Raw genomic sequence first — 144,179 nt, 5'->3', positions numbered from 1 at the left:
CTCGCAGCGCCGGGGAAGGGCGGTACTCACGGATCTTGACTTTGCGGTGGTCCAGGCGGGCGAGGAGCTCCTCCAGGGCGCCGAGGCGGCGCTGGAGCCGGGCGTTGCGGTGGCACAGGGAGTCCGCCTCGCTGAGGATCCCGCCGAAGATGTCGCCGGCGCAGCGGGAGAGGTCGGAGAGCTGCATCAGCAGCGACACCAGCGCGTACGAGCTGACCTGCTCCAGCGTCCCGAAGAGCGGCACCGCGCCGCGGCGGCGCCCGCCGCCCCCCTCCGCCGCCCCGGCGTGGTCCCCCGGCGCCGGGCCGCCCCGCTCCGCGCCATCCCCGCCGGCCTCTTCCAACCTGCACAGCTTCAGCGGCTCCAGGGTCCGCAGGGGGAACGGCATCGCGGCCGGGGACGGGGGCAGCGCGGGGCACGGCAGCGGCAGGGGTGGCGGGGAGAGCTAGGCGTCCCCGGCGCGAAAAGTCTTCATCCGCGCAGCGGCCGCGGTGACAAAAGTTCAGAGCGAGGAGAGGGAGGGAGGGAGAGAGAAGAGCACAACAACAAATGAATCGGGGTGAGAGAGAGGGCGGCCGGGCTAGGCGCTGCGGGGCTGGGGGGGAGCCGCCGCCGCCGCCTGGGCGCAGGGGGAGCCCCGCGCGGCGCCCATGTGCGGGAGTGGCCCCCGGAGGCGGGAGCGGCCCCGGGAGGAGGGAGGGGGTGGGATGGGAGGGGAGAGGAGGGGGAGCGGAGCGGGGCGCAGCTCCGCCGCACGGCGGGCGCGGTGAGAGCCCGGGCCGGCCGGGAGACAGGAAAGAGCCCGGCTTTCTGTCCCCGAAGTGAGGATGAGGCGGAGAGGGAGGGAAAAAGGAAGCGTGGGAGGGGGACTGAAGCGCCCTGGATGCGGCCACAAAGGAGGAAAGCCAGCCAGAGGAGGAGGGGAGAGAAATCCCGGACCAGCTCCACCTGGGGAACCCCGCGCCGTTGCAGGCACTTTTCTGAACGCACCAAACTCCCAACCCGGAAAGCGAGAGCTGGAAAAAGAGGAGGAGGGAAGGGTGGGGAAAAAAAAAAAAAAACAACCCCTCCGCGAACCTGGGAAAAGTAGGAGGCCGCCGCCTACCTGTGGCTCCCCGAACTGGAGCCTCACCCTTCCCGGCCAGCCAAGGTAGCTGCTGCCGGGATTCCCCAGGGAGAAGCCGGCCCGTCCGGCCGCCTCTGCTCGGCGAAAGGGGCCAAGCAAGAGAGGGAGCACGTCTCGCTCAGCCCTTTCCCCTGCCGTGCTGTGGGTCGGGCCAGAGGTGCTGCTCCGAGGCAGGGGAAGAAGAGCAGCCCGTCTGGGAACGGCGCGTTCTCTGTGGTTAATTTTTAGTAAGATTGACACTAAGGTAGGAGAAGAAAAGTCTGGCCCATGACATCGAGTGCGGCAGCACCACACGTTGCACGTTTATGCTGGCGTGGACCAAAGGCAGGTTCCAGCCTTAGAAGCCCCCGCGCTTTGCCCGCTTAGGACACAATCAGCTCTTCATGGAGCTGACGGCTCTAATGAGCTATTCCCCACAGAACCAATTTAGCCCACAAGCAACTGTCAACAGCTGCTATTTAATTTTAATTGGACAATGCCCTACTGGCTCTGGCTCCTGCTATATGATAAAGAGAGGAACCCAATCCCTCTCTTCTTGTGGGAAAGGGCCCTGGGGAAAAGTGGTTGTATAGTTCCTTCCTGCCTCATAGCTTGTTCTGGCTCCTGCTGCAGCTGAATATATGCGATGAAAGAAGGAGAATCAGCTGGAGAGGGAAAGGTCCAGGGGGTATTCACGTTCATTAGCATCTTGAGGTCACACAGTTTATGTAACAAAATATTCTGCATCATAGTATGCATCATCTAGCGTCAGCGAACTTTACTTAAAGGAAACCTGAAGAAAACCATTCCACCAATAGTGTTTCAGAAATTCCTTGGTGCATGGAGAAGTATGAGGGCTGCAGACAGAGGAATAACCAAAGGCTTGGGGACACACTCGAGAGTTAAGATTTACAGGAAATGCTTTTAAGGGTGACAGTCATAGCAAAACTTGCAAGTCACTAATTCTTCTCTTACATTAATCAAGGCAAATTTCATCTTCAAGTTTTCCCTGGGGGGCGGGAGGAGGAAGCAATGCCATCTAGTGTTAAAAAAATAAAGAACAAAGCCTCCTTTCTTAACACCTCTGTCCAAACAGGTTACCAATGGATAACTGCAACTTGGAATGCTCCCACTGGTTTTGTGTTACAGACAGTACCACTGAGTGCACGTGTGCAATATTTATGGAAACTGCTGAGAAGAACATGGTGCAAACTGGCAGAATGGTGTTTAAACAGGGGTTTGAACATAAGGAATCCATAGAAATAGTTTTGCCATGGGGAAGCTGTCAGGATTGATTATCAGAGGATGGGAAGCAGTCATTTTGTCATATTGAACTCTCCTCGTTTTATTTTGGGACATAATGTCTTCATTAATTCTTAGACATGATTGTTTGGGGTAGTTGTTTGATAAAAAATGCATCCTGTTCACTGGCATGTTTGAAGGGAGAGGAGTGATTCTTTGTATGTTTCGTTTAAACTACAGGAGTACCATGAATGAGATGGACTTCAATATAAAACACAGCAGGAAGAAAGAGAGCAAAGAGATCAGTTCAGGTGTCAGCTGAAAAGAACCCACAGCAACACATCTGCTGGGGTAGATATCATAAAGCTGTGTGTTTGTTTGATTGGAGGTTACTAATTTCTAAGTTTAGTAATAGGTACTCTTAAAAAGGCACATTTGCCAGTCTAGCTTTTTTTTTCCTGAAAATGCAGATCGCATCCTGATATTGCAAATAGTTCTTACCTGTAGGCAGGAAAAGGTACTTAGAACAGATCTGAGCACAGGGAGAATAATAGCCAGAAATCAAAGCAGTAAAGACCTTTAGCTACTGTGAGTGAATGGGATTTCACTGTTAGTGAAGTCAACTTTACCTATTTCACTGGTTCATATGTTTGCAAGCTGTAAAATAAACTACTGTGTCAGCTTGAATATTTCTGGGGGAATAATGTATCATAAAAAATAAAGCGTTTTTAGGACTGCCAGTTAAACCAAGTTAAGAAATAAATCTGAATTTTAAATGCAGTGATGTTCTTGAAATATTCAGAGTCTCTGTGTTTATTCCAGAACAATACTTTTTTCCTCATTATTTTATATGGTTGGTCTTTCTGGGATGGGTTGTTACCACATGGAATACTCAGAAAAGAAAACAAGTGTAAAAAATGTAAATATTGAATGACTGAAATATGAAGATTGGTTAACTGAAACCAGTAAAGGTTGGTCTCAAAGCTTGTTTCTTTCTGTGCTAAAGGAAAGGACATAGTAAAGAAAATGAAGCCTAAATACTTACAGAGTTGGAGATTTCAAGTATTCATCATGCTGAAAAGGAAGCATTTAAAATTTCTACATTCAGCAGAAGTACAGACTCCATTAGGGACACCCCATCTCCCTCGGGTAGCTGTGTACATCGTCTGTTTCCCCAGGTTATAACTGGACAATGTTTCCTTTTCTGGCAGAGCTGCGAGGATGCTCTTGACTCTTTTAAATACTCCTGCAGGCCCAGGGGGACACTGACTCAAGGCAGGCACCACTGGCTGGGAGGTGCCAGACCCGGTGCTGTTGCTGCTGTCTGGCAGGACACTGCCCTTGGGTGAGCCATCCCTGCCCTTGGGATGACCCTGTGTACTCACACAGTGCAGTGCTTTGGCAGCTGTGATGTGTAACTGGTGGGAGCAAGACACTGCCTTCCATGTAGCTGCATCCACTGGAGAAGGAGGAGGGTGAGCTCGGTGGGCAACAGTCACTTCTACTTGCACAGCTAGGCCTGGCAGAGCTGTGACCTGATGTTCTGGGTCTCACACCTCCAAATACCTTCCATCAGGAGTGGGAGATCCTCTCAGAAGATGAACAGAGCATAGAGAAATGAGAGACAAAGGAGAAGGGTAGACAAAAGGACAGCAGAGACTCCACTAAATATTTCAAGCCAATATTTATTGCATTTTTAATCAAAGTTTGACTTCGCTGGAAAGTTCATTATGTCTGAATTGTAGCTTTCATCCTTTGGCATTTTAAGCCTGAAGTTAAATTACCAAATTAAAGACGTAATGGCTTTCATGTTCTGCTTCAAAAAACAGAAGAAAAGTCTTGTGGGACTTATTCATCACCCCCTGCAGAATGAACACTGCTCTTCCCTCGGCTTGCTTCTGCAATTCTTTTGGGCTCTCAGAGGCAAGTGCTGAGCAGTAGTACAAAAGCCACATGACCAACCATGAAACAGCAGGCAGCTCTTCCTGAAATTGTACTTTCGTGCCAAGAAGGTAGTTTAGATGCAGTCAGCTGGGATCACCAAGCTCATCCATTGTATTTTAGGCCACAGATTAAAGCTATTTGCCTGTGTAGGCTAGGGAAATCAAACCAAACAGGATAGGCAGAAATAACAACCATGTAACTTGTAGGGATGGAGGAGGACATTTCTAGGTCACTCTCAGAGCAGCTCTAATGACTCTTGTTTGTAGTGGAGAAAGCAAGATCAGTGTCCTGGACACATAGCCAGCTTATGCATTTTTTACTTACTTTAGCTGTCGAGCTGTAGAAGTTTGGTGTAAGCTTAAAACAGAGACAATTCTGCAAGAAAAGTTCTGACATTTTATTCTTTCTTGGTTAACTAAAAGTGTGTAGATGCTTTCAGTCTTACTAGGTCACTGGGCTCTTTAATCATCATGTACTTAATTTGTCTTAGTAGAAAATCTTTTTCAAGGAAACCTGCATAAGACAAGCAACAAATGGGAGTAGATATGACTCCCAAGAAAGTCAAATGGCACCAAAATTTTTTCTCTCCCTCATGATTACATACTTTTTCTGCATTATATTAATGTCAAATTATAAAATTGATTACTAAAAAAAATATAGCTGCTTTGCTGGGTTTCTCTAAACATCTATACTATTACATATAGGCCACAGATCATTTTTGCCTGACTATTCAATCCCTACTTTTCTTCCAGTTTACCAATATCAAGAACTGGTATTTTTGTGTGCTTGAGTTCGTACCCTGCATGGCCCAAAAGACATTCTTTGTCCAGGAAAGGAATCTTGTGGGTATTCTTTTAAAACTAATAGCAGAGCTTCTCTGGTGATAACAAGTTTCTTTCTGACACAGGTTACTTACAAGGCCCTGTTTCCCTGAACATTAATAATTTTCAACTTTTGTGAACCCCAAACTATCCTTGTCTGGCGTATCCTTGGATCACGTACCTACATGAAGCCTGGAACTGAGCTGCATTTTCTGTTTCATTTTGCAGTACTTCTTTCTGACTTTCTTCACTATTTTATTGTCAACATTAAACAAAGGCAGTAAAGCAATTCCAGCACCTTCATCCCTGTTATTCAAAGAACTGAGTAGATGTATTCACACTTTCAAGGTAGATGAGTTCAGTATTTTCTTGAGCACTCTCTTATAGGTTCATGGTTTGTTGCACCAGTCCCAGTGATCTTTTCTCTTTTGTCAGTCCCAACACTGAGCTGGAACTTTTTCTTCAAGTCTGCCCAGCTTGTGGTTTAGACGTAGGGTTGTTCTGCTTAGCTGGCCTGAGCTTTTCTGAGCTACAGCTCTCTGCCTATCTACAGAAGAGTGAGATTCAGCACACTGTGTTCAGCCAGCCTATAACCTCTCAAACCCTTTCTCATTTTTCTATCTATACAGAGTTGTCTTTGGATAAAAGCCATGCTACTAGTGGTGCAATGGAACAATCAAAGCTAACTGCAGTGGGAATGACACCATGGAGGAAGTGGTAGTTGTGATGGCCTGAGGATATGATTCAACTGCACACATGTAATAGCTCTTTGCCTCTAAAAGAGGAGCTCTCCCACCCCTGCTTCCTTCCTTCCATTCCTGCTCACAGATGCATGATCTGAAGCTTGCTCTGCAAGCATCTGAAGTCATCAGTGTAGAACAGCTTCAGCTCTGCTGCATAAAAAGAGGCAGCTGACACACTGAAAAAATTGCAGGAAAATGTACCCTTTGCACTTCGAGACACAGCAGTATATTGGATCATTCTCAGGGAAGCTGAACAGTGGAGGCAATCAAGACTGTGAATAGAAACACATGCAAGAGATCATAGAGCCTAGGAAAATACAGCTATAGCATAACAGTCCTTGCAGAATTCCATCCAGACCCTTCAGATCATCAGAGGTTTTTGGTCCTGGTGTTCAATTAGGTAGAGTGAAGAAAAAAAAAAAAAAAAGAAAAAAGAAAAAAGAAGACTGCCAGTCACCATGGTTGTGTGAAATTCAGAGACAACCTTCTTTTAAAATTCCAATTCTTGGAAAGTGGAAACAATGCCAACCTATATCTCCCTAAAGAGAAACCAAGTTGCTGAGAAATTATCCTAATGGGTCAATAATAGTGCTCCCAGAGTTGCCATACTAATATTCTTTATTTTGTTGAGGTATTTCTGTGTCTCCTAACAAAGTGCATACTAACAAAGTGCACTTTCACTTCCTCCATAGCAGAAAAACTTCTGATATATATTTTCATTGATAAAGTGGAAACACTTTCCACTAGACCACGTTTCTCAAAGCCCCATCGACCCTGACCTTCACCACTTCAAGGGATAGGGCGTTGACAGCTTCTCTGGACTACCTGTTCCAGTGCCCCAGCACCCTTACCATGAAAAAATTCTTCCTTATATCTAATCTAAGTCATGTATAACTATTCATTACTTCTGAGTTACATAGCTGCACATATGCAAACAGCAAGTCACTGTACAACAGGAATATAGATGTCATTTCTTGTGCAAGAAAACCTTCATCTGGAAAACACAAAGGCTGGAGAAACTATCAGCTGACAATCAGAATAAACATATGGAGATTTCGTAAATGCTGACCAAAGTCTTTTGCTGCTGCCCTTAGCTTTAATGAAAACAGATCATGTCAAAAGCTTGTATAAGGTCTGTGTATAATTTTTATTTATCTAGGAGACTGACCACATTTATGTCTTCTCTAATTGTATTATATTTGGTCGCCTTTGAAGCAATTACACAGTTTACATTTTGATTCACTAACTAAATATTGTAACAAAAAATCTAAAACAATTTGAAAAAACATTCCATCAAACAAGACAAAATTGTATTCTTTTAACAAAGCTGATTATCTTTTCAAATGAATCCTCAGGACTCAGGGTAAACAATACATCCAATGGACAAAAGCCTCTTAATTGCATCCCAGACATGCAGACTGTGCTGGTCACCAAAGCAGAACTGAATTTCTCCTTAGGTATTAGCTTCCCACCAACAGGGACTACAGCTACAGCAAAGTTCTTTAAACTATACATATGACATTTTTTAAAAAGATGACACCCTGTTTCATTTCAGCTATGAACACAAATGGATGGTATGCCAGTCAGTCATGAATGAGTTTTGATAGTTGCAGCAGCTTCTGCCTCATAAATAAAATGCAGAGTTTGGTCACTGAAAAAACGCAGGGCATGAGAAACCCTTTTTCAACCATTGCAGATTTCCTCATTTTCTTCCTTGTGAGTGAGCATGGCTTATCCCTGGGACCTCCATCATGGATGAAACAGCCACTGGTGAAATTACAGTGGGTGTGTGCAGAAATCTGTGACTCCACCACTCTCTAAACTCCCCCCTTCATTTTCAGACTAAAAAAAAACCAAAATATTTCCTAAATATATTTAGCATACTGCCTATATTCTGGATATTTACAGGATGCCAGAAAAAATATTTTTGTTTTTCTTCCTAAATATTAATTTGGGAAGAGTTTGTCACTGTGGTAGATCATTAAAGGTCTCTGGCTGTCTTGTTTATTTTTCTTTGCATAATTTCATCTACCTGGTGACTGCTTGTGATGAGATACAATGTGTTTGTGCTGAAAAGATTGGTGTTTTTGTTTATATAAAAAGTCAGTCTCGAGGACTGGCATATTGTTAATAAAGTATATGAAGATATATTCATATTCCAAAATAATAATTTGAAAGATGGATGGTATTATGGCTATCTAGAAATTACACTGAGTAGTAAAGTCAGTGCTACATGGAGTAGCTGAGCTGAGGGTCACTCAAAGCAATACTTGTGACAAGTGGCACCTTTGTATTTTCTATGCACTATGCAATGGCAGTACCACTCTACAACGGGTGCAAAGGATCTGAATTACTGTTGTTGCAGAATCATTACTACTAAAATATCCAACTTATCCAAACAAAAACTTTGCACTAAATATAAAATAAAATGAGAGTAACAGAGAGGGTAAAAGAAATTAGAATTTTTAGCGCATGCTGCTCATTGAATATTCCCAGAAGTTTGGGAGTACCAAATATGTGATTATGTAATCACTATAATAAATGCAGCTGTGTTTATTTCACTGCATGGACCCAACAAACTGTACAAGCTAAGCATCAGTGTCTTGTTCATAAATCAGTAAAAAATTGTAGCACAGTATGCCAGATAAGCCTTCTTTCTCTTCCAAGTGTTTCCAGATTTGGCAGAGTACACATTCCTTAGAGGTCTATGAGCATGCCCAGTTTTTATAATTTCTAGCAAAATAAATTTTTAGTTCAAGAAAAAAATAATAATGCTTTGCTTAATAGCAAATAATAAGAATCAACTTTTAAATACAGTAAATTCCAGCTAAAGAAGTTCTGTTTAGTTTTCTTGGAAATGAGGTGAAAGAAAGTGTAAAGAATTTCAATGCATTTCAGGAATAGGTTTTTTAGAAGGTAGAAAAAGTATTTAGCTTCCTTCCAGGATTCACCTTTGTGGTCTCTTTCCAGAAGTTTGAATATTTAATCCCTGGTTGTACGTACACAGAAAAAAAAAATAAATAACCCCCAAACAAAACCAAAGAAACAGTCTTATAATGATTCCAGTTTGTCTCTATGCTGTGTCAGTTTTTCTGTGCCTTGAATTTAATGACAGCTGCAACTGCAGTTTTGAATACTAACACAATCATTGTGATCCACAACCAAAACACTGGAGCCATATAGTCAGTCATTTTCCACTGACGTCTATAACTCTCTACCATGCTTTCCAAATATTTTGGGGGCTTATACCTTTAAAAGGAGGTATCATTTAAACCCATTATTCTATTACTATTAAGGAAACCTTAAAATAGAATTCTTCTGGCAAATATCTACTGTACCATACTATAATTAACTATTAGTCTATATACAATTGCCTTCAGTGAAAGAAACAGTGCTGCTCACATGCCCACTGTATTCCATCATTGATTTATTTTAAAAGCTCATATTCAAGTCTCAAACAATTTTCTCCAAAGGCCCTCTTTATTCTACATCAGTATGGTGCCCACTGTCACCGTTGTCCTGTTTGGAGCTGAGAACTCTAGCTGCTACTCCTCTTTAGTATTTCCAATGCAAAGGAAAATGCTTCAGATGCTTAATTTTTCCTTTGCTAATTAGAGTTACTGGAGTAAAATCATATTAAAAAGAAAACTTTAGAATACTGTTTAATGTCTGCAGTGCTTGGAAACAGTTTTCTGTAAAGATATTTCTGTGTGCACTTATTCTCTTTAGGGAATGGATTTGTGTTTGTTTTTAGTTCTGCATTTGTATATGTCTAACAAAACAGAGTCTGAAATTACAAACATGCTTTCCAATGTCTGTTTTCAGAAGTCAGTGGAACTTCTCAGCAATATATCTTCTAGCCTGGAAAAAAATAGTCACTCAATGCTCTTAAAACATCAAAGCAGTTGTATTTGTACTAAGCCACCAAGCAATAGAGGGGGAAGGGAATTCAATTTTCCAAACAACACAGAAAAATTACTCGAGGCCAGCTACATATCTGACCAGGAAAAATTGCAGACTGCAAATAACTCACAGTTCTCCTTTGATATTAAGATAACAATCTGAGTTATATTTCTAGAATATAAGTGTATTTCTATAACTGTTATTATGAGAGCTGTATTTCACACTCTTAGCACATTCAAATAGCTGCTTGCTCACAGTTCTTGCCGGCACAATCTTCACAGATCTCACTTGGAAATAATACTGGATTTTCCTGAGCTGAAGTTTCCAAATGAGGCTTATCATTTTGGATATGGAGTTTACCATTAGAAAAACAAATAAACAAAATCAAAACCAAACAAGAAAAAAAATTCCCCATATTTGAGATAGTTCTGTATCGTGTGGCTTAAAAAGAAAATTTTAAGTTTGATCAGTTTTCTTTTAAGCCAAATGATCCATTAAAACATCACCTACAAATTCTTTCCTACGAGCTATGAATCCATCATTGCCCTTGATGCCAGCAGAACCTTTGACACAGTGGATCATGAACATACAGGTTATCTAATTGTTTCCTTTTTTCTTCTTTTGTATTGTATCCATGTAGTTTGTGGTTTGTGTGATAGGAGTTGTGTTTATTTGCTCCCTGAGTTTGTACAGTCTCACACCATTGGGATTCTTGCCCATGACATTCAGAGGTGTGTACAGGTGATTGTCCTCAAGCCTGTTTGTGCACACTGGAGGTGAGGCTGAAATTGCTTTGAAAAGTTAAACTTTATTTACTCAGCCTTCCCTGGCATGCCTGGGTTACTCTGTACTAATAATACTGTTCAGTGGCATCTCATAGAGACAATATGAATAGCAGTTTCTCCTTACTGACTTGAAGTATAAACATCGGCAAAGAAAATAAACCCATTTTTGTAGGCACTTAGCCAAACTATTAAAACAACTGAGCAAGTATTTTATTTCAATTGTGACCTTAAGACTAGTGGGTTTTTTTCCTGCAAGGTCTTACTCCATTATGATCCTCTTGTGATAAATTACTGGACAGCTTAAAAAACACGCTACAAGAAAACAAATGATGCGCGTTGGTTCTCTGTGATATGAGCTGCATGTTCTCTCTTGTTGTACTAAATTAATCATAAACATTATCCAATATTTAAAAGGGGAAAAGAGCAGGTGCCAGCTGAGAACAGGTGTTGCCAATTTTAGCTTAAATAAAATCCAACAATCCTTTCCACATATTACTTGTATAAGATACATCAGAAACATCTTTTGCATGAATACATCCCCAGCTGTAAGAATAAGAACCTTTTGTCACATGTTTTCTGATCTGGTCTTGTTTCTAGAACTTACTCCCCGTTTTGGTTTACAAGGGTTCAGTTTTGTTGATTTTCATAGAATTCTGTAAACACCATGATGCTAATCTTAGAGTGATTGTAAACATTGTTACATTTACAGTGAGTACCTCCAAAAATAATTCAGCAGGCTGCCCAAGGGGGAACAAATTGCTGAAGGTTTATTTTAATTTATTTTATTTTATTTTAAAAGCTCATATGAAGTTCATCATTGTCAACTACTGAACATGCATTCAAGAGTGGGTGCCATATTATCCCAGCCTTTTCTCATGTCTATCAATGGGTTGAGTCCTGTGAAAAAGGTTTTTTACAATAAAATTAGTGAAATGGAATTCTTTTATTATAATGTAGATGGAATTATTTTATTATAATGTATTTAAACATGTAGACTAGCATTGCCCAAGCAAGCATTGCCAAGCAAGACAGTGGTATGAGATGAAAATCAGCTATCATCCTTATCCTTCAGAAAACCTTACCGTCATTACAACATGCCAGCATCTAAAACCATGGAAATAATTTTGAAATAATTCTAAGGAGAACACATTATGCACTAGGGAACCACCGTTGCATTTATGGATAATCTTAGTTTTACATCCCTGACAGAGTCTGAAAATTTGTATTAGGTTGGAGACCATACATGAAATACTGGTTGTGCTGGCAGAGCCAATGACAGACTTCTTCCTTTTCCAGCTGGAGTATTGGGATTGTTAAAACTACTAAAGTACAGTTCTAAAGTGCTTTTTCATTGGGGATCTTAATGCATATTACAAATATTTAAATATTTAGAGGAAGGTAAATGCAACTGTACAACAACTTCTATATCTACTGAACACATACAAAATACTGGCATGTTTTTAAAAAACTAAAAATTGTATAAGGAAAAACTTCTTCACTAGGATAGTAATGCACTACTGGACAAATTGTCTGCAGGGGTTGTAGAGTCTCCATTCTTGAAGGTTTCAAGGTCTGGCCAGACAAAGACACAGCTGACCTGATGTGGCAGTAGCCCTGCTCTGAGGAGGAGGCTGTGCTAGAGAACACTGGTGCAGATTTCATCCTGGAAGTTTTTCAAGAGAGGCCAGATAAACCCCAGGAACCTGTTCTATGCACACAGTTGACCTACTTTGACTTGGACCTCATGATATCTCTTACAAACTGAGTTAACCCATAATGCTATGACCTCGAGAAGTGCTTTCCAACCACTCTTGGAAATGATACTGTGAATGTGAAATCCAGACTGCCTATAGTATATATAGGATGTATTAATAATGTTCTTTAAAAATAATTTTCCAGGTGTTCATACAGGAACTGAATGAACAGTTCAGGGGCTAAAGAGAGAGGTGGAGATGGGTAGGTTAGGCAGGAATTGGAGTCCCTGGGCTGAGCTGAAGTGGTGCTCCTGGACTCCCAGGCAGTGGGGTGGGGGACAGGTGGGGCTGTCCAGGGACATTTCCAGGGACATTGGGGCCCTAGAGGCCTAGTTCTTGGCGTGACTGCTGCTTTCCAAGGGATTCAGGAAGTCCCTTCCATTCTCCCTCCTTCCTCCATCATCACTATGTCCCGATTGCCTGAATCACCACACTGCTGGCCCAAGGAGGTGGTGTATTCTTCATACGCATTCAGGTAAAGGATTTGTTCAGTTCTTAAGCAGGTCATGTATTTAATGTCTTGGTAGCTAATCAAGTATTGATTTTTTGCAATCAGAACATTTTATAAGCACACAATACTGGTAGAGGTTTTAAACTTCTAGTTCTTCCGACTTCAATAGACTATTCATGCTAGAGATGTGGAAACTGATCGGAAATAATACATAAGTCTAAATACTTACATATGATCATACTCCTTCACTTAGCATAATGATAGTGCGGGGGGAGAGAGAGATACAATGTAAGTATACATGTTGACACATTTTCAGTCACATTTCTTGAGGACATATCCATCACCAATCTGTAAAGAATACACGTGTCTAACCCACGCAATTCTATATCCATATTAATCTAGTGGTAATTAGTTATATGTATAATTTCAACTTTGCTGCTTTGTTCTGCACATCTATCTGGCTGATAGATACATACACACTTTGTTATGCTGCTCCTCAGAAACCAGCGATAAGTACTTTCCTTCCTATGAACAGATATGGCCCAGACCATGCTCTTTTTTGGAAGGTGATGCTACAGCAATGTCATTATTCCATGAGTACAAGGTGCCAACCTGTGAAATACATCTGAAATTAATTACAGAAGCTAAAGAATCCAGTGCTTTCATCACTGTCTTGGAAGCCTTTAGAACCGACTTGCCATCTCATGTTAACTGAATAGGGTTTTCAGAAAGAAGAATCTGATTTTATTTGCATGCATATCTCAATACAAAGTAGACTTAACTTCTTTGAAGTTCTTCTTCAAAGCATCTTCAAAGGTGGGCCTCTAGTTTGTAAGGAGATATATATGTAAATAAAATCAGATTCAATTAACTTTTTAATCTGCTGCTTAAACAATAACATTGTTGCCATTAAACATTTGGAGCATTTCAGTCAACAAGCATATACAAATGCTACCACTGTAATGCATGGTGGAGTTGTCAGAAAAAAAGCCTTTTAAAGGAGGAAAAAAGCCTTTTCTGGACCATGAATCATTATCACAACACAAAATTATGCAAAAGCTCAGACAGAGATAGTCCAAAACATGCCTTTTTTCTCCCTCAAACTTTATTTGATTCTAGGCAACAGTGTTATCTGCAATAGGATTTCTAGTATCGAATCAAGACCATACTACCTTTGATTCTCTGCTCCTAACCTGCTATTATCTTTTAAAAGAAATTAATTATTCACTATCAAATTACTTTCTCTATGAAAACATAAAGTCTGATGCTTTCCAATATCTGCCCTTGTAGGCTCTGCTAAATCAGATATAAAAATAGCAGAGGCGCCTTGATAATAATTCTAATGCGGTGTAGTGTACAGGGACAAGAAATGCACTTGGAGCAAAATATTACCTGCATGCTAAAACTGATTGTCTTTTCTGCAGTATTTGATCCCTCCTACTGAGATACTAAAGTGAAGCAGGGTTAACTGTGGAATCCAGCTGCTTCCTGAATATGAAAGTAATTTTATTTTAAAATTGCTTAGTGATGGAAGCATTTGCCTTTATTTAAAAACAGACCATCAGTCATTCTATTTCAACTGCTTTGGTAGAAACAAAGGACACCCAGTCACCTTCCACCCAAACTGTCAAACAGAACACCTTTAATCACACAGGGAAAAACAAACCACACCTCTATATACAAACTGCAAGGCGGGTACATTTACTTGCTCATATAGCATGTGAGCAATGAGCTGAATGAACACAAACATTTCCAAAGTCACCATGGAGAAGCAGTATTTATCTCATACAGAATTCCCAAATGGCTGTAGAAATCTGCCTGTAAGTCTCAATTTGTCCACTTTTTGTGCCCCCCTATATATTTATGCATACACATATATGTATGTATGTGTGTGAATGACGATTCTACTTGGGCAGCCCTGTGACTGAGAATTTGTATCTGGCTCACAGCCTGTGTGACTTTTGCTAGCTCTTGTTTCCCTGTAACGCATGCCAAACCAGGTATCAGAAGCCCTTTGTATTACAGAATCAACTGTTTCAGCTTCCCTACCTGTCCCTTAAGTCTTGTACAACTGCCTTTTTGTGTAATGCATCTCCAGTTTACAGAGATTAATTTCTTTCTTAGTTGCTTATATGCAAACACTCTTAGTTGTTTATTCCCACAAGTCAGTGTATCACTGGTCTATCACACACCTTTTGCAACTACACTGGTCATAATGAATGAGAACTGATCCAGCTCCTCAGACTCAAACTGTGGCCTGCAGCCAGGAATTACTTTGACTATAGGATGATCTTCAGTGGACATTTGGTCCCTGTGATTCGCCTGAGAATCACTTCAAAAGCAATCTCCTTTTCATAGACAATCTCCTTTTTTGGGTCTTAGAGCGGCCACTGAGTCTCACAACTGCCACATCCCATCCAAGTCTCCATGAAACACTGCTATTTAATAGCCCCTCAGGTCTAATTCAAGGTCCACAAGAAGGTTCAGTATCAGAGTACAACTGGAGAATCATTCTCTTGGTATCATGGACAGTTTAGACAGAGGTAGGGATGCATTCTAAGTGCTGCACACCTCTAAAATCATGAGGTAGCTTCATACTGAGACACACAGTTGCAAACACCAGTAAAGCTTCTGGTCAATGTTTTCACTGTGGATGATGCATATTATACAACCCCTCACAGCTGGTGAGTGAATAATGTCTGAGAGTCTTCATCACAAAACATATGTAAGGAACAACATGCTTCTCAAGTAAAAAGTAATATCTCGTTGCAGGCTTAAGAAATTCAATCTGACAAGTTACAGAGATAGTTGATAAGTTCATTTCTCTAGGTCACAAACTAGTGTCACATGGGGGGAAAACAGCTCAGGCACCCAGCCATGGTTGGAAAGGTGTGCTGGCCATTCAAGTCCATGAAGCCATGACTGGCGGGGAGCACTGAGGTGAGAAGTGATGACAAGAAACGCAATAGCGACACACCAGGAAATAGACTTGGTGGGGCTGAACTCGTTAATTACTCAGGCTAGGTAGGCACACCCTGATAATTATACTGCCTGCCTTGAAAAATAAGTTCTTGCAAGCCAAGGGCGCAGGACTGAAATCCAGGTCGGAAATGACACTGAGCTACATCCAACTCAGCGTGGCAGCAGGGTTCCTCTTTTAGCTGGGACGATAGCCGTTCCGGGCAGATCTGTCGCGGGGATGAGGATGGGCCCTTCTCGTCCACGGACCCGTTCCTGACCCGCGGTGCCTCGGCAGGGAGGCTGCGGAGCCGGGAAAGGAGCGGCCGGCGGGAGCCCCGGAGCGCGGGGAGGCGCTGCCCCCTGCGGGCGGGGAGCGGCACTGCCACTGCCGTGACACCGACACGGCCCCGGGCACGGCCCGCGCTGCGCCGGGGGCTGACGGCCGCTCCGCTCTCCTCACAGCCTTCTCCCTCCAGCGCTACGGGATCACAGAAACAGGGAGGCTGGGAAACACGTCTGAGATCATGGAGCTCAACCTGTGACCGAACACTGCCTTGACAACCAGACCATAGCACTCAGTGCCCTGTCCAGTCTCGCCTTAACAACCTCCAGGGACGGGGACCGCCTTCCAGGGCAGCCCATTCCAATGCCTAGTCACCCCTTCTGTGAAGAAATTCCTCCTAAGGTCGAACCTAAACTTGCCCTGGCTCAGCTTAATACTATTATGTCCTCTTGTCGTCTGGAACTTGCTGTTCTACCGGCAGCATTCCTGGCCCATATGTGAATATACCGAGTTCTTCCAGCATGTCCTCTTCGGGAGAATTCGTGTTGCTGACCCTGTGCGGAGGTAGCGATGCCTTGCAACACCTGAGGATAATTTCCCGGCGGGCTCAGTTGCCCCCTGTATAAGCACAGTTCAACTGGCTGTAAACTTTTGCTACTAAACACAGATAACAAACGCTACAGATTAGTCAGGTCCCTGATTAAGGCTCCACAAAGTCAAACAAGAAGTTTCACCTCGACACAAGACAGAGAGTCCTTACACAGAGGACGGCAGAGCACTGGAAGAGGCTGCCCGGGGAGGTGGTGGAGTCTCTCTCTGGAGACACTCAAACCCCACCTGGACGCGTTCCTGTGTCCCCTGCTCTACGTGACCCTGCCTCGGCACGGGGGTGGGACTGGATGATCACCAGAAGTCCCTTCCAACCCTAACGACTCGGTGATTTTCCATACAGTGTAAAACATGAATTTCAGGTGCCCGTTACTCCGTGAAGTCCTAAAAAGAAAAAAAAAAAAAAAAACAAAATAAAAACCCACCAAAAAAAAAAAAAAAAACAAAGCAGCTGAGGCCTGTTCAGTATCGAGTGGGTTGTGGCTGGAGCATAATTGTAAGGCAGGAGATTGGAGAGAGCGGGGGGGAAGGCAGAGGGCTACCGCACGGCGTCATCTGGGAAAAGGACCAGCTCGGCAGCGCGGTGGTTTTCCCCCGTGTGTTTCAACACGTGTGGACTTAGATCAGATATTTCGGGAGAAACCCTCGGCCATGAGGGCCATCGAACGCCAGCACACGGCTCCACCCTGCGCCGCGAGGAATTCTGGGAGCTGTAGTCCACCCGCGGCGGAGGTGGTGGCTTAGGGCGGGACTCCCACAATGCATCTCGCGGCGCAGCCGGGCCGCCCCGCCGTCACGTGACCCGCGCGCCGGGACGGGCCGGCCGCTTCCGCGGGGGTCCGCGCGCGCTCCGGGGGCGGGGCTTCCGTCAGGTAGGGGGCGGGGTCTGCGTGCCGGGGCCGCGCGGGGCTGGGGTCGCGGTCGGGCGGGGAGACTCCATTGTGTTCTTGCCGCTCCCGGCCACTGCCCGCGTCCCGAGCATACACGGCTGCGAGCGGGGGTCTCCTCATCCCGGGAGGCGGCGGCGCGTCCGCGATGGCGCCCGGGGGTCACGTCGCCGTACCCGCGGCGCCCTCGGCCGCCTGCGGGGTGTGACGGAGGCGTTTCCCCAGCGAGGAGGTGGCCAGGGAGCGCCCGGTAACCGCACACAGCGTGGGCTGTGGCAGCAGAGCTGGGCAGGGCCCCCCGTAACTAGGAGGCATAACAAGCGTGTCACGGCAGTAACAAGTGTGTGACACCAACAGCTGTAACAGTAACAAGGACTGTGGAGCCGCAGGAACAACAACAGCTGTGTCACAGCAACAACAACTCGGCACCCGCTGAGTGTCCCCACAGCAGAGGAGGAGGTTCTTTGGCACGGATGGGTCGCAGCATCCCTGTGCCGCAGCACTTGTCACTGTTTTGCCTGCCATGGGCCCGAGAAGTCGTGGTGTTTCCTAGCTGTAATCCACGGGACACAATGCTTGAGATCATTTGGAGGTACCTGTTGGCTGATTGAGGTTTTAATTCCTGCCCTTTCCGCTGATCAAGCATGCCAGGCAGCTGCTCCTAAAAACTGGATTCTCTCGTTCTCAGAAATGAGTGACTGCTCATCTCTGAAGGAACTACAAGTTTCATTTCCACGAGCTGTCTTTCCACTTGCTTTTATTGTGAATGGCAGTTTTAATAGATGTTTCTTGCTTTCTTTTCTTCCCGATGAAGGACAAGTCATTAGTCTAGATGCAGTAAACTGGAAGAAATGGAAGAAAGGAAGATCAAGAGGAGGAGCCCCAAATCATCTTCCAGTCACTCTGCTCAGGTTGCTAACTCCAAAAAAAGCTCAGTGCCAGTCAGTAAAAGTACAGCCTTTTCCAACCCTGCCCCACAGCCTGCCGTACAAAAACCAAAGTTAAAACGGTAAGCTTGGGGCCTTTGCAGACTTGGAGGGAGTGAGAGGCAGAAACCTGGCAATGCTAAGATAGTCTGAAGGCTGTTTAGATTGGCTATGACAGAAGAGTTTCAGACTTGTAAAAAGTTTTGATGATGTGTCTTTTAGCAGTGGTGCTAAAAGCTGGTGGTCTAGTGTTCATCTTCAAAGCAGTGACTGAAATACGCACTATGTATTTCCCATTTAATTTTCAAAGCTCATATGTACACTTCCTTACATTTCAAATTTACAATGAAATTGAAAGCAGGAAGTGATATTTGTTTTGTTCAATTATTTTTTTTTAGCATAATCAAAGAGAAAGCCAAACCTCCAGGAAGTGAAGCAAAAGGGGCACAGGCAGCACCAATCCAGCATTCTTTTCTCACAGATGTATCAGATGTCCAGGAAATGGAAAGGGGACTTCTGAGTCTCTTGAATGACTTCCACTCTGGCAAACTTCAAGCATTTGGTAAGTGCATGAACTGTCTGTGTACAACAGTTGTTTTTTATAGCTGTACAGTGGTAACATTTGCTAGCAAGTGTGCTGCATGGACAGACTGGCAGCTGTCAGTGTGCCACATGAACTCAACATAATTAATACATCTTACTGCATTTTTAAATTACAGTCCCAATGTAGCATTGTCTGTATTGTGAGATTATTCATAAGCCATTTCATTACTCCTTCCAGCATGGGAGCACCTTTCCTTAAGATACCAAGTTTAAAGCCACTTATTTATGATTGTGTAGGAAGAAGTAACTGTATTTAGCACCCATTTTTGTTGCATAGGAACATTTAAGACTGTTGGTAACAACTTTTATGAAAATCAAGGCAAGCTGCATTTTACCCAGGTTACTCTTGTGTCTTAGCTTCTTAGTATTTTTACAGCCTCAGAGCTGACAGAGGTTTTAGAAGAAACGTTACACGTTTTTGCTTCCTTTTCTCCCCTGTACTAAGTAGAAAAATGCATGTGTACTTTTGCAAGTTTAGTGTTAGGTCAGTGTGTCAATTCCACACTGATTTTACAAAAGAACCTGAGAAGTTTGTATTAAACAGGAATGCAACCGTCAGATAAATCAGGATTGGAAAGAAGGTTTATTCTGATCATATTTTAAGTTAAAAACCAGAGCCTTTCTGAATCAGAGAGAAATTCAGGAGTATAGAAAAACCACATGCATTCTAAAAAGCTCTTAGGACATGAGGATAGCCATTGTAAATTCAGCACAGCACAACATCAAATGGGATGACAGAAACTTCAATAATGAAACAGTGAGAAATCATTGAGAAAGCAAATTTACTTGTAAATTTGATGTTTAAATTCTCTGATGTAAAAAGCTGCATCTTCACACCTTCATTTTCTCTCCTGGGTTTCTTTATATAAAATTTTTGCTTGTCCTTTTAGGCAATGAATGTTCCATAGAGCAGATGGAGCATGTGCGGAGTATGCAGGAGAAACTGGCTCGCCTCAATCTGGAGCTCTATGGGGAGATGGAAGAACTCCCTGAAGATAAAAGGAAACTAGCCAGTGACTCCAACCTGGATAGACTGCTGTCAGATGTAAGTACTGGGAAGGCAGAAATCATGGAACTTGGCCCACAGCACAGCCTGGTTCAGGAAGATACTGCTCCTGTGTGTGCAGTGATGTACAGCTGGGGAGAACATAGCTCTTGAGTGAACCAAGATGGGCCCTGCCCTCTTCTTGGTTTTGAGAAAACAGGAGAGTTGTTTTCATTTGTTACAGTTGCTGGTTGCTTTGGAGAAGGGAGCAGGCTGGCTGAGCCTGTCGGCCTGCTTAGGGACAGCCCAGGTACTGGGAAACTACCACTAGTTTCCCTGCAGTCCATCCTCCTACATCTGGGGAAGATGACACATAACGAGGAATACAGATCTGTACACTCTACACTTTGTCTAGTGTATTTCCATAAAACCCAGAACTGTTAAATTTTCTTTAAATTTCTTGAGAGCAGCAGATTTAAACTTAATTTAGAATTCAGCTCATTGTATAGAATTCAGTGTAGGTTTGATTTGATTTTTGTAATAAACCATACATTTCAGTGCAAATTATTAGTTATTTCCTTCATTGTTTTAATGTATTTACTTCAGCATACCAGCATAATTGTTGCATTGCTTTGTCTAACAGAAGTGCTCTTTCTCATAATTTTTACATTTATATTGCAGCTAGAAGAACTAAATTCATCTATGTATCCTTTTCCTAAAATGTTTATTTTGCATTGTAATTACTAACTCTAGTCAAATTGTAGTGTGTTTCCCTAGTAACTGATGTTTTTACACGACTCAAATGGCTTCAGTAGTACCTTTGTGTTGTTTGTTTTTTAATTTTGCACAACAAAGAATCAAAGTGCAAATCCAAGTCTTTATTTTGCTCATTCCTCTGAGCACTGCACTATGTCAGGGCCAATACCTAGAGTACTTTTAAATTAGTGCTATAATACAGCATCGATTTTCAGGTTCTTCCAAAACATAAGTGACTGTATCTTAACACATCTAAATACAGGGGTTTTTTTTAATCTGGTGATTTATTTAGCTTCCCTGTACCACAGTGTGTGTTGTCAGTGGCAAAGCCCATCAGCAGCAGCATCTTTCTATATGTACATTATTGAGACATTCTGGACCAAACATCCATAGTAATATTCCTTCAACAATGTTCAGAGGCATCTGTCCCACTGATAAGTGAATTCTATTACCTTTTAGTTTTTCTCTAGAAACATGTGTGGTTGTTTATCACTGATTGACTGTGAAGAGTGAATTGACCTAATTTTTTATTACTAGGGTCAAATACTTCAGCAGAGCTTAGGTAACTGAACAAATGTGTGCTCTTAGCCCACAGAGAAGATAAAGCTGAACATCTCAGCTTGTCTTTTACACCATGCTTTCGATAAAGCCAGGATGACAGTGGAGGAGTGAAGCACTCAGTTTACTCTGAGTTATTTCTGTTACACACTGTGTGCATTGAGGAGGTGAGGCTGTAGTTCCAGGGGCTTATATCCTGCACTGGTATCTATGTTCCCTGCATATCTGTGGAAAGCTGTTAAAGGCAGACTTCATAAAGAGCACAGGTGGAATATGGGAATAATATGTAATAGTAAAAAATAATCTGCCATCAGCCTTGATCTACAGGCTAACACTGGAAGTGTGTAATGCTCAAGTCTTATTGAGAAATACTCATCTAGTGGTGGTGGCCTACTGTAGGACTCACCAGAACAGAGTAAGCAGAGTTTCATATGACTCTACTGTCTTGGTTATGTCTTATCTGTAGTCAGAGTGTTACTCCTTAATGATTTGCTTCAGCCAAAAACTACATTTAGCAGATGCTCAAGATATTCCAAATGGTACTACAGGCTGAGAGAGAACATCTTTGGCAATCTGGATTCTCCCAGCTTCGCTTTTGTTTTTCCAGACAATGGAATCAAGAAGAGTTGTGACTTTGTGTTGCTTGTTTTTTTAATTTTACACAACAAAGAATCAAAATACAAATCCAGGTGTTTATTTTGCACATTCCTCTAAGCACTGCATTATGTCAGGGCTCAGTACCTAGTTGTAGTTAATTGTGATGCTGTGCTTTTTATTATTGCCTTAACAAAAAAATTGGAGAAACTTGGAAATATATTTCTTCTGCTTTATGTTCATATGATTACAAATGGTACATGTATATAAGTTCATTGGCATTTGTTTGGTTTTTATGAAGGTAGTGATAATGTTGCCTTTCAGATCATTACACAGACAATCTGCTCATGGTATCTTTAGTGTTTTGTTGGTTGGTAATGCCACAGATTAATTTATTGTTAATAAAGTGAAAAGTTTTGAACATATAATGTCTCACTTGAAGAAGCTGCTATTGGTTTGGCTGTGTTAGGAAGATGAGTTTTAGCATTGTCTGAATATTTGCAGAAATACACGTTTTTCCATTACTAGGAACGATTATAAAATGTCACCAAATTAAAATTAGCATGCATGCAAGCAGTCTGCATAAATTAAGTATTGTGAAATTCCAAAATTGGGTAAATAGTTGCTGTTCAATAAATCCAGCATATTCAATTTTGTAGTTACTCTGATGTTGTAAATAGGCTCCTATTAATCGGTATCATCTTTCTATGCACAGCCAGAGGAAAAAAATCTGAATTAGTGCAAAATCAGGCTGCTTTTAGATTCAAAATTTCTATCTTGGTCCATCAAACCAGGCGTTTGGTTCTAGATTTATTTTATATTCAGTTTTTAGGTAACATTTAGATTCCACACTGATCCTACACTGACTGAACAAGGAATGGAATCTTTATTTATCCTTCTACCTGAGCACAAAGCTTTCATCAGCCCAGAGTGGGTGTGTGGCCAGGGAATAGAAGATTCCTTTTTGTTCAGTATCTTTGAAGAAGAGGCTCCTTCAGCCACAAGATGTAGTTTTGAATTGTGCAGCACTGAACCTGCAGCACACTGGGGATCATTTAACCACCGAGTGCTCTGGCTACAGATTCAGCCTCAAATTCCCTGCCTCAGCTATCACACAAATCTCCATGATTTAGAAAGCAGCAGGGACCCCAGTGGTTGTCCCTAGGCTGTTCTTGTTCTTCATGCAATTTATCCCCTTCATTGCCAAGATTCTCTAGTTTTCATGCTGGTAAATGTACCTAGGAGTCTCTGCCTGCAGCTGGGTACATACCTGTGATGTTGTGAAATCCAAAATCAGCTTAAGAGAACCAGAATGTGACAAGCTTATCACAAAGTAAAGCCAAGGTTGATGTTTGTTCTCTGCACACACAGCTCTGACCAATAATTGGGCAATTATCATTTCTGCACAGCGCCTTCTCACATCAGCACTATGCCCTGGTTTCTGGGCAGACTTCTGAGTAACAAGCTAAAAAGTAGCCCCTTTTAGCCTTGTGCTTCATACCAGGTGTGGCAAAAGTCACTAGTAGAGCTGCAGGTATACTAAAGTGCATACAACAAAAGTGTATTCTTGCAGCTCATTTGGATGCAGGAGCAGAGCTCTGTGCTCACTAGCAGCTTATTGCCAGCAAGTGCAGTGTATTGCAACTTGTAATGCACACTCATCCCAACCCCACTGTTCATCTCGGAGTTTCAGTATTCTGTATTAGAGGCAGCTCTTTTCCATTTTTGGGCTCTGATATCAAACTCCTTAGGCGTACTATTTCAAACAAATTTCAAATCACAAATGTGTTGGATGCCTTGATCTTGTTTCTGTAGCAGTTTATGGAAGGACAGAGTGTATAATTTGAGACACAGGCATAAACAAATACCTTTCTCAAGCAAGCTGTAGAATTATACAAGAATTAGCCCCTTTTTCTTCAATGCTATAAGCCCATGGGCAATTACAGGTCACAAAGGATGCATTAATTGCAAATAATTGAGAAATTAAGAAATTCTCTTTCCCTTACCTCCTCTGGATATAATTTTGTGCCTTTTGACACAGTCCATTAATGGGTGCTTATTAACTTCTGGATTGATACAAGAAAATTTTGTAGCAAGACTTTTGAGATACTGAACTCTTTTATGTGGTAATGGACTAGTCACATTTCTAGGCTCCTGCAGGAAAAGAAAAAAAATCTACTGTAACATATTTTGGAAAGCCTTTTGTAATTAGAAAAGTATGTAAGTGGCTGCAGAAAATGAGCTCCTTTTCTGTTTTGTTGTTTCCTGAAGATTTGTTTATGGAGATTAAAGTGTATTAACATTAAATGTTTAATATATTTATCAGTATGAGTTTAGGCCAGTGATGTGGTTTAAAAACTACACTGATAAATGGGTTTGGTGTTTAGAAGGTGTTCTTTGTTGTATCACTGTGGGAAATCTGGGGCACAAGTTACATTTTACTCTATACTTCCAGTTGAAGGCAACAACTGGAAGAAACAGATGGGCTGAATCAATTAATGGCTTCATGGCTGGCATCCCAGTAAAAATTTTGGGGTTTTTGACAATGCAATGGCCTATGCAGCACCAGGCCTGCTGGCTGCAGATGGGATTCATACTTCTCAGCATGCTCAGGAGGTAGCAGGGCTCACTGGCAGAGCTTTACAGTAGATGTGATGGGGAGTGGGACAGTACCAGGCTTGTCCCTGGCAAGATGTGGGATGAAATGCAAAGGTCAGAGGGACACGGTGGTGGCACAGGTCTCTGCTGCTCTCAGCTGTGCTGGCCACACTGGAGCACACCTGCAGTCCAGGGACTCATGTGGTAGCAGAAGCCAACAGGAAAACATCAAGGAGGAAACATGTCAAAGAAATTAAGGAATACTCCATTGGGAAGGATTGATTCTGCAATGAGACGCTGAACGGAACTTTGCTGAAAAGCTTTACAAACAGACTTGTGGCACATCCACAAAAGCTGCACATCTCTCTCCCAAGTTTGTGGTGGTTTTTTTTTGTTTGGTGTGTTTTTTGTTGTTGTTGTTTTTTGTTTGTTTGTTTTTAAGAAATCCACATTTCTAGTAGTTGTTAGATATAAATGTTGAATCTTAAAAATTCGTCAGTAATAGACCATAATTTTCCCACTGTTTAGAAATACTAAGATTAATATGAGACCTCCAACTTACAGCTCTTTATATTAAACCAACAAAAACCAGAACATGAAATAACTAAGAACAATTCCCCACAAACTGACAGGCTGGGACCAGACTGAATGAATGAGCAGTTTTCAAATTATCTGATCACCCTGTTCAATACAGTATTGCAGCATCAAGCCTAAATACTGAACAGATACAGTCTAACAGTTAAGCAAGTGCTAATACAAGAAATACTTGTACAGACCTCTAAAAATTGCAATGCATATGTGAAAGAAAATAGGTGTATATTAGAATAAAACCATCTGAAATAAACCCTAAATCCTACTTACAATCCAAATGACATCTACTTTCAATTTTAGTACTGACTTGGATCAATTCAGGTCAGGACGATTTTGAGCTGTGACAGCTGAAATGAAACTCTCTTAAATAAATATATAAAATTCTTGTCCACAAGAGGAAAAAAACCAAAATCTACACAAAGAGATATTTGCAAAAAGGAAGTTTTAAACAAATGTTCTAAAAGCTACAGGAAAAAAGGATAAAAAACCCTGACAAAATCGGTACTTTAGACATGAAAAGTTCTGGACATTATCAATTTTAGCACGTTATTTGGTTAGCAAGTTCACTTCAGAAGCAATGTGGTAAAAAGCACAGAAGCCAAAGTTACCAGCCTCTTCATTTGGGGGAAAAAAAAAACCAAACCAAACCAAACCCCCAAAAAAACGTGAATAATGATTGCTTTTCCACCGGAATATTCTTGTTTAATGCTACTTTATCCCGAAAGGCAAAGTGCAGAGTAAACCAGGGAATATATTCCTTTTTGGTACCCTTCTACAGCAAAAAGACTTCTTGATTCTTCTGTGATCCCTTGGTTCCTTCTGATGAGAAGGCAGGTGACAATTCAACTCAAGTTCCTTCATAAGGGCAGTGAAAGATAATGGATTAAAGCTCTAGAATAAAGGTTGTAACAAACTGAATCATTCTTCTTCCAAAGACAGGATATGGAAAAGAAAAAAAAAGTGACATGCTCAAAGCATGACACTTCTGCATTTTCTTGATTACAATGAATTAAAATTTCCTATGAAATTCCTTTCATCTTTTTCTTCAGATACACTTTGTATTTCCATACCTTGGCTAACTCATGCTTTCTATCTAGACATTATAAACATCTTTCCTACAGAATCCCTAGCTCATTGTTAAGACTATTAGGAGAACACAGCATTTAATTTTTTTTGTTATTAAAGTCCTTGGTTTTCATGTGTTTTCCTCTAGATAGCTGTATGATAAATGACTAGTACATCAATATACAGGGCTAGACAAGCATGCTGCATAAGCATCCAAATATATTCAAAATACACAAGTTATTTTTCTATCTTCCCCACAGAATAAGAACTGCATTGTTATTACTCAGCTGGAAGTAAAGTGCTTTTGCAACACATTACAATTTCATGAAATTACATTCCACTAGAAACTAAGACTAGAATGAGCTGGGAGTCAGGAGACAATGATTTGCTATTTTTTATCATTTTAGGAAAAAGTGATTAAGGCTAGGCCACCCATAAGGGGACATTTAGAGACAAACTGCACAGCTGAAATCAGAAGAGTAATTCTCAACTCTGCCCTAAATGCAGAGAAACACAGCACACCCCATCCATAAGGGACAGAGACATGTCACACAGGAAACAATGCTTCAAATTTATTTTCTTTAGTTTTAAGTTTTTATAACCTCAACTTTGTTTATCCCACATAAGACATTTTCAGTAATACGAGATCATCTAGTTCATCACAATTGCAAGGAAAATGAGGTGCATGTGAAGTACAAAAAAAAATTGAAAATACTCGCTTACATTGGATAGACTTAGAATACTGCTCAAAACAAAGCGGCTTTTCAGCTTTTTACCTTTGCATTTTGGAAATCTTCTCTGCAGTCCAAAGATAGGCAATGAATGGAGAAAAAAGCAACTCCAAAGCAGGTGGAATGAAGAAAGAGGCACATTATTAGGAGACACAAAAGAACCGCAAATCAAACGAGAAGAGACACTTTTCCAGTGACAAAGTCCAGAGAAAAACATTTCCCACGTGTTTCAGAAAGGCCTGCTGCTGTCCATCCTCCATCCATCCATCCCAGCTGGGTACATGAATCACACTCCATACTATTTAGTAGTCTACATTTATACTTGCAAAGAGAGAGCATCTCTTTATACTGTACAGAATTCCTTGCCCCAAAGAGCTTACAATCTAAGTCATAAAATAGAATGCATCAAGTAGCTGGATCAAGATCAAAGAAATGGAGAAGACAGGGAGATAATTTTATAAGGGATTAAAGTTGGGTTACATTACTAAGTGAGGTAACTTCTGAACATCGTTGGCACTGATGTTCTTAAGACATTAAGTAGTTTTCAGTTAGAAGGTCTTCTGATCATGAAAAACTGGTTTAAAATGTACAGAATGATGCACTTAAAGTAATCCACAAAAATTCTTAAAAATAGACTTGTTGGCAAGACACAAAAAGGTTCAGATTGCCGAAGTTCTTTCACTTGAGATGCTAACTTGTCATTTTATTAGGAAGATATGGATGTTAGAGAAATTCGTATGTACATGTAACATTTGCATGTAAAAGACTTTTTACATTTAAGCTTAAAATGTTAAATTCTGAGTTAAGAATCCTGTTGCTATAAACATAGGCTTAATACTTAAATAGTAATATGAAAATAGTGCTATTTTAAAAATGCATTTTAAACTTTAAAATAAACTATGGACAAGATACAGTTGGTTCAAAAAATCAACATTCTTCAATTGCAGTGACACACTTTCCCCACTTTTTAAAAAAGGGAAAAACTTTTTCCCACTCTCTTCCTGCTACTTGTCAGTTATGATAGAAGTGATCAGTCCATCAACTTTAAAGTTTTTTACTTTACTTTAGGGGTGGTCATTTGTTTTGCTGGGTTTTTCTTCACATTTCCCTATTCATATATAGTTTTCTGAAGTTGAAGCCTTGCACTTTATTTATAATTTATATGTCACCTTTGTGCCCATTACCTATAATTTCTTAATCCCTTTACATGCAAATAAAAACTACCATCTTTCATGCAACTATGACATCCTTTCACACCAGAGGATTTTGCTTTGGACTATAAACATAAACCGTGTGCAACACTTCCATGACATCTGAAAAAATGCTGGAATAGTTATAGTAGTAAAAATTCACTATAATTATCCAGTCTGTTTATGATAACAAAAAAAAAAAAAGAATACTTGTTTTTCACTGTAACATCATAACCAGTGGTAAATCTGACTTGACCTATCCTTTTGGAAGGGAAGCAAATGTCAAGAGAATTTCATTTATGCACAGAAGTGAGACAGTGATGTTAAGGACTGCTAACAGAGGATGATTTATCTTTAATTTTTAAAGGAATTTTCAAGGAAATCAAACCAGATATTAAGCCTAAAGAACTGTAAATATATTTGACCCAAGTCAATACTAACATCTACTTTTTAGAAATTACATTTGTATTAAATTTTCTTATAGGAGGATACAAAAGGAGTATAGCCACAGATTACCAAGAGAATCACTTCTGATCAACAGCTAAAACTGAGGAAAGAAAATGGCCAAAAGATTACGATCAATCACTTCTTGTACATGCCACAAAATTACAAAAAATTACCTGCAAACCTGTAATAAAACCCTCCCCCTTATGTGAATGAGTTTCAATTCCCAGGTAAAGATGAATCAACAAAATTAAAATATTGTGCTGTTTTATTGGTGTAAAAATCACACAATTGCTAGTTCTGATTCTGCAGAGATACATCCATGCAGTTAAACATCTATGATCCCACAGCCAGAAGAAGCCATTAAATAGAATATCTGCTGTTAGTCAGCAATTAATGCAAATTTACATATGAGATCAAAATGTGTGTATCGTACAATATACAACAAATCCTAATACAGTACATCAACCTGAAGAGCAAGATACACTCAAGGAACTCTGTTAATAGTGAAGCCTGTCTATATGCCAGAGAAGTAAGGCCTGGAAACAAGATGACAGAAGGTACCCCAGAATTCCTAAGAAGCAAAACTGTTCAATTTTTCTTTTTTATATATATATATATAATTTTTTTTTTTTTTTGCTGGGAAGTAGAAGTTTATAGAGGTATTGACACATTACTTGACAATACAATTTGTTATAGTGAAGACTGGTGGATGTGATCTGCTATTAAAAGGTAACATGTGAGACATGCAATTACAGGTGGTGCTTAGATAATGTGCAATTAATGTTTGGGACCTACCCTCAACTCTTTTCATGAAAGGGAGAACTAAAGAAGACCTGTTTGTTAAACTACCAATTGTGCCATAAATGTTTCTACACATGCGCTGAATCAAGTCATGAATGGATAAATGTGAACACCTGGCAATCTGTGGTTACATACTCTATAATGTATGCAACAAAAATCACAAAACCCAATCTAGTTGATATGGCAAACAGCCTGCAAGAACTTTCCCAACCTGAGTAAGCTGGGGAATTGCAAAGAGGCAGGCTTTCTAAAATTGTGAACTATTTTTCAATTGTGAAAGGCAGCTTGGGAAGTAACATTGGCTGATGACAGATTAGTAGTTTGTCTCTTTTCTGGCACAATAAAATAAATGCCATAGTGAATGAAGAGTTTCCATGCTTACAGGTTAAATCAACTGATTAGCACCCTCTTCTGCAAAGATGTTTCAACATGAAAAAAACTCACGAAAAAAATTCCAGTTGGAAATTTTGGCGACAAACTCTGCAAACTCAAGTCCAACAAAGATCACGGATACCGACAGAAAAAGATGTGATAGGCAGTGTCACATTCAAGGAAAATGTAGTTGGTTTTGTTGGGTTTTTTTTTCTCTCTGTACTGAAATTAAAATACTTAAAATACAAAAGTGGACAAACTGACAAAACAGAACCACAACATTTAATGTAGAATAGAGTGCACTGAGCTAGATGCATGGATATTTAAATAGGCCTTGAAACCAATACCCCTTTCAAATTAGTAAATTCACAGTTAACGGCAGTAGGCTTAGAGGTGAGAGAAGGGTCGAAGTTGTTCCAGTTGAACTTCCAGGGAGATTCTCTCTTCAAGAACATCCTGCAAAAGAAAGATTTTTCTACTGACAGTGCACAGAGAATGAGTACTGAAAATTTCCTCATGCATCAAAATCTGCTTCAGTTTGAGAACTAACTTACAGTCTAGAATCTTAGTAACTTCTTCCAGAAACTGAATAGAAGATTGGCTGGCTGGTAATTACTTATAATTGAAAATCAGTACTTTCCTCCAAGGCGATGCCATTTAGTATTTTTACCTTTCTTTCAAATCACCCAATTCCAAATTTGTAACCAGATGCAAATCCAACTATGATATTTTCAAATGAAGTCGAAAATGTTAAGGGAGTAAGCTCTCACCTGGATTAAGAGTATTGGAAACTCACAGTTTTCTTTCCCAGTTCTCCTCTTACGTGAATTTGACTCTCATAAACAGTAAAAAGTGAAATTCAGGCTTGGGTTTTTAAAATAACCTAAATTCCATTGTCGCCATTATCTTATTAATTCATGTTTTCATTTAAGATATTTTTTTAAAAATTATCTTGATAGTTAAAATTAGATATCTTAGGTAATATTAGATATTTTAGGTAAGAAACATGGCAAGCGAAAGACATTAAGCTGATGCCCACAGATAGCTCCAAAACATGATGGCTGAACTAGATAAATGACTATTGTTGCACTAATTATTTAACTGCAAGTTTTGTATTTCGGGTTGAAGAGATGCCTGTTACTGTGCATCACTAACACCTTGCTCTCTGAAGCTCTTCTCTTACATGGACAAAGACTAAGGAATTACCTTTAGTTGCTGCTGTAGTTCACTGTTCAATCTGGCCAAAACAGTGTTGGTTTCCTTGTTACGTCTGATTGATGCCTGAATTGCCTTCTTATCCTTCCCCACTGATCTGAGAATATATTAGAAGTACTGTAATAAGTAATTTTGCTGCTTAGCTAAACATCTCACTTACAGTCCTTCAAGTGAGTGGAATCCTCTTTTCAAAATTTTTTTCACTTGTTACACTGTTAAATTTTCCCGCTTCTGTCTGGCTTGATTAACCACGTTTGTTTGCATGGAAACACAGATATATACTTTTCATATATGCACACAGTTCATTCAAAGAGCACGCAGCAAATTTTAAAAACTTGTCATTATCAACTTTCTGAAGGCCCAACACAGCAAACCACATTCGTTTACCTCAAAGTGACTACTGCAATAGGCTATTTTCATGCTACGACACATGCTATGACACACAGACTGCACATTTTGGACTGTTCATAGTGACAATTTAAAGTTAAATTCTGCATCTTAATATCTCCAACATACTTGCAGAAGCTATAAAAAGAGTTCACATTCCAAAATTCACAATCTCTTGAAAGTCTCCTAGTAGCAGAGGCTTTGGGATGACCTTCTTTAAAAACCAAAAACGTCATAAATTGTTGAATTAATCTAAATTAAACACTATGAAATTGTTTGCAACTCCTGGAACAGAAATGTAAACTTTCCAGTAACAGATGTATTTATATACTTCTTGGGTTACCTAGGAATAGATGGCTGTGAAGCAAGAACAGCAGCTATGACACCTGTTTTCTGTGTATGTTCCTCAGCTTCAGGTCTTAGCTCATCTTCTGATTTTAATCTTCTACGAATAGGCTTCGGTGGTGGAGCAAGTGGGGTAGTGCCTTTACCCTGAAGAAGAAAACAGCCCATTAATTCTCTGAAACTGCATTTTATTTGGCTTATAACCTGGTAGCTTGTGTTTCATATTCAGTTACTGAAGCAACTGAATTTACAACCCATCAGGTATTTTCTGATGGACATCTAGCTACATTCTCATTTGGTCTGGAAAAAACCTGAAGTACTAAATCCTGCCATGTGGCGAAAGGCTATTAAGTTGCTACACACAGAGAAAGAACTGTGCAAGCAGAAATACCACAGTACAACTGAGTACTGTAAACACACAGCAACGCAGAGCACTTTCCCCCCAGTAATTACATCTCTGTAACCAAATCAAAAGTTGCTGTTGATCAAGTCCTGCACTACACATTTTGATCTGTTTCAGAAATTTGAAAACTTACAAGTATCTTTTATGCTGTCTCAAGAATAAATCTAATCATCATCTGCTGCAAAAATTCACCATACACATGGCTATTTGAAGCACCGACTGGGCCTAAGAAAACCGGGTTCAAGTGGACAGCTATAAAGCTGCTGTTGCAAATCAAAACTAAGATTTAATTTCATATACATCAGACCACTGCACTTAGTTCCAAAGGTACTTGGCCTACCGCACTACTGGGCACATTTGCAGGTGCTTTGTCTTCAACTCTTCCATCTGCTTTGGCAACTCTAAGAGAACTTGCAGAATCAGAGGGCTTTTCAACCTAAGGGAATATAAACTGTACTTAGAAATCTACTTCTTAACATATACTTCATTTGGCAACAAATTAATATGAATAAAAACAAGTATGCTGTGTTCTGATAAACAAATACGGTTAACGCCTAGAATTCTAGTTCAATTCTCATTTAGAAACACAAGTCCAATGTCATGAGGCACTGTAGAGCACAAAAGAGGCCATGGCCTGATCACAAACTGCTGGAGTTGTTTCTGCTATTACAGTACCATCATTATCTCTCACTGCCAATGATTAATCCCTTCAATGGAACACAATGTGACCGTTCCCCATCCACCTCAATGCAAAATGATCAGCAAGCTTAATTTAAGCAGTTTTCAGTGGCAGCTTAAGCTTCCATAGCTGGTTTTGCAATGAGGTACATGGAGAATGCTCAAATGGGTCTATGTCACTGACCTTCCTGAACAAGTGAAGTAAGACCATGCTACTGACAGCTGGGAGAACTTTAAAGCACCACAGGGACTTTCGCAAGTGAGGATGCAGAAGAGTCCCAGAGAACTTACAATCGAGATAAAAGCTACAAATTATCAAAGGAGAATATGAAGTAGTTTCTGCAATAGCAACTAGCTATGACATTAATACTAAGGCTTCCAAACTTTCAAGTCCTATGTCTGTAGTAGAAATCAAGTTTTTATAAACATCTTTGATGATAGAAGGATGCCAGAGTTCCATTCTGTTTGTCCACTGACTTTGAAGAAAAGTGAATTAATGAAATTTTAGCAGATGTTTACAATACAGTCATCTCCTTTATTAAGGCATGTCTTTTTAAGACATGATTTTACAATTACCAGCAAGTCATTTGGAAGGCTGGCAAGAATGAGCAGAAGAAAGGTTTTACCTGTGCTAAGGCTCAAATGCACCAACATAATTATGTGTGTGCCCACATATGCTAATAAGCACAAAAATATTTTAAATTACAATCAAGAACTGAGACGAAAAGAATTCCTTCTGCCTAGGTGTTTGGCAATTACTAAATAACTGCAGCAGTACGTAATGTAATTGCTTTCTAGCAATGGATGGAGACATCATAAAAAAACCAAACAAAAAAACCCACAACAAACTCAACAAACAATATACCACTGACAGAGAACAGCAGAAATAGTTTATAACAAAGTTTCATAACTGTTGGTAGTATTAAAGCAATTGACAGGGTCTTCCTTTTTACTCACCTGCAAGACTTCTGAGTGTGTTTCAATTTCATCTTCTTCCTCTTTGTTTACACCTGAAACAGCAAATGCCTCAAACTGGCTGAAGTCTGCAAAATTTGGCTGTTCTGGTATTTGTTGAGGTGAGGTACTGGTGTGAGCTATTAGGCCATCAGCATCCACTGAGCGATGCACATGAGGACCTGTGCCCTGCAATAAAATAACAAAAATATTTAGGGACAGAATGTTAAGGATTACTTGCCTTTTTAGTGGACAAAAATTTATGTCCTATCTGTAGGACAACATGCTTCTCATGCAAAAGTATTTAAGGGAAAGGAAAGGGTATTGTCCAGGGAACAAGACCAAAGAGGGATGTAATACAGCACTAGCTAGACTCATTGAACAATAGATATTCCTGCTGTCACAGAGCCACTTGGCCTCTGGGGCCTTGGTACAGACTTTTAGTCTCGTTTCATATGGAAACATGCTTATGTAATCACTGTGTGGAATGTCTGTTCTTGTACACTCTCTTCATCCCTTCAGATAATTTCTGAATCCTTGTAGATGATTTCTGAATCACTGACTGACTTCAATTTCTGGCAACTCAGATTCTAACAAGTAGCTGCTGGTGAGAAACAACTGAAAAGCCATTTTATTTGTCCCATGTCTGATCTGCACATGTTAAAGGAGAAGCTGAAGGATTCAGCTGGCTGAGACAAAGAAAAAATGTCTTCAAGATGTATTTTCTACCAAATCAGCTAACTGATATCACTCAGACTGCAACTGCAAAGATCACCAAGTCTGTGACAAGGGAAGAAATGGAGTATTAAAGGCATATTAAGCTCCTGTGCCAGACAAAAGGAAGACACCCCTTATTTTGCGAAACTTTAGAAAATGGCTTTTGCAGTCTTTGTAATGATCTATGCACTATACAGGAATACATAATGATAAGGCTAACTTTTCTCTCTTTCCCACAATTCAGAGCTCCAGAATCACTCATTCCTCTTCAATATCTTCTTTAATCCCTACCTATGGTTCCACTAGAAGCATTTTTTTATTCAGGAAATACTAACATCTGGCTATCGTCTAAGTTTTGCCATCATTCAAATCCTGGTGCTTTCAAAAATGTATCAAGCAATGATATTAATTTTAGAGATATATTAAAATTCAGTTATATAAAAATAATGCATCGAGCTGGAATATGATTTTTTGGAAGCAACATTACCTGTGAAGGCTGTGGTCTTGGAGGCACTGCAGGGGGATAGGCAACAACTCCAGCCTGTTGCTGTCCTGTAAAAGATGCACCAGATTTGGCCAAGGTTGTTACTTTGTACATTACAGTGCTATCAAATTTTTTTAACTAACATGAAGAAACTGCATTTTGTCACATATTAACTTGTCATATTTGAGCTTATAATTCTAATGTCACCTCCTGTCAAACTGGCAAACAGACAAAACCAGGACTAATCAAAACATGGATTTTGTACAGACACAGTCCTACTCTTTTCATTTTAGTATCTTAGTCTTTGGGGGTTTTTTCCCCTCAATATAAGCTCTTAGTCTTTTCTCATAGTTTGTGATCCTGAATTTAAAAGTACTGACAAATCAGAAGTCCAATAAAACTCATTAAGCAGAGCAGCAGAAGCAACCTTTAATCATTTTCTCTGAAGTAAAATACTAAATATCCATCTTTAACACGTGATTCCAAAAAGACTCCCCTTGAAAATTCACTAGCAGATGCAATTCATCGGATATAGGTATACAACCAGAATATTCTTTCCTGACTTTGCTTCCCATATTCATCCAAAAAGCTACAATGCCAGAATTCACTTTTAAATTAGCTACTTAAGTAAAGTTCAAGATAAATTTTAATACAAACAATACAGTAAGAATGACAACATTTGCAACTTTTTTTATTCGGAAGTGGTGCTTTAAAAACCAACACATTAAATTTTTCCTCAGAGACAAAAGCATTGTCTGCTTCAGAAATACACATGCCAAAAAATAATACACACTCAGCACACAGCATTATCTACCTGGGGTAACTGAGAAGGATCTGTTCATATCTAAAGATGACGACCGAGAATGAGAAGCATGAGGCCTTGGAGGAGGTGGTGGTGGTGCAGTGTTATCTGGAGATGTTCCTGAATGTGACCTGCAAAATACATACGCTTCTGTAGTCATTTTAGGTGGCTACAGCGGAACTAAAAATCAAAAGTTCTTCAGAGCATGCAGTTGCAAAACCAAGTCTGACAGAGCTGAAAACCCCTGACTGCCATTGATTTTCAAGACTGACAAATAAGTTTTAAACTTCCAGTATTCTTTGATTTTACAATTGTTTATATATTTCCATTTACTTAAATATCCTTTATTCAAATTATTCTTATATTATCACATGTAATTTATCTTTGGGAAACCAAAAGCTTGATGCATAGCTCAAACAATGATAGTTCAGAACAGAGAATGCTAAATATGGTGATTCCATCCAGACGGTAGTCACTATAATTTTTAAGCTATAGGCAACATTCTGTTTAGGTTAAATGGGGTAAGTCTAATTTTGTTAAAGAAGAATATTTGGTTTCTGTTGGAGCTGCCTCCATGTATATCAAGCTCAAGAAGCATCTCAGTGTATGAGATAGCAATTTAATTCTCTGCCTGAAATTTTCCAAATCTATACACTTGGCAGAATCTTCAGAAATTTTGACTCATTCTTAGGTAGGATCACCACCTAGTGGATACCTGTTGCAAATTCATGGAGAATACATGCAGAAAGGACAGAAGGATACATTACTGCATTTAGTGCCATTTAAGTGGGATTTATTGTATATAGAATTTTTGTACAACTTCCTTTTAAAACCAGTTTGCAGAAGCTTCCTAACTAGTCTCATTTAAACAAGAGAGATTTACTGAATCACTGACATGAATACAGCTGCTTTTTTATTCAACTCATGATAAAATCTTTTCTATGACTGACCTCTGCAACATTCTTCTATAACTATTCTAAGATGTAAACTAGGAGAGGTAAAGACTACCTAGTTTCACAAAAAAATTGGAATTCCTGAATGCTGAAGTCCAGACAGAAAACTGAGTTATCACAATAGAAAAGTTTCTTTTCTTAATATATTCTCTATGGCGATGCTTCTGTAACACTGTGTAACTCTTCAGCTGACGAAATTAAAATCTAATTGTACTGGCTCCTTGGGCCATCCTTCTAGCTAGTATAGTAAAAAAACACAAGCAGAACTAAAAATGGGAGAAAGTGGTTTAAGGAGAATTCCCAAGTATCATTACCTAACACAGCCTTGTCAATTTTTGCTTTTTGAAAATACAAAAAAGTAGTCATGACTAACGGTAGCATAAAGGACAATGTCATCTCTATACAAAATTGCAATTGGTAGAATAGATGCCAGTGGAAGGAAGTAAAAGAGTAAGTGGGACAACAAATTTCCTGTGTGCATACTGCCACAACTACCAGGTCAGGACAGACATTTCCTACACCATAATGTGGGAACTCATCAGAAAGATTCACTCATCTACACAAGTTCAGCAAGAGAAACTAAGCCAAAGTCAAAGAGTAAAAGAACATGTTGAAACCATTATGCTGATAGTGCAAAAACATACATAAAAGCATATCAGAATCACAGTTTCCATTAAGGAACAATGGAGGAAAGGATCTTTCAAGTTGCTGTTCTGACAGGCAAATGAAAATCTTTCTATTGAAGTCGCCCTAATTATTTTTGTTTTGAAACTTACCTCTGAAACTGATTGTAAGATGGTTAATGGGGTAGCTGGTTTTAATCCTATTCAGGCAGATTTAATGGGAAGCATTAGCACCAGCAAGTACAGCACATTCTCTTATGTGAAATTATGCAATTGTTGGTTTTGTGCTTGCATAGCTTTCTCCAATCCCTTAATTTATGCTGGGCCTGTGACTGCCCTTTATTTTATATAAGTCCAGCATTAAAAGAGATTGAGTTACTGCCATGGAATTCCTGATCTGTGCTTAGTTCTTCTTTTAGGCTACAGTATCATGAGATTCTTCTCCAAAAATGCCTAATGGGAATTTTTAAAAATACAAAAAAATTTGTTTCAAGTAACAGCATGGTGTCATGTGCTTACATTGCCTTGTGTTTAAGGGGAAAGTATTAAGATTTCCACTGAACATGGAGCTTCACATGGAGCACTTGACTGGCCAATCTCAAACAAATTTTTAGACAGCTTTCCTTTTTAAAATTTCACACTAATGAAAGTAACATACATTGCTAATGCACTATAAAACAGACCGTTTCCAGATTCCCGAGTATTAAATTAGGAATCTTTTTTGCCACCATTTTATAAATTAGTTGTCAAATAAGCAGGAGCTGAGAACAGGCTTCTTTAACCACCTTTTACTTGTTTTTTTCAGTTGCTACTCTACTGACCGTTGCCGTGTTACAGCATTTCCAATTTGCTCTGCATCTGAAGTGTAAGAGTCCGAACTGCTGTAACCATCTGCTGGGAAAAGAAAGTACAGTTTCATATTTGCTTTGCATCATTAGCATACCCTAACAGACAGAAGTAACAAATAGCTTCAAATATCCAATTTCTTTTGTTAAAAATGGGTATATGTCCTTGTATTGCTCCTCTGTAAAGTATCTTCTGGTCAGGATTCAAAATCCTCGAGTCTGAATAATCAAAGGATGCAATACAAACCAACTCCACTCACCCAACCCTATCGGTTATTGGTTACTAGTGGCATGTACTGAAGAATAAATAATGGCAGTAATGTTATATTTAAAATACAAAACCTACGTTTTATATATAGTAATTTTTAAACACTTGCCATTCCATCACTGCAACAATCTAGTGCACTAGAGTAAGGGACATCCAAGGAAAAAAAGCAAGGGGTAGGACATGCCTAATTTTAGAAGTGCTGGAGGATTGTCATCAACCTTAGAATTCAGAAAAACAACTCCAGTGGCATCAGTAGAACTTTCCTAATTACTTCTTCTAATACATACTTCACATCAGAAATGTTTCTGTTCTCAGGATAAGTTTATCTCATTTTAGAGCTGCTACTATCCAGCCAGTTTTCATTCAGTGAGAGATGTATCAGATCTACATTTTGTGTAATGTAAGGAATGAGACCAGAAAGCACTTTGATACTTACTAACTGTATTTCCAGCTGTAAATTTTACAGATGAACTTATTTTATTTTCTTCTGGGAGATCTGATGGTTTCACAAGCAGTGGACTAGTAGGGTTAGCATGATCTAAATGGAAAAACAAATCTAGATAAATGAACTTATTCAAACTAGCCTTTATTTCTGGTGCCAAAGCTTTACACATTGGTTTTCTGCCCTTATTTAAGCGCTGCACTCAATACTAAAATGGATGTATTTTAACTCCGAAATAACTCTATTACAACATAAATCACCAGTTTCTCAGCATTAAGAGCTGTGAATTTTCAGCTATTTACAAGGCCAAAGAAATTTTAAAATAAATGTGTTGTGGATACTATTTACTCTCCTATGCTGAAGATCTGCATGAGTTCCATGACTTCAGGAAATACTGGCACACAACTGAAAATGAAGACCTCTATTCCTTTAAGAAAATTTATCAAACCACCTTCCTTATTATTGACCAGAGTATTAAAAAAAGGCCTGCCAATATTCCCAAATGCTTTCAAGTTTCAAAATAATAAATGCAGTATTTCTGACCACAGAAGAACAAACTTTATGAATGCAGGTTATGATCTCCATGTTCAGTTTCCTTCAGTATTTAACAAGGAAACCCAGACATTCACCTGCGGGTCCAAATCCAATCTTTATCATGGTGCTCCTGAGCTACTCTCCAAGAAACACTCTGCTAGAGATGGTAAAATCCTCATGGTAGCAAATGGCCAATTCAAGCTCTGCATTTATCTGAATTGCAATTCTTAACTAAGTAATGATGCTTGTTACATTCATCCTTGGTGAAGAAAATAAGTATGTTCAAGGAAATAAGGCCAACTCTAACGGTACAAAACCTCACAAATTAGCAAGAGAAAATATCCTACCACTTCCAGTTCTTTTTAGCTCCATTTCCTGCATGTGGATTTTGCTTGGAGTCATTCTTATAGGAACTGGGTGCACAATTGCAGTGTCCTGTGGAAGAGATCACAGTTACGTTAACCTAGCTCAAATCACTCTTTAGAGTCTCTGATGCCATGTGCAACGTCAATGCCAAACAAAATTTCATAGATTTAGTTTATTTGCACAGTTCCAGGGAATTGAATATACCCAGGAAACCAAAGTTCTCTTAGCTGTAGTCTCTGTAACGTCAACTTAGCTACTTAAAAAGGCACTAGAATATGTTTCTATAGATAACTGCAAGTAGGACCTGAATTTTACCAGCTTTCAACCATTTCTGGCATATCAGATATCTGGTACTTCCAGCACATCTTAAAAAAAAAAAACAAAAACACAAACCACTTTACAATTTAAACCCTGACGCCTCAACTTTACTAATAATGCCTCAGAAAAGAATGGCCTCTCTAAATAGTAGGAGTAATGCTTAATGAAGCATTAAGGAATGCTTAATGAAATAGGTACTTTGTAGTAATTTCAAATATTCTCTGGAGTCTTTAAAATAGCAGAAATCTTCTAAACTTCAGCATAATAAGCCCTGTGGAATATACCTCTAGACAGGCATTGGCCTTACACTTGGGCATTAGTCATTCAGACAAGGGGATCCATTTAAAGTACTTTACAGACAATCCTTTCCATTTGGTTTGGAGACTGACTGCAGAAAAAAAAAATCTTAAAACTCCAAAGCAGCCTAAAAATATGGACATGGCTGTCTGAGGTTTTTTACTGTCATCCATATTCAGAATATACGAATGGGTGACAATGACAGCACAATAACACTCCCAGATTTTATTACATTCTATCCTAGAAATAACAAGAGGTTTCAAAACCACCTTTGTATCAGAAATTTAATCTGTCCTGACTGCTCAAGTAGATCAATTCCACTAGGTGTAACAGATCTACACTGGTATTTTCTGAAACTGTTTCAATGACTTTCACTACTCTTGTTGCTAGCAAAACCACTTTCTACTCACAGCTCAAACATAATTTTTGCACCAAAGCTTTTAGGAATAGTTACCACTTTAAAATACACTGCTTTTTCTTCCCTCTGTAATAAGATTATCATGCAAAAATCACTTTTACTGTGGCTGCTTCAGACCTCTGCTGTACTCTAATGGGTAGCTGTACAGAAGTCATGCCTTAAATAGTTAAATGGATTTTATACAATGCATTAATTTACATCATTACCTAATTTTACATAAAACAATGTGTTACCAACTTTGACTTACAAAAGGCATATTATGCTCCTATACTAAGGAATAGATGTACTGCTTTACTCTTTCCACTTATGTTTTACCTCCAAAGCAGCTGCTTTTCCAACTAGAAAAGACCTGGTTTGTGAATTTACTCTTTAGATAGTTATTAAGAACTGCTCAAGAAAGCTGATTTTCTTTCCTCTGGGGAACCAGTTGTTCCATAAATCATTCCTATGCATCACTACTGAAACTGAAAGAGTCTGCCTTCAGCTAACTGAAAATTTCTCATCATTTGTTCTTACTTTAACATGGAAAACAAAGACTCTAACCCCCATACTTTGATACTCAGCAAGTATCAAAGATGCTCACCATTCTTTTCTAAACTATAAGTATTTCAAGAAAGGACTCAAGAATGTGGTCAGCCATAAAAAAAATTTTGCATTCCCAGTGAATTTCTCTTTATACAAACATATACTCTATATAAGGATTTTTCATATACCATCATTGCTCTACTTTTTAGATTATCAACATATGAAAAAAATTCATATCTCAGATTTCTGTCATCTGCTAATTATGTGTGAAAAGAAATTAGTGTCTTATTGCGGAAACAAGACAGTGATAGCTCTTTACTGTCAAGCAATTATACACAGCAAGTAACAACTACAAACTAATTTACATCATGTTTACCTCATTAAAACATAAAAATACAGTATATTCAAAACAAAAACAATCTCAGATGAAAGCGGGCTGGTTTTTGCTTTAAGTAGGACATTTTCACTTGTTTTGAATGTTTATTAAAGGTTAATTCTGAGCACGGAGAACACTGCAGTTTGAATTCTAGCTTTCAATATCTAGAAATGCTATTTCTACGTGAGCATCAGTGTTATATTTGAGATTGGAGTGCTAATGTATTGAAAATATATATTTATTATAATATCTTTTCAGAAGACAGGCTTAATACTAAAAGCAGTTAAATGTGTATTATGTGCACCTATCATATCTTGTTACACAATCAAATGGACACCAACACTGTAATTAATTAAATTAAAATGGACACGTGGTGCTAGTTAAGTCTGTAAAAAAAGCAGGATGAAAGCAGCAGCTAAATACTGCATTTCTAATTCATTTCAGAACTGCTTTGATGTCACATGCTGTAAAGCTTAAAACCAGCAGAACTTGTAACACTGTAGTGTATTTCTAGCTCCCAAACTTGGCAAGATATTTAACTACATAATCTTTCAGAGCACTCCTCACTGAGTAAAGCCTTAGAAAACCACAGGTTTAGCTGGAGAGATACTAAAAGCCTTATTAATAAGTAACTTGGAAAAAACATTTGGAATATGAAATACCACACCCATTAAAGCCCAGTAGCTTTTTTTCAGAGAAGTTGGCACTGGTTTTGTGCAAATCAGGTTCTGCAACTCAAAAAAAACAAAGCAACACTGAAGACAAAAATCTACAACGGAACTTGTTTATCATAAGGAGTGGCCCTTGCATCAACCTACACATTTTTTCAGAAAAACATTATGTTTAAATTCTTTGTGTATGACATATTTTGACAGAAGTGTTGTATTAGGTCAAAATCAACAGGAAAAAGCATTCTTTGCAATCAGAGATTAAACGTGAGCAGTACTAGAAAATTTATATTCTGAAAATAAGCAAACAAGCCATTTGCCACCATTCCCCAAAAAGCAGTCCATGGAATCATGCACAACAGCTAAATACAATGAATGGAAATTCAGTGTTAATAAAATTAATTTCAAACAAGCAAGCTAAGTGATTGACTTACAGGATCAGCTGGTGCAATGTTAGAATCAAATTGGGTCAGAGTTTGTGAGCTTGAAGAGCGTTCGCTAAATGTCTCCCACTGCTGAACAGACAGAGGAGAGAAGTCAGCATGATGAGGAAGATGGGAGTAAAAGATCACTGAGGAGATTTAGCATAGTAGTTCAGAGGTTGCACTGGAAAGAACTTTATTTGCACAGGAGAGTACTTCACTTGCGAAGCACACTATTATATATTAAGTATTTCTATTTCAGTTTGAGATTGTTGTGGAACCAAGTTATCTGTCAATATCTGTCAATATTAATCTTTATATTCACATTTTATAATGAAGATATAAGTGCACAGGCAACCCAGAAGTACCTTCAGACTTCATGCTTGCCAATGAACATCATATAAGTAAAAGAACTGGTTAAGCCATTCATGCAATTTGAAGATAAAAATCAGATACACATTGTGTGCGTTTGTAGTCATAAAATCCACAGAAAGGTTCTTCAGCTTTGTAGCTGCCAAGCTGCAAATCTGTTTAGTAAATCCTAATTTTCTTACAAAATTCCAGACAAATGAACTGAGTAGAGTACTCCAATTACACCACTTTAGCTTGCCAGTGCAACCCCTGAGAAGTGATTCTACGCTGTAATAGAGCATTTTCACAAGACTAAATCACCGATAAGGCAAAGAATTAAATTCAAACATACTGTTGATTGCTAAGAGGAAATAAGTCAATCTCTCAACAATTTTATAAGATATGGGCATGCTGTATTAATACATGGCTGTCAAGAATCCTCATGAAAACTGAATCAAGTTACAGCCACAGCTGGATCAACAAAACATCGAAGTACCTAAAATTGGTTTGTGATCTGAAAACCAGATAAAAAAATCACAACAAGAATGCTAAACTTGTTATATTTTGGTAAAATAACAAGTAAATATTAAGCAAGTTTCAAATACTAAAAATAAAAGTTTAAAAAATAAGAAATACAAGATTTTTACTGCTCAGAAAATTTGATAAAAATTATGTTTGTTATAGTTGTGGAAACAACTTGGCTGTTGGACTCTATGACCATTGTGGGTCCCTCCAACTCAGAATACTGTGTGTGTGATACTGTTGTCTTATATCTATAGGTAAATCAATCTAAACGATCCCAGAAGAGGTGTTAGTCAACCTAATCTTGTGTTCTCCTCTACACCAAATTATATTCAGTGAAACTACCAAACTATATTCAGCCTGTATGTGAACCAAGTCTAAACCAGTTATTTCAGAAATAACTTCTTAAGGACATTCCTAAATAACTGTTTACCATCAGATGAAATGAAATTTAGAAAAATCTTAACTAAATTTGTAATTGTCATGTGCAGTAAAACTTCTTGTAGAGAAAGAGCCTTATCTCCTCATTTCAAACTTTAAATAAAGGCAAACATTATAGAATTCTATTCCTATGGGGGTGGATATTTTTTCTGGCTGTTTTTTTTGTTGTTGTTGTGGTAATCTAACAAAACCTTTTCAGTAAGGATTCCAAACTGCTCTGTCCCTGTTTAACACTCTCATTAAACAGTTCATCTCTGTGTCACTGCACCCCTTCATGAAGAAGCAGCATTGTTTGGAGCTATACTAACTTGTTAGTGAGCTAGTTTTCACTAAGTCAGAAATTTAACTACCAAGTTCTGCCAGCCTTTCTCCTGATTTGGCCTCTTGCATTTGCACAGCTTCTCATTTTCATGAAACCTATCACTATTTATTTTAGGTCTACCACTACCCTTTTAAACTTGATTTGGCCAGTGGCTTCCCAGTTACTAATGAGACTGGCAAACAGACCATTTGTTTACAGAAATATTGTTAATTTTTCAAAAAATACTATAGGGCACACAGCACTTATGTTAAGATAAATGGTAAAATATTATTTGTTACAGATGGATGCTTAATCTATCCTACTGCCCTGCTCTGAAGCCAAACTGCAGGTACCTTTATTACTTGTCCTTGGGCTCCCTAGCTAGACACAGATAAACCACAACACCTCCTGACTGCTCTAAGAAACATGCTGTTGTGCCCCATCCTGAAATTCCCCAGTTAACAGAAAGCTGAACATATTAACCGTCTACTGGATTGCATCTCAAACTCTAAAAATTCCAAAGCACTAACAGGGTAAAATTCATGCTAGCTAAAGCTGAACAACTTGTCTTGTAGAATTGCAAAAATGTTTTTAAATTACTTTCAAAAGGTTAATTACTAGAAACTAAAACTCACAGCAATCTGAACCGTTATGAATAGAACACCAAGACATTTGAAACAAGGTGTAACAGTTGTGAACTTAAAAACAAATCTCCGTATCAGTGTTAAAGCAAGTATGACAACTGCATTACACTAGAGAGTTTTCAACATAAAATTTGTAGTAGGCCTTTCTACTATTTTAAGCTTTGAAAACTAAGTGCTCAGCCTTGAGACTTGGATTGAAAAGACATCTGAAGTGAAAAAGAAGTGATGAGTGAAGAGATGAGAATGTGAAGCATGTAGTATATCCAAAGGCAGATTTTCATGGTACCCTTTATTCTGAAGTTTTAAACTGATGCCTCGGTCTGTACTTGGGAGCCTGCAGTAATTGGGCCTGGCATTCTATAAATCAACTCTGAGCTAGAATGAACCGAGTAACTAACAGCTTTGAGACTAACAGGATGAGATTGCCTGGAATGACAGATAATACAAAGATGCAGAGCTTTTACAAGCAATTCATTTGTTGATGACACTTATAAGAGGTTGAAAGAGGAAACAATTAGAATGGTGCCTCCAGCAATACCAGATTTTTTTTCATGGAATTAAAACCTTGAGGACTTTGACCTGACTCATGCTGAAAAGAAACTGCTGAGAAGAAAGAAACATGCACAGCAACACATCTGAAAAATGAGGAATTCCTTTGTGTTAGAACAAAAAACTAAACATTTAGTTCAACTCCTTTTTAGTATAGTTAGTATCCAGTAGTACAGCTAATGTGAGAACTTTTTCAAACCTTTCAAGCTTTAGTAGACTTTCAAAAAGAAAATGCCACCTTATCTTAAGTGAATAGATAGTCAGTTTCTTAAGTCAAGATTCTGGCTGATACAATTGTAATTAATTTTGTTCCACTAGTGGAATTAACCCCATTCAATTGGTTTGAGTTGTATTAGACACTGAAGAAATCTATTCAATTATGATGCAGGTTACCAAATTATTAGCTTATTAAATCTTTGTTGAAAACACAAGGGAATGTGTCAGCAAATTTTAATACAGATGCAGACATTTACAGCTTTTTAGCAACAACTGAATGAACATCTGCTCCACCTCCCTCTTAAAACATAGCTTTCTACCAGCAATCTGAGTCACTCTGTCAAACAGAACAACTAAGAATCACTAAATAATTTCCAATATTTTTTAATTTGGTACGGATGTGACTATGAGGCTAGCATTTGCCCTTACAAGAAACAGCAGACATTTTATAACGTCCTTTTCTCCTGAGAAATGAAAGGCTGCTCCTAACTTTAATCATAAAAATGTGCTTATTTTCTGCTTCATGCTGACTTTCCTTTGGTTTGTCCAAATCTTTTACTATCGATTTTCTATTCACTTGAATCTTATGAAGAAAGAAAAAGAACCACAAAAAACTTTTTTGATATAAGGCAATACTCAGCTACTGACAGAACTATTTCATATGTTAAAACAAGTTTTCAATTGTTACTGAGTTCGAGATAATCAAAAATAGTTTTCCAAAAATAATTTCATTATTTTTCACCCTCTCATAATGAAAAGTAAGCCTACATCATCTTTGTATATAGGTCTAATCAGAAATTCATTTGGGAATCTGAAGTAGCTCTTAAAACATTGGTTTATTCTAAATCAGAGGAAAAAATGTTAAAGCAGAGCAACAAGTAAAAGCTAGAAATCAATCCCTTACAGGTCTTTTAAGCAAAGGACATTTGTGGGGAAAATATAAAAAATACTGCTTGCTAACTTCACTTTCAAATTATGAAAAAATACAGCTCTACTGCAGAAGACTACTTATACAGCAAATATATATCCTTAAGGATTATGAAGCAGAAGTACAAAACAGTAAAAATTTAATATTTAAATAAGTTTAGCCAATGGCTGGCTTCAGATTCGATTCTGAGTCTCAGCTTCTGAAATAGGGTCATGACTTCTCTATGTTATTGGTGATATTTCAGGCGAAAATAACCTCCATAAATAAGTCCCAATGTTCAGATCTGTCAAAATATTATTCTGTAGTTTAGCAAAGTGTCTGCTAAAAAAGTTCTTCAGAGATAACAAAACACTCCAACAAAAAACATTCCCTAAAGGAAAAAAATTCAGGAACTAATTCAACTTTTCCAAAACACACTATGAGATAAATTTAATGATTAATATAAAGCTTAACTACCATTAATGGCAATATTTTAAATAGTATCTCACAATGAGATAGAAAAACCAGAATGAAAACTTTTGTTTTCAGCATTTTAACACAGAACCTTCTTGTGCCTATTGTCCTGCTAACTGCTTCATTATTTGTAATCAGTAACTCATTTATGACAAATTATGGATGCATGCACAATGTACTTATTGACTGGCAGTGAAATAGCTCTTAGATAAAAGTGCTAACCTCACTGCTCTGATTCAATTCTGGCCAGGTCTGGTTTAGGGATGGCATTGATGGAGACTTGCTTGGAGGTGCTTCTGCTGGAGAGCCGGAGTAACCTACCTCACCAGTCTGTTCCCCAACTTCTGAAATGACAGGAATCACTATGAACAAAAACCATACATTGCATTCAGTTTATTTTTAGAAGAGTGGCTTATATCTCAAGGAAAGTACAAAGTACCCTTTCTTTTCACATTTTTCAAGTAAATACTTAGCAGCAGACAAAAGCCCAGAAAACCCAAGAACTCTCATTAAATTAAATACACTGCTTATCACACACTACTCTTTTTTAATGATGTTTCTGAAAATCAGACTTTGAAGATTACTCTGTACCATCCTATCCTCCCAGTGCTTAGCCTTTAGTAGCTTTTTCAGATTTTGATTACATACAGAATTAAACAGTTTTTCTTACAGTATAAGAAAACTTCCACAGAAGCATTTATTACATCGTATCCTGCACTGAGCATTTCATCTTACAGAATAAAATACTTCCTTGTATGAAAGGTCAGAGCAAAACCAGTATCTCAATGCAAACACAAAAAAATATGACAACAGATTAAGAAGACCATTCCTGTAGATTAGTTCCCAAAGAATATTAGTTTCAAGCCTCCTTACTAAAACAGTGGTGTTTGCATTCACATTTTGCAAATTGAGTAAATCTAGTAGCTGTCGCATTGCAACTGTCCTTTGGCACTGTTCAGTGTTCTTCTGAAGTAAATCTGGACAGCAGATCAAACATTCTGTCTCACACAGTAAAATCCTGCTTACAATGTCTCCTATTCTAGATATCACAACACAAGCTAAAGCCAGGCATTAAGAGCCTCAAAAAACCTGAAAGTTCAGATTACAACTGTACAGTGTGTAACAGTAACAATTGAAAAAAATCCTGAAAAGTAGCTAGAGATAGCAACTTGATGTCAGCAGTCCACAGAATTAAAACTCTAAACAAGACAAAATACTAAACAAAAAGCCCCCCAAAAACCAACAACAAAAAAGACTTAATTCGATTACCATTAAAAAGGACTGCTTCATGGGTATGTGATTGAAGATGACTGCCACAAGAGTATGTAGTACCAAAATTTGTTTAAAATTTATAAAATGAACTGCTTTGAGGTTCCTGAAGAGCTGAACTCTGCAGCTTGTCTTCTGCTAAGACAAGTCCTATTCTGCCTGCTAATTTTCATTCTGAAGAAGCTAATAACAAATCCAATGTCAAACTGCGAAAACACTTGGAATAGTCAGTGGTGATCACCTGTACCTCTAAAAAGGAATAACCCATTATTGTCTCCGAAGAGCTGCCAGGGACAGCAAAAGGCACAGCCAAAACACTGAAGTCCAAAGAGAAATTAATTGTGACACCTTGAGGTCAGGGGCAACTTAGGTGTTACTAACATGTAAAAAAAACCACACACACAGAAACCAGTAACTTGTCAGAGTTTCAAAGGTCATGTAAACTTCCTTTAAAGAGCCAGACATGAGGCTGTTTCCATGTTTCCAAAATTATGCCCAGCACCCAGTATCTTGAATTGTTTTCCTTTAGGGAAAGCAATAAAAATAGGTTACACTGAGGTGTCAATGTCACCAAGTAGTCAAGCTGACATGCGTGTGTTCACACATTGTAAACAAAATAATATACGAAGTCCAAAATATGCCAGTGGAAATATTTTGGAAATACATATTGGATGTCACTTGCTCTGAAGTGTACTAAGATTAAAAAATTCCTACTACGTTAAAAAAAGTCAAAATTCTCATTTCACTGATGGTATTCTAGATAACTGGATAACTGGACTAACTTCCTCCTTTCTCTTGGTTACAGGCTTCAAGGGTCCGAGGGAAAAACCATTCCCCAGAGAAATACAACAACTTCCAGTGTTAAAAACAAAGTCAAAAGATAAGGCTGAAAATTATTATGGATAGCTACCTGTAATTCAAAGAATTCTTGAAATACTTACACAAAACATGCATATAACATTCTGTGGAAAATTTTAATGGTTAAAGTAATTGTGTAAGACATAAAGCAGGCCAGATTTTTTTTCTTACAAAGAAATGGCATTGTGGCACCAACCCAAACAAAAATTCACAGAAAAGCAAAACTTGCTTTTCAACTTTTGTAAAGGTTGGTAGCTTTTACTAACTGAGATAAAATTGAGTTTGAAGGAATTACAATTCTGTAGAGATGTACTGCTGTACTAGAAAAATGACCAACTATACAAATGTTCAATTATATAGTAAGCCTGTGCCGTGTGAGAGAAATTCATATCTCTATTTATGAAACCAGATGTAAAGCAAGACCATATCTCAAACAGGTTTGGAGCACCTGCAGCTGTTCACATACTGGATTCTCAGGGTCTGATGAGGGAGAGGCTGACAGAGAAGCTCATGAGACTTCTTCCTTTCCTGTCTGAACACAGCCAGAGGGTGCAAGAAGCCCTCTGTTACTCCTCCTTCAGCTGGCCACTAGTTCAGAAATCAAAATGGAAAAAAGCAGCACTTTTCAAGTGCAGAGGATTAATGAGAAACTTTCTAACTAAAGAACAGGAATAATAATAGCACTGTTAATGCTTTTGAAATAAAGTTTGCCATCTTGCACGTTGGTTTAAAAGACATTCAGGCTATTCATCTTCTTCAACAGTTTGTATATTATTCATACTGAGGCACGTCAGCAGAAGATCATCAAATATTTCTTTCTTTGAGAAAGTTCTCATGCAAAAAGTGCACTCAAAAAAACGACTCTAGTGACATCATACACAGTTTCTATTTCTAAGACAATTTTGGAAGAAGGCTTTATTGAAATACAACTTTTACAGGAACTGAAAACTTATTGCCAAAATTTAACTGGTTCATCTTTCTTGGCTGATTTACAGTTCTTGAGATGAACTCCTGTAACTCATCATGTCCAGCAGACAAACCTGTGACTAACTTTTAAATTAGTAAATGTATGCTGGAGATTTGGACTGTTGTAACTGAAGAAAAAACTATAGCCACACCAGTAACTTCGTCCTAAGTATTTTGTTCAACATAGAAGTTCTGGCAATAAATCATGTTATGTGCTAGATAAGAATAGCTATTTCCAATACTGCTGACCCAAACAAATAAATAAATACAATAAAGCTAATTGGATAAAACCCCACAAGTTTGCAAGAACTTTAATATTTCATTGTAGCACTAAAAAACTGCAGAATAAAGTATCAAACAGATTTTCCTATTTTTTAAGCACGGCTTACATAGCAAGGTGATCTTTTAACATTCACTAAAACAGGGTAACTTCCCTTTAATATCAGAGAGAAAAACCTTTAAAAGCAGTTTCCCCATCGTATCTCACAATAATAAGTCAGAAGTTTTGTATTAACAAAGCTGCCTATAAAATGAAAACAATAAACATACACACAACACTTTTTGATTTAGTGTCTGATGCATAAAGTTTCCAAAAGTTTAGATGAAATCTACTACCAATGACAGCAATAGAAGATCAAGACAAATATAGCTGTTGGGTGTTGAGCTTTGGGGGCTTTTTGGTGGATTTTTTTAGTAACAACTGTTTATACAAATAAATGTTATTTCACTTCCTACCAAAATTTTTGCATGATCACCACTTTAACACAAAAATGGAGAGAATGGGAAGGTTTTAGACGTTTGCTAGGTAATAGCCCAATTAACTGCGGCTATTTCTTGTGAATGTCTTCATCACAGAAAAATGCTTACTCATACTGAAAACACTTCAGCAGCAGCTCTTTGAAGAGCCAACCTACTCCCACAGAAAATTGATTCATTATTAAAGCAGAGATAATAAGAAACACAGCATCTAGTTTAAGAACTCATCAATAATTGAGATCAAAGTCTCTGACAACCTACAAACACAGTATGAAGAGAGTCCCCTTGAAGCACCCAGTGATAATAAATAAAATTCTAGCAATTCATAGTACGTGTGCACTCAGAATATAACCTGACTTTCCAAGCAAAGACTGCTTGTAAAAAAGTAATTTAAAGCATCTTTAAAATACTCAGTTTCCTTTATCTATTTTAAAATAGAAAAAATAAGATGGTCACAGACATACTGTTTTTAAACACCACTTTAACATGGAACAGTAGTTTGTTTTTCACTTATGGGACTGAGTTTTTGGCACATATTAACAAGCAGCATATTTACAAGCAACATATTTACATTCCGTAGTTTTTCTGAGAGTACTAAAAGGTGAAGGACAATGCACAGAACAACTAGGTGCCAACACAATGAAGGATATATCTGCTTTCAAGTCAGGAGGTGAATTTCAAAAATAGGTCTGTGGTACTGATTCTGCATTTTTCAGCACCTATCCTGCCCTTAGCATTGAATCTGGGAATATTTTCCAAGTACCTTGATACTTAGAAACTCATGCCATATTTTCACAAATGAAGGTGAACAGAAAGCATACTCATTTGAAAACAAGTCTAAAGTACGGGTGGATTGGGAAATTGAAATACAGTAACTGGTCACAAATAAAATCCACACTGTGACAATTTTGTTTTTCTTAAGCTTTAAAGGACACAGGCAGTATTTCCAAATGTAACAGTGCTTGTGTACTGCTCCTAAATAACTGCCCTGTACAGAAATATGTACATACTAAAATTAGCTTTAAGCAATAAGACTTCTAAAAATTGCACAATGCTTTAGTTCATTATTGATAAATGCTTTCTGGTCCATACAAACTAGTATCTGCTGTAACAATTAGACCATAACTTAAAAATACTGACATTTATGCTGAACCCATATCTTACCCGTTGAGTCTTCCAAATCAATCAGTTTGGGCATTAAACTTTCAGGTAACTTTTCTGGCAAATCATACCCATTCTTCCTAGCAACTACCAGATGAAATGCAGCACAGAACTCGTCCAATGTCAGTGCACCATCTTTATCAAAATCTGACAGTTCCCTAAGAAGGAAAACTTAGTATAAATAAAATTTCTAAAGGTTATTTTATTTCCAAAAGACAGGCTTCCATTTTGCTACTTGGATGGGTAAAGTTTATTGTTCACTTCATGCTACTAAATGCTTCATACGAGCACTATGTGCTTTACTCTTCAAGATGATGAACCGTCATTAAGAACATCTTACAGATCATTTAAAGTCACTGTTATCTCTCTCAGGTTTAAACCAGTTTAGGACAGTACTGCACGATATTACTGGCCTCAGATTTTTGACAAAGTATACTACTGAAATTATAGTGCTGAGGCAACATAATTTATTTTAAATGGGGAAATACCTGAAATAAAAATCATTACACTGAAAGAAAGATAGCACCTGCCAAGGTAAGTCATGCATGATAGCATGCAATGATGCAGTACAAATTCCAGAATACAATGAAAGAGAAGATTAGATTTGCACAAACTCAAAGCTGAATTTGTCACTGTGTACCACAAATTGTATTTAAAAATGTGAATGTGTACATTTCATTTAAATTTACTTAGATATAAGTTAATAAATAAATATAGATAAGGAAATAATTTTGTAAATTTAAATGCATTTTTAACAATAAAACCCTCAAATAAATTGCTTCTAACTCTGAAGAGTTTAAAATTTTCTCAGAGTATGTTGTAAATAGTACCAGCCCCAGACCCATTAAGACCCACTAAGGTAATACTGGCATAAATATGAGCAGGATTGAACATACAACTGTAGTAGTGAAATTTTACTTAACACTTTCTAGTAATCTAAGTAACTATCAGATGTCTATCAGATTGCTGTCATCCTTCTAAACATTTATTATTAATAATTATTTTAAATAAACATCACACTTACCAAATATGAGAAAGTTCAAGAATAGGTAGTTTTGACTTAGTGAAAAATTCTTTAGCTGCAGATCCTAAAAAAATTGCAACAATCATTCTTAATATTTAACGCAAGTGAAATCATTACAAGACTCAGATCGACTGTAAAGGTGATGAGTTATTTAGCAAAGGTTCAGGGAAAAATGGCACTAATTACTATGGTTAAATGAAGGAAAAGGGTAAATTAGTTTCTAGTCTTTCTTGAATTACACTGAACTATATTATTCAATAGTATAGAACATTGTAGAATATTATCAGCAAAATGAGGAATTTCCTTCAAAAGAGTATGCAAGCCTAAGTACAAAACAACGTCTTTGTAACAGAACTGATGCACCCACAATTATATTTTGTAAAGAATAACTTACCTGGTATAAATCCATTTAGATCAGGTTGAATGGTTTTAAACTGATTAACATAATACTGCCTTTGTTCATCAGTTATTTTCCAGGGATCATCATAACTACTTGATTGCCTACGAATTTCATTTGCTGTTGTAGCTGATGCTACAGTTCGTACTGTTGTCTGGTCCTGAAATGAAATATTTTTCCTCAGTATTATCTACCTAAAATGCTTCTATGAACTCTCAACTTTTTGCCTTCAAAATACAAAGCATACTTAAAACTCACAGTAGTTTAAAAACTGCAGGAAACCATCAGCAGATGGCATCTCCAGGATAATGACAGGGTATTTTTGCACACTGATACAATATGGAATGACTGCAGGTATGTAAGCAGAAAAAAAAAAAAAAAAGTATGGCACATATGCATAAAAAGCTAAATACAAATGTTTTAAAGTCATAAAACATTGTTGACATTTTTAAAATTAGTAGCTTTCATTTAATCATTCCAAATTAAGGCAACTCAACAGAACAAGTATCTGTTGGGAAAATAGCACTGAACAGACTACAGCACGGATACACAGTAAACATCTGCAATGAAAATTATGAAAGAAAAGAAACCCCAAGGACTGCAACATCAATCTGAATGAGGCAAATCAAATTCCAATAAAGTGTCACACCTGGACAGAAGCAGGATGCATGGCTAAAAGAGCACTGGTTGGTGGAGTATCTGCAAAACTGACCCAATTTTCTTGATGGGGTGGTGGTGAATGGCCAGACCATATGGGATCACTAGAAGTAGATGAGCCTGAAATTAGAAGAAACATTTCCTTTTCAAAAGACAACCTTGAAAACTGAGAAAGAACTGTGGATATGGAAATATCTCCCGTCAGGAGATATTTTTATACTATAAAATGATGAGAAAAATGAAAACCAAAGTGCACCAAGGCGACTAAGCTCACTTCCTGACGTCTCCTGTAGATTTTTACATTATGTTAGCTTCAATCTGCACTAAAAAGACAACTGAGGAATAAGCTTATTGCATGCAACACATGTAAAATGTAAATTGGATTTTACCCATTTCATGGGGTTTGAATGAGTTAATAAACACTCCACATTTTCATTTAACTGAAATAAGCAACACTTCTATGGACAAATACTATTTAAAAGTGGTATATGATATTAGCATTCAACCTCATTACCAACATTAAACTTTCTTCTTTTTTTACGTTTTAGTTTGCCATTCAAAAAACAAAGTCTTAGAAATTCCTTTTAAGAATCGGGGGTTTGGCATAGACAATCCTTTTCCTCTACATCATTTCTACACTAACTTTAATCAATTGCTTAAAAACAGGCCAAGCATAATAAAAAGCATCCATATAGAATGCTGATATCTGCTATCTATTAACTATCTGGAACAAAACAGTTGAGCTATAATCTACTTCTGAAGAAGTGCCAATGTTCAATATCGTAATATTAAAATAGCAGTGAAGCAACTACAAAAAGATACGGCCATCAGCTGCTCTACATACAAAAACATCAGAATTCTTTAAAATTGCAGGTGCAAATTAAAAATTTAGGGAACTCAGATCAGAGAGAAAACAAACCATTTAGAACAAGTCTGAAAGAATCCCGGGACTCCATTCTACTCCTCAAATCCTGAAAGAAATGTTGAACTCCTTAAATCTAAACAACATTTGTGAAACTGATGAATCTACTCTTCTTACAAAACTAAATGCCTTCTCTTGAAATATGCCAAATAAAGTCATACTTAGATAAGATTTTTTTGCCTTGTATGCAGAAACAGACTTCCTTTTACAAGACAGGTCAGGTTCTTCTGAGTTTCTGTAAGCCCTTCACACAACAAGTAATAGGACATCGATGTCATAAATTTAATCCTGCGAGTAAGAGTTAATTTAAAGCAATAAACACCACGAATTTCTTGTCATGATTCTGACCAAAAAAACCTGCTATGACAAGTGCATTCATATAATCAATTTATGAAGCTGACAAACAACAATTTCAGGTTCTTGAAGGCTTTATGACACTACACTGCAGTAAACAGGATGAAGGAAGTCTAAGAATCTGTGCGGGACACTGAGGACTAACATCAAAAATGACAGTATAATTGTTAGTATACAATACTGCTATCTAATACCTGGCAGCATGCAATTACTCTTTCATTCCATAAATGAAAAGTAATAAGAAAAATACTTAGAACTGGTTTATCTTTGCTCTTTTTCTACATACAGTAGTCGTAATAGTGCAGAACACATTGAATCTTGCATTATATTGAGTAAAAAGTAGTATGTGCAGGAGGAGAATTTAACTGAATTTTTTTTTTTGTGGAGGATTTTTTTCTTTCTACATTAACTTTAAACTGATGAAGGGGCACTATTAACTACTCATTTTGTCTGAAATTCGTCCTCCACTTTTGAAAGCTCCTGATGTGGCCTGGAGCTTCTAGTGACTTTATCCAAAAGTCCAGAGAATAAAGGTAATGTATCTGACAGTGCTTTATTTGCTTTGAGGTTCTTCTTCAGTAGTTCACCTAACTCTCAAACACTAGAAATAAACTCAAGAGAAAATCTCAGTCTCTTTCCACTTTGTCTCTTTCAGGACTAACAGACAGTCAGAGGTAAACAAGACCTTTTGATATGCAACGCTCAAATTTTATTTTTGATACACTGACTTCCCCCTTCTCTGCCTCTCAGGCACTGACATTATTACCATTAACCTAACATATGTTTACTCCTCCTTCACTTCTCTCAACAACAGATCTTGGTACAATTCAATTCATATCCCACTTAGCACAGGATCTGTTCCAAAGCAGGACTTTGACAGCAAAGGAAATGCCAGTAGCACCAAACTGTAATATCTTCAGAATACTTTACAGGTATTGCAAGAACTGCTTATTTTCTCCCTTGTTGAGAAGCAAGAACATTCTTGCTTTACTATTCTTGTTATTTCCTCTGCAGTGCAATGTTTTAGGACACAGGATGGGATGGCTGGAGAATAGTGGAGAAACATTATTAGTAACTATGGGGACCCAGATCTACGCTTATACTCATGTACTGCCACCAGCCAATATCTCGATTTGACAAAACCAAATCAGAAATAGAGAGATGGAAGAGAAATTGAAATAAAACTGGGTCACAGAGAAGACTCAGAGCCATCTGTTTATTTTTATTTTATGATTTGTAACCCAATGAAGAAAACCTTCATTGGTCTCTGTGCATCTTCATCAGTGAGAACACCTGCAACACCACTTTAAATGGAGAATAGGCCCAAGACCAATTATCAGATTTGAACAAGCTGATAAAGTCTAATGCTCTGTGTTTAGTACAAAGACCTAACAAATTCCTGTAGCTGCTCTGTATTTTCCTCTGTGTTTCCTTACCAGCACATTGATAACTTATGGAAAATTATATCCTGTGAAATAAAAGCCAGCCCCTTTACTTTGAGATACAAATGGAAATATAAGAAATGTTCTATCTAGTTAACACATACTTTTCAATAACTAGACAAATATGGGTTTACTAGAACTAAATTTTTAACTGACTCTGATGATAAGGAAGCCTCTTCTTAGTTTACGATCTGTGGTGAAACAAAACCAGAAGCTGAATACAATTCTGACAATAAAAGAAAATGCTGTAGAGCTCTTATGGCCAGGTAAGAGTATTCCATAGCCTGTAACAAGGCCAGTTATCATCAGTTATTGAAGCATTAACTAGGGGACAAAGGACTATTCACTCCCCTGCAAGCCCAGTAAATATCTTAGGGCCCTGAATACACAAGAGAACTGTTAGCACAATACATTTGTTCCACCTCTGCCCCGAAGTGTTCACAAACTGCTACAAAATCTCTCCCAAAGAGAAAAGAAAGAACTGTGGCTTAAGGCTGCAATTTCTCATACATACTCAAATATCAACCCAAGGAAAGCTAACAAATATCCTAGGACAGAACAGAAGATCTCAGATTTTTTTAACTTGTTTTAGATCATTATTTGGGTACTACCAACATAAATATTCTGCTTTGCTTCTAGGCCAAACAGACTATAAGGTACTAGAAAATAATTTTCATATTATGACATGCCACTCAGCTATCATTTGAAGTAGGGAAGGGTCCTTTCTCCCAAATTTGTCAACATCAGCAACATTCTAGCAGCTGGAGCTGTAGTGCAAGATGAGATGAAAAGGTTAAAGTATGGACTTTTAGTTTTTGCTCTCTTGTAACTACAGGAACAGGATGTCCACATCTCATATACAATTCTGTTTCCTACAAGGTGTTCAGCCATCCACTGGATTATTCTGTGAAGACTTTTCCAGACTGGAGATGCAAGCCAGAACAAGGACAAAGCTGTTAAAAAATTACAAAGGCACCTGAAAGACTTGAGAGACTCAGGTTTTAACAGACTTGACTCTGACATTTCAGCATGAGACCTGAGCTAACTATAAATATACTACACAGGTAATTAATGTCTGTCACTGAATTTTAGTTCCTGATATTAAAGTAAAACAAGTGCATCCTTTGAGTCTCTCTTTACAAAAATTCTTGAAGAGTGATGGCATCAAGCCTTGGCTTCTGATTTCATATTTGTAAGCACACTGAGCTAGTGTGACAGTGCCTCAGAAACCAGTAATATACATTCAAAGCATTTACATGGTCCTAACTGAATTACTGGACAACATAGTGACAAAAAAATTTAAAATCCAATTTCTTTTGCTTTGTTGAGATGAGAACAGGTTTTCTTCCTTTTCTTTGAAGGACAGTGATAACTACATCTCTAAGTTATGCTTTAGATTTCTAATGCAAGACAAAGTGTAAGATTTTTAAAACAAACAACTGAGTTATTATCTAATAATTATTCTATAGTCCAACTCAATAGAGGAAGCACTGCTTAACTTTGTTCATAGTGGGAGTATGAGGATGCAATGGAACATTTACTATGCATAAGTCAGAATCTTCCTGTTTAAATACATCTTTCTCCAACAAAAAAATTGGATGTGACCTTTGCCCTTCTGGTTTAAGCAACATACTGTTTATTATCTGACCCACCAGAAACATTTTCACACTTGAGGTTCCATGATCACAGTTGTCAACCTCATTATGTGAAATAATGTTTGAGAATAAAGTGAAATACAAGCAGAGGGACCCGGGTTCTCATTTTGCTTGGATCACAAGTGAAACGGCACAGCCCTACTGAAACTGTAACATTTCACCTGGTTTCTCAAAAACATCTTGCACTGGAATCAAGATGCACTTGCAGTACTGATCATAAGAAAACTAACCAACAGTCCACCTGATTCTATCTAAATGTCACAAGAAAATTAGTTTTTCCATTAACACTGTCCTTAAAATGATCAAAGGGGGGAGGCAGGGGGGAAACTATGAACTGTCTGCAACAGCTGAAATTCAAAGTAATAATTTATTATCTGCAGTGCGAAAGGATCATCCACAGTAAATTACACAGACAATTTTTCTTAAAAGCAATACATGAAAAACTGCTTTATCTTTAGCATTGCCAGACAGTCTTTGAATAATAGCATCTTCAAGTTACTTTAAATAAACTACGAAAGTGTTCCAGCATGGAATATAAAATCAGGGAATACAGAGCTAATTTAGAAATGTGCTCAGACAACTTCTGAAAAATTTACCCATTAAATATCACAGGGAAACCATTACCAAACTGAAATATTAACATGGTATTACAACTTCATTTTTAAGATAACAATATTGAACTTTTCAACATTAGGAAGAGTTTGCATACTGTCCTGGAGTCTGAGACTTTTTAGGTCAGAAAAACTTCACAAGTTAGAAATCAGAAATATTTGTATTTCAGCTTCACAGAAACACAAGTCAACTGAACTATAGGAGAAAAAAAATGTTGAAAAATTGAGTGCTGACAGTGCTTGGACTTAAACCTTAGAAGGGATTATATAAGCAATTAGCAGACCTTTTTTTTTTTTTTTAATTGTAAATTGACTGGGACTTACTAGCAAAAGACATTCAGGACGCTGGCATAAACCTCTGCATACAACTCACTTCACTTTCTAAAGTTTTATTTTCTGATCCAATCAATTCTAATAGAATTTTCCTCCATGGATGCTTAGAAGTACAGAATGACATTAACTGAAAGGTAGTAGACCAATTTTGAAATGTCATAACTGAAATAAACCAAGCAATCATAGCTTAATATCAAACTACAGCCTACATAAATGCAACATATTATTTAGCAGTACCATCAAAATCAAAACCTGAATTACAATTGCTCCCAAATTTATTAAAACTACCAGGTATCAGAAAAGAAAATAGAACTTTTTCAAGTAAGACATATTAAGGGGGAAAGCTTTTAAATCTGAATACAGTGATACAATGGCAAGAAGGATCTTCACATTAAATGAAGAGCATCAAAGGATTAAAAGCTTCACTGAAACAAGTGATTCTACCTTGATAGACTGGAAATGCAGAAGCTTCAGTTGTTTACACAAACTTTAAAGAAATCAAGTTAATTGTTCTGGCAATCCAGCCAATCTACCAAAAATAAAATTCAAGCAAACAATGTATTATCCCCTGCTTTCCCTTGAGGTCCCCACATTTTCAGGTATACTGACAGCTTCTGCACTATTTCAACAGGATTATCAGTTTTGTTTTTAAAACTTTCCACTGGAAAACTTAAAACACTCTCTTTGCCCCCCTCCAAACCCTTAGCATTTTCCATGTGACGCTAATAAATGGATCTGCCATACGAAAGACCACAGATTCTACAGTGCTGCTATCAACACAGACACTCGAATTCGCAAGAAAATTTCCAGGACTGGAAAACACAAAGATAAAATTGTCCTAAGCTCATTTATTATACTTATTTAAGAATTCCAAAACTTTGGGTTACCTCTGAAGAATAACAAGACATTTATACCTGGTTGTACTTCACTAAATGGAGCCCAAAAAGGCCCAGGTCCAGCGAGAGGTCGCTCATTATTCCCTCCGCTGGGATGGCGGTTGTGCTTCCTCCATGTATGTGGAGAGGTTGGTGGGGATTGCTGAGGTGAAACAACTGGAGATGTGGACTCCTAATAAAACAAAGGAATCTTAAGGTTTTTGCTACATAACTAAACACATAAAAGCCTTTCTAAAACCATTATTTCTAGGAACAACCATCACTGCAGTTAAACTCTCATTTTACAGAGTGAAAATTTTAGAACTTTTTAAAACGAGGGAATAGGAGAAGTCAGGTACAGTGTAACTACGACTGAATACATTTATATCAAACAATGTAATCAAATATATTTTTAACTTGGCATTCTTAAAACAACAGTAATGCTGAGTTTAGTGACTTAGCTACAGAGGAAACTAAATTATAAGACTCACTTTCACCTGTGATGAAAGCTACATTTGAAACCAAGTCTCGAAAGAAATACATTTGGTTTTTTTACTATGCAAAAACATAATGCAGTTTTTTCAAAAAGAATGATGCCAGCTAGGATATACTTCTCTTCTATACAAGGTAATGTTGCCATGATGCTAAGGCTCACACTTCTCTTTTTTCCCATACTGTACTATATTCTTCCTGAAAAGGTGGGAAAAAAAGAGAATCATGTGTGCAATTTCTACACGGAATCAGATCTCACAAGACATTAAGATTACCACTTTATTTCATTTCAAATAAAATACAAAGGAAAAATAATGAGAACTTCTCCACTTGCAGCACTACACATTTTTCAAGTCAGGATGTGTGGTTCAGCCAATTGAGGAAAATAATAATTAAACCAGAGACAAATGAAAAAGGGATCAATCACAGCATGAGAAATTATACTGGATTTTTGTGGTTTCCTCAAAAAAGGAACTGCACTACATTTAACCTGAAGCTGAGCATACCTCAGCAGGGTGTCATATAAGATAGTTCCAACAATGTGGAGATTAATACAAGAATCTAAGGTGTAAAAGAACTGGCTATTGAAGGAGAAAAGCTGGATTGTAATAGAATGGGAACTACAAGACTGAAGGGAAGTTTCTAATAATGCTCATGAATTACTGATTTGGACTTGGATTTCATACTTTAGGTAACTGATTATGCACACTACATAGCATGCTTACAAATAGTGACAACAAATGCAAGGCAGCAGACAGACGGATCCCTTTCAGGACAGTCAGCTATGAAATTGTAAAATGTAAAATACAGTTTTTCTTGCATAATGAATGTTAATACCAAAGGCAAGAAAGACTGGATGTACAGGTCAACTATCATACCCCAACAGTATGTCTGGTAAGACAGATTTGCTTTGTTCACAGCTGCCAAGCTATCTGAGGTGAGAAATATCAAGAAAAACCAGAAAAAGAACTCTACAAAATAGTATTAATACTGGTGAAATACCACTTGGAACGAGAAATACAAATGTAACAAAACATTGTCAATAAACACAAATTCAAACTGAATCACAGGTAGAGAAGGATTAAAGATTACTGGTAACTACTTTATGAAATGAAACTGAGACTATAGATTGTCTTGTCAAGCAAAACAGAGCTAAAGTGGAACGCAATACTTTTCCAGTAAATACTGGAAGTGCCTGCAGCAAATACTAATGACCAGGTTGTTAAATGAACAGGCTGAGCTAAGTGGGAATTCCCATCATATTCCCATGAATATTCCTACTAAGGCCCTAGACTAGCTTTCCCCAACAAAGCCAGTGTGGAATAAAAGGCTTCGCAGTTTCAAGCGAGAACCCTGATATTTTTTAAAACTCATTCAATAAAACTTCTTAAAATAATAAAAAGTTAGATGCAAATGACATAAGAAATTACTGTGCTTGTAAATAATTTAATACCAGCTATATTTTATCTGAAATTACCTGTTCAATCACAAAAGAGAAGTGAACAGAAACAAATTATTGGCAAAACCTTAAAACAAAGTCACACTAGTTTTCATACAGTTGAAAGAATTAAAATGATCAAATTCTGTCTGCTACAGGTACCAAATTTCTTCTCCTCCTAAGGCTGCACTGACATAGAACTAAATCAATATGATCTGGAGTGTCAGTAATATCCTTAATGCACCTAAAGGCAGAGGGGTACCTTCAGCTTTACCTTTTATTTTCACCTGGATTTGTCAGATACGTGTTTTGCAGATGTTAAAGTCTCAATACATACTGAAGCTAGATACCTCCTTTCCTGGAAAAAAGGTTAAAGTATCCTAAAGCAGTACCTGATCAACATCAGATCATACTTAACAAAACAAAAACAATTTGTTTTCTGGCTTTGACAGCAAAACACAAAATGTCTCCAACACTGAGAACATTTAGTCACTCATGTGCTCCTTTCAGAAGACACAAAATTCTTCCCAATCTCTACATTGCTGCTTCTTCTAAGAAAGTTTTCAGTACACTAACATTTTTAGTAACATAGCTCCTACTATCAAGGTATAGACGTGGGTATACACTGTGGTAGCATACCTGTGTCACCTAAGTGCTCATACAGATGTCACACTGTCAGCAGAAGTGCTCAAATCTACTTAGCCTCTATTTTAGAGGGAAAAAAAATCTGCCAGAAGAAAAAATATTTTCACACAGGGTTTTATCTCCACTAGGACATGCAGGTGACATGCTATCCAGTGAGTGACAGCATCTTTCATTACTCAGCTAGACTCCTAAAATCAGTTCTGCAGCTTCCATGACAGCTGGGCATGACTTCAGTTATCTTTTAACAATATTAAAAAGATACAAACTTCTGCTCAGTGCTATCTTTATAAACTACAAAAGCTACCACAAAATCATTTATAGCTACTCTTTGGAAACACAGCCTGACTGCTATTTCCTGACTCCCTGCCTCAAAGTAAAGTTAATTGAGGGAACTGCTGAAATAATGCATTGATAAAGAAATAGTTTTAGCTAGAACATTTCACTAGACAATATACTGAGTAAAATGCTTCTATTTTTGTGATTTTGTAAATTATTTGTGATTATGAGATATTATGTCTGATGGATGTCACCAATATGGAAAGCTGCATATAAATGAACCAGTTTTTAAATATGAAGATTAAGATGCCTTATGATTTCATACAAATAGTATTTCAGCCATAGCACTTTAAAAAAATCAATGTATTTTCAAGTGCTGATCACATTCTCAAAGCCAAAAACAGTTTATGCAAAAACAAAACCCCAAATTTGCTAACGGAGTATCTAACAAGTACATTATAAGCTCCATGAGGGAAATATTCAAGCTTAAGTGACATATTCCTCCAGAAAGAAGAGTGATCCCTAGGAAGATGACACGTTTTGATTTACTTGTCAGACTTCATCTCTTCGAATACTCATCACTCAAAGAGGTGGCATCAGAATTCAGAATCTGAAACTCCTTCTAGATTTTATAAATCTGAATGGTACCTCCAAGTGAAGACAACTAAATCAGCAGTTTCCATGAAAACATGTATAAAAGCTGTACCCATCTTTTATAAAATAACCCAAATAGAGTATTTATATGGTTAAGTGAGAAACCTGGGATTGAGCCCCTTTCTCAGTTTATTTCTAACCTGGTATCTGAATCACTCGGTATTAGATTGGGACAAGAAGGCTGCTAGAATGGGTTCACTGTGCAGTCAGAAACGTAGCATCAGCCATAGAACATTCAGTTTTACAACAGGATGCAAATTTAGGCAATACTTCCCCAACATTCTAGACCACGAATACAACTTAAAACTGCCTGACTCAAGGCTGTATTGTCTGTTACATTTGTTCCAAGTCTGTTTTCTGGGCCAGAACACTCAAAGGACTTAGATACAGTTTCTTTCTTCTGATGATCCCAGACAGACTTGTGTAAAAGACAGATACCAAGTTGCTTTTATCAGTCAAGACAGAGAAATGAAATTGGGATGTACATACACTTTTGTAAATACATAACTTCAGAACTTGAAGACATCCAACACCAGATTTATTTTTCTTTTTGTTATTTTAACATTATGCCACTACAGATTCCTATATCAAATTACAACTGTTCACTAAATAAACTCAACATCATGATGGACGCCTATAAAACATAGTTTCAACCCAACTAAAACCTCACAATCAGAATTAGGAAATCTGCAATGTGCAAAGTGCTTGCTTGGTAGCTCTCTCAAACACACATACCCAAAACTAGACAGCAAAAAATCTTGAGACCTGCTGTTAGCTCTATTTTCATTATATTCCCCATCTTGTCTTTTAAAGGAAGGAAATGGCAGCCAAACACTGATTATGGATTTCCTCTACTAATTTACCTTTTTTTTTTTACATTGGATCAGTCTGGGCTATTTCCATAGAGACTAATAAATGTTTATGAGTGATTCCTTGATTCCCACAGTGACTATGGGACATTTTCAAGTTCCTCAATTCTTTAGAAAATAAGACCAGAAAAAGAAGCATACCATGGGGGAGAAAACAGGCCATTCAATACACATACCCAGCAAAATTTAGCATTTTTACTCAGCTCTGGTTTGTAGAAAAGACAATCAGAAAGAATTTCCCCATGGAAAAAGAGCATCAAGACTGTAAACCCAAGGAATCATGTATGGGAAGGCCCAGTTGTAAGTTGTTACAATTTTCATTAATTCAGACATCTTGTCACTGAAGATAAAAGAACCAGTGAACAAAAAGTAATCAGTTTTCTCATTATTAAAACATAAGAAAAAGCTGTTTGAAAACTTCAGTCTGTTTTTGTGGTCCTCATTGTCTCTCCTTAACATTTAAACATGCTGAATAATAAAATGTGAGGCAGAGAAAAGCAATGGCAAAAGTTTACAGATTTTTTTCTAAATACAGTATTTCAGATTTGCACATACTGAAGCATGTCAAAGGACTAGAAATTCAGCTTTCCATGGCACTCAGTACCACTGTTCTAATGACCACGAAGCTGATGGGAACTATTTAATAAATGACCTATTAATACCATAATGACTACAACTATATATTTGCCATCCTAACTTACACACTGAATTTCTTTTCTGTCTCAATTCTTTGTCCATTACTGCTAATATTTTAAACACAGATTTTAAGACTTCATAAAAAAAATGTCTCCTACATGCAAGTGTTTCAGGGGCAAATATGGTATTTGTATATAATATATATCAGTATCATTTTTTAAAGAAACTATATTGAAAGTAACCTAGCTTAGAAGCCCTATCAAATTGACATCTACACAGCAAAGCAGTGATTAAGAATGTCATTTAATCTTTTAAGTTAATTTACCTGTTGATCAGTTGATGTACGCTGCTGAACTGCATCATGGCTCACAGAGCCTTTTTTGACTTGTATCCTGCCAGGGGGAGGAGGAGGAATCACACCTGAATATGAAGCTGGGTTATCAGCATCTGAAGAATACAATGCTGTGTGTCTTGATTCTTGTTCATTCTTTGACACAACAAATCTGGGAAGGGGGAGGTCCTTTACTGTTAAAAAAAATAAAGCAGGACATTTACTATACATAAGTATTATGATTAGAAATAAAAATACTGTTCTATTTTGAAGTTAAAATTCCACATGTGACTCAATTCCTTACACACTGAGTCTGCTGCTATTGTCAAGCCAACATCTGGCAGCTGGAAAAAGTAAATACCTATTCTGCATCAGATTTCAGAATTCTGCTACCCAAGTTCTGACTTTGGTACACAAAGATGACTTCACATTGCTCCATTACACCTTTGCACCACAACCGTGCATTAAATGCAGCAGCAACCAGATAACATGAATTTAGCTAGTTTTTTCTTAGTTTTCTTAGTTTTTCTTAGTGTGATTTTCAAAATTTATCTACCATTTCTAGAACATATAAAGAAATAGTCATCATCTAGAATGGTTCATCAGCATAACAAATGCTAAAATACTGCAGTATTTTCAGCATCATCTTCTGGTCAGCTAATGCCATGTTCATACTACAACAGATAATATATTCTAGTTGTATCACAGTGTGACTATTGCTTAAACATCTATGTATGCATACTTTTCTACAACAAAACCTAAATTAGCTAATTGGGAATACTGAAAATACAACTGGAAATATTCCAATGTCACCTCAGTTTGATATGAACAACCAAAATGCAAAGTTTCTACAAAATGCTAGGAAGCCCATCAGCTTTGTGTAACATGGATCAGAGTAGCCTAACACAGAAATGAGACTATGTAAACCTTCAATTTCCTGCTGTAAGACTTCTACCATTTTTCTCCCAACTGCAATCTTCTCAGTGCTCTACTCTGAATAAACAAACTGTGAATTTGCTGTACAGCTTACTTGGAAATTATGTCTCCAACACAAAACAAAATTACAAGCATGGCTCAAATTTAATTTCTCTTGCTGACTGCTTACGTAAATTACTTCTGGTACTGAGAATGAGTCAATGGTACTACAACTATATTTAAATAAAAGTTGAAATTGCATACTGCTTATTACATGAGCACTGTACCCCATGCTGCAGCAGGAAAGTAACACAACTAAACAGCAAACCACAGCCAGCCAAAAAGTGAAAAAGCCACTTCATACGAGTGAAAATATGTATGTCTGCAAAACCAGGAAAATACAGACACCAGATGATCCAAGTGACACAGGGGAAGTCTGTGCAATCAGCTGTGCCAGCACGAGTCACAAAATAATAGAGGACCCAAAAGAAACACAAAATACTCTACTGTCTTCTTTAAAAACAAGACTAGATAAATATAGGTTTGTTTAATTGTACTAAGTTCCTACGTGACTAACTTGCTATTTTTACCTCTCTCCTCTCTGACTTTTTTCAGTAACAGCAGAAAAATCTCATTTCAACACTACAATATTTGTTACCATTCTCAATTATAAATATGAGACCTGTCATGAATGGAATTAACCCTTGATATTGAATATATTAGAGTTCTCCGTATTTTTTATGCCCATACCTTTCTAATATTTTCTTCCACCAAAACCTGCATTCCACACTTAAAAAATAAATATTGCTTTGAAGTAGACACTGCTTGTTTACGTCTCAATTTTTAGCTTCCTGGAAGGAAAGTTTTCTGGGACAAAGCTGTTGAAGGCTTGCAGTATAATAATTAATGCCAGTATTCCAACTCTACTGCCCATCTGAGTAACCAAAAGAGCACTTAACAATCAGTTGGACCATACTTATCTTAGACATAATACTCAAAATGAGTTTCCGCTCAGCAACTCAGATAAAGCAAATTTCTTGTCTACTGACGAGACACGCACCAGAAAGCAACACGAACAAGCAGGAAGGTGAAAGAAATTCTCAAGATAAAAGAATGAAGAAAATTAAGAAAATCAATGAAACGTGCATAAAACGGAGAGCTAAAATGTAGATGTCCAAAAACATAAGCTTTAACTAATTTAAAATATCTGAAGAGACAAAGAGTATACAGCTTAGTTTGGGATGGCTCTGACAGTTGATCTTCAAGACATCTTGGAGATAAAATATGGGCAAAACTAACTCTGAAAAGCTCAGAATCATTTTATCAGACTGCTTCAGTTTAGTTGTTGAGTTAGCTGTTACAACAATGCTTGAATCATTCTAGAAGCAGGAAATTCATAGATAAGGACTGGAACCACTGCAACCAAGGCAACAGGCCATAGCTTAAAACAGTTTGGGTAAAAATAGATGTTCTCTCTATTGTACTTGGTGTAATTTGTAGGCTTGGAATCAGTTACAGAAAATTATTCCTAGAAGTTCAGAAATCATTACAAGTATTTCTAATATTGTCATGAATCAAAGAAACTATCAATGTGAAATTAAAGTTCCAGTCACTGTTAAGTTCACAGCAACATATTTTATATTTTGAAATTAACTCTGTACCTTTGTTTAATTCTTTCCTTCAAAAATCTTGTGATTTTTTTTTTAATGGAAAACTCCTTCTGGTTAAGGTATCTCACAATAAAATAAAACAAAGCCCATAAAATCCCAGTAAAAAGCCTACATACGGATTTGTCTTTCCCTTCTCCAACAGGCATTTGATGAGAAATTCCACAATTGTTTGATCAAGATCCCATTTTACCAGTATTAAGAGCTGAAGGTTCTTTTTCCAGCTTTCTAATTTTAGGGCATTCTGCTACAACTCGCTAAAGCTTTAGATTAGGGAACACATCAGGAAAACTAGGGAAATGGTTTATAAACACACAGTGGCTTATAAACAGAAAGGAACTTGAATACTAGCAAAACGTTGACTAAAACAATGCACTTTTCCAAAAAGCTACAAAACCCCATGAAAGCAGTATAAACAGTTTGTATGAACCTAGAATAAACATAACCGTGAAAGTATACACAGTGATTCCTTTCTATTTTATAGCTTTGTCAAATACTTCAGTCATATCAGGTTGTTAACAGTCTCCTTAACTGCTGTTTGATCTATATCCTTTAGACACTAAACTCTCCTAAGACTTCTTTAATTTACTAGCATATAAAAATCATAACATTAATTCTATGGACATGAAATCTACTAGGAAAGTCACTTTAAGGCAAAACTCCAAAGATAGGAGCAAAAATGCTCCAAAGATATTTTTAACTTGTGAGTTGTGTGCTATAATGCAAGGGCTATTGTGCCTTAAAACTCATTACTTCATCTTCCTAAATCTCTTTTCATCTTACAGAAGAACAAGGGCATGGATCCACTTATTTCATTCAGAAGGCTACAGGACAGCCTCACATCAAAGCTCTTCCTGTAGCTCTAAACCATCTTCCTAGAATAAGTCTTCCTCCTGTTTCACCTACTTCACCACCCACACCGCAGGTGACCTTTGAAAAGTAGGGTAACAGGTGAATTTGGCTGATAAGAGACTTCAAAGATCTTTCACAGGTCAGGTTTTTCACTAGAAAAACCTTAAACTAATCTTCATATCTGCTCATAGAAGGGCAATAATGTTCGAAAAGATAACCTTCCGTTTGTCACAATCAAGGCTTCAGAAAGCTACAAAAGCCTGCAAATGCTGCATTCTTCTTCTCCTTCCAGTCTACATTACTGAGAAGACACAGCACACAATTTCTCATGTCAGTAATCTATAGAATTAACTTGCTCCTATATAGTAAGTACAAGTTGTTCATTCATCCCATGGTGAATGCCATGCTTACTCAACGAGTAAGGTATTTCAACTCATATTTACTGCACAGTAAGAAAACTCTCAAGTCTCTCAACATTTTGAAATTAGCAACATGTACAAAGACATATCATGCCAATTTACAAGGTTACTCTGTAAGAATATGTGAGCCAACTACCAATAACTGCACTCAGCAACTCAGTCCCCACTCCCCCGATTTACTGTGATTTACCTGTATTTAAGCTTTCCACTCTTAGAGGGAGACCAGACTGGGCCACAGCAACAAGTTTCAAAGCAATGTAAAATTGACTCCTTCCAAAATATCCAAGTCTTGTTGCACCACAGAGCTCCATAATCTGAAATGAAACACAGTTATTTATAGAAAGAATTTTAAACACAACTGCTATATATATTTCATACACTTCAGAGTAGCATGCCATGTTTTCAAACATACTGACTGCATCTTGCTCCAGGATGATGACCTGCAATCTTACTGAAGGGCATTCCAGCTTGTCCCAGGTCATTGATAAGGTACAAAGCATTCATGACATATTCCAAATCTCTCAGAGCTAAATGATCCCGACTGCCCTTTTATCTACTGAGCAGTCTCATCTAGACTGTAATGTTCCAAATGAGACACAAGGATGTTCTTGGAATACCACAGTGAAACACTTGTTGAATGTAGATGGCATCACTGCTTCTCTCTCCTCAACCACAGTTCCAGACAATCTGGTGGACAAGTACTCTTGGTAATCCTAATTACTGTTTTCACCTTCATATGCCTAGAAACAGCTTCTAAATAGACTGGCTCCATAATTTCTCAGGGACCAAACTGCAGCTGACCAGCATACAATCCCCCAAATAAATCTTCCTTTACATTCCTGAAGAGGACTGTAACATCTCTCTCCAGTCACTGAGATGCAACCCTGATCTCCATAACTATTCAAACAGAAAGATGGCTTGTTCTCTAGAAACCCATCATCTTTTTGTAATACTAGTAGTTTCTCTCCTTCAATCTCATCTCAGGCACAGAAGTCCACAAAACTTTGCCTGTGACCATCAGTTCAGAAAATCTCAGACTAATTTACATCCACGGGCATTAATTTCTTGTCCTCACCCTTCCAGCTTGAGCTCAGTCATGTTCCCTTGTTGGCAAACCTGGTCTCTTGTCCCATCTACTCAATTTCCTAACTACTGGGACATACTATTAGTGGACTTAGGGAAAGCTGTCCTCAGCTTTCAGAGGACACAGTTCTGAGAGCAGAGGAGACCTATCTGTAGGCAAATCCCAGCTGAAGAAATGAATTACATTTTTACATATCAATAACTGAGCCATGTGATGCACAAGCTCTTAGCCTGTGTGCTTCAGCACCACTGGATCAGAAAACAGACTTCAGTAACTCCATCCAATTCATCAGATGAGTTTAACAACTACAACCGAGCCAGATCCAGTTCAACAAAAAACCGCTTGGTTATCTCCTTGCCATGCACCAGGATTCTGGAACCTCATGAAAATAAGCTGCTGTAAAACCCGTCGCAGGATGGTGCGGGATGTTGACAAACACTTAGCTCCAAAAAAGTCACAAGAGGATCAGCAGGTTTAAGGCTGTACATGCAGCTCAAATCCTGCTGGACAAAAACTACTGCATTAACTCAGTTGTCTGTGCCTGCATCACACTTCAGACACTGTTCCACAGCTCCTTCGTTATTTTTATTTTCCCATTGTAATATTTCTGCCGCTTGATGTCTGGAGAGCACTCAGGGGATCACAGTAGTTTCCAAAATCCATTGAATAAAAAAATAATTTTATACAGTTGAACACAACACACTAATTTCAACAGGTTGGCTGGACTACAAAAAGTGCCACCAGGAAAGAAGTGAGAGTGTAAATTAACAGATGACAATTAAAATAAAAACTGAGGCATCAACATCTAAACCTTTACTCAACCTATTGCTAAAAATAATTATACAGAGTTTAAATAACTAGCAGAGCTTAAGCAGTGGAGATTCAAGAGACAGCTAAGAATCAAAACCAGTGTGACAGGAAAAGCAATTTTTTTAAAGTACTGAATGTTGGAAAACTGAATCATGGAACATCCACAACTTGACCACAAGCAAAATAGAAAATATTGTGTATTCAATAGCCTAGCACCAACAGATCAATTATCCAGACTTTCATGAGTCTCATGAAAAGCAATGATAGAAGCATTTTGAGCTTATGGAATCATTAGGCAGTAATGTGCAATTTCAAAGCCACTGCTGAACTACAAATTACCTTTTGTTGGAGCTTGTAAGTATGCTAGATAGGAAAAAATCTCAGTTCAAAGCTAAATTAATAACTAAGCTACTGTGACAGGTAAGTACGAGAAAGGAAAGTCAAGCATGGATTCAAAGCAAATATATATAAATACACCAGATGTAAGTATCAAGAAAAGCAAAAAGCTAAGGATATTTAAAAAAAAAAAAAAAAAAAAAAAAAAAAAAAAAAAAAAAAAAAAAAAACAAACACAAAAAACCCCACTTAATCCTTCCCCCCAAAAAGGAATGCTCTTCTGATCCTGAACAAGAGGTGTCAAAACCACGCATAGCTAGCTAAAACAGTCTTCTATTTCAAATACAGAATATAACCTAACTAGAAGCATAAATGAAGGTTGAATAAAATCATTAGACGCAAACATCTAGTGGAAACTCCTCTGCTGAGTGACATCATGCCCAAACATACTCAAAACAGTTCACCTGGAAACTCCCTGAAGCAGGGTTTAAACATGAAACAAGTATTAAGTTATACTAAATGGGGGAATAATAATAAAAAATTATCAAATGATTGCTTCTCTGAGATATAGGTTGAGGGCTTTCATCTGCTTAAGAAGAGAGAGGACAAGGAATTTCCCTAAACTCTTCAAGACGAAATGCTTCACAATTGTTTTAATCTCCTTAGATATGAAGAACCTGAGGTCACACTACTGCAATTTACTGGAGTAAAGCAAACAACTCTGTGAAGCTCCAGAATTGTTGAAAGCCTTGATACAAAAAAACCCCAAACAACCCACAAACCACAGTGGCTGTGCAGTAGCTGTGAATTATTAAATTGCATGCTCAGTCACAATACAGCAAAGATGTAACAACAGCATCAGAAATATCAGGAGTTGGCAGAAACCAGACACAGCTGGGAAGAAGTATGTTGTCAAAGGGCACTGTTTCAAGCAGATACGTTCTAGAGCCCTTACAGGTTCAAATAAGAGGCCCTTGAACTGGGAGAGGTTTGTGAACCTTTACAAATTCCAGGTGAAGTGGAACAAATCATCTCTCTATCAAATGCAGTGAACACACTTCCCAGAATTCAGGAAATCTCTCTGGGAGAGTCTTCCAGAACATCACAGTCTTTCTGCCCCCAGGTTCCTCTACAAGGCAAATGAAGCCTATTATCTGTAAATATTATTCATGCAAAAGTACAACAGTATTTAAACAGGGATGACTTCAATGCTAAAACAATAAATGAAGCAACATGCATGCCACCTACACAGTAAAGATAAAAATATTTCATCTACTTGAAGAGAGTTACTTAAGCACCTACTGTTCCATACCAGAGGGTGGCAAGAGGCAAGACCTGAAGACAACTTCAGCAGGCTGGAAGTTACAACACACATGCTGTCTGTTAATGGGAGGAGGAGTGAACAAATTTAGAGGAGGACTTTTTGTATCATCTCATCTAAACCAGGACACTGTTGATTAAAAAAGAAGCCTTACACCAAGAATATAAACATGAAAATTGTTAAACACAAAGAAACCCTATACAGAATCACAGAACAGTTGAACTTGGAAAGGTCCTCTGGAGATCATTTGCTCCACTCTGCCTGCTCAAGCAGGCTCAGCAGGTTGCTTTGGATGGTGTCCAGTTGAATTTTGAGTATACATATTCAAGCAGGGAAACTGTAAAACCTCTCTAGACAACCTCTTTGAGTGATCACCTATACAGTAACAACGTTTTCTCTTATGTTTAAATTTAACCAAGAACACGAATAATACCATGTAAACCATGCACCAGAAATACAAAGCAAGTTTTCATATTCATTATACAATATATATGACACAAACTTGAGTTAAACCAAACTGTATGAATATACTTGTGCTTCAATATTTAGAAAATCATTTTGAGTTTTACTGTGCACATTAACAATAACTTTCAAATGAAAACCAAGCATTACATATAAAAAGCTGTTTACTTAAGGTACAAAAAAGATAAAAAATTAAATACAATAACTTGCCTCAGTTTTGTTAGTTAATTAAAATGTAACTGATAATGGACTGATTTTAATTCACAGTTTAAAATTTAAAAATGTGTCATATCAACAATGTTATTTCTGTATCTCATATGCAGTAGTTCATTGACAAGAATTCCAAAGCTCTCTGCAAGCTGAAAACATATGACAAAACATTTTCCAATTTAAAAATTTTATGTAATACAAGCTCAAACTGGGTTCTAGAATACACTGTCCTATGAGGCTCTCCTGAAGTCATGTACTCTACTCACCTCAGCTACAACAAAAATTAGCCACATCAATAACGTAATTCAGGGAAGAGTAATGTAAGTTTAAAAAATGTTTTCTAATAGTTGCTATTGTAGCAGAAAAAAACCCGTGACCATCCCTACACACTGAAGACCTGTGAAAATCTCCTTCACTAGTTTTTTTCCTAGCTTGAATACACTTCTTTCCTCCCAATTCCTTATATTCTAATCACATTATTCTGCAACTGCTGTTAGATCAATTCCTGCCACTTCATTTATCTCCATCTACCTCACTAATTGCTGACTGCAGCCTGGCAGTTTTCCAACTATGGTTTTTAACCTATTGTCAACTGAACAAAGTAATACTGATTAGTCTGATAACATTAGCTAGAATTTTTAACTTCTCTTAAAAAATCTCTCTTGACAGGTACCTTCACGGATGCAACAGTTGCTGCACTGTGCAACAGGAACATAACAGAACCGACAAAGATCCTTCTTTTGATGAGTTATTTTTAACCAAGTCAAGTCTCTGACCCAGTTCTTCACATGGCTCCACAAGGCTTGGCACAAGGTGCAACACAATTTTAAAAAAACCCCAATTGTAGACAGATAAAAAAAGACTATCACTAAAAGAAACAGTCCAAGTATTGCTCTGAATTCTATGTTTCAGCACATTGCAAACATTTAAACAGTTTTACACCCATCCAAAGATCATTTGCAAAATGCATCTATGAAAGAAAATGAATACTGCTGTATTTAAAATTCAGTCAGTGTGAAGCAGAAAACGTTCATGCTCCTGAACAGCAAGTGTAAATTACCTCTAATATACACATTTATCTTATTAGGTACTTAGGCATTGTAGTAAATACAATTAATCAGTTGATACTAAGAATTCCAAGGCACAGAGTATATTTAGGACATTGCTGTTCTCTGTTGCATAACAAATAGTAAGGTCTACTGATTGTTCCATGAAGATGTGTTTCAGTCAATTCCACAAACCTGGCTTCAGAACACAGGCTTTGAGAGAAACAAAACCAATAGTGCTGGAGGACTTCCAAGACAACATATGCTCTCTGGGAGTGAACTATTTAGAGTCTCTTACTGTCTTGAGCTTCTCCTAATACTTCTCCGCCCTTGATTTTCACATTGCATAGATCCACAGTGGAAGCAGACTGCTAAAATGCCATCGGGAAGAAAAAGCTACTCATCAGCTTGGACAATTAATTCTCTATAGATACTTAGAACTAAGATCTCCCATTCCGTAGGTCATTTCAGTGTCAAACATACATCTGCTTCAGTTAAATGAAATTTCAGAATTAATCACATCAGAAATAATTAGCTGTTCAAAAAACGATCCAGTATTTTAAGGCTCAGAGGAATTATTCGGCCCCTGTACTTTCAGATCTGTTTTACAAGCCTGCCCACTCCTTGAGTACAGGTTGCCAGATTTGGAGTCATGCTTTCACTTTGTTAATAGAAAGGCAGAGAAAAGCACTGAAAATTTAAAACTCTGATTTATGACAGATAATTAATTCTTAAGAAGTGAATATGCTGAACATCATACACACCCACACAAAAACCCCATAGAACTTTTATTACTGGTGGTGCTTTTTTGAAAAGTTACACTTTAGGTAATTCCTGAACTTGAGCCATTCCAAAAGCAGACTGCAACACCTCTTGTTGTTCCTGGTAGCATGTAGATTCACAGTGCATTAGTCTCATCCATTAAAGACACTTCCTAATGCAGTAGTAGCTTTTTTGATTTTTCCATTTGCGATCAAAATTTGTTGTCTTACTAACGGCTTCTACAAAAGCTGTTACAAACTCTACACACGAATCTGACCCACAGGGTCTCTCGTGCAGAGCTCCACAGCTCTCCAGAGGTCAGCAATTCCCTTCTGATTTGGTAGTACATGGCACCACCCACCAATCCACAAAGATGAGGCAGATGCACCTTACGTGCAGCAACAAGACCCTGACTTAGAGGGGCGACTTTTCCAAATATCTAGAGTAACAGACTGCCCTACTTGACTACAACTCAATGAATATATTGTCATATACCCCCCAAAACAGGTCAGAATAAAGAACTGTACACCCTTCTGACATGTTCAGTAGCACTAAATAAGGAAAATACACATAGCCAGATGAACACTCACTTAGAAATCAACTACCATCATCCCAAGTAAAAAGTCTCACCTGGAAGACCTCAAGACAGAGTTGCTCTTTGCTTGCATTAATGCTCTACTGCTGTTTTTTTGGCAGAGTAGGTGCTTATGAGAAAGACTCTTTACAAGCAGAAATGGTAATAGAGCAGACAGAAGAACTGGAAATTAAAAAAAAAAAATCTGAAACAGCAAAAGACAGCCTGGGGAACTACAAGAACCATTTCTCCTTTTTTATGCATAAAGAGAGTTCCTTTAAAGTGAGATATTTCATGTACCTGTGTTTTGTTACTATGTAATTTTACATTACTGCTTAACCTAAATAGCTCCTCCCTCCTCGGCTCTCAGCTGCAGTTCACCATTCCCGAGCAGTAACTGCGGCTTACCTGTCTAGTCACACAATGTGATTACTCCACTCACTAAGCCAACAAAAAGTTACTGTGTTAGTTATTTTCTCTTTTATTAAACTGAATCTGTCTACTCTCCAACCAACAAACACCTCAGCAGAGCTTCAGAAGTTATTTACTCAGAGGCTTTATTTACAATAGAGAAAGTACAAGCTTTTATGAACAAACTGCAAGGGATCTTGGAGCACAAATCTCTCACCGGTCAAGATCAGATACTTGTTTTTAGGTTTGCAGTTTATGTTTTTGACAAGCAAAGCCTGAAGCAGAAATGGCAAACAAGCCCCAGCTGGCACACACAGAACAACATTCTTCCTCTGTAATCTTTTGAGGCACTTGGTCTTATTCTCGCAGTAATTAAAAGTCCAACTGAATACTTACGAAGACTAACCAAGTTTGCCCTAACTTTATGTGTTGTTTGCATGTTTTTATGGTTGAAGTTTATGTGAGTAAGTAACTTCTGAAGCTCTACCGATCTTCAAAATGCAATTTATCTCCCTTAGCATAAACAAATTAATGGAATTACTTGCATATAATTATCAAGAAAGCATTTAGCTTCAGCAGGCACTGGAGAGATACTTCACAGATACTCTAATTGTGGATACTCCTACCATGCAGCATTAAGTTGAATATTTCTCCCATAATACTAAAAGCTGAAGAAAGGAACATTTATACAGACATTTTCATTCTGTTCAGATCTTCTCTACAATTGAAGCATTCCAAGATTGATACTCTTTGTTAATAATTATTTTCTTTCTTTTCCAGTTTTAACATTTTCCCCACACATCACGTTCTGTTATTATGCCAGAGGAAAACCTCAAAGAATGAGCACAAGCTTCTGGTTTTTTTGTAAAATGAAGATTAAGGCATTCTCTGATCCCAGATTTAGTGGTCATGCTGTGGCCTGGACAAATACATCTGTCCTGGTCTGTTCCTGTTATTCCTGAACACATCCATGCAAGTTTACCTGAAGCTACTGTGTCCACTACTTTATACTCCTTTCCCAGCCCAGTCTTTTCTCATCTGAGCATCATTCTGAGCACTGTTAATTAGTTACTTAGCTTTGCACTACCCTCCTCCTCCCACTGAGACTAAGATGCCTTAACAATGTGTCTGTCTATCAAAGTTTAAACAAACCTTGGTTAAAGTTCTAAAAACTGCACATTTACAGAACTACACTTGAGACTCCATTGTTAACATTAGGTCTTAAATTCTTTAAGAGCTTCAAATCAGAAAAAACAAGTCATCCACACTATTGTAATAGTAACAACAGACTTTTCTACAAAATTCCCAACTACTAGTCTGCAGCAGGAGTATGTCAGCACCTAATGCTAAATTTTACACAGCTCATCCCTTTCATAGGATTAAAGTTGAAAGATACATTCAAAACTGAGCCTACTCATGGCTCTGTTACCATAATTCAGAACCATTTTAAACATCAGAAGTCAATCATTCCAGAAATTCAGGTCAGACTGTCATCTTTTCCAAGTCTTTTAACCTCTCAAAACACAGTTCCTATACAGTCAGACATGCCTAAATTATGTTGTGTTTTTTGTATAACAAGCGTAGGGATAATTTAACTCTTCAGACACTACCTCAGGTGGAAAAACAAGCAAGTCATGAACACGATCACCAACTTGGTACATTAATTTAGAAAGAATGACATTGCTGGCTTAAGAATATCCTTATGGTCAACAGAAATGCTAAACAAAAGATAATAAGAGGGAAATATATTCTTACATTAATCATTATTGGAACTCCAGTGAGAAAAATCTGATAGCCAACGTAATTCTCCCACACTCTCACTTCTGACTTCAAACTCATTTAAACGAACAGCTGAACTCCAATCTGTCATCTAGGAATTCTACAAGAAGGACTAACCTAAACCAGCAAATATTTATGACCAAATAGATAGCACACTTGTCTGCAAGGACTATTATCTTGAAAGCTAGAAAATACAATTGAAAAGTCACAGAGACTGCCAGCAAAGTCCTATAACTTCACAGTATCTGCAGTAACATTTACTGAAGATTAGACTAAGATAAAGGTGTATTTACCATTTTTCACAGTCAGTGAAGTACTTAAAACTTCTAACACAAAAGAATCACTTTAAACAGTAAAAGATCAAATTTACAAACCATAATTTTGTACAGCCAACTTGATTCTAAGACAGCTGCATTTGCCAAAGGCCCTGATATTTCCAATTCTAGAATTCTATCCAGCTATGTCAGAAAGGATATTAATCACCCCTGCTGTCATCTGACAGCATGTTTAAAAAGAAAAGAATAAACTCTTTTCAAACTGAGCTGAGCTGTGATACTTGAAATTATCTGAGTGCTGTGTTGGCATACTGAATTATGAAGGAATTATTTACTATGTACAGTATCAAAACTAATTTCAAAGGATCAAAACCAATTACCACCAAGAAATCCACTAAAAACAAATATAAGTCTAACAGACTTTGAATTAAGTCCTAAAGTTTTGCCATTAACTTCCTGCCTTTTGTTTCAAAAAACAATGACTGTTCTCTTCCTAAATGCTGCTGAGATGAGACCACTCCAACTAATTAACTGTAAAAAGAAATTAATTTTCAGCCCACTATAGTCTCTGTGAAAGTAACATTACCTAAACAAACATTTTTACCAGAACTCTGCAGAGATTCAAAGCATAATTCACAGGATAAACAGCAGATTAAAAGCCATTCCTGGCACTAACAGAAAGTACACTCTTGTGTATCTCATCAATACAGGGAATCAAAGCCAGCCTACTGGTCAGCTGAAAGGAGAATACTCTATTATAGTGACATTTGGAGGGAAAAAATGGGTGATTCACAAAGTAGATATTTTTAACTGCAGATCCAGGCACTTACAACAGGTTTTCAACAGCTCTTGTTTACTAAATGAGGACTGGGAAACAGCATAATACATGCGTGCAAACATCTTTTATATGAAAATATATAAACATGTAAAAATTATACGTAAATTAGGTAACATTATAATCATAAGCCTACAGATTCATACATTTTATGGTGCTTAGGCTAAAAAAATACTACAGATTAGTGAGAAAATAGATGAAGTTAGAGGTATCTACACTGGAAGAATACCTTGATAATGACCTGTTGCAAGTATTGCCTCAGAAAAAATCAAACCTAAAAATCTTTAAATCTTTTCTATGTGACATTTTAATATAAGATTAAAAATTATTTTTAAAAGCCCAAACCACAAAAAAATAAACCAAAAAACCAAACACCCCCCCACCAAAATGTGCGAGTTGGATTAAATAGTGATTTTTTGTTTTCATCTGGGCTTGTTATAGGTCAGTATTAGAGAAGTTTAGAAAGCTTTTTATACAGCAAACATTTTTAAAGATCTAAAAGTGCTTTTATTTTAAATATACTTCAAATTCCTACAATTGAAAAGAAGGCATGAAATTTGCCATATATAAGCAATTCTAATTTCTTACCCTATCAGTTCTGAAAGAATAAATTCAGCAAATTAACCAGAATGATTTTGAGTCTTCTGCATGTCTCTACCACACAATCAATCCTAAGCATGCCCTGGCTCAGCTTCCATTCAAAGTTGGCATTTAGTAGACTCTACTGATCTGACAAACAGGTAGTCTTTCTGTAGGAAAAGTCACTGAAACAGTAACTGCAACAACACAGCAACTGTGAACAAGCTGTTATTTTCTTAGATCTCTTTCTCTCTACATCCCTTTTCTAACAAAGAAGCCAACATTTTAAATCAAGAAGCTGCAATTTTATTTTGCCATGTTCTGCCTATAGATTGTGATTCCATTAATAGCTGTGCTGCCTGTCAGCAGATGAGCTCTGGCATCTGAGAAAACCACCATTGCATCTTCTGTTCCCTCTCTCTGCCAAAAACTACTTGCCAAAACCTACCACCTCAGGAACAACAGAAGGCAGCATATGCCTGCATCTCAGAGTCTGCACTTCTCAATGAAGCAGCTGCATCACAGATATGCACTTTCTTACAGGTACACACTTTCTCCCAATTTCTGATGTGAGGGCAGCAAACCTTGACAGAGAGTTGAGGTAGACAACCAGAGGGTAATTTTATTCATCAATGAAACAAGAACAAGAAAAACTAATCTGTCTGTAAAGACTCCTTAAAAAATAAAAAGCCAAAAATAGCTTTACACTAGGTTTTTACTGGACTAATGGAAGCCTACTGTAATTGAAGTAACTGGACATAATTGCTTGATTCACCTGTCAAAGACTTTCTAACACTAAATTAGAAGTCAAGTGGCACAGTACAGTCACTGTACAATACCAGCACTGAAGATGACAGTTCATTCATTTTAGAGAAAATACATGCCAATACTCACATATTTGTAGATTTATAGTAATGTTGTATTTTAAAGCAAGATGCTTTGACTCATTAATTTCAGATGAGTATCATATACACCACTGACTTGCTTCTTGTCTGCTGAAGTTTCTGTGATTCATAATCAAGAGTACAAATTCAGAAAACATTCTATGATTAACTCACCTAAGTAAGAACTCTACAAATCAAACAAATGGAACAGCTACTATATTCATTCCATGCACAAGTTATGAGTTTCACAATACATTTTTTGGATATCATAGCTTTTATAAGCAATTTCCCCACTATGCCAGAGACACCGAAAACTGACTTTATTAGCATATATACATGAGCACTTTAGGTCAGATGTGAAACATGCCTTTGAAGCCAACTTCCTGGAGCACACTCCTCCATACAGCCACTCCGGAATGGGCAACTATGTTTCTTTTGTTTCAAGCTAACCTAGAAGATACACCCTCGAACTGCACAAAATGAATCCCAAATAACATTCAGGGCACAGGACCAGGCTGAACTCTAGTAAAGGGCTCCTGAAGTGCATAAATACGGTGGATAACAGCTCCCCAGCGTCATTCATGTTGTGTCACACTGCTTGCACACACAAACACCAATGCATGTGCAACTGAGCCACAAGCTGAGGCAAGTGACAATTACATTTGACAAAACCTTCTAACTTTCGGCTGAACAAGCTCCCTGGACCAGCTCACTGTCTGCTCAAAGGAAAGTCAGAACCAGCTCCATCTTCCAGTGGTTTAAGCTAACATAAACCCCACGCCCAGTCACAGCTAAAATATCCAATTGCTCTAGAACAAAGAAACTTCTCTACTTCCCCTCTGTCAAAGAGTTTTCCTGCCTCCTTTCTTGTGCTAGCATTGACATTCATTCAACCCCACTGTCACCTGATACAGAGTTATAACCAACAAAAACCTGAGATAAATTTTCTGCCTACATAGCCCCTGATTCCAGCATACAACAGCATTGGACAGGTACGAGTGTCTTTGCAAGATGGAACACACAGCTGAGGGAAGACAGGAGCGCCTTCTTCAGTGCCAACTCACCATTAGATTTTTGTTAGCTGCAATGTGAAACCACACCCTGAGAGCGATCTGAAGACTCATAACTCTTGAGAAGTAGCTGGACTTCTTACCCCAACACATGTACTTTTATTCACTCTTTTATGCAAGTCTTCTACCTTAATGCTCATTTCAGGGATGTACATAAAAAAGAAGAAATGTGGGTTAATAGAGACTGGTGTTCTGACACATGCATCTTTGGAGTGGTATTTTTATTCTGATAATAAAGCTGTCCTTCTGGAGATGTGTACAAAACAGACATCTAGGCTTTCTTTTCCAGGACACTGTAGCTTGGTATACAACATCCGTAACTGTTTCTGTCTTCTGTATGTTCATTTATCCCCACTAAACAGGCAGCTAACATCGTCCCTCAGAGGGAGAAATGAAATTGATTAGAAGCAATGAGACACACATATTAACTTTTGCTCCTGTGAGACAGATCTCCCACAAGGACGCAACTCTTCGCAAAAAAGGCTGCACATATATCAGTCTTTAGACAACAGGCTTGCAAGTAAAACACATTATGAGTCTAAAAATGCAACATTTTCAGACATTTTCATTTCCAATGGAATTAGTTCTGAACTATTCAAAGGTACCTACCAACCTGTAGTATTGAAAAGGAAAAACTCTGAAGTAATTCCTTAGGACTACTTGGTCCCCTTGAGCTTGAAGAGCAACAATTTTACACTATGTTTGCACACCTACAAACGTACTTAGCATTCATGTGACCAGTACTACACTTGCATTCCAGGATTATGTAAGGATTGGGTAACTGAACCAAGTTCACTTCCTCACAAGCATCAGCTGCTTCAAATGAACAGGTAAAAACACAGCACCCATGTGGTCAAAAGAAAATTCCATCTCCCTCACAGGGTCTCTTTATTTCTTAAGATATTTCAGCTTGAGGTTTAAGTTACATAGTCTCAGCTTCCAAAGCATCAAATGTAATTTCCCTTTGAAGAACCTGGGGTAGAGCCATACTTAAGAAGAACACAAAATAACTAGAAAACTAAAGTCTTTTTGAAGTACAAGATACTTTACAGGTGACCAACTGTGATTGCACAAGATACTCATAATGGGTCAAACTGCTAAGGGCATTTCAACTTTCTTTGTACTATTTACAGTCTCATTCCTCAGGCAATCTAATATCTTGTTTGCCATTTTAACTGCAAGGTTCTCCTTGAGATCACTACAGTGATAAGCCAGGTCTGCTTCTTGAGTTAGTTTATTTAGGACCCATGGAATGACGCTGGAGTAGTCTCTCTTCTTCAGATGCAGTCTACTTTGCAGGAAAATATCTAACCACCTCTGCAAAAGATAAGAATATAATCTGTGGACACTTGTTTTCAAAATTCCAGGTCTTTCAAAGTTCTTGCACTAAATTCCTGTATAAAATAAAATAAAAGCTCTAGCACTAGCTACTATATACTGATTCAGAAAACTTTTATGTAAAAGAAGTTTATAATACAGTGAAGATGTAAACATTCACTTTCCCTGGGATGATTTTTCTGAAACTGGTTGGCCACACACAAAACCAGCAGTGGGTGGCCCTTGAGAAACCTTACTCATAATACTGAGCATGCAGACTCTCCTACCATTAAGTCCAGTCTAGCAAGTCATCAAATAAGAGATTACTGGTTTTACAAGGAAGAACCATTTCTTATTCAGTCCTCTTCCACTTGGTCGTTTCTGAAACACATTTCAACTAACCAAGCTGGGAGGCCCAAATCACACCAACAGTAACCCTAATCAGTAAGTGTTCTCCTGGCACTGAATTTCAGTATCCTGCAATTTGTGTTTCTAGCAACAGTAGGTTTAATACTTGGTTAAAAGGGCTGCTTATCTCACTAGGCTGAGGATGAAACCGCATAAAAGGCGGCACAGCTTTCTAAATACAGCTTTGCCCACAGCAGCTTAAAAGACTACGTAAACTTTAAAGCACTGAACAATGACACAGGGAACTGCAGAAGCAGCAAATTATTACAAATAGCTGTTCAAAAGAATGGTTCACTGGGAATACGTTCCTCAAATAATCACATACACACACCAAAGCAGACTTTCCCTTTCCTATGCAGGTAGCTCTGCAATACTGCTACATATTTTGGACATAATCTGGCCAAGGAAGTGCTAAAACTGTGCACATGCATACTGCAAGTATGGACCCGCGTCAGCCTTAATACATTTTTCGTTGTTAGAAACATTTGGCTGACTACAGGTAAGTTAATTCCTGCCGGCAAGTGATATTCAAAAAAGACTGCATGTCTTAGGCAAAGTGGACCAGTTTCAGTAGCTCTCAACGACACAAAACCAGATCTCCTTCTGTGCTTCCCTTCACCAAGAGATCGTGGGGACAATCCCACTCGCACCCCCAAAACCCTCCGGGGTTCTCACGCTGTGGATGGCCTCTGTCGGCACAGAATATTTTCCTACCAGTTGCTGGACGCTGCCAGCAGAGACAGCACCAGCCCCTTCCCAGTCCTGCAGTCGGAGGTAGGTAAGGGGAGGGGAGGCTGGCACAGGGTGCACAACTCGCTGTGCCCCCTGCCCTTGCAGGTGGAGGGGCTCAGGGGGCCGCTCAGACAACAGCGTCCTACTGTGCCCAGTCCCGGACTCCTCAGTACGAGAATGACAAGGAGCTAACAGAGAGGGTCCAGCAGAGGGACACAAAGGTGATCAGGGGTCTGGAGCTCTCTGATCACGACAGACTGGCGAGCTGGGACTGTTTAGCCTAGAGAAGACTGAGAGAGGATCTCATTAATGCACATAAAATATCTCAAAGCGGATGGTGCCAGAGTCGTTTCAGTGGTGCCCAGCGACAGGACGAGGAGCAATGGCCATAAACTGTATCACAGTAAGTTTCACCCCAACATGAGTAAGAGCCTCCTTACTCTGAGGACGGCAGAGCACTGGAAGAGGCTGCCCGGGGAGGTGGTGGAGTCTCTCTCTGGAGACACTCAAACCCCACCTGGACGCGTTCCTGTGTCCCCTGCTCTACGTGACCCTGCCTCGGCAGGGTACAACCCTCGGCACTGGGGTTGTACGAGATGATCTCCACAGGTCCCTTCCAATCCCAAAGACTCTGCCATCCCCGAGTCCCCGCCGGCGGGACGACCCCCGCCCCCAAGGGCGGCGAGCCGGGCGGAGGGGAAGGGCCAGGCCGGGGCCATCTGGGCACGGCGGGGCGGTGCCCGGGCCCGCCGACCCCCGGCGGCGGCCGTACCTGCATGACCACGTCGTTGGGCAGCTGCGCGGCGCGGAAGAGCTCCAGGACGCGCCCGTTGGAGGCCACCTTCTTGGTGCTCTCGGTGTCGCAGTAGGAGAAGAGGTCGCAGTAGTAGCGCTGCTCCGCCTCGCTCAGCGTCACCCCCTCCATCTTTTAGCGCCGCGGATCATCCGCATCCGGCGGCGGGGCCGGGGGGAGGCGGCGGTGCGGCGGCGCTGGGGGGGCACACACGGGACACACGCGCCGCCGGCGGCCGCGCGCGGGCGGCTGCTCGCACCTTCCCCCCGCCGCCCGCCCACGCGGCCGCGCGCCTGCGCGCCCGCCCCCGCGCCTGCGCGCGCCGCCGCCCGGAAAGGGAGGCGCGGGGAGCGCCCAGCGCCGCGGGCAGCCCGCCCCCTCCGCGCCGGGCCCGGGGGCGGGGCTAGCGGGGAGAAGGCCCAGAGGCGCTGCCGCCGCCCCCGCCCCGCCCCGCGCTGCCGGCGCCGTCTCCGGCGCCCTGGGGGCGGGGGGACGGCGGCGGCGGTAGTCGGCGCGACCCGGCCCCTCTCGGCGGCCCGGCCGTGTGCTGCAGCGCCCCCTGTGGGTGCGGCGGCGCGGGAGGGCGGCGGCCCCGCAGGCCGGAGCTCCGCGGGCTCTCGGACTGCGCGGCGGGGGCGTCTCGCTCTTTGCCTCGGCCGGGACTGCACAGGGCCCCGGAGAAGCTGCCCAATAAATCAGGGGATGCTCAGCTGCCCGGCCGTCCTGGCTTTAGTGGGTCGTGGGAGAGGCTGAGGCAGTGCCGAGAGGGTTCCCGAGCCTGCCTTCACAGAATCACAGAAACAGGTTGGAAAAGACCTCTGAGATCACCGAGTGCAACCTATGACTGAATACCGCCATGTCAACTAGACCATGGCACTCAGTGCCACATCCAGGCTTTCCTTACGTACCTCCAGGGACAGTGATGCCACCACCTCCACGGGCAGCCCGTTCCAATGCCTGATCACCCTTTCTGTAAAGAAATTCCCCCTAATGTCCATCCCAAATCTTCACGGGTGCAGCTTGAAAAATGTCCTTTTTCCCCATCGCTGGCTGTCTGGGAGAAGAAACTACCCGCACTGCCTACACCCTTCTTTCACGGAGTTGTGGAGAGGCCTGAGCCTCCTCCAGGCTGAACAGCCCCAGCTCTCTCAGCTGCTCCTCATGCCCATCTCTGGACTGCTCCAGACACCTCAGTGTCTGTCCTAAAGTGAAGGACCCAGAACCTGGACACAGGACTCTAGATACGGCATCACTAGTGCTGAGTACAGGTGAATAATCACTTCTGTGGGGCCATCATCCCCAGTGCAGGGTCTGCTGATAACTGGTGAAGGACGGCCTATCATGCCATATAGGCCCAGCTGTAAGTGGTTGCCCTCCTCTGTATGATTCCTCTTTCCACCATCATTACTGTATGCATCACACCACATAGCACACAATAAATGGCCTGGATAATAGCTCCATACACCAGCCTTGTAAGGAAGAATAGGCAAGAGCCCATCTATCTCCACATGAAGAGCTCTTGCTCTGTGTGTGTCTCTTGCCTGTGTATTTCCTTGGGTAGAATCGTAGAATGGTTTGGATTGGAAGGAACATTAAAAATCATATAGGTCTACCCCGCCTGCTATGAACAAAGACATTCTCCACTTAACCAGGTTGTTCAAAGCCCTATACAACCTGGCCTTGACTATTTCCATGGAGGGGGCATCCACAGCTTTTCTGGGCGATCTCTTCCAGTGCCTCACCACCCCCACAGTAAAGAATTTCTTCCTTTTATCTCATCCAAACCTGCTCTGTTTCAGCTTGAAGCCATTTCCCCATGTCCTGTCACTACGTACCCTTGTAAGTAGTCACTCTCCATCTTTCTTGTAGGCTCCCTTCAGATTGTGCAAAGACGCAATTAGGTTCCCCAGTAGATCTGCGCTTTCCCTGCAGTAGACTAATGAAATTGCCTCCAAACTACTTTGGCATCTGGAGGACATCTAACAAATGCCATGGTCTCCTGCCTGACCTTTTGACTACCTGGTCTGATTTAAATCCTGCTGAGCTGGCAGTCCCCTACTTCATATATTTCTATAATTCTTAATTTATGTTTATTTTCTTTTTCCACTTCACCTTCCTTCACAACTCTTCCAATGTTTCTCTTTCTAGATTGCTGTTGCTGACTGCTATACTTTCCTTAAGCACTTCATGCATTCTGCCTCTTAAGATAGTTACATTTTAAACTTAGACATTCATCTTTCTCGCTATTTGAAATACACAGTGCTGCTTTTGCTGCTAACTAAAGTTTCTGAAAATCACAGATACCTTAGCTCATAGTTAAAATAACAGCCAAAAGGTTCTTCCCAGAAATGTACTGTAATCAAACTTTTGCAACTCTAATGACGAAACCACAGATTGATCACATTCTCAGTTAAAATGCTTCAAAATAGCCTATATTAAAGAAATAACTTAAAAAAAAAAAAAAGTAATTATTGTTATTTTATAGACTTAGATAAGGCAAATTTAACATCACAGGTCACCTACTTGGAGCTACTGTCATATCAGTATCTCTGCAAGTAAAATAATTGTCACTTGCCTCCATGGCTAAATTGCATATTGTGGTTCTATTAGTTATACAGAGACATTTGTAGAAGAGGTTTTTAAATCACTTATCAGTAAGTGTTTGGGTTCCAAGTACCTTTGCTTCTTACAGTGATTGTGTGTTTGCTCAGGCACTAGAGTTGGAAACATTAATATATGTATATATTTTTAGCTGTAAGTTAGTGTAAGGACCCCAAAATATTTATATTGTCAAAATAATTTTGAGGTTTATGGGTAAGAGTAATCTGGACATCTCATTATTTTATTTGAGTTGCTATTTTATTATTTGCATTTTTGCAGCTAAAGCTCTCTTTTTGCATTAATGGGGATCACTTGGCTACAGCCGTTTGTACAAGACACAAATACTAACACAAAGGAGGAAGTTCTCTAGCATGGATTATTTATTTATTATATGGATATTTTCACATATCCAAGTGTGAAACAGTTCTACAGTATGTTAAATCACTGTACATTTCACTAAACCCATTATATGTCATGTGAAAATGTCACGTCATTGCCACTTTTCCCTGTGGTACAGCATCTTTCTGAAGCTGCTTGGGTAGATAGTTTGGGAATCAGGTTGTTTGGTCTCATTTCCAACCTGTACCATAATCTCCTGTACCATTTCTCCAGTATCATAAACTTATCTTCTTGCTTTGTGCCAGTTCAAAGACTGATTAGAAATAATAAAAATTACATGATGTGTAGCAAATTAATTTCTACTTCCAAAGATCTACATGTGGACACAGCCCCTTTGCCTCAGAGAGTCCCAGTACAAAGTTTCTGTGTCTGACTTTGGAATCTTCCTTCCCTCCCCTGATCAGTCCCTGAAAACCTCCAGCCCGAAGAGAGATTTTCTGTTGAGAACTCTACTGGTGCCCACCATGCCAAAGTTAGCATCTATTGAGATAATTAATTAAATCTTTTCAATGGCTTCTCAATGGCAATTCATTTTGCATGCTGTTTGGTACAGGATGAACTGAGGAAAATAGTATTCAGGCATGCTAGTAAGAAGTGAGTAATTTCTCTGTACTTGCACTTGCCAGTGCAACTGACCCAAACAATTAAGTCTTCCAGGTCTTTTGGTTTGTAAAGATTTGTATCACAGCATTTCCCAGAACTGGTATTAGATACACAAAGAAGGTTTATGGTGAAATACCCACCAAAATGTATCATTAGTGGTACACTTTTGATACAGTAGATTCAGCCTTCAGTACATTAAGCACTTGATTGAAGTATCTGGATTTATGTTTTAAACAGAACAAGAATTGTCCTGGATTTTTAGGTATTGTACCTATTATTGTCTCTTCAATGTACCTTCTTAGAATTCAGAGTTCTGAATAGCTAAAAGTTAAACCATTCTCCATGTGGTGCCTAATTTTACTGTATTTTATTGTCTGTGAAGAAACTGTTAGATTACATATATTGATATCAAAGGATATCCCTTTAAGAGATCAGAGTTGGACAAAGTCATCATTGTTACAGGAAGGCCAGGTCCAGTGATCCAAGGGGATTGAAATACAAGGTCATTTTGCTGCCCATAACTCCTAGAATCAGACCTAAATTATACATCAATAACACATTATTCTTAGAAAAGACATACTTTTACAATTTGATACGTGACCAGAAGTACATATGTTCATTAGTACTAAAAAAAAAAAAAAAAAGAAATTATTTGTTTAAGGGCAATAACACTTAAAACTGGTTTTAGTGTCTTTTATCAGCTGTGAACTTAATGTTGATTTCTGAAAACTACCTGTTACACATGTTCAGACTAATTTCTAAAAATAAACACAACTCATAAACAGTTGCAGAGTCTGGCATTCATCAGGTGAAGGAGGTGTGCCATGTCTACAGCCTACCTGCTTTTGATGTTCTTATTACAGTTAGTGGATCTCACCTACCACCTCATTTGCACTAAAGATAGATATATTCTCAGATTATTTTATTTTGTTAAAACACCTTCAGTAACTTTCAGCCTTATAAAGTATGTATTCAGGTCCAGTTTCCATTTTGCATCTGGTTCTCCAAGTTTAGAAAAATGGCCCTGAGGTTATTTGCCATTGCCTTTCTAAATTCTTCCGCATACATAATGCTGTGGAGCAGGTTTTACAATCTCTGTCAATATACTCCTTTACTTGCAGCTCATCAGGAGTTCTGGGAACTTGTTCTATCCTGATTCTTTAGTGTAAAGACAAGTAGATTAGGTCTAGAAATGAATGGGAAATGTTTAAAATATTGGCTCAGATTTTGAGAACTGGTTTATTGTTACTACCTGATTTTTTTTTTTCAAAAAAGAACATATCTTTGGATATAAGGTACTTTATTCCAGACAGAAGATTTTGAGAACAGTGCTAACAATTACAAATTAAAGAAGTTCCTTTTCTGCTTTTCTAAAAGCAAATGTATTTTCTCTGTATAGAAGCAACATTTTAGTAGGAATGTAGCCATTTTACAGACATTTTACCCATACTTTTGTAGATTTCTGCATGTATGTTCCATGTTACAGTTTACAACCTCTTACCAACCTTACATTTTTACAATTTTGAAAAACATCACTTTTGTCATGTGCTGCTTTTACCTTCTGTGAAATGGCATCCATATTTCAAAGAACCTACCAGTTCTACCAGTCCTATTGGGATTGCTTCTCCATCAAAAGGGAATCCTACATTTAAGGTTATGAGAGTTTCCATAGTGGATGTAAAAGTCCTTTCCACAGTAGCAACAACGGGTTTTTTTTTCTTTTCCTTCTATACAAGGAGAGCACCTTTGCAAGGAGCATTCATCATGTGAACAGTGGATCTAAAGCAATGTGGTTACTGACCAAAGTGAGTGTGCAAGTACATCCTAGAAGGGAAAATAGTAACATCTTTCTCTGCAGCCTCCCTAGCGTGTTGTGTCAGCACTGAAATGTGTATGGGATCCTGGCTGAAGACATCTACTGTCTCTAGGCCTCCTGAGTGCAGAATGAATACTGTCCTCTCCATATCGCTTACTATTGCACCAGTTTTCCCCAGTCTCTCCTTTAAACATTTTATTTTATATGTCTGTCAGGTTCTTGTAAACGTCCATATTTAAAAAACTGAATAATTTTCTCTTTCATCCAAATGCTTGAATACTTCTTTGAAAAAAGCAAGCAGTCAAATGAAAGCCTTTAAAGGAAAGGGTTTCAGTTAAAGCAATGATATGGAAGATACCAGAAAAGAGCAACATTTGCTTCTCATGATTTTGGCAGATTTCTGTAAGAGATTTCATGTCTGCATCTCAAAAGGTGGGGGGGGGGGGGGGGGGGGGGGGGGGGGGGGGGGGGGGGGGGGGGGGGGGGGGGGGGGGGGGGGGGGGGGGGGGGGGGGGGGGGGGGGGGGGGGGGGGGGGGGGGGGGGGGGGGGGGGGGGGGGGGGGGGGGGGGGGGGGGGGGGGGGGGGGGGGGGGGGGGGGGGGGGGGGGGGGGGGGGGGGGGGGGGGGGGGGGGGGGGGGGGGGGGGTGGGGGGGGGTGGGTGGCTCTACCCTTACCCTCCAGAGCTACATGTGGTTTTGGTCATTTCGAGAGAGGCATTCCTTTACAGTATATATTGAAGGCAAGTGATTTTTTATATTTCCTGCCTGAGAGCTGATTGACTCCACTTCTTTAGATTTAAAAACTATCCAAAAAGAAAAGAATGTCTCTTGCTTGCACTGATACTATCAAATAAGTCTCTTACTGAATGAAAACTCCTTTTGATCTGAATTTTAACTGTAAATTCATCTGGTCTTGCTGCCATAGATATTTAGTTTATTCATAACAGTGTCTACAACACCCTCTTTTATAAATATATTCTCTATAATTTCGTGGAGTCAGGAGGGATAAGATTAACTTTCTTGGTACTTTTGACACTAACATACATATTTATTCATGAAATTATATATTGGTAACAACTGCCTTGAGGTATTATAAGACTATATTCAAATTACTTTCTAAAAATTATTTGGGTTACCTTGTGGTCCTTCAATGCCTTTTTTTTCTTTTGAAGCTCTAGAATTTTGAATCCTGAAGTCCCTGCTAGTCCTGAAAACAGTCTTAACCTCCATTACCTTTATTTACTCAGTTTCCATCACCCTGGATTCTTGAGCGGTTTGCATTGTTCTCCTACCTTTCACTCTTTCCTCTTGCTCCCTGAATGTGGAAGTGAAGTGTACTTGATGATGAAACAGGATGTTATCCCTTCCTGATGGGATTATTCCTCATTTTCCTTCCTGATTATTCCTCATTATTCCACTGAATAATGATCTCCATCTGGGAGGGTTGTTAATAGCTACTTCAGGAAACTTCTGGCACATTACTGAATTTGTCAGAAATTGGTTACAAGGTGGGAAGAAGTGCTGAAAGCAAATTTGCACATCTCTCCATATTACACACATAGTCACCCCCCCTTCTTTTTATATTCCCTGCTTTTAGCTCTGTATATAAAGGCATCTGTCCTTTTCCTTACAGTTACATTACTTCACTTACATTTTCATTTCCATCTTGCTATTTTTTACCTAAAGGGTTTTCACTTATAATCAATTATGCAAGATTTTTAATTTCCCCCTTTAACCTTTCTTTCTGCACATTTTTTCCTCACAGACAGCATACAATCCTGCACAATATTGATAGTCGTGGGTTTGTATTCCAGCTTGCCTTTTCCTTGTGCTTTAGTCCCATCTCTATTCTGGATTCATGAGTTTGTTATTTCACAGAGCGATTCTCCCTCTTGGTCAGAATTTGACTCAGCCTGTCCTTTAAGCTGTTTTCCATTATTATCAGTTTCCCAAGGATTTTAATTCATTCTCCTTTTTGTCCACAGTGATGTTCTTTGTATGTTAAGATAAATAAAATATAAAACCCCCTCTGTGTCTCATATTTTTTAAGACAGCAATAATCTAGTTTATTTCTTTTTCTTAAATTCCTCCAGGGCAAAAACACCCCCATGTGCTTTCAAATATGCTTCATTTGTTAAAAGCAACACTGTGGTGACATTTCTCTGATGTTCAGTCAGGTATAGGAAGGATATTAAGATGCTGTGTGCTCCATCTGTGGTGGCTCTAGGAAGGAGTCTGATGATTAAAAGTCTTCTTCTCTATATATAGCTTTTCTTTAATCTGTGTTTACAGACTCATATCTTCACACTTTCTAATTTTTACGTTATTTCATTCTGTACCGTCCTTATGTTTTTTTCCTTTTCCCCTTCCAAACATCTTGACTTATTTTGAAGATCTATTTCCAACTGCATCTCTTTATCCTCATTTATTGTGAGGGATTAGCAAGGGAAGCTGGGATCTGCACACGATCACAAGACAGGCAGTGGCAAAAGCCCCAGGCTGCTACCCCCAGCCTGGGCAGTGGGGAGGACTGTGTGGTCTGGAGCAGCAGCCCACAGCCAGGGACACGCAGGGCAGTAGTGCAGTGGGGCTGCAGCTATGGCAAGGCCCTGTAGTGGAACCTGGGATGACAGCAGCTCCCTTGGGACAAGGTTGGCCCTAGCTGTGGCTGCTCCTCCAGCAGCTGCTTTGCAGCTGACCCATACCCCCACAGCCAAATCCCCATCTCCTTTGATCACTGACCTTACCTACACGTCCTCAGTTCACAGGTATTCTTATAAAAGCTAGGATGATTCCATCACATTGAGGAGCATAACATCCGTCAGTATACTTAACAGCAGGACTTGATATCAAAGTACAGTACCATTTCCATTGTACTACCATTTCTACTCAGAGAAACCATTCACAGACCCCATTTTTTAAAATTTGACAGTAAGATATATAAAATATACACAGAACTGAAACTTCTGTTTCCACTGAGAGTCTCAAAATGTCAGCGAAGAAGATGTAGTTTTCCTGTCAGCGTATAAATAATTCCTGAAGAAAAGCTATTACCATCGGAACTTGACTCAGTTAGCAAATGCTAATGACAGTCCTGTAATGTAAAATCAATAAAAAATATTTGAACTAAACTCATGATTTGAGCAGAGTGGAAATACACTTAATTAACACACATTCAAGTGTTCTAAATAAATATATAATTTATTTATTTTTGAAACACCATGTTCTGTTCCAGTCATTTTAGCAGGTCTATATTTGGTAGAATTTGGGCTAAGACTACATAGTGCTACGACTTTCTGAATTTAAGTGGAATCATTGCCAAGTACTTTATTTCTTCCTGTTCTTTTAGGAAAAAAAAAGTTCTGATCTTACAGTTCTTTAAATTAATCATAAAATGAGTGTGTTATAGACTGGCAGGATGGAACAGATATATGTGCATAAATACAGAGAGATGATTGCATCTTTTGCCATCCACACATTTTTTCATGGAACTGTCAACTTGTGTGTGCTTTCCACCAAAGTAATTTTCCAGGATTTGTGTCATTGACAGAGGAGAGAGAATACTCTTGAGTGCATGAAGCACATATCTCTCTTATACTGGAATACGAAATAAAAGGTGAAGAAAAGCAGCACTTTGCATCATTACTCTTCCCATGTGCCTTTTCTTTCAGGCTAAGAGCAATTTGACTCTCTTATAAAAAATAATTTAATCAGGAAGCTATTAGAATGTAAAGGCATCTCTCTGACTGAAGGGCTGTGTCCTGAATTTTTATGTCTTCTGTACTCTCCAGTAGATCAAAATCCAGTTGTGATAAAAAGCAAGGCTGATTCTTTGCAAGAACCTAAGCACTGCTGCTACCTGGCTAAGGTAGATCTCTTACCCTGAACAGGAACCAAAAGGTTGCAGGATATCTCAGCCTCCTTGTCCTCTCCTGACCCATGGACTGATGTACTAGGATGTTTCTTCATGGGAAATACCTGGATAGTGCATCTTTTTATATATGTCTTACAAATGGCTGAGAGACAGTGAGGGCAAGCCTCAGGCAGGATCCCTGCAATTCATTTGTAGAGGATGTCATAGAGATAGAAGGAATAGCGCTGGAGAGCAAAGCAGGGCTTGCCAGGAGCACATAATGAGCTAATGCTTGCTTCCCCACATTTCCATCTACAGCTCATTGATGACTGAGAACAGAAATTTCTTGTCCCACTTTCCAGTCCATTTCAATAAGAGTTGTTGCAGTCCTGGCAAAAAGCCTGGGACTAGGGTGGCCAAGAGTGCACCAAATGTATTTTGTAATGATGGATTTGAGGAACTTAGAAGTCTTTTTCAACCTAAATGATTCTATGATTCTATAACTGAAACCTTTCTCTTGTTTATATTTGATCATAGTACTCTAGCCACTTAATTGACTGAAGACTTAGGAAAAACAGCTGAGAAAAGGAAACCCAAAAGTATTTTATTGCGATTTTTGGTCAGATTATTTATTTGTGTAGTTTGATCTTATTAACTTGAAAGAGAGAGAACACTTTTAATAGGGAGCTACAATATTTTATATGAAACCCCCTCCCACAAACTCAGAAGCGACTTTTCACATATGGCTTTTTTATCAATAAGGGCTTTTCTGATATGGTCAATGTACTGAAAAAGACATATATATATTATTAGATATCCAAATACACTAAATCAAGATGGTGCACTCAAAGTGGCAAACCATTGCTTTTTTGAATGAGGCATAGTGGAAAAGGATGCAGGAAACTGTAAGAACAATAGGTCTGGTCCCATTTTCCTCTTCTCTTTATTTAGAGATTATGAAGGAAGTGAAATGTTTCTGTTTCCTCACATCTGACCTGTGAGAAAAATAGCCTGTGCAGTCAGTTTTAGCTTGGGAACACATACAAACTCTATTTCCCAGTAATGAAATAAAAAATATGTATTCCTTAGAAAGCAAGTAAACAAAACAACGCCTTCATTTTTCTGGTGTGAGATACTAGTCTGTAGTAACCTGTTAACCAATGTACCAAGTTTTTATTGATGACCATTTGCTATACGAGAAGTAGTTAATACCGAGCCTTTGTATTTGTTAACACTTTATTATTTGTTAACTGTATTTGTTAACTTTAATTATTATTAGTTAAAATCTGTTAATTATTACTTAACGCTTACTTACTTTGGTTGGTCTGTGATACAATTGATTGTTTGGAAAAAAGCTCTCAAACTACCCCTCCGATTTCTGTTTCCTGTTAGCACTGTAATTACAGTTATTTCTGGATTTTAGAGCAGAAATAGATACACAAATTCTGGAATCGTCAGCCCCTTCCTGACCCTCATAATTCTGCCAAATTTGCAGATCAGCAGAAACCTACTTTCACATAATCTAATATTGTTTACAAGATTCCATTAAATCAACATGGAAATTAACTGTTTACCATGGAGTAATAAGCTGGTTCCTAATACACCACATCGTGATGCTTAACTCAAAGTGACAAACCCTTGCTTTTTTTGAATGACACATTGTGAAAAACAGAGGCAGGAAACTGTAAGAACAAGTTGGTGTAAACTTACTTAAGGAAGACTTGGATTCAGAGGAAGTGCAGTGGGAAGTTTCTGTAACGTTCACAGAGAAAACACTTGCCTATGTGCAAGACAGCTTTTGTGCTTCTTTCAGTAAACCTAAAGGAAGTGGGATCCATCTGTGTTATTTGTATGACAGAGAACAAATAATATCAGCTTCAAAATATAACATCACAATACCCTCAGAGGCAAATACTATTCATATACATGTAACACAACTGGATAGCTATAAACCAAACCAAAGGATGTTCATGTACTTTTCTTAACTATATTTTTAAATCTAAGCTTTTTCAACATGTCAGAGATCCTTGGACATAATTACTTCAAGGAAAAATAAGAAAGGGTGAGACATCCCAGAAGCTTGGGATACACAATTGCAATTCGCTTTGCAGATAAAAAAACTTAGGTGTTAGATGCAGGAGAAAATTGTCCCATTTGTAATCAAACCATGTGGCACAGCTAAAAGCACAAATTGATTTTATATTTTCATAGTGCTTCCCTGTAGATATTTGTCTTCTCTCTGAAATCAATGCACAGTTTAACCTTCTTCACCATGACAGAAGTCCTCCTAGGCTATCAGGTCACTATGCGAGATCACTGCCAGTGCTCCATGGGAAGCTATGCTGGGAGTCCGATCATTGTCCTCTCTTGCAGTCTCACACAGCATGGAATCAAATTATTTAGGAACAAATGACTTGTGGCTGCAGTGCCAGTGAAATTAATAAAATTTAATGACACATGAATTTGAACCTCTTTTGGATTTCAGTGCTGGCATTGTATCTTGAAGCCAGAACATAATTCCTAAAAGGCAGCTTGCATACACATCTTACCCTAAAAAATACACTTCCCCATATGCAGGAAACAATAAGGTGTTTCTGTATGTGACTTAAAAATGTAATATAAATTCAGTGCAATTGCAAATATTATCAGATTCAATTGATGTGATATGTACCATAAGCATTGTTCTTCAGCTAAGAACCTAGAATGCAAACAAGCAGAATACAGACAAAATTGATCCTTAAAAATGCTTTTGAACAGGAATCTTGAATTAAATGATCAGTAACTGTCCTGAATCCATTCCTGTTTTTAGCCAACATTAAACCTCTGTGAACCATGATTGCATGGTCAGAAGGTTTTGACATTTCACCAATTATTCACCAAAAAATACTGTGATGACTTCTGCCATGACACGATTTCATATGCTAAGTAAATGCATTCTGACAAATGCAAATCACAGTTGCATTTCAATAAGATTTCCTTTAGGAAAAGATTTGATGTACTTCTGCCAGGACTCATGACAAATGCCTAAACTTTGAAAAGGAAATGTATATGAAACCAATAAATAAAGATATTACACCTACAACTGTATTTGATATGGATGTGAATACTATTTCCATATTGATGTAACTGTCATTTCTGCTACCATTATTTGACATCTTTTATGCAAAGCCTGTATTTTTGGTTTTCTGAAAAACTCCCCAAAATATCGGTGTATGTATGTACATACTGTGTGTAGAGGGAAAGGAGAAACGGAGGTGATTTTTTTCATGATGCATACCAAACAAGAGGACAGAGGGACTGGATGATTCAGCTGTTCCCATGCTGTCTGGAGATCAGGAGATGTACTGCTGTTTCCTTGACACACAAGATTTTTTGACAGCAGGAATATGAGAAAGTATTTAGTCTTCATGATGCTCTCTCTCAAATATTCGACTCTTATAACAAAGAACAATCTAAACCACATTACATACAATCAGCTATTTATACTTTTTTTTCCTCTTTGTAAACTGTCTCCAAACACAGTTTGATGATCTGCTCTCTCAAAATATTCATGCACATTCTCTTTACTTCACAGGCCAAGGAAGACAATGATTGGACCAAAAACTACGAAGATGCTTTGGATATGGAGCGCTGTTTTCCTCATTGATTGGCTTGTCTCAAAAAATACAGCTATTCTTCTGACTGCCCCTAATATCCATACTCTCTGAATATTACTTATTTCCCTCAGCTTTTTATAACATCATTGACTTGAACTTTAATTTCTCATTGTACCAAAGGACCCTGTCGTGTTCTAGAAAAAGACATCTTAAATTTTCTGTGGTGTTACAAAGTCCACAGGAATAAGGAATGTAGTAGATCCTCTACCACTTGAAATCTTTAAATCATAAGAAGACTTTCAAGACCTGTTTTAGCCTGGGCTGACGTGGCTTTACGAGTTCATGTTGAGTCACGTTGAGTAACTGCAGCATAACCCTACAGCACAAGTGCACAATGGGCACAATACACCCGTGGTGAGAAGTGACTCAGGGCAGGTTGATGGCACAGATACCTGATGGTGAGTCAAGACAAGACACATCTACACACTCCTGTTTCTATCACAGCACCACAGCTTCCATCCAGCTTTGGAGACAGTAAGGAGAATCTGGCACTTTGAACAGGTACAAGTTACTGGTGTTAAAGCAAGGGGATGAAGCACAGGTAGATGCAGCAGGAATTGATGTCTCTACTAAATCAACATACCAAACAAAAATGTGTTTTAAGACAAAAGTAAGACCTGGATTATGTAAGAAGGCTGTTAAGATGATCTCATCTAACAGTGAAATCTGCAGATCATGGAGTTAGTTCTAATGGCTTCTAGCTCAGGAGGATCTCAACAGAAAACCCTGTGTATGTACATGTGATGCATTTGCCTTGCATATAAGCAGATATAATACAACAAAAATTAAAAAGAACAGTATTATACAAAACAAGAATAGCATGGGTTATCAACATAAACTAGTAAAGTGGGAATGTCTAGTTAATATATGCTGGGAAACAATAAAAATGGCCATTACCTAGCAAATGACTTTATAACTTCCCCCTACATTTTTCAGGCTTGGCCCTCATGGTGGTACACACCTGTCTCTGGAGAAACCTGTAACAACAAATATGTTTACCACGTGTTTACTGTAAACCTTAGGTACTTTTATAGAACTTATTTCTTGTGGGGTGAGAGGATATTCAGATTCCATTCAGAATCAATGAACAGCTGAAAGGTAAGAGGAGACAAAGAGGTAAAGCTGATAGTCAACTGATAGTCATGACCAAAAGAGGTTACTAATTACTGCTGTGCTTTTAGTACCATTTCTGTTTGGAGACCTCCTGTGCTATTCTAAGCTGTCATTGAAGACATGGAAGAAGAGATGATGAAGTTTGTGTGATCCTGTTTTAAATTACACAGTGAAATACCTGATGGTACTGAAAAATGCAAAGCAGTGTACTGGAGGGTGAGTAATTCTAATTATCTGTAACAGAACAATTAATTACTACCACTTTGGAAATAGTTTTTCAAACCATAGTGCATAGTGCTTAGAACTTTTCAAAAAGTCAAGTCAAATGTTGGGAATTTTTATTATCGGGAGTGAGAACAAAACAGAATACATCCTTACATCTCTTGTGTATACTATACCCAAGTACTGAGTAATACTGACAGCTCTGCTACTTCAGTCCCAGAAACTAACACAGGATTGTTTGAAAAATTATGAAGAGAAACAAGAAGGGTCAGCAACATGGAGACACATTCATCTTATATGAGATTAAATTAGGGAATGTGATGGAGAAAGGAGAAGATAGAATAATTACTTGCTCCAGTAAGTGCCAGGAGGCAGGAGAAAAACCAATAGTTTTCATTGATTGCACTGTTTCCAAATGCCTGCTCTTGGTCCCTGCTGGAGGCAAAATGTCCAGTTAAATTGATGGTTTGATCAGATGCAGTATGTCGATTGTGTTGTTCTCAAGTGATGTTTTTTACATTGTGCATAATTCATCTGTTTGGCTGCCTTCACGGGCATCTAGGGGCACAGTAACAATAAAGAGATGCCAAGGAAGGTCAAATCAGAATAGTCTGTTTTAAGGGAGAATCTCAGTTTTAGGGAGCACTCTTACACTGCTAAAATGCATAATGAATTATGATTCTGATGATGACCTTCACCAGTTATATGAAATATGTATGAGCAATATTTCCATGTCTGTCCTGTGAGCCTGTAAAGGACAACTCTGCACTTCTTTCATTTTTAAAACAGCATCAATTTGTGGAAACAGAATGATGGGAAATCACCATCTCCATAATTATCATGTTTCCTGCTCACTGCTGCTGCCCTTGTAAAGACATAATCAGTTGTCCAATTCTGATGTTGCCCAGCTAATTTTTGTACTTTGGAAGTATCTGTTACCTTAATTGTCATGGTAAGAGATGGTTTTGATTTCTTATTAACCTATTGCATGACTTGGAAGGGCCATGAAAGAAATAATAACAAAAGTGTTTCAATAATTTCCTGATGCCTGGAGACAAATACTTGGGTATAACACTTCCTTTTCAAAAGACAGAATAAAAAATATATTAGGCTTACTAAAAAAAAAAAGTGTTAAAAGAAAAAAAAATGAGGAATTACAGAGTTTTGTTCATCTTTCTCAGATAGAGAGCTGAAGCTTCTTATAAATTAGGGTCTATGAGTCAAAACTGAAAATAATTTTTAACATAGATTTCAGCAGCAGCACAATATTAATACCTGTAATCTGAAAAGTCACAAACTATTACTCAATCAAACATAAATTATCCATAATAAAAATCACATTATGCAAAGGCCTACGTTATTTGTGCAAATGTAATGAGGTTTTTTGATGATTAAGAAATCTAGATTATGTGTAACTGAAAGCATGTTGTCAACAATAAAACCAGAAGATAAGCACTTTTATTCTATACTGCTAACTGGAATCTTCAATGTATTTGCTAACATACTCATCAGATTCACTTTTAAAAGCTTTATCTCAAATCTGCCTTAAAAAATTACTTTTTACTGTAGTATTTAGCATTTTGTCAGCCAATGTAACAAAGACCTTAGAAAAGCAGTATGCACATATGGCATCATATGCACAGAGCATCAGTGCTCTTCAGATACTACATTCTCCTGGGAATTTTCACCGTCTTTTGATTCAATTCAGATAGATTTAAATTTCAATTATTTCACTAGCAGCTTAGGAATGTAGTCCTTTTGATCTTGTTTTCCTAACTATCAAGTTTTATTATTTGCAAAGAGCACCTCTTACTGATGTAAAGTAAATCTAATCTGTTCCGGAAAATATTTTGATAGCATATCAAAACGGGAAAGCAGTACAATTTTGTTTTCACCTACCAAAGATTCTGTAACTGATCAATAAATAGTGATTATGCAAAGGAAAGTTAATCTTTTCACGAAAACACCGTCCAAAAAATCCCTTGGAAAAGCAATGGGCTTGGACTATAATCCCTGGAGTGATAAAAATGTGATCTTCTTGGCATCATTTCACTGTGCAAATCAATTTATCTAGCTGCAGGTTTGAGCCCTAGCAGAGCTTGCGGCAGCGGTTTGAGGTGCCATCACCTATTTATTTACTCCTCCTCACACTTGGGATGGGAGAATGTAATAAGGGACCAGCCCCAGCTGGCACAGCTCACAGTCTGAGAAAGAATCTCAGCCTCCTCACCTGCAGAAACTAGTGCATGAAAACTGTGAATTGCAAGGGCTGGAAATAGTTTCTTTTATCAGCTCTGCTTTAGGGGCAGTCATGCCTGATGAGGAGGTGGGAGAGACGCCGGGAACGGCAATGCCTTCAGCTGTAGCAGCGAGAATTTCTGGAGAGCCTTGACTCTGACTGCGGGGTTGGCGGCAGCTTCATTGTTACCTAGGAGTTAATGCAGCTCTCAGCTTAAATGCCCGAGTCCTTGAGAGAGGACGTACACGTTTCTGTGAGGTGAAGAGGAAGAAAGAGAGGCAAGAGCAGTAGTGAATGCCCGGGACACAAGACAGAAAAAATTAATTCGCATTCTTTCTGCAGCGTACGGTGAGAGGAGATGGGTGCTGAATGCAAACACAGATACACTGCAACACAACTTTATCGGGGGTAAATGGTGTTAACCTAGCTCGTCCATTTTCTTTGGAAGAAGTGGTTTTCTAGGGGAAAATAAATGTGGGAGGCCTAAGAACGTGGCATGTCACCCAGGAGTGCCACCAGACATGGGGCATACGGGACACGGGACGGCGACGGAGAGTGACTGAAACAACAGGGTGAATTACAGGAAGCTGACCCACTGGAAGAGGGGGAGCTGCTGAAGGGCTGGCCTCGGAAGGCGTTTAACCTGACAAACTCTCAGACGCCGGTGCCGCAGGCAGAGTTTAACCAGGGCAGGACGGGCCCGGGCACAGCGCCCCTCCCGGCAGCCAAGATGGCCGCCAGCGCGGGGGGCGGCGCGGCCCGGCGGGGGCAGAGCCACCTCTGCCCGCCCCTCGCCGGGCCCGGCCCCGCCCGGCGCTGCCCCTCGGCTCCGAGCGGACGCGGCGGCGGTGAGTGGCGGCGCCGGCGGTCCCTCCGTCCTTCCTTCCCTCTGTCCCTCCGCGCCGGGGACCGTCCTTCCCTCCGTCCGCGCCGGGGGCACAGGCGCTGCCCGGGCAGTGGTGCGGCTGCCGGCCGGGGCTTCCCGCTTCCCGCGGCTCCCGGCACAGGCGGCGGCGGGACTCGGACCCCGCCGGGGCGTGGGACGGGAACCGCGCCCTGCCTCCCAGCGCCGTCCCGCCGAGGGGCCGTCCGTGCCTGCGAGGGGACAGGTCGGCGCGGTGGGTGACAGATGTGCGTGGGTGTGGGTGTGGGTGTGTGTGCTCGCAGCGGTTCGGCGCTTTTCTGCCAAATAAGGAGAAGTTCAATTTCCATAGCACGTACTGCCTTGCAGCAGTGTATTGGCCTCAGGAGTATTAGAGTATAACAGCTGACGTGCACTTTTGATAGTTGGTGTGTTGAGTATCTACAGTATAAAGCCAATATTTAAGTTTGGAAATACCGAGCATCCCTACTCCTTGCTCAGCCACGCTTCTCTGATCTTAACAGTCTTGCCTAATAATGTATAATAGTAATAATAAGAATTGAGCTTTTTTTTAAATTCCAAATATTGCTGTTTATATTGATGTGTACATGTATGAAAATAGTTAGAAATCAACGTGAATTTAAAGGGCTGAAAGTAAAAAAGAGCCTTTAAAGTGAGAAGAACGTCTTTAAAGACAAGATAGTTATGCCATTGTGATGACCAATATCAAAACTGCCAGTCTCTCAAATAATGGGAGTGTAAGCTTTCTAAGAGATCGATCATATTTTCCTTACTGACTTATCTATTTAGTGCCGAATCAAACAAAATCCGGAGCTTTGCAGGATTCACCTAAGGCAGTTGCGGTAGTGCAGCCTTGCTGCCCTGCCCTTTGCAGCGGGTGTCCCTCGGCAGCACGTCCACTTTCAGTGTCACCTGTCGGTCTGCTGCCATCCGCTGGAGTGCTGCTCTTACCGTGCAGTAGGGATGAACCCGTGGTTTGCTTGGGGCTTTGCCCGAAACTCATGCTGATAATTAAGCTTGCTTGGTTTTGCATGTTAAAAAGAAACATTTTTTAATGGGAATTTTGGATCTAAAAGCCAGACTCTGCTGCAAAGGTTTTTTTGCCTCTTGGGTAAATCATAAGGGGTCAGGAAGTGGAACTATATCACTCTTACCTATTTTAACTCGCTAAAAAAAGCAGGGGAAGCTTTTCTCTTAGAAAGAGTTTGTGATGCATTCAGATGGCTATTTTTTAACTTCATTTTCATACTAGTGTAGAAATTCTGGTTTCTTGAACAACAGAGTGGGTCTCAGTGCTGACTGAGCCCTTTTTAGCTAGTGCTCAGCTCCAGAAGCTCTCAGGGGCTTTTCCAGGCTGCACTGTTGGCACCCGTGGAAGCTGCACTTGATGCTTTGCTTTGTCTGTGATGCCCAGTTTCTTTTGCTTACCTCAATGCCAGTTTTTGCTTGAGCAGTTCATTGTTTAAAGGTTTCATGGTGTTGATGCTGCTTTGGGCAGCACAGGCCATGAAACACTGTTCAGGTGTCTGCAGTTGTTAACCTCGGATGCTTTGTAGCCAAGTTAGTGTTGTGTGTGACTGTAGTGTTGCCATATGCTGTGCCACAGATGGCTAAACTGTCGCAAGGGATTGGTACACACTGGTGCAAATTGCTGCCTTTCACAGCAAAGAGTGTCCAGGATATGTTTGGCAGTGTAGTAGATTCTTGGGATCACTTTGAGTGGCAAAAATGTTGACTGTCTTAGGTTACTTGCATAGTTGGGAGCAGTTCTGCCCTCAGTCACAGGTATGCAGGAACTGCTGTCCTTTCAGACACCATGTGTGTCTGTAACCAGCAACATGTGTCTGCAGTATCTTCCCAGCATATGCAGAAAGCCATGGTGTGGTTTTAGAAACCAAATCTACCACATATCCCAGGAAGAAATTTAAAGGCAGATGTTCCATTTTAATTGAGGTCATTGATGGCAAGTTGCAAAGCCCCTGAAGACCTGTGATGTTAGTGAGTTGGTCTGATTCTGTGGCAGCTTAAGCTCATTCTTTAAAACAAACAACCCTCCTCTTCCTTGACCTTCCCACATCTGTCATATTTTGAGATTGGCTCCTTATATTTGTGTAGCAAGATTGTAACTTCTTTTCTCTTCCCTTCAAATGTGGAGGTGCAGAGGCTCTTTATCTGTTCAAGATTAAAATCCAAGATTATCCTGTAGTCATGCATCTCCAGACAACTGGGATTTATGAAGTGTTGTGACATTCCTGAAGAACTGAGAACATGCCAGAGCAGTGCAAAGGATTTGCAGGGCTCCTAAGAACTTTGTAAAATTTTTTTCTTCCTTTTAGACCACCATGAATGTGGAACATGAAATTAGCCTCTTAGTTGAGGAGATTCGGCGGCTGGGAACCAAAAGTAAGTATTGTAGTTTCTCTCTATGGATGTAGTCACGTTATAGATGTGTGTATGTACACACATGCCACCATGCTTGCATGTCATACAGATGTAGTCGTGTTATATCAAACTAAGAACTTGGCAAGTTCAAACAAGCAGGTAACCTGAAAACCTGCGAATGCACTTAGTGTTGGACTGTATGGTACTGCCTGTGTTCCATCCTTTAAAGTAGTTCTGCTATAAAATTAAACATTTAAGCCTCTGCAGCAGAGAGGATGTAGGCCTGAAGTCCTGCTCCCTGAATCCTTTCCTTTAGGCTTTCAGTACTCACTACAGTCACCACAGAAGAAAGTTGCACCTTCTCCTTTCACCTCCTTCCTTGGTAACTTCGTTGCTCCAGAATTCATGCATTTCTATTCTGTTCATCGTTGTATTATTTGGAAGATATTGGTCTCTATCCTAAAATTAATTCAGGAGTTACATGTGTAGTTCCAAACTTCCTTAAACTTTCTTCGAAGGTACCATTTTCTCTTAAGATTGTTTTCCTTTGCTAAGACTCCTCTTTCTTTACAGATATGCATTTTGTGGGTGTGCTGCCTGCTCCTATATGTCAGTTCTGGTGTCATTTATTCAGTTCCACTTGTTTTTAAAACCTAAACACATATGTACATTTTGCATTTCGTATGACTGCATCTGCCTTTTAGGAATAACATAACTTCAACATATATTTTTAAATTTTTGCTTTGTGTGAACATTCACATTGTAGCCTTTTCAATGTGACCCTCAAATATTAATGAGTTAAAAAGTAGTGAAAAAAAAATCTTAATGTATGTTTAGATTTAGGTTGGAGGAGCAAGGTGTTGGACTTGATCCTTATGGGTCTCTCTCAATTTGATTTTCTAGGATTTTAATTATTTGAAACTAATTTCCTCCAAACCCTGTGAAGAGGTTCAATAGCCTGTGCTTGTCATAGGTTCCAGAAAGTCATCAATAAAAGTAAACAGAGCAGATACGTGGTCCTTGATACAAGGCTCTGGAAGGAAAGGGAAAGTTAGATTAGGCAGTAGTTCTGCTTACTGTTTATCATCAACATTCATCAACAACACATTGGGAAACACTGTGGGGTTTGCTTTCAATGTTCTCTGTGTCACCTTATCTCCTCAGTAATCTCCTAACTTGAAGGAAATCTACATTATGTCTTCTGTTTAGATGCTGAGGGACAAGTGAGTGTGAAGTTTGGTGTGCTGTTTGCTGATGAGAAGTGTGCCAACCTCTTTGAAGCCCTAGTGGGAACGCTTAAGGCGGCAAAACGACGGAAGATTGTCACTTACCAAGGAGAGCTGCTTTTACAAGGTGTTCATGACAACGTGGACATCATGCTGCTGCAGGACTGATGCAGTGTTTCACCTATGCATTAATGGAATTGTTCGAAACAGTTCGATCAATCGAACAATTGTTTGATTTCCCACATACTCTTAATAAGGCTGATCATTCCAAGGCATTTTGATGTATTTTGTATATCTTTATAGTCAAAAGAAAACTGTTTCTTATTTTGGAAAACATTCCCTTTTGTAAGTCTTCCTAAAATGGTACTGTATGTGAGCAACATAAAAGATGCTGGATCTTTTTCTCTCTCTTTTTTTTTTTTTTTTTTTTTTTAATCTCAGGTAATTCTCTCAAATGTCTGGTAGTTATTCTCAACATATGAAGAAGAGGACTGGTAATTTAATGTTTACAAATGAAAATGTGCCATGAAAGTATAAAATAAAAGCACATACTTAAATTTGTGTTATTTTTACTGCTTTAGTTTCTCTTTTTATTTGCAATCTGAAGTGAAAGCAAACTGAATTCCTGCAAGGAGTATATTTAGGCAACTGTTCAGAAAGCACCACAGTGAGGTAGAAATAATTTTGCATTGTGATTCAATAGAAGAATGACTGCCCTTCGGATTGACCTGATTGTGCACGAAAAGGCCATGAATGTTAAATGTACCTCATTCATCTGTGGCAGGGTCATATGCTTTCGTTTCCTTGTCCTCTAGACTTGTGAAGGAAGTGGGTGAGGAGCTCCCTGAGTGCTTTCATGCAGTGCTTACCGGAAGTTAGTGCAGCAGCTTCAGGCTGTGATTCTTTTCCTCATAGAAGTCCTACTTTCTCTAAATCTCTCCAGGCAAAAGGTGGCAGGGGAGGGGAAGAAAAAAGCCCTTTTAATTGTTTTCTAGCTTTCTGCTCATTCTTTTTATCAGGTAGAAATGCACCCTCCAGTAGGGAGAAAGAGGTGCTGCATGAGGAAAGCAGCCACGGGTAAGCAAGCTGCTTATTGCCCTGTGCTTACACTCCACAGCTGCAGCTCTTAAAGTTGCAGGATGGGTGAATTTCCCTTAGCAGCCTTTGACAAGTACAAAATGTTTGAAAAGCGTCTCCTCATTTACAGATCCAGCAAATGCGCGCATCGTTATGGAATCTACAAAGCTGTGTAGCTCCAGCTGCTACCTCTTTCATCTTGTTTTGCTCTGCTTTGTGCAATAGGAAAACAACTTGGATCCTGTGTGCAAACAGATCAGGGCTGCCTCTGCTTGTGCTGGCCCCAGAATCTGGAGAGCAGGGAAGTGATAGGCAGAGAAACTTGAGCTATCTGGGTCCAAGCCAGCTGGAGTGCAGGAGCAGAGCTCGGCACAGTTTACTGTGCTCCATCAGTCTGGTGCAGCTCCTCTGCTTCCAGACCTGAGCTGGCAAGTGCCTGCACCCCTGTGCTACTCAGGCAGAAAGAAGGGGGAGAAAGGTCCAAGCCTTATGCCAGAGGGGTGAGGCCAGGTAGCCAGATAACTAGAGCTGGTTTTTCTTCTGCTTCTATTTTGCTGCAAGCCTGAGTCTGGATTGTCTGGATTCACAGAGTAGCCCCCTAGTATGCTGACCAAAGGCTTTCAGATTGTGACGCCAGTGTTGGTACAGAGGGTACCAACCTATCACAGCCAGGAAATAGTTCTCTCTGCAGGCTCGTGACAGCTCTTTAAGCACTGAAGGGCTCAGCCTTGAAAATTTAGTGAAAACCAAACCAGTAAATGTAAGAATCAGTGCTGAGCTGGAGCCAAGACTATGAAGAGGCTTTTATGTCTCTCCTATTTTAGATTTATCTTAACAATACTAATAAAAGGGCTCAGGGCTTCTGGGAACACCATGGAGAAAGAGAAACTTGGAATTAAAATAAATCTGTAACAATCAGAGGTGAATGTGACTTGTGTACTACCTGGGGCAGTTTGGTTTCATTTTCTCTCTGCTTCTGAAAGCAGGAGAGTAGCAACAGGAAGAAGGATGTATATCTAAGAATTTGCCTCCAGTGCAAAGTTTAATCCTGTATCTACTGCCTCAGAATTATGTAGGGTTTTCACTTCAGGTTACATACAAGCACTGTTGACTTTCTAATTTTTTTTTTTTCCCAGAGAAAATAAAATACTAACATTTCTTCCTATGCATGGGACAACACATCTGTTGAGGAAATAATTTCCAAAGCAAATGGCTTGGACATGAGATGTTGTTCCTGGAGCACTTGACACAATAATAGAAAGCTGAGGGGACGAATTACTTATTTCTATAAACAGTAGTACAATCAGCAGCACTCTGTGATCGGTTTGTGATCTTGCCTGGGTCAGCTATGGGTCTGAAGGAAATTTGCAGGTCAGCCAGGAGCACCAGTCATTCCAAAATAGAAAGTAATACTGACTCTGGGGAAGTAGGAAAAATCAGAGATTTTCGACAACAGCATGAGAGCAATTGGTAGGTGTTACCTGCTGCGATAATGCTGGGAAATTAGCAAAAGTGTAGCTTGGCTAATTTGGCCTCCATAAGATCCGAGAGCATAGTGGGAACTTCAGGAGAGGTTGGAGGAGCTCCAGGCAAATCTAGCTGATGCAATTTAAGATGTCACCAGTGCATGTCTTCAGCTGGGACTGTTAGAGTAGCTGATGGAATGGAGTGTGTGCACTTAGACTCGCTCAGCTCTTTCCATACAAAATCCAGTGACTGGAGATAAATGTGCCTTTCAAAGGAGTTTTAACTAAGCTGTGAAGATGCTGAGACGCAGGTCTGCATAACCTCTTGTGAGGAGTGGTGACACCTTAAACTTTGCAGCTATTTCTCTTGTTAGCATAGTTCTTTAAGGGTTTTTTCCTTTTTTTCTGGGAGCATGAGCAAACAAGGTTTGAAATATATGCAACACTATCTTTTATGTGCCTCTCATGTTGGAATGAATTTTGACAATACATGTTGTGTTTCGCTTTTCTCATGTTCTCTCCAAAGCTTTGCTGGAGGTATTCTTTCTGCTCCCTTTCTGCTCAAGGGATTTCTCTTGATGACAGCAATGCCACTTTTGCCATTTATTCCTGTGTAAAGCTTTGCCACAAAAAAACACTTGAAGGAAAGGACAAGAGGAAGAGAAGCAGGAAGTTCTTACATACTAGAAACTTATTATACTGACACTGATACTTAATGGTTTTATTTTAAATTAGTTGGATGTTTTAAAAATAGGCTGAGATTCTCCTCTGGCAGCACAAAATATTAAGTATGTTTAAATAGTTGCAGATCTTTCACTAAGATGACATCACAATTGTCACAGGACTGGCCTTATGGCTCCATACCAAAACACTAATCCTTAATGATATCTTTGTATCATCTCCACCTAGTATAAAAAACATTCCTAAAAGTTTGTTCCACAGTCTGCACCATAAGTTATGTTCATCATTACTTGAAAATCCTTTGTCTGATAACTGTACGATAGGAATCATGCTTTCAAGGACTTAAAAAAAGCACAATCTGTTTCTTTTGGAAACTGGCAAAGTCAGTAATTTTGCAAAATTCATGTGATCTGCCTTTCCTCTCAGCAGCAAAACCCATACCAGTTTAGATCTCCTCACAATTTGATTTTCAAAGCAAGATACCTTCAGCATTTTGATCTGAAATGGCGTTCTCAAAGAAAGTCAAGAGCAGGTCGAAGAGTAGCTCCAGTGAAATGATTTCCAGGAATCCGTGTAGTCAATATTTCCAGGTACCTCTGGTTTAAAAATAAGTTGAATGGGTTATTTGAGGATAAGTCCTTGACAGTGTTTCTAGAAAGCAGTGTTATTAGCATCTACTTACATAAACTGCCTAATGTGAAATTATTCTAATAAGGTTTTCCTGAGAGTGGCAGCTCAGTTTAGTTCTGCCCCTCTGAGTACAGCTTTAGCCACAAGTGCACTGCAGCGTGTATCTAAGCAGCCAAAACCAGTCTGCTGGCACGTATTTTGAATAATACACCAGAAGCAGCATTATCTTCTGGTGTAGCCTAGATGTCGTTGCAGATTATGCTTATCTCTGCCAGAGCACCTGAGTGACTCAAATATCAGCCTGGTAACCTAGAGAGGGAGTCATTTGACCTACAAATGCTCTCCTGAGTCTTGTCAGATCAGATCCAGATCAAAACTCCTCTCAGAGAAACACTTGGAGTCAGACCTGAGCATTTTCCAGTACAGCATTTTCACAAATATAGCAGCATGATGTCCATGACCTTGTTCCTTTTTGGAGCTTCTTCCTGCACAACCACTGAAAGCTGAGTGACACTAAAGGGTTTTGCTGCTACCTTGCCATGCTTAGAGCTCTTCTCCAGAGACGACAATGGTGTGTACCATGTAATTGTATATGCATACTATGGAGACTTATTGGTACAACAGGTACTCAAAACCTGACTATGCTTTTCCCAGTGGGGAAATGCGCAGTAAAATTACAATTATGTTTGAGTGGGAGTATAGTGGTCATTTCCACTAGCATTTCCTGGTCTTTGCTAAGTCTGCTAAATGCCACAGAAGATCATGTTAGTAAAGCTGATAGTGTGAATCTTGCAGAATTAGGTCTTTTGCAAAGTTAAGGTAACAAAAGACATATTACTGCCAGATCTTTATTAGTCAAGAGGCCTTGGCCTGTCTCTGAAGCTGATGTTCTAAAAAGCTTCCTTTATAAAATTATGTTTTGGAGCACAGTATGATTTTCTTGAAAATCTGCTTTCAGTTTTCTTAGGGAAAAAAAAGAAAGTCAGCAGTTGAAGACACTGACCACCATCCATCAGGACTTCAGCACCATGAAGCAGTTCACACAGAAGTCAAAATACAAACTTGGAAATAACTGTGTTGCAGATAACTTTAGTGGCATTGGAATATTTTAATTCAGCTATGTAACATCTGCAAGGTACTCTGGTAGCTTCAAGTCCATAGACACCTAAGGTTTCACTGGGAAACGTTGCTGGGAACCTAAAACCGTGCAAACCTTCCTGTAACTGGAGGCATTGCCATCTTGTCTCCACTGAACACCAAAGTGCCTGTCTCAGACGCATGACCACAGGGAATCAAGACACACACACATGCCTAAAGTCAACCAAGGATGTGTGCTGGGAAGCAGGGACACTGAGTAGTCCTTAGCTTTATACAAAATGTCTGTAATTTTCTCCTTAAGCACCCATTCAGACACTTTTCATTACCCTGATGAACTGGTTCTGGCCAGAAGGGGGTGGGAGCATGAGCAGCGGGTGGGTGCAGACTGCTGCCGGGCCCTTGCATAGCACATGCTGAGCCAAAAAATGTCAGCAGGCAAAGAGAAATAGCTGTGTGAAAAGCTGTGCCCCAGGCTCCTTGGGAAGCTGGTCTGTGCTTCTGTGTCAAGGAACACTGAGGCTGAGTGGTTTGCTCAGAGCCAAGAGTGGGATTCCCTAACCTGTGTCTTTGTGTCTGGAAAACGAGGCCTCTCTGTGTGCTTACATTTGCATTGTGTTCCACTCAGGCACGTCCAGCCAGCTGGCCTGATAGCAGGGAACTGGTGCAGTGGGACTTCCCAGAATTGTTTTCTTCTCTATGAACACTTTTGGCAGTTTATAAAGTTATAGAATGACTCAAGTTGCAAGGCACCCATAAGCTTGTAGCACACGTTGCTTGGTTCCCTTTCAGACACCTTGCATAGTGAGCAAAAGAGCTCCCAATCATGCTTGGAACCCCATTCATAGATGTGCACCCTAGTACAGGTCTTGACAGCTGTATTGACTTTTTAAGTGTTCACATCTTGTCTTAAAAGGATAACAACATGTGGCCCACACAATGAAGGGTTAAAACATGGCACTACCACAGTCCCACTGCCTTTTCTAAGTTTAGGCCTGTACACAACATGCTTCCCTTACATTCTGAAAGCTGCCAAAGACAGCAGGGTTTGCACTTGGATGTAAAAGTCAAACCTTCCTCTCTGCGGTCTGCAGCCTGCGCACCAGCAGGATGTTGTGGTGGGTGACAGCCAGGGGTGAAACCCTTCCGCAGAAAACAAAACAAAACCAAGTTCACGTCAGCAGAAGCAAGAGGGAGTAAATGGTATAAACTAAATGATACTGCAAATTTTTGCTTTATGGTAATCCAGACTACTCGTGATCATGCAAGCACTTTTTTTATGTTTTGAACAAAAAAAGAAACATCACTAAAACTGTCTAGAAAACTCCTGACTTGAGCTATTCCTCGCAAGTTGCATTTGTTGCTGTCAAGTCTCATGGCAGTCTCCTTTAAATTTAAGAAACAAAAGTAATAATCTTTGCATTGTTAGTTACAGACAATGGCAATAATCTTGGCCAGTTAATGATGTCTAGAGGGTAAAATGCAGACAGTTGGCATTTTATCAATTTATAATTTTTTTTTAATGGCATTGCCATCCCTTCACTCCCCCTCTGCCTCTCCCACACACACTCAGCACTTTATGAGTCAGACTGCAAGAATATCAAGAGGCTGATGCAAAAATTAGATTTTGGAAGTTCTTTTTTAAAGAATGCTTGAGGTGCTTTTTCTTTGCCTTCCTTACTTCTCTGATCATATTTCCAAGCTGCTGTCTGCAGTACAAGAGTAATGTTTTCATTAAATCTAAAATCTTAAGGGTATTGTATGGCTAAGGTGAGGCCACAAAAGAAATAAATTTTTTTGCATCAAATTTCTAAGAATGCTTCTGTATTTTATAGAATCTTTGTTTTTGCAAACATCTACAAGTCAGTGGGGCAGTTCACATGAGATCAAGCCATGTATTAGGCTGTGGCTATAGAAGCAAAGAAGCAATCAGTATGAAAATAATGAGTTTTATTACTGCACTCACTATCTGTGCACATTCCCATCTTCAGCACAGGTAGTGTGTCAGCCACTCATGCATTATTACATCATGATCCTGCGGCTTCGCAGCCACAGTAGCTGGGGCTACCATATCATTAAACCACATGGTACCAATGCCACAGCTTGGACATAAAATCAAACCCTAGACACATCTGTCTCATGAGAATGGTTTATATTACCAGCTTAACTCATTACCATTATTATTTAAAAAAATATGCCTGGCATGAGATGTGTTTCAGGTTTAAAGGTTCACTGGGTGGTACAGCTGTGAAGGTTGCTGGGTGATCTGGTCACCTGATTGCTGGAAGGCAGCAAGCCCAGGGGAGAAACCCAGGAAGAAACTTCTGAGACAACCTGAGGTTCCACCAGGTGCTCTGCCCAGCCTTGCCCATGGTTATGAGAAGAGGCTCTGCTCTAGAGACACTGTTGTCTCTATCATGGATACAGCCCATGTAGCTCCTCCTTACCTGGAGGTCCATAGTCTAGGGGGTGGGCATGATGCCTCCACTTCCCACCCCTGAGATGTGCCTTTTGGGGTGACTATCCTGTAGGGCAACTATCTGCCCTTGTTGGAGAACGTAAAGTATGAGTTTGTGCATCTATAACACCAGCAGTCCATTTTACAGGCATTTATTCTCTTTTGTTTTAGTTTGTATCTCTAGGGTTTTCCTAAGCAACAAAACCATACCTGTTATACCACAAAACATCTCCATCTTTACATGATGGGTAGACAAAACAACCTTTTGAATTCTTAGCCCATAAATTCCAGATATTCCCATTAAGACATCTGGTAGCACCAGGACTTTTTGGTGGAAAATCTCCAGAGTAAGTTGTGTTCCTTTGAATTTTTCCAATTATGCACCACAAAGCCAGTCCTGACTGGAACATCTGTTTTACTGATGTAATGGTGCAAATGACAGTATCATCTAAACTTTCATTTAGTTGCTTTCCAAATATTTTTCTAGTCAGAGTTTTTTCCCACTATTACAGCAAAAAGCTTTTTAAAAATCCATGTAGCACATTGTTTTGCACTGGGTTGGTGATAAGGTGAGAGAGAGAAATGGAAAGAAATACAGTTCAGGGCTCTTTCTGGATTTCAGAAAGAATGGCTGGCAAGTAGATTAATAAAATAGCATTTCAATAAGAGAATAAGTAGAGAAACATAGTAAGCAATTCTTACATCCCTACAGCATCAGACAGGCCCCGTATGTATTTTCCCAGGGCAGAACCTTCTAAGGAAAGGTTTTTCCTTTATGGTCCTTTGAGCTAGTAAATAAATTCCTTATAAAAAACCCAACTCTTTTCCTAAAGGATGTTTTCATTAGAGCTTCTCATTGCACTTTCAGATGAGGCCAAGGCCAAATGGAATGGTATAATTGCTGCCACCAAGGGGGAGCTGCCCACAGGCTCCTCTCTGAATACTGAGGTGGCCAAGTTTGTCCTGTAGTCAAGGAGTCAATCTGTGCAGCACAGCTGAGGCTGAAGGCCATGCTGGATGTGCAACATGGCACAGCACAGGCCTGGGACTGCTCAGGTTTGCTGTGGATGGTGATTGATTCCTTGGTGCACAGCGGCCTCCTGATCAGGATCACTACACAGATGAATTTAAGTTGATTCCTTCTAACGCTCCTCCTTGTCTCACTTCTGAAATGAAGTCATTTAATGTACCAGAGAAAATGTGAAGAAAAATTGGGAAAGTACACTCTGATGCTATTTTCAAGTAGAGTAACTAGTCTTCATGAGAGCTTGAGTGTTTCATGTGTTGGAGTGGACTTTAAAACTTGTCCCAATGGGAATTTTGTCAAATACACATTTTCTGTAATATAAGAACTACATTGTATCATGTAGAGTTAGGATATGAAAATGTACCTAATCTTCCTTGGTGTCATGTTTTGTTTCTGGGCCTTCCTCTTGCAAAATTTTGTTCTTTTCTGGTTTCCAGAGCTGACAGTTACTCTAATGTCAGCCCATTTTATACTGACCCAGACACTTCTCTACCCACTCTGTCATGTCTAAACAGTCAATTCACCACCCATGGACCAGACTGAGGGAGCTATGGTTACAGTCAAGGAGGAAGCGGTAGGGCTTCATTTTGTAATATTCACTTGCTTTATTCCAAAAGACATGCCCTCTCCTTTAGTCTCCTGTCTTTATTTTTTGCAGAAATTTCTTTTCCTACATGGTGGAACAAGTGAGGCAATGAGCCTCATTAATTCCCAATCTGGCTTCTTTTTCTTATCACTGTTCTCCCTGTATGACAAGATCACTGTAGAAAAAAAAATTATAACATTTAATTATGGGTTATCTTCCATTGTACATCCACTAGGATCCAAATTAAGGCTTTATGGAAGATGCCTTTTATAATTCTGGAGTGTTTAACCTCATTCTAAAGAATATCATGCAAGTGCTGTATCATGAACCTATATACCCATTGATAAGCATTATCTCCATGTTGATAAGCATTTCTACATACAAATCCTTCACAAGGAAGATGGAAGGCAGGGTCTTACTCTGGATCTGTGTATGAGTTGTCGGTACCACACTCCGTTCCACCCTTTCACAAAGGCTTGTGCTCCATTATTTTGGCAGGATATTGATGGGGCAAATGCAGATGGCCAAAGGACTGTAGCAACCTGAAAAATGCTTACCATCCAAGCTTGAATGGAGCTTCCTGGGAGGCAAGGCAGTGCCCATGTCACCACTCCTCACTCCAGACTTGCAAAGGCCTGCCATGAGGCAGAGGTCAGAAAAGGTCAGATATCTTTTGCAACAGCAAAAACTAATGAAGCTAAATATGTAACTCCTCACAGCTTGCACATACAAGTTCAGTTTGCTCTCTCATTTCATTCTTACTGTTTAATTAGATTATAGCAAAAGGCAGGGAAACTTATTTAGAAGAATGACTTTGGTGTGCTTAAAATTTGGTAAACTTAGAAATGTGTTTTATTCCCTTTTATTCTGTGGATACACAATAGCTTTTAGAGGCAAGTGTAATCTTTAAACATACCCTGTCTGATCCTGTGTCACTAATGACATCTTACTGAGTATCACCAATCAACAGCTGTTTGTCCCTAAATCCTTTTTTAGAGATTTCCTTTCTTAGCATTTCCTGGTAGCACAGTACAAGATCTCAGGCAGTGCAACAACTAAATAAGTAATACGTAAACTGGATGCAAAATGTGTTTTCTCTCCAGTCCTCAAGACTGCCTATGAGCAAGTTTAGAGGACAAGGTGGTAAAGATGATAGTTTTCCTACATTCTGGCTGATGTTGCTTATAGGAATGAAGCTGGTGTGCTCCCACTTTTTTCCATTTCCACTTTATGTAGCTTACACAATTTTATAAATGTTCTTCATCTTCCCATCCTGCTTATTACAGCAGGGCAGTCTTGTAGAAGCAAGAATGTTGTCTCTCTGGCTTTTTTCCCCTTGCAGAACAAAGCATTCCTCCTCATTGTGGCTTTGCATTTCACACAGATGGAAAATGAGGTACAATATTACTAGATCAGAAAAGGTGTTTGAGCTCAGTTTTCACAACAGCAGGCGATTACACCAAGTGCAAATTGCTGTATGATTAAACCCAGTATTTCTAAACATATGCTGAGCCAGAAAAGGGTAAATTTTATTAGAAGTTTTCCAGAAGAGATTATTCGATTTTGCAGCTTGTACTTTGATGTTTTTTGAAAATGTCTCAATCAGAGCTGTAAGATTGAGCTCAGTATACTCAAAGTGGTTGGAATCTTTCAAGATCCTGTCTTTTTACCATTTCCAAACACAATGGCTTCAAATCATCACATTCCACCACAGCTGAAGTGATTTATATGTCTTAGCAGTGCTGTGAACTGCAGTCTTCTATCCTGGAACTCTCTCCACAAAGTATTAATGTTCCCTAATGATTTCAAATCACTTCACACACTGTAAAAAGGGCTAGGTGATTAACACTCTTAAAAACTCCTTATGCTTGGCAGAGATTTACATTTAAATCCTAGGCATGTAGAAAACCAGGTTCATACTAACCAAAAGATGTATTATTTTGTACCTTTGAACATGAAAGGTATTTCCTAAGCTTTTTTGCTCTGCTACTCAGCTAAATGTGTCAGAGCCTGTAAAATTACACTCTGCCTCTCAACTTCAGCAAGTTCTCATAAAAAAAAGCTGAGAAAACTGGTGGGATTTTTTTTGGCATAAAATGCAAACTCTGCCACTATTACATTCTATTTCCCTAAGCTAAATACTGTTTCTCACTACCCTTTCTTCTCTCCTTTTTCTTCTCCATGGGCTGTAGAAAATCTCCTGTTCAGCATGGGATATTGTTTATATAGACAAGGAGGTGGCTTTGAGACCATACAAAGCAGATCCAAAGCTGTTTTCAAGGATTAGAGTAAATCCACTGGATTTCTCCCTCCTCCTCCTCCCTTTCTATGATCTGGGAAAATGATGGGGCACAGAATAAGTGCATGTGAGGTGGGATCAGGGGGTGTTGATGTGTTGGCTAGAAGCAGATGGACCTTCCAGATTTGTTGCCAAAGGATACAAAAGTATTTGCTCAGGTGGAGTAAGAGCAGTCCACTGTGGTGATTCTCCTGTTGTGGGTGGTTTTTTTTGTGATTTTTTTTTTTTTTAATGCAGAACAAGTTATCATTTTACTTTCTGGAAAGGAAAGGGCAGAGCTTATTTCCTTCCCTAACCAGCTTTGAGCACACACAGAGCTCAAAGTTTTTGTTCCCTCTATCCTTGTGCACATAAACACAACTTTCACTCATGCTGGTTCTGTCTTGGAGATAGACTCCTCCAGTTGGTTCAAATTATTTTCTTTTCTTATATTCCTTTTGCTCTACCACACTTTGTTTTTTGGTGTTAGCTCTTGCTGAATGGAAGTGCCAAAATCTGTGTGTTTGCCTTATCTGATCAGACTGGAGCTAAATTCAGTTGCCAGCACAGGCTGCCGCATCACTGTGGTCAGTCCCATTCAAGGCTAAAATGAAGGGCCACATACCATACTTGTGGTGCAAAGTACAAAGCTTCTTGATAAAAGGATTCCTTCATGAGTATGTGGCTAGGGGATTTCAGCAACAACCCTGAGGGCAAACAAGTTGAACCACATAGTTCTTTTGTAGCATGGAGAATTACTGATGTGTTAGTAGGGAAAATCAAATGTCAGCCCTCCCAGAGCACGAGATTTGTCCAAGCATCTTTTTTTCTCTGCTAATTTTGAAGGTTTTAAAAATCAAAATATTATTTATTTATTTCTAATATTTATATAAATTATACAAGATTATATAAATAATTTTATATAAATATATAAAAAGTATATAAATGTACAAATATATTTATATATGTATATATTTTATATATTTTATATATTATTTATTTATAAATCAGTTAAAATTTATTAATTATTATATGGTCTTTATTATAAATAAAATTTTATTATATTTATTTATTATATTGTGTATATCAAGACAGGCAATCTCATGTGTTGCAAGCAGAAAGTCTGTAGGATGAACTGAACAATAAAAACAGGTGCAAGAAGTCTATGTTGGCCTGCCTTTGAAAAAAATAGTCAGCTGTGGGTTCTGTGAAGATCTCACCGCAATGCCTCTGAGATTAAGGAAAGTCCAGGCTGTTGGTTTTATTTTTTAATGGGAAGCTTTTAATCTTCACCTGTGTTTTGGATGCACACATAGGAAATTTTGAAAATTAGATCAAAATGAAACATTAGCTGGTCTTAAAAGCTTGTCACTGTAATTTTTTGTGCCTGTTATTTTGCCACTACTGAAGCAATCAGAACCCCCTAGTACGACTGCATGAGGCTTCTCATTTCCTTTGGCAAAGAACAGGGTACAAGTATCCAAAAGTTAGGAAGTTCGATGTGCTCCTCACAGAGAGGGTCCAAGGGAAATCATGACAGGTGGGCTGCCTCCTTCCCCTGTTCCAGAGGAGCTAGCTTGAATTTAACTCTGATGGAGATCAGTTGTTTTGCCTGAGGGGAGTAGGATGAGAGCTAGTGCACTGGAGAGCTTGGATAGCTGTTTCCTGGTCCTGGCACCAGCCCCAGCTCTCTCTGTGACAGCTTGATGACTCTTTTTCCCTGTATGCAAGATTAATGTTTTAGTATTTACTTACTCAGCAAGGTGAAATGATGATTAATTTGTCTTGGTTTTTGCAGTCTGATGTACAGAGTGTACATAGTTGCAATGTGTGCACACACCACCCCCCAAGTAGCAAGAGCATGAACCTCAGCAGAAGCAGCTGCTTTCAACTCCTCCTCAGCCATGGAGGGAGGTGCCTGGATTTTCCCTTCCTTGATTCCACCCAAAGGTGGTTGTTTGTCTTTTACCTGAAGGTTTAGTGCAGGTGTGGGTATTTTTAAATCCCGTGGTTAACCATTCCCCAACTTCTGGGCTGGCCTGATGCATGGTGATAAAGATCCAGTGGATGTCATCTAGCAGTCTTACGGGGACAATTGTATTACAGATCGCCCAGGAACATCATCCTCATCCTTCTCTCAGGGCAATACCTCCCATGAAGACAAATTTCAATCTAATCGTAACAATATTCTTTGAGTACAATGAGAAATGATACAGGAAGTTTGTGATGACAACAATATAAATCAGCACAGCAGTCAGTGGGAACACCCCACAGGCCATTCATCTATAAACTTCCATTAACTGGTGTTCATTCTGTGACTTCATTATTTTTTCCTGCTTCACTGCAAAGGATTTACAGGTCTGGACATTAAATCTATCTGACTTCTGTAACAGAGTAGTAAACAACACTGCAATCTAAATTTAAACTCAATATCTGAGAGACCTACTCTTTCAGATTAGAGATAAGGGAATTTAAGAAAGAAGAAAAAGCTCACCTCTTCCAAGACTTTTCATCTCTTCTCAGTGTTTACAAAGACTAAATATCACCTTCACACTTTCCACCCTTTTCATAATGTGCCTGGAGCTATACTTCATAAATTTCATATGGATTCACTAGAATTGCTAGAGCTTGTGGTTTCAATACCAGCTTTTCCTTTCTGTAACGCAGAGGTCTATATTACAGAAAAGATAGAAGGAGCCTAAATGATCTGCTTCAGAGCCCCCAGTCTTACTCAGAGATATCAAGGAATGATGGCAAATTAGAGAATGAAAAAGACATCTCCATTTTTTTTCTAGTTTCTCCTTTCTGGTGGGTAGCAAATTTTTTCTGCTGGAAATTACATTTTTACAACAGTTTCATTATTATAATTTACAATGAGTTCATGCGTGTTCCCTGGTGTGAAACACTGTGATATCCAATATACTTTTCTTTTGGGAGTTAAAAAAGACTTCTTACCGAAAGAGAGACCTTTCAGCCTGTGACAGGAACGACAATGGCTGTGCCAATTGGAGATACTGATGGCATTTGTGTACCACCTTTGTCTTATTTATGACTTCTACCCATCTTCATCCTGCCCAAGTCATCCCAAACACTTCTTGTGGCAGAAAGGTACTGAATTGTTACCTAAGGGGATCTGCTCCTGAAAATCACAAACCTCAGATGTTTAAAGCCAGCAACCAGGCTCAGAGCAACAAATATCTTCATATTAAGGGTACGTTTCTGTGGCAAAGCAAGTACATTGGGTGTCCTCTTATCTTCTCCTTTTTGAGTTTTCAGGTTGGCATGCAAGCTTTTTTTTCAACTTTTCACCGAAATTATCTGCAGTGGCCTCTTTTAGTTTAATCCTGTGCTCAGCAACAGGGACTTTGAGAGAGGCCTCAGTTCGCAACACCCACTGCCTGGATTGTGTCTCCATGCCAGCAGCCCAGGGGGACCCAACAGGGAGGAGGTCAAGCCAAACATAAGCTACAGCGTCAATAAGCACCGGGAAGATGGTGCTGGGAAAAGCTCCTGGGATCTTGCTGTTCTGAGTGCTTTGGCAGGTGGCCATGCCAGACTCCCTTCTGAGAAGCTGTCTCCAGTTTGCCGGGTTTGCCTTGTTCAAGGAAGTAAAGTTTTGTACATTATTTGTAAACAAGTAGAGCTGTGTGAAAAACACTCGCTTCTCTTATCATTACTCTTCTTGCAAGAAAATCACTACAGAACCTTGAATTTTGGCTAGGCATTGAGGTTAAAACACAACAAGAAGATAAATACTAATTTAAATACATGAGGTTTGCTTGGTTCTCTCCAAGCATCCTGCAAAACTAATTTTCTCCTTACCCCCTGCCTGAGGCACTCATTTTCTGTAATTCAGGATTCACTTGGGAATGTAGTTTCTCTTGTAAACCATCCTTCCTTGTTATTTCTGATTATTTTTCCCCCTGGAACTTGCCATTTGTGGGAAATATTAATGATTTCTGAGTTCGATATAATTTGGGCCAAAGCTGAAAAAAAAAAAAAAAAAAAGTCCTTGAATGGGGTACATGGCCTTTTCAGACTGCTTCATCTAACTAGAACACTCCTGAATTACTGTATACATTTTTGTGTAATTTCAGGATAGCATTCTGAGACATCCCTCTGTAAATGCATAATGCTGTTGATTTTTCAGTGTAAAGCTTGATTTTAACCATAGATTTCAGGAATATTACAAAGAACATCCATATCATGGCCCTTATTCTAAGGAACATGAGATTTTAAACTAGAGAGGATGATTTGTTCAACATCATACCATAAATGCGTGGAATTGCTGGGAAAAGAAGGCAGATCTCCTGTAAGGAAAGTCAATAATTCACAAAAAATATCCAGCAGTCCTTATCCCTATACCAGAGCATGAACTGAGGGTTTGATTTGCCATGTACACAATTGAGTCACTAATACAGAGCCTATTGGAATTGAAGCTATTTCTGAATGGCCTCTCTCAAAGCTCGAAGTTTCATTTATTAATGAATTTTAGTTCTGTGTTTACAGCATCCCATTTGCCTTTTTCTGTTGGCCTGTAAAAGAACAAAATGTACCATTCTTCAGACCTGAGTCTATGCAAAGAATGATGCCCTATTGGCATATAAAACTGGGAAAATATGAAATAACTAAGCTGCCTTTGGCATCTACCGATTTAAGTTGGATTAGTAGAAAGAGAAAGGTCAAAGTACTGGCAAATTCCTTCTCTCATCTGTAAGGAAGTGAGCAGAAATCTCAGAGGCAGAAAGTACATTCTTCAATGTGGAATTTTATGTGTGATAATATAACAGACTGAGCTGAGAATGTGGGGGAGGAAAATCCAATCGATTTAAGTAAAATGTAACAGACATCGCTATGAGTAGGTTTTGTCTCTATTTAACAGTAAATAAAAAGGTTTTAAAGAAAAGTAATTAGTTGAAAATTATTAAAGACAATTAATTGGAAGAGATCTGTGAATGACATCATCAAGGCTAAGAAAATATTTTCTGAGTTTAATATCTCTTTTTTTTAACATTGTTTCCATACAGCTGCAAATCATATCTCTTCCTCTGCTACAACACAGCTTGTCCAAAGCCATTTTTAAAAATCACAGTTAATGCTTTGGTGAGCAGTAGGACTTGAAACCAGAACCAGAATTTCCCTGAAAACCCAGAGTCTTGTTTGCTTTCTAAATGGGAAACGATGGATTTCATGCTTCTGAAATCAAATGACTGGATGAGTGCTACCTGGATCCTCAGTTCAGGCTTCAGAGGCCTCATGACATTTAGTATGCAAATTTTCTCTTCTATCCTATGCCACCACTTCGTTATGAATTCCTCTCCTCTCCTCTCCTCTCCTCTCCTCTCCTCTCCTCTCCTCTCCTCTCCTCTCCTCTCCTCTCCTCTCCTCTCCTCTCCTCTCCTCTCCTCTCCTCTCCTCTCCTCTCCTCTCCTCTCCTCTCCTCTCCTCTCCTCTCCTCTCCTCTCCTCTCCATCAGCATCTCCCCTTAGTCTGGGGTGAAAAAGCCCTAAAAGGTCACACAGACCTATAAGCTATTCTGTGACAGATTTAAATCCTGGAACATGTCTTTCCATAAAATATACTTACCCCTCACTATACTTAGGCATGTTCTCAGAACAATCATCTGGGATTAGCTCTTGAAATAAAATTGAAGCTGCAGCAGCAGCCATAACAGGGTTGTTACCAGCAGGGCCCAGACTGGGTGCATGCTGAGGGTAACAGCTGGTGCAGGGAAATGAATAGCCAGCCATTGTCCCTGCACCTGGCTGGCACTGGCTCCCACAGCCTCAGATAATAAACAGGGCAGCCACAAAGTGGCTGTATTTTTGTGGAGAGAAATGAATTAAATGATAATTGTGGCAGAAGTGTATGATGTGTAGGAATTATGTATAAATGAGATGTGATGAACAAGATCTTCCACTTTCCCCATCAGCAAAAGCTTTTTAGCTCTCTTGTCTTAGGGACAGAAGGACACTGGGGAGAGGGTCCTTTCACAAAATGGAAAAGAGGGGAATCGCCAGACCAGGAATGCAAATGAGCCTTCCGGCACACTGGACGAGACTCTAATCCTCATTACTCTTCTCGGGTGCAGTGGAGATTTTGATTGTAGCTTTTGTTAGCTAAATGCAACTGAGACATGACTTGTACAGGAGGCCCATCTGTTTATAAGAATGAGGATGGTGGGAGAACAGCAAGTGCTGAGCTCAGCCTGCCCTGCTGCTTGCAGTGGCGGGCATACACAACTGCTACAAACCTCGACGATGTTCTCAGACATGGAATGTGGAATAGCTGACTGTTATCACCACGAAGGGCTTTACCTGGTCACTGGGAAGGGACAGGTAAGCCTGCTGCACTGGCTATGCTTAGGAGGCTGGAGAAAGAGACCTTATGCAGCAGCTGCCCTGATCCCATCACCAGGAAATAAAGTCTGGGTTAGTGGGATTGAGTTTTAGCACAAGGAGAACATCATGCTCATGCTTTGCTTTGGAGTTGGGACCTTCACTTTTGATCACAAATGCTCAAACTCCCTTGAGTTCAGGGGACTGCATAGTGTGACTTTCCCTAATTTCATGTATGGCTCTGCAGTGCTTTGCACCTTCTCTACCACAGATATCTAAACCAATCTTCCCATTCAACTTAGTAGTAGCAATTAGTAATAGCAGAACCCATCTCCTGAGATCTCATTATAAATCCCCAAACCCATGCATTTACACATAATTAGTGATAGCAGGAGAGACTAAGCCCCTGCCTGTTGCTCATCCCAGGCATGGCAAATGTTTCCCCACTGGATTTTTGGAAACTCAATTGAGTTTTTCAAAAGTAAACACACAAAAGTGAAATAAAGACTTTCCCATCCCAACTGATGCTGTATCACCTTCCCACAGTGGCAGAGAAAACTTGCCCATGAGTGGCTTGGAGCCTTTGCAGAAAACAGCATTCATTATTCAAAGAATGAGTAACAGCTGACACATTAAATGCTGTGTTTCCTTTTTCTTTTCTTAAGAAATGGCAGGAAGAAATGCTAACTAACAAGTTCTTTGTAGTAAACACTCATGGACAACTGGAAAAATTCCCAGGTTATGGATAATTTTCTGGTTTTCAGCTTCCCAAAAATCAGGTGTTTTTCACAGACACATGATATTCCCATAGAAAATCTGTGCCCTGCCTGTAAGCTCAGCAATAACTATGTGAAATTGATATATTTTTCTTCAGCTTCATCACCTACTAGCTTCTGAACAGCAGCAATGAAGGTAAGAAATGCCACCAATTTTCCCTCAGTACTTGCTAAAGCCATGAATGTGCTGCTCTGGAAGCAAAGCTCCCAAGACTTGAAAAATACTTGGGGCTTTACAAGAGTCTGCATTCAGTCAGTTGTCAAAAATAACTTCTGAGCTGAGAAGCTCACATTTTCCCTGACAAACTTCACTGGTGAACTACAGTGAGCCTGCCTGCCACTATTCCAGACTAGAGACAGAGAAAGGTGCTTCAGGACACCCAGCTTTTATTGTCTTAAAAGTTGGAAGGCTTCACATAGCACTACTTAGGGAAAGAGGGTAAGTGACTTCTTACCAAAACTACTTACAGAGACTGAGTTGAAGCACCAAAGTCACTTCATGTCTTGGTTTTGGAGTTTGGGCCAAAGCCATTGAGCAGAGGGGAGCTGCAGCACAGATATGTCCAGGCACCCAGCAAGGGGCTTTACTAACAGGAGATGGGAGGTGAAAGTGACACCAGTGGAAATCACAGATGTGGGTGACAGAGCAAGATGATGAGGATCTCATTTCTCTTCAGAATGGATATTTGTGAATGGCAACTAACTGGAGCCCAGATGTGAGTTTTCAATCATCTTAAGCAGCTGGGTGAGCAGTAATCTGTTATCTGCAGAGGTGACAGTAATAGCTAGCAATAAATCAACCAAAGTACTCCATTTTATCTCCCACAGAGGATGTTTTACTTTTATTTCTTCATTATGGATAGTTCTATTTGATCAGCTTGAACTTGGATGGGAATGAACATTTGTTGTTCAGTTCACTGTTTGCAGAACTGCAGAGGTCTGAGTTTGAGCTTTCATTATTTTAATCTAATTATTTCTTTTCAAACTTACATAAAAGCACCTATATAAAAAGTTTAGAATGCAAGTTTTTTGTATTAAATATTTCTGAGAGGAAGATTCCAAAATGATTCACAATATCTTCCCATTAGCTCTCTCTCACACTTTTTGACAGCCATGGAATGAAATATGTCTTTCTCTGCCAGCAATTTAAGTAGAATGGCACTATTATAACTTCTCCCATTTCTTGTTGATTGACCCTGATTTCAAGTGTCTAGTCTGTATCTATTGAGAAAGTCTTGTTTGTTCCTATACCATCATGCTGATTAGGTGCAGTAATTGATTTGTGTTACTGATGCTTTCAAGCTCATTTTTTAACCTCAAAGGAGATTACACCAAGAATGAAATACTGGCCAATACCTCTAAACCTAAAATATATTGCTTCAGGGAATCTTTCTTCTCTGTAGAAAACAGACTTCATGTATTTTCTCAGCCTCCTGGTTCTTTCCATGCACAGCTCTTCTGAAGTATACAAATATGATGCTGCTTACACTACTTCAGCTGCATCTTAAGGTGTCTTTTATGTTCTAAATCAAAATTCAGTAATATTTAACAATTTGTGAATGGCTGCAAATCAAGTATGCTAAGGTCAGCTTTCTGGGAGTGTTGCTCTGTCTTTGTATAGAGAAAGAAATAAAATACAAAAAATTACAAATAAGAATAAAATGCAGTGAAACGTTTCAAGTTTTGCTAACATCTTCCTTGTTTACTTACTAAAGGAGATCATCTCTCTTCTGATTAAAAAAACTTCAGAGGAAGCGTGGTAAATGGAAAAGATCTAAATGTGAACAGAAATCTTGTTAAGTTTTCCAAAATTTATGTGAATGATATAAAACTACCTGATTTTTAAAATAACACTTTCAGTGTGAACTGGTCACAACTACTCTGTGTACAATATATAGAAATAAAGAGATATTTATTTTGGAGTTATGAAAAACAAGGCTTCTGCAAAGGATTGGATTGTGGAGATATAATTTGCTGACAATTTGCAGATGGGTTGGTGTAGGCTTGCTGCACTTGTCAGAAAGATGCATCTCCAGGACAAGTCCTGGCTGTGCAGTAAAGACTTGAAGACCCAAGCAAAGCCACCTCACTTCCATGGAACAGAGAAAGGGAAGGCCTCTGTGGAGAGGCCAGTGGAAATCCCTTATGTGTAGGGATCCTACCATGGGTCTAAGGACATATTCCAGGGGGATTGTGCCAATCTCATTCCCTTGGTGGACCAGACGAGGGAAATCAGGCAGCATACATGGTAGCATCAGTACTTGCCAACTGCTGGAAGAATTTTTTCAGCCCCAGAACATTACAGCAGGTCTCTGACTACTGAAATTGTCATGAATTAATCGATCTCTGCACTTGGATGTCTGTGATGTCACTGTGAGAAGGTCTTGACCCTTGCAAAGGTGTAAAGGCTGACTGGACAGCACCAAGATTTGACCTTCCCAACCAGGAAGCCTAACTTTTGCAAAACTGATGCTTGAGGTATTACCCAGCCATGGAAGTTAATCCTCCAAGTCTTCTGATTCACACTAAGGAGTTGCTGTCTTGGCTAAAACTGAACTGTTTAGTCTGACATTCCACACCTACTCTGGACATGTGAATCAGGCCGCTATTTCACATCCATGGAGGATGTGATCCTATAAAATTTCACCACTTTATAGGAACTTGAAGATTGAAAAATTTTTCTTGGAGGTCTGACCCCCTCAGGTCTGACCCCCTCAGCAGGCAAGCACCTTTATGTGCCTGCGAAATAGCAGAAAGGATCCTTTTTTTTTTTTTTTTTTTTTTTTTTTTTTTTTTTTTTTTTCTGTAAACCTACAGGACTACACCTAAAATTTGCTCTTGCCAAAACAGATTGAAGTCCTGCAACTGAGGTGGCTAGAATCTGGATTTGCCCAGACTTGTGGCCTCAGAAGCTGGCCGCAATTTCTCCATTCCTCTGGTTTCTAGATAGAAAAGCAATTTAGAAACTTAAAAAATGTGAACTAAGGTAGGCAGGACATTTAGCTATGGGAACGCAAAGCACATAATTTCAGAATATTTCCACCAACAGAAGTAACTTTTAAAAAATATCTCTGAAATGCTGGCGTCTGCAAGCAAAGAAACTAGACTATTTGACTCAAAACCTCTTGTGATAGATGCTTCAAGAGTATTTGAAAACACAGCAGCTAATTTTCTTGGGAAACTATGGCCCTGGCTACAGGTACAAGGTGATCCAGAATGCATGTAATTTTTAAAAGGAAAAGATTTGGGAACTGTTCCAGTCAAACAGTTTGCCCGGCTACTTCAGACAATATTGTGACTTACAAAATGCGGCATTTTTACCAGAGAGATCTCACATATTTTGACCTATCCAGCTTGGCTGGATCTCTAGAGCCCAAACAGCTCAGGCATGGTCTTGTCCTCCCAGCCACAGACCAGTCACATAACTGCTCAATTTCTTGCATGCCTGTGTACTTCTTCCGTAAGGGAGACATGGAAACCTAATATCCAGGGTCTGAATGATAAAGAAAAAAAAGTTTAAGTGCAAGGAAAAGCTTGCCAAGGTCACCATAACGGCTCACCCTGGAGCTTGTGCAATGCTCTTACGATAGGCTGCGGGCTTTTCCCCCGAACTGAATGTTGGTAGGTACAACGCGAGCCTACGGGAAGGTGACATCCGTGAGCAGTGAGCTGCTGCTCGTCAGCCAGGAAAAGGCATGTCACGAGTGCTGTTGTTTTGCAGCTGACGGGCAGCATCTCGCGTCCCTAGGTGCAGGAATCCCGGGATTATTAGTTACCGATTTTCCGCAGTGCCTCCCACCGAGCCCGGACTCCCGGAGAACATGAGGCTGCTGCCCCTCGCCACCGCCTCTATCGAGGCACGGCGCTTCCAGCTCTGCTCCAGAGAACCGCAGCACTTTGAGTCTTCCTGTAACTCATATCCTAAAAGGTTCTCCCCTGCTGTCACCCACGGAGGTCCATATCAGGAACCACATGAGCTGTGAAATCCAAAGTCAGGGCCGCGTTGCTGTAAGGCTTTGTGAGGCGGGCCCTAACCCGCCCTCCCCTCTCCCACGAGACCGCATTGTTTTGGTTTCCTTCCATCCCCTTTTAATTTCGCCACGTTCAGGTGACGTTTTCCAAGAGTTCCCCGCTGTTGGGATATTCGCAGCGCCCGGGACGCCGCGGCAGGGACGCGGCCCTCAGCGCAGGGCCGAGGCCGGGGCTGTGGGGGCGTACGGAGACCCCCGCCCCGGCTGCGGGGACAGCGGCTGCGGCCCCGACTCCCACTCCGGCTCCCAGCAGCAGAACGCGACCTGCCCCTCCCGGCAGGCGCGGCCGCCCGTGCCAGCGGGAGCGGGGTTTTCCCTCTCCCGATAAGCCCTGCCCGCCGCCCGCGCCTGGCTCGGCCCAGCCCCGCTCCCCGCGCACGCCGCTTCCCGCTGCCGCCCGCGCCTGCTCCGGCAGGCAGAGGGGCGGCGGTAGCGGGCGGCCGAGAAGGGACACGCCTTTCACCCTCCCCGGCCCGGCCCCCCGGGCCCCGCCGCCCAACGCGGGCGCGGCGCAGAGCAGCGCGGCCGCCGCCGCCCCGCCATGAGCCGGAGGTAGCGGCGGCGGCGCCTTCCGCAGCCGCCGCCGCCCGCCCGCCTCGCCGCGGCGGCGGCCGGGCCCGCGATGCCGAACCAGAAGGGCGGCAAGGGCAAGAAGAACAAGCGCGCCAACAGCAGCGGCGACGAGCAGGAGAACGGGGCGGCGGCGGGCGGCGGAGCCGCGGCGGCGGCGGGCGGCGGTGCCGCGGGTGGCGGCGGGGCCGGAGCGGCGGCCGCGGGCGGCGGCGGAGGAGCGGGCGGCGGAGCGGGCGGCGCGGCGGCCGCGGGCGGCTCGGCGCCCGGAGACGTCAAGAGCGGTGAGCGGCGGGCCGGGCCCCGCGGCCTCCCGCAGTGGCGCAGGCGGCGGCGGAGCCCGGGGGGGCGGCGCGGGGGGACCCGCGGGGCGGGGGCGCGCCCGGAGAGACCGGGCGTGAGGGTGGGTGCCCGGGGCGCCGGGTGCGTGTCGCCCGGGCCCTGCGCGGCTGCCGCCGGCGGGATCTCCCCGAAAAGCCCGGCGGGGCGGGGGCTGCGCGCCGAGGTGTCCCCGCCCGGTGACCCGCCGGAGGGCGGGGGCCGCCCCGCGGCGGTGCTGAGAGCGGCGGGAGCCCGCGGCAGCCGGGTGCCGGGGCTGCGGGCGGCCCGGGAGCGCGGTGCGCGGGCAGAGCGCATCCCCGGCGGGCGGGAGGCGCGGCGCTCGCCGGCGGCGGCTGATTCGGAGCTCCCTTGAAAAATCCCCGCTCTATTCCGTCACGATTAAAAATGGAGTCTTGCTTTTCGGTCAGTTTTGTTTGCCGTTGTACAGCGGTTGGGTTTGTCAGGGTAACGTGCTCGCTTCGCATCATCCATTTTATGCTGCCTTTGGTCGGTGGGTTGGAATTTGGTTCGGAGCGGTTTTGGTAAGGTGGTGTCTTGCAGAAACTTGCATTGCTATTCATGTGTGTTTTGCTGCAAAAGGATAGGTCAGGCTAAAACTAAATGCAGGCAAAGACTTTATTACACGTTTGCTAAGCCAAAAAACCCCACCTGTTAGGTCTGCTGCTAGGTTTACAAACAGCAGTGCATAGTCCTTACTCTTCACTTTTTTCTTCTGCCAAGTTGGATTTCAGCTTTTTACTCTCCATGCTTTTCATAAAGTGGGAGGGTGGCTATACCTGGTGTTATGCTTTGTGGCGGTTGTTTGCCTACTGCTGTTAGAAAGGTAGTTCCAAGTGTCTTAGTTTGGTTTCCAAGATGTCTGATTCCCATGTATTATTTAATGGAAACTTTTCCTTGGAAATATTATCAATTAATTACGAATCACTTCAGCTCACAAGGTCTTTGCCAGATTGCTTTTGTAAGAGTATTACTCCAGAGAATCATGGAGAATGATTAGAATTTCCTTTTTGGGTTTGTTTCAGGTTTTTCCTTTACTGTTTGCTTTGAGTGAGTGAACAAGGGGAAAAAAAAGAGAGGTTAACAGGAGTTGGAATATTGGTAGAGTCTTTTTATCATGACTTCAGTATGGTAATGTAATATCTCCAACATCCACGTTGCAGTTGGCTTTTCTTTGGTTGGGGAGAAACAGTGTTTTGAATTTTTTTTTTTTTTTTTTTGCCCAGGCACAAGTGGCAGCAGTGTTGCATTTCTGCTGTGGCTGTATTGCCTGTGGATGATGAGGTGGTGTTCCATCTGCAGATGCCACAGGAGGTGGTGCCAGTGAACACTGGTAGTGGTACAGTTCACAAGCCAGACAGGTTGTCCGTCTTCTTTAGTTGTGAGACTCTGTGTCCCATGTGCTTGACATACCCTTCCCCTGTGCTGGCCAGCTTCCTCAGAAGTTGCCTTTCTAACATCTAACCTGAGGTGCTCCTTTATTCTCTCTCTCTCTGCTTCCACATGACTTCAGAGGTCAGAAACATCCCTTGACTCTTTCACCAAATCTCTCACTTCCCCCTTTTTTACCCCTTCACAACAGAAGTACAACCGTGGCTTCAGCATTTGCTGTACAATGCCTGGTCAGCACACCTGACCTTTGCCTTGACAGGGTCATTGCTGCTCATCATACCTTTCTTTTCAGATAATTATAAAGGCTAGAGGGGTAGATGTGGTTGCTAGGTTTATTTTACACTGGCTACTGCCCATCAGATAATCCTGAGCTGTAAGTTTCGTAAATTGTACTCTCTCTGGTAAGTGCAAAGCTTTCCACAGTTTTGGTTCAGGTTGTGCTGCAGAATTGGGAATCTGGCTCATGTGCAGGGAAAAGATTAGACAGTGATAATGGATTCCCTCAAGTCTTCAAACCCAGTGAATCTGAAATGAAGCTCTGTAGCGTAGCCCCAGCCCTGGAGGCAGCTAGCCTATTACTAGACTCCAGACATTTGTAAGAGGCTGTGCACTTGAGGGTTGCTTGATCACTAAGCAGTTTATGGACGATGTGGCCTGCTGCAGTGAGTGGTGGGGTTGATAGAGTTCTGCTGTGCACAGTCAAGCCCTGACTGTTCGTGGGAGACTATCTGGGTTGTGGATTTAGTCTGCTGGGTTGCAGGGAAGCTCATAGTAGTGCTGGTTTTGGGCTGTGCAGCTGCATGCTGTGACTCGTGCTGCCCAGGCTCACCAGTCCTGTGGGACCCCGGGCTCTTCTGCATTGCCACCGTGTGCTGCCCTAGTGAAATTTGTGTGTTTGTGGTGTCACTGCTCTCCTACTCCACCTGTAGCCTGGAAAAGCGCTGGATGATCTTAAAGACATAACCTGCTTTCTTTCATTAATGTGATAGACAGAAGTATGCAGAGATGAAAGCAGCAGATTTAACAGTTGAAAATGTCTTTGCAGACCTTGGCTTTGCATCATGATGTCAGTGTGACGGTCTAATAACAGAGTCACATCAGGACCCTCCTTCACTCATGGAGAGACAGTGATTCAGATATGGAGTTTTTTTAAATCTTCACACTTCTGCTGTGTTTCTGTCCCTCATCCATGTGGCGTAATGAAATAGAATTTTTAATTTCCTCTAGGCTTCTCTGTGCAGCCCTGACTAGCTGTGCCATGTGGTTGGGAGCTGCCATTACTGCATCCCTTTATCGTGGAAAGTTTTTGTTCACTTTTACATTTTGATAAATTTTGCCTCAATCCCTGCACAATTTTCTCTTTAAACAATCAGTCAGTTTTTGGCATGATGACTGAGAAATGTCAGCAGCATTTCCTCCAGCCCCAAGAGGGCATTTGTTTATGGGGTTTTTTGGTGGTTTGTCAATTTTTGTGTGTTCAGAGCTCAGCCTGTGCTTGAAGGGTTCTAGACTTCCCACAAGGGAAGGCAGGGAGCATAACCGCTGACCAGATGTGATGGCTTTTCTCACCTTGCACTCTCAATTTCTCAGCAGGTATCAGGATGATACCTACAAGAGGGATTCACATTCTCTGGCTATGTCCTCCATTCCTGTATCTTCCATCAGACATACCATAGATTAATCTTGCTTGACCGAAATGCATCCATTTTCTGCACTTAGTGATGCACAGATCATGGAGAGGGGGTTATGGGGTATGGGTGGACTAGTTTAACAGTATTGCAGTGCACAGGGAAACTGAGATCTAATGTCAAAGAAAGGCTCATTTCTTGGATTATCTGTCTTCAGAGTGATTGAATGAAAAAGTTTTTTTTAAAAAAAAAATAATTTTTAGCTAGTTTTCTTGGTTACTTTTCATAAAATCTGAGCTGTCATCATGTAAAATTATATATTGAATGAGATTTTGCACTTACCCTATTGATGGCAGTAGTTGGTTACCTTTATCTGCAGACGTAAATGAGAGTAACGTTTTGTGATACTTTGCCCTGATCATCAGAAGAGAAAATCCACAGGGTTTGCTTTCAGATCTGAGGAACAAATTCCTATTCTGTTTCTGCCTTGCTGAGGCTGGACACTTTCAGACTCTCTACTCCAGCTGTTTTGTCCCTTTATCCTATAAACATCTTGCTCTAGTCTTGACATACAGCTGTTTCTGACTCTAATATTCCTTATTCTGTCCATTTTCTTTGCCTTGTTTCCATTCTTCATCTCATTGTCCAGTAGAGCCAAGTCCTCTTCTTTGGCTTGGTGGTCCCTATCTTAACATGTTGTTGCTTTATCCCCTTGTCGTTGTCACTCTGTTCTCTCCAGCACCAGTGCTGTAAGAAGACCAGAGAAAAGAAAAAGCTGTGTCACCTTAGCTGTGCTTTTTCCCTTTAACATGGAATTCATTAAAGTCAGCCAAACTAAACCATAAAAAAACCCCACAGCATAACTGTCTTTAAATCACTGTTCTACAGTGTACTGGCCACTTGTTTTAAGATTTTTATTTTCCTCAGTCCTGCACAAGTGGCAATGCTGGTGAATTGGTGGGTGGGCAAGTGGAGCTGCTGGCACATTTGTGTGCTTTTTAACACTTCACCTGGGTTTCACAAATTTGTAAGACTGATTTACTTTCAAATAGAAACATTAATGTAGGAAAAGTGTATGGAGAGTATATGCAGTTAGCACAGCAGTGACTAATGTGTTGAATGCTATGACTGGCCAACAATTATGATTCACTAAAAAAAACAGTTATATCCTGGATGTGGGATAGTTAAAGAGGAACAGAAAATTCATCAATGTAATGTTTAATTTAGAAATGTGCTTTCAGAGAATGAATTGTTGTAGTATTTAAGCCTGGATTAATATTTGCTGTCAAATGTTCCCTGCTGCATATAACATCCGGTTCCAGTTTGGCAGTCTACTGATGTTCAGTATTGGCATCTTCTGATTATTTAGCCTGAGGGAGTCCCATTGCTATCAGTGAGACCACCTGGAAAATTGCGTTTCTATTCTGTAGCAGTGACTGCAAAATTTAATACCTATTAATTTACTAAGGGGAAATCATTTTGCCTCGTAATACCATTGTGTTCTTCTAACTGCAGAAATCAATTGAATGCAAATTTCTCTGTCTCTGTCAATGCAAATCAGGTTCAAAAGGACTTTTATGTTAGTTTTAGGATTTTTAAAACTATGCAATTACATGCTTTGGTAGCAAATGCAGTTCATGTTCTGCAAATCTTTGCAAATGGAATCATGTTCGTGGTGTTACTGAGTAAAATAAATATTATTCTTTCATGCAAGCAAGCCCACACCCATTTAAGTTTGGGTTTTTAAAGTTATTTGCTATCAGAATGATTATCAGAGCCCGGACAGCATTCTGTGTTCATGTGATTAGTTATTGCTCGAGTGTAGTGCTTTCATGAATAAGGTTTTGGGTTAATGTTTCCTCTGTTTCATACAAGGAAATACAGTTTTTGAACTGATTGCTTCACTTTGTCTGTACTCATCCCGTATCTTACTCCTAGTGATCTAACAAGAAGTGACAAAATGATTTCTAACCCTTGGAGACGTTTGTAGGTTTTCTTCAGCCTTGCTTACAGCCTTGCATATTGAAACATCTTTTTATATTAAAGTACTGTCATGGCTGGCAGATGTCCGTCCTTCTCTGCCTTTCTTCCTGCAGCATGTGTGAGGGGAAAAAACCAGAGGAAAACCTTGCTTTCAGCTCAGATTAAATTACTACAGCTAATCTTCAAGGTGTCTAAATTATAACAGGATTAGTAAGGCATGGGTTTTCTTTAAACTGTTTGGATAGAAATTCAAATAATTTCAAAGAGGCCTGTTGAAGCAGTAATCTAGTCAGTGGAGTGGGTAATTCCATTTTGAAAGCTTGTGGGATTTCGAGTGGAGTACTGGCATTTCCTGGTAGACTTTAGTGACATTTATCTTGAGAGCATTCTCTTCAACCTTTATGTCTTTCTCCCTCTCTCGCAGTCTATCTATCAGTCCTCATTCCTGGGCTTGAGAGGGCTATTGCTGTTGTTCTTGTTCCTGTCTTGGATGCCTGCTGGGAGAGGTGGTAGCTTCTGTTGGAGCCTGGCTGTTGAGTGTGCCTGGCACTGCCCATCTCCACTCCTGTGCTGCCGATAGCCATTGTGGGAGCAGGGTACAGCTGAGGTCCCTGTGCTCCACACGGGTGGTACATGGCAGGGCTGGGAGCCAGCCTGGCATCGTGAGGGAGATGTCCGGGAACCAACAACTCCGCACTGGGAGCTGCTGTCTTGAAGAGATGCTGGATACTGCATCTCCTGTTTCCCACTGAGTTCCTACCAGCTTCTTTAGCCTTTAGCATGTAAAATAAAATGTAGTCTGTTGCACTGAAACATGGGAAGGATAGACCAATGACACAAATATCCCTAGGTCTGAAAATATAAGAGATGCGGATACGATTTGATTCAACCTGCCTTTCTTTCTCTCTTGCCTTCTTGTGCTTTTGGACTGGGTGTGGTGGCTAGCTGGCTCTCAGTCTGAGTGAGTCCAGCCTGCAGTGTTTACATCTGTGCTTGGCATTAAGGCATCTACTGCATGCCACAGTTATCTGTCTTTCCAGCATGAGTTGGAGTTTGCCACTGAAAACTTGCTAGGGCAGGTGCAGGTAGAGTCTGCTTTAGTTAATATTAGAATGACTGTTTCTTGAAGTACCAAGGTTAGTTCTCTGTAACAATTCAAGTTATTAAAAGATCTTGGAAGGCTAAAGCGAGAGGATTTAATGGTGCAAGTGCTTTTCTGTGGGGACAATTCATGTGCAGACTAAGCAACAACCAGTGTTCAAAACACATTAAGCTCCGCCAGTCTTGAGATTGTCAATAATCTCTGCATTCACCATGACAGAACTCATCAGAAAAATCTGCGTGATACTGAGGAGTCTTCCTAGCTGAGGCATGAAAGCTTATGGCACAGAGAACCAATTGTCTTCTGACCTGGTTAAACCAATTCAGAGTTCACATGGGAGTGCTGGGGTAGCATAGTTGACCTGGTACTGATAGAGGTAGAGGCTTTGGTCTGTTCTCTGGAGATATTTCTAGTTGGATTCGGGTGTTAGTGAACAAGCCAGGGCAAGATTTCTCCTATACAGAGGGTGTCTATACATCCCAAGCAAAAGCCAAAGATTTTCTTTGGGATTGTTTCTGTATTTTGACAATACATGTTAAATGGAAAGAAAAAGCTGGCTAATTTGGCTAGATGATAATTGTACAGATTATTGTGTGATTTATGGTTTCTACAAGACCGTATTAATTCTTATGTTGGGTTTCAGCAGTGTAGGCAGTAGGTTCAGCTTGGAGCACAGATGGCTGTGTAAACAAGCTACAAAAGTATTGTGCACATGCAAGTGCCTATCTTCCTTAGTTTGTATAGTTTCAATCTTGATTTTCTGTCTTTGGTGTGGTGATGGTTGAGCTCAGAGTGGGTGGTTGAATGAGAGCTGCAGATAACTGTATCACATGCTAGTTGCCGATTTCATAAACAGGCATTAGCTCAGACTGTGCTGTTATTTAGAAGGTGTTAATGTGACAGGTATGAGTTAAGCCTTCATGATTTCCATGGTATTTTCATGGTGTTGTCAAGTTGCTAGGTGTGGGTTTTTATAATTATTTTTTTTTTATTGTCAAGAGATCGCCTTTGAGGTCAAGTGTGAAGTTAGCATAAGTGAAGTGCATGGAAATGCTTCTAGCAGGTGGGAGCCCTCTGAGAGTCCCATCACCTGAATTCTGAGCTGAACCAGGGTTTTGTGGCTCCAAATTACCTGAAATCTTTTCTAGGGGAGGGTGATGACTTCATGTTACTACTCAATAGAATTTGTGACATCTTGCACATGGGATAAAGCATGAAGGAACTGGGCTGCTTATGGCTTTGTCCTCCTTAAATCTCTTCTGAGAGTAGGTGTTGCCTGCAGCTGTGTGGTCCTTGGGGGCAGGATTGAGCTCTGGATTGGCACCTGTTGATGATGTCAACATGTAGATGCATAATAGATGTAAAGCTATCAGCTAGACTGACTCCAGACAGCTCCTCCTTGCAATGGCAGTGCCTCTGTCTGTTGCTTACTGAGAAAAGACTGCTGGCTTTGGCTTCTCTTTCCAAGAGTGTGAGGGAGTCTTATGGCACAGAAGAAAGCCTGTTAGAAGTGGCTTACCCAGGTACTGCTATCTTGATTGTTTCCTTGCTGGAGAATCCTCCTGGAAGCTTTCATCTTGATCATTCAGCAAAGATTGCTTAAGAAGTTTAGAAGAGATATCTGTCATCATCAGTGAGTGTTACCAGTATACGAGCTGTTTTGAAAGACTTCTCTTACTGTTTCTCAGCTGTTATTTGTTGTTGTTGCTACACTGAAGATCCAAGCCTGCCTTTTGGATCAACTTGTGAAACGTTTTTTCTCATTACGTTCTTCTACTGCACTTAGGCTCTTAGGAAAGTGGCCAGTTATTTCTGTGTTGCCATATTTTTTGTACTATTTAACCAGTTATGAGTACTTTGTTGCACCTTGGTAATCCTTGGAATATTAGATTGTATTACAAGGTTCAACAAAGCAGTTACATCAGAGAATTCAAATTTTCTCTTTCTGTCTGTTTTGTTGTGGTAGTGGTTTATTTTCTGCAGCTGCATTACAGTATTAGTGCAGTAATATTGTATGACTTCAATTAAAATAAAGCTATGCTGATGGCAGAGGAAATTCAGAAGATTCATGCAGATGGTTGGTAGGGAGTGGCCTTCCCCAGGAATGACTCAGCTCTGGTTCAGGCTGGCAGAATGAACAGTTCCTAGCTGTGTAAGGTTGTGAAGAGAGCAGTGTTTGTGGGAAAGCAGGGTAGGGGTTAAAGTGCTTGGTTTGCAAGGTATGTGTCCCACAGGAGCCCTTCTGGCCTAGGTAAGGGCAACTAGTTTGTCCTTGACATGGGTGAAAAGATGCTAGAGTAACAGTAGACCAAGAGCAAGCCATATTTAGTGTTTTGCAACCGATGTGGTGCCAAGACCTTAGCCTTTTTTGGGGAATAATTTCTTTTTCCAGATCCATAACAACCTACTGTTGCCTGACAGTTGTTTTAAGATGACAGTAGGGCTGTCTCGTCCAGCCGCCACCACACTTCCCTCTCCCTCTGCCCCCAGCCTCACATGTTTAACACCTCCCTTGAGTTTTACCAGAGATGGCAAATCTGTGCAGTGAGCTGAAACCTATGCCGACAAGTATGGGAAATAATTATCTGTTTCTGTTCACTGACTGAAAAACTCTGGTGCTTAACACAATGGATAATGTGGGAGCATAGCAGGGGAAGAGCGAATTTTGCTTTAGGCATCTGCATTGAGGACTTGGAACAAATGAGAGTAGTCACGAAACTGAAGCCATGGAATCATTGCATTTGGCTTGCTGGGTGCATCTTTTTTGGTTTTACGATGGGTGTGTAAACAGAAGTAAACAATGTTCTCCTTAATACACTTCACCAGAGGGAAGTTGCTCAGGCAGCTGTTGTTCTCCTGCTTTCATTTGGGTCATGAAATGGGAAGGGTGGTCTTCATATACTGCTTTTCTTTTTTATTAAAACATAGAACCAGTTCATGTGAGAGGATTGTTTTGTTTTGTTTTGTTGAAAGAGGTATTTCTCAGATGTTCTGTTTCTATTCCTGTTCCTGGCTTTTCTGGATGTTTATAAACCTGAACAGAAAAAATGAAAAAAAGCCAAACAAGCCAATCCAGCTTCCTTGCAGTCTTCTGTCATATTCTCATTTTTGAAAGAAAAGTTAATTTTACAGTGGCTCTGTCAAACGTAGAACACAACCTTGTTTAAACAGGGAGCTATCTTTGCACATATGTACGCGTGTTTGGAATATTGTATGTTATTTCTGTTTCAGAAGACATTTATGTGCTGTTCCTTCCAACTATTTTCAAAATCACTGTTCCAAATCACTACAGAGGAATATGAGAAAACATTTATTTTTTTTATGTGTAAACATAACGTCTTGAAAGAAGCAGCATGCACTTGTAGTTGCAATTTGACAGCCTACGTTGAAGCTGTTCTGCTACACAAAACTGCATGCTGTCTTGTTTTGTTCTCTTAGGCTGTGAAACCAATCTTGAAACTGAGAGTTAAATAGAAATTCTTGTATAGTTAGTTTGGCATTCTTTTGAAGGGGGCTGCTGGGAGAATGGATGTTGCTCTGATACCATGCAATCTTTCATTTTCTGAAGTTCAGTTCCATAGCTTTGAAAACCAGAAACTTGTTGAGCTGTTAGCTACTTGGAAGCAAATTATATTTAGGTGACAAACCAGTTGGGGCTATAGGTGTGGATGGGCAGTTTGGACATGTAATTTCTATTTACTCCCCATCATAATCTCTCTTGACAGTAATCATTAACACTGTTATCATATAACATTAGGACAATGACTCTAGCTCTGACTTTTTTAAGAATATCTCAAAATTTATTTCTAATTATGGGAAGTACAAGGGCTTGATAACAGGAATTTTTAAAGTTTTGTAATACTGAAAAAAGGGCTCTGTCTCACTTATAAAATGCTGAATAAATAACCCACACTTTTAAGGGTGTGAATTGATGGGAAGAGCTCTTCACATTACCTAAAACGTGTCTCCCATACTGATCTGAATGCTGTCTCTTTTGCTTGTAAGGCATATCTGTTGCCATGAACTGGGAACATTGCACAAAAATGGCTGTTTTCTGTTTCTCGTTTATTTTTTATGCAGGAACATGTGGCATGGTTATGTTTGGCAGGAGACATGGGTACATAGAAGTCTGCAAGGGATGTTTGGTCCTGCACAGTCTGTTTTGTACAGATGCACCTGCTGGAACTTGAAATACGTGGCAAGACCAAATGTTGGCTTGAGGTTTTTGTATGCTTTTCAGGTAGTGGAATTTTCTGTTTTCTTAAATACAGGAAAACTACAAAAAGCAGTAGAACATTCTACTGAGACCACTTAAATTAGCCATGCTGGGCTTCTCAATTTCTGTTGTGGAAATACTGCAGCAGTTTAATCAAGGCCTTCTCCAAACCAGCAGATCTGATGAAAGCAAATCTGTGTCAGTGAATGCAGGTGCTTTGACTAGCTTGGCATAACCTGTGCTGTGGAGCATGGCAATGTGGCAGAGAGACCTGTTAGTTTTCTGGAGTAGTTCCTATGCAGCTGCAGTGACAGTAGTGAAATGTCAGGTGAGTCCCCAGAAGAGGTGAGCAGAGACCAGCTTCTCCTCTTAGCAGTGATGTTCTCCAGGGCAATCTCAGTGCCACCATTTAACAGTTCATTGGAGTCTGTTTCTGATGGAAGGCTTTTGTTAATTCTGTTGTTGTCTTCCTGCTGCTCTGGACATGCTTTTGCTGCGGTGATTATGTGACCGGTCAATTCACAGTGTGTAGATGGCATATCACATGAGGGAATGTGTGAAAACTCTGCAATTGTCTAGTTAACTTAAATGTGGAAGAAGACATCGCTGTCCAGAACTTTCAGCTTTGCCTTTTCTTGCCCATAGTTATGCTGTGTGGGAGGTTCCCCAGGTAATCTGGCATCTCTAAGTTCTTGAGGAGAAACTGAGTAGATTTCATTTCACAGCACTTCCATTGACTGACTAGGAAAAGGGGAAACAAAGTCTGTTTAAAGTGGCCTTCCTTTTAGCCTCTAGACACCCAGTACATGATAATAATTAAGTAATTGCAGACATATTCTGTGGAATACATGGGCTGTGTTGATGTTTTTTGTATTTCAGTCACGTATTTTATTAATTTCATTTTTTATCCTCATAGTGAAGAGTCTGTAAACTTCTCAGGAAGCTAGAGATTATGTTTTTGCATATAAACTCAAAAAATGTTCAAAGGCTAATCAAGGAAACACTTTCCTGTTTTAGTCAGTTAACTGTGCCGGTGTGGATGAACAAGTATAGTGTCTGTATTCAATTCTAGACTTGTCTGTGTAGTACTTTCTCAGCTGTCAGCTATAATTATACCTGGAACTGTTAGAACATTTACCCTCTGAAACTCATTGAAAGCATAAGTGGATTTTTGGCATGTTCTTTTTTTTGCTGCCTTCTTGCAATGGTGGAAAGGAATATGTACCAAAATAGAGGAATAAAGGAAATGCGTAAGTGAGAATTGTTCATATTGGTGCCTCTGGTACATTGCCTCACATGTGCCTTCTGATGATTTGCCTTTTGTGGGTTCAGTTTAACTGGCTTCTCTGAGGTCAGTTGCATGAGGATGCTGTAACTGTGAACTATGATTTCAGACCTTAAATATGATGAAAGAAAGACTGACAATGAAGAGAAGCTTTGCAGAGAGGCTTGCTGTGGTAGTGTGACTTGAATCAAAGTCTGGGAGAATGGGTGGGAAAACTCTCTGAACTGGTAAACTGACAGATTTTGTTTCAGAGCAGATAAGTTACCACTCAGTTCTGCTCTTGGCCTATTATTTACATTCTTGCTCTATTATTTACATTCTAGTAAATAATAGCAATGTTTTACACAATAACATACAGTGAAAGAGTGGAGAAAAATTAGTCACTGGTGGCCAATAAAATTGTTGCTTCTCAAAGACATCGCCAAACTTGCATGTTCTTAGTAGGCTTTTCAGAGACTCCAAATAAAAAAATATTTGTCACATGTATAGAAGGAACTTCCACAGAGTCACAAGGGAAAGCCTCTCTTGTCTCGGTTCTCTCCAATTTGGTAATTTGTTTTTAATGACTGAAAAGTCCATATTTTGAAATGAAATAGGCTTTTTCTTCTTTAAAGGAAAGATTTTTGGGAATGTGTTTTACTTGCAATTTGTATGCTGCTCCCTGAAGGAAAGGTATTGCAGAAGAACTCTGCTTGCCAGTGTGCCACTTCTGGCATTAGAAGCTGAGACAGAGAAATTAGGTGAAGGATGTGACATCTTCCAGGGAATAGCTTAAGAAAGTTTTTCTGTGCTATTTGTGCCTCACTCTTTGTTGTAAGTAAGTTTTAAGAACTACGGTAATCTTGAATTTACTGAAGGTAGCCTTGAACATTTTGTTTGTTTATAGCCTTTTCCGAAACTTGCTGGGAAAGGGAGCACTAGCACAGCAAAGATCTGTTGTTGTAGAGCATCTGATTTGTGTATTACTACTGTAGGGCAGGTGATGATGGATAGTGTGTCTCTTACTGACAGTCAGAGTCAATGTACATCTAGCAGCATAAAACCTCTCATTCTACTGCAAATTATGTTGTGTTATTTGTGCAAGCAGTGATAAGAATGAAATTAAAAACAATGCAACAGAGTGGTGTTTTTTTTTACCTGCTCATCAGGTAAAAATCTTAAGTCCTAAGGGAAGAAAACTTCAGTCATGACAGTATTCTCTCCTCAAGGCCATGTGCACCTCTTCTATAAGTCCTGGGGCTCTGGCTGAGACTTCAAAGGAACCGCAGGAAGCTGATTGCCATGTTTAAGATAGGATGAGGCAGCACTTGACCATGGAAGACCCTGAAGAAGCCTGCTAATATTTGAAAGCAGCCATACAGAGATTAAAAGGCAGCCTGGCTGCACTGTTGGAGCAGTACTTTCTGATGAATTGGAAGAATTAGGAAGTCAGAAATACAGAGAAGAAATATTTGTAATACTTGAGGAAGCATCTTTGGTGGGGGTCAACCCACTACAGCATTTAAAAAGTTCTTACAAAAACTCCAGTGGAAAATTTCCAATCCCTTTTGAGCCTCCCAGCTGCAACAGAGCATCCAACAGTGGGAGTCATATGTAGTATGTAGGTACTTCGGTGAGGAACTGGAAAACGTCATTGGTTCATAAATGCAGAACATTTTATTGTAGAGCATTTTCTTGTGTAGAACCTGATATTGTTGCTATGAGATAATTGAAGTAAACTGTTCTTTGCTCAAGGATATAGCAAAGCTGCTACTTTGCTGATAAAATACTATATTGCATTTGGATTTTTTTTACCTGTCTGTGCTGCAGAACTGTTTAGTTTGTGAAATTTAGCTATCCAGAAGGTGAGTGGTGGTGATACAGTCTGTATTTGCCTAAGCAATGTAATGAAGGCTCTCCTTTTTGTACTAGGTACGTAAGCTCTTTGTCTTGCTTTCCAAAGTTCTCTACTTCCTCCTTCTCTCCCTAGCTGTTGTCTCTTGCTTAGTCCCCCCCAAAAGATCAATTCCTGCCTCTTCCATGATTGTGAAGCTGGGCTTACCTGCTTACTTACTTGTATTGCTTACTTGTTTTTCAGACATCTCTGTGTGTTCTCTCCATATTGCCTCTCAGGCTTCAAAGCAGCCCTCCAGAAACATTCACAATGCTTTCTCCTTGCTTCTTTAGGCCTTGCAATTGTGTCCACAAATGCCTGAGGAGGGCAAATGCTTCTGAGGTGCTTTGGTTTTAAATATTAAACAGATTGTAGTGTGATTTTGTTTCTTACTCATGCATTTCCTTATCTCCTTTCACATGCTTATTATCTCTTTTTAGCAAATACTGCTTTTTGCACTGACCCAGAGCTAGTGCTTGTGCCCTTTAGTAATACAGGTTGTTAGTAGGAATGGCATGTGTTTGTCACAGTGTTTAAAGAAAGTACTGCAATAAATGGGCCGTTAAGTTATTAACATATCTATTTTACCTTCTACAGAAGCCCCTTGTGCTACTCCACTGATCTGTAGCTTTGGAAGGCCAGTGGACCTGGAAAAGGATGACTACCAGAAAGTTATATGCAACAACGAGCATTGTCCTTACAGCACTTGGATGCACCTTCAGTGCTTCTACGAGTGGGAAAGCAGCATCCTCGTCCAGTTCAATTGCATTGGCAGAGCCAGGAGCTGGAACGAAAAGCAGTGTCGCCAAAACATGTGGACCAAGAAGGGATATGACCTGGCTTTTCGGTTTTGCTCCTGTCGCTGTGGGCAGGGTCATTTAAAGAAGGACACGGACTGGTACCAGGTGAAGCGAATGCAGGATGACAAGAAGAAGAAATCAGTGTTGGAGAAGAGTACGGGAAGATCCATGACAGAGTCAGCAGAGGAGGCCAAAAAAGGCAGGCCGGCCAACAAGCCGCAGAAAGGCTTGAGTAATGACCTC

At 39.7% G+C, this 144,179-nt stretch overlaps 4 protein-coding genes across 13 annotated transcripts in view; 3 read left to right on the top strand and 1 right to left on the bottom strand.

The window, feature by feature from the left end:
- The first annotated feature begins 17,359 nt into the window (after positions 1-17,359).
- On the top strand, positions 17,360-22,338 carry CCDC28A (coiled-coil domain containing 28A). 2 transcript variants are annotated; one of them, XM_066315578.1, is made up of 6 exons: positions 17,360-17,473; positions 18,303-18,497; positions 18,813-18,976; positions 19,908-20,062; positions 20,684-20,706; positions 21,815-22,338. In XM_066315578.1, the coding sequence occupies exons 2-6, from the start codon at positions 18,340-18,342 to the stop codon at positions 21,867-21,869; spliced, it is 555 nt and encodes a 184-aa protein (XP_066171675.1). In that variant the 5' UTR covers positions 17,360-17,473; positions 18,303-18,339; the 3' UTR covers positions 21,870-22,338. The 2 variants fall into 2 exon arrangements, with proteins under 2 accessions (XP_066171675.1, XP_066171676.1); XM_066315579.1 differs by lacking the exon at positions 17,360-17,473 and adding an exon at positions 17,823-18,080.
- Positions 22,339-26,714: 4,376 nt separating this feature from the next.
- REPS1 (RALBP1 associated Eps domain containing 1) lies at positions 26,715-85,598 on the bottom strand. Of its 9 annotated transcripts, none has more exons than XM_066315586.1 (20): positions 85,292-85,598; positions 69,815-69,938; positions 65,766-65,965; positions 60,470-60,623; positions 54,231-54,358; positions 53,579-53,741; positions 53,185-53,248; positions 52,164-52,318; positions 47,373-47,512; positions 42,758-42,838; positions 39,703-39,790; positions 38,816-38,917; positions 38,088-38,160; positions 35,703-35,821; positions 34,892-34,956; positions 33,691-33,876; positions 32,396-32,491; positions 31,651-31,799; positions 30,912-31,017; positions 26,715-30,161 (listed from the first exon to the last, which is right to left on the bottom strand). In XM_066315586.1, exons 1-20 carry the CDS (start codon positions 85,442-85,444, stop codon positions 30,093-30,095), a joined length of 2,415 nt encoding a protein of 804 aa, XP_066171683.1. In that variant the 5' UTR covers positions 85,445-85,598; the 3' UTR covers positions 26,715-30,092. The 9 variants fall into 9 exon arrangements, with proteins under 9 accessions (XP_066171683.1, XP_066171690.1, XP_066171685.1 ...); XM_066315593.1 differs by having other exon boundaries at positions 31,694-31,799; XM_066315588.1 differs by having other exon boundaries at positions 38,088-38,157.
- A 17,257-nt stretch (positions 85,599-102,855) lies between these two features.
- On the top strand, positions 102,856-106,862 carry ABRACL (ABRA C-terminal like). Its single transcript, XM_066315577.1, has 3 exons — positions 102,856-102,932; positions 105,034-105,100; positions 106,289-106,862. Exons 2-3 carry the CDS (start codon positions 105,040-105,042, stop codon positions 106,471-106,473), a joined length of 246 nt encoding a protein of 81 aa, XP_066171674.1. The 5' UTR covers positions 102,856-102,932; positions 105,034-105,039; the 3' UTR covers positions 106,474-106,862.
- Positions 106,863-129,251: 22,389 nt separating this feature from the next.
- The window catches only part of HECA (hdc homolog, cell cycle regulator), a 25,715-nt gene continuing 10,787 nt past the window's right edge, over positions 129,252-144,179 (top strand). Inside the window, exons 1-2 of the mRNA XM_066315576.1 lie at positions 129,252-129,602; positions 143,734-144,179. The exon at positions 143,734-144,179 is cut by the window's right edge and continues 595 nt beyond it. Coding sequence (XP_066171673.1) covers positions 129,371-129,602; positions 143,734-144,179 — 678 coding nt within the window. The 5' untranslated portion in view covers positions 129,252-129,370. The remainder of the gene's footprint in view (positions 129,603-143,733) is intronic.

This window comes from Sylvia atricapilla, chromosome 3 (genome assembly GCF_009819655.1).
Source record: "Sylvia atricapilla isolate bSylAtr1 chromosome 3, bSylAtr1.pri, whole genome shotgun sequence".
NCBI lineage: Eukaryota > Metazoa > Chordata > Aves > Passeriformes > Sylviidae > Sylvia > Sylvia atricapilla.
Note: the sequence above shows the minus strand (reverse complement) of the source record. Positions and strands in the feature narration are given on the sequence as shown.

What these genes read in the sequence shown, in the direction of transcription:
- ABRACL (XM_066315577.1), top strand. Translation starts at nt 105,040, where the DNA reads ATGAATGTGGAACATGAAATTAGCCTCTTAGTTGAGGAGATTCGGCGG. An exon ending in TCGGCGGCTGGGAACCAAAA is followed by an intron (nt 105,101 to 106,288) that starts GTAAGTATTGTA and finishes TCTTCTGTTTAG; the next exon opens with ATGCTGAGGGACAAGTGAGT.
- CCDC28A (XM_066315578.1), top strand. Translation starts at nt 18,340, where the DNA reads ATGGAAGAAAGGAAGATCAAGAGGAGGAGCCCCAAATCATCTTCCAGT. An exon ending in TGGCAAACTTCAAGCATTTG is followed by an intron (nt 18,977 to 19,907) that starts GTAAGTGCATGA and finishes TTGTCCTTTTAG; the next exon opens with GCAATGAATGTTCCATAGAG. An exon ending in TGGATAGACTGCTGTCAGAT is followed by an intron (nt 20,063 to 20,683) that starts GTAAGTACTGGG and finishes TTTATATTGCAG; the next exon opens with CTAGAAGAACTAAATTCATC.
- REPS1 (XM_066315586.1), bottom strand. Translation starts at nt 85,444, where the DNA reads ATGGAGGGGGTGACGCTGAGCGAGGCGGAGCAGCGCTACTACTGCGAC. An exon ending in GTACATCAACTGATCAACAG is followed by an intron (nt 60,624 to 65,765) that starts GTAAATTAACTT and finishes TTGTTTTATTAG; the next exon opens with GAGTCCACATCTCCAGTTGT. An exon ending in ATTTAGTGAAGTACAACCAG is followed by an intron (nt 54,359 to 60,469) that starts GTATAAATGTCT and finishes TTCTAATTTCAG; the next exon opens with GCTCATCTACTTCTAGTGAT.